This window comes from Pygocentrus nattereri, chromosome 10 (genome assembly GCF_015220715.1).
Source record: "Pygocentrus nattereri isolate fPygNat1 chromosome 10, fPygNat1.pri, whole genome shotgun sequence".
Lineage (NCBI taxonomy): Eukaryota > Metazoa > Chordata > Actinopteri > Characiformes > Serrasalmidae > Pygocentrus > Pygocentrus nattereri.
In genome coordinates this window covers 8,883,168-9,027,346 of record NC_051220.1, presented here as the reverse complement: position 1 = coordinate 9,027,346, position 144,179 = coordinate 8,883,168, and the positions used below count along the sequence as shown (strand labels likewise).

The following is a 144,179-nucleotide window of genomic DNA, read 5'->3' as shown; positions in this document are numbered from 1 at the left end:
TTTTCATATAAACTACATAGTATATACTGAAAATATTCTAAAGAATTAGTGCTCAGTACATAGCTGGGGCACATCATTTGTCTGTCTGTTCTGTCTGTTGTTGAAGAATGAGTGATGGTGTACACATACCTATAATGTTCCAAGTCCTACACTTCAGAGCGTAGACCCCAGGGACTTGGGCCCAAGAACAAGGTCAACTGGTGAAGGGTACAGCGGCTTTACTGCCCCCACCCCTTCCCCTCAGTGCAGCCGGAGAAATGGAATTGCGTCATCACATGACTGCTCTAATGAAATTCACTGCTCATATTATTCTATCCATTAGCTGAATTGGATCAACCAGTAGATACCATAGTGGCTTAATAGCCATTTGGGTTCATTTAGATTATTTTCAAACGGTTGGCAAACAAAAGGCAAAGCTATAGAAGCTTATTTTGCTGTTAAATCTGTTTTCTTTGTGGCATTATTATTGATTTTATACAACGTTACATGCCTTGTGGAATGGATCTGCCAATGAAATGATGTTCATTTGTGTCGCCTGTCCTTTGATTTGAATGTGTAAATGGGACTGACAATAAACCAGGGCTGCTTTTCAATCTAGAGAGAAAGTGAGAGAGTCACACACAGAGGGAGAGAGAGAGAGAGTGTCACACACACACACACAGAGAGAGAGAGAGAGTTCCCAAGCCCTCACAAATGACAGATTGAAGTATTCTAATCACATTATATCACTGGAAAAAATGGCGTTTTAAGTGGTCAATTAAAAGGGCCTCGATTATTATTATTTCTTTCATTCCGCTCTTTGTCGCCGAATGGGCTCTGAAGGACAAATTCTATTACGGGCCCCGAATTAGCTCATTTCCAATACATTTGAAAGAGGTGAAATTAAATTTGCTCGTTGATACCCCCCTCTCACCCCCCAACATATCATCATCTCTCTCTTCTCGGCCATCGTATCACCCCAAACAGCCTCTCTCGTCCGCTGTTTGGGTATCACTTATTTTGCAGTAGATTAATGCGAAGCGGCAAGGTGTCGGCGAGTGCTTAAATCAATGTTTATTAAAGGTTTCTTTAAGTGTTTAATGATTTAGTAATTAACATATTGATGAACTTTTACAACTTGCCCAGGGAGAGGGAGCATGATCTGGAGAGACGCTTCGAGCTGTTGAACCGGGAGTTAAGAGCAATGCTGGCGATTGAAGGTAAGTGAGAGTGGGGAGAGGATTTGGGTGGGGGGCTTGGGGAGCGGTGTGGGGAGGAGGGGGTCACACTGCTGCAAAACGTAGATTCCTCTTTGCACCTACTCTTTGCTGTATCTGCTTTCCTTCTTACCATTTAAACAACATAGGAGAATTGACGGTCTCCAGTTTCAGAGATTTAGACTTTCGGCCCCTCCTGCATGTACGTTATTTTTAATATAAGTGCTAGCATTTGTCCTGAGTGTCTGCGCTATTATTGCAGCAAGTGCAGATGTCACTTAGACATCAATAGCAAAGCCGGTGTGTGATGTGCCCCGAGGCGTCGGCGACAGCGGGTATATTTATAATCTTTTTGAGTGCATGTTATCCAAGCAGGTAAAGAAGGTAAAAAAGAAGAAGAAGAGGCAGCAGCCTGTTGTGTGGTATCAAAGTTGTCTGGTTAACTTTAATCCCTTTGACTGTGTCCCTCTTTTCACAAAATGAACCTTTTGCAATCAATGCAAATTGATTTTGCTATTCGATGGTGACCCTTGCACCCCTTGGCTAGCCATGGTAATTTCTTTCTGCACCTGATAAGCTACCTGATCCATCATAAATCAATTCTAATTAGTTTGAGGGGGCTGACGGTGGACATGCATAGCCAAGCAGAGAGTCTGTATGTTTTTTTTTTTTTTTTTTTTTTTTTAATTCCTCCATCTGACGGGCTCCACCCCCTCCCCTACCTGCCATTCTCTTTTTATGGAGGGCTTGGTGTGGCGCTTATGGGGAAACAGTTTTTGTAGCTCAGTTCCTGCTTTCTCAGAGGTGAATGTGTTTAGTTTTCAAAGTGACGGGAACTTATTATATCTTATTAACACTTTGTCCTGAGACACAATTGAATTCTTGACTTGCATCCTTTAACCAAACATGTTTAAAGCAATAGGTCATTCAGATTTACATGGTCTTCCACCTGTGACCTTACTACAGTCAATTAGGCAAGACATGTTTGGTGTCTCGATATAGTAGCATCTTAAAGCTAGGATTTTTTTCTGTACTTTTTTCCTGCTGATATTTTATCAAAGGAGTGGTTTGGTGTGAAATGGTTGATCCACCAATTTTTTTTTAAATTTCTTAATCATTCAGTCTGTGAGAGTCATTCAGAGTGGTATGGTGTGAAATGGTTCAGATGTCTTTTCAGTGGTAGTGATGGGAACCAGAGATTGCCTTGACTGCAACCCAAATATAGCCATTTTATTTACTATCCAAAACCACCATTGAACCCACACGTGTGTCTTGAGTTTTATATGGTAAAATATTGATAAATCTCGGGGGGTGGGGGGTTTCTATTTTGGGATAAATGTATTGAAAATATGTTTTAAGCCAGAACCTTCTCAAAAGTAACCATTTCATGTAATAACTTTCTGTGAAGGAGCTTTAGAAGTGGATGTCTGGTTCCTATCACCACCACTGTGAACAATTCTGACTATGTTTGTCTAGAGCAGAGCATTTCACACCAAACCACTCGGAATGTCTATGTTTACATCTTACCGGTTTAATTATGCAGAAGTTTTAAAAACCACATGAAATTCATCTTTAATGCATGTTACCATTCCTGTGTCCAGCACCAGAGTTCACAGTTCAATAGACAGTTTACAAAACATTTTACATGTTACAGATAATATGACAATATTACAGTGATGGAACATACCTGAAGTAGCAAATCCTAATGTGAGATTTTTTTTTTTTCTTGATGTTCTTTTAAAAGGGGATATATATTTATCAAGGTGGTGCCTGTGGTACCTGCCCTATCAACCCACAAACCCACACACTGGAAACTTGTTGCGTTTTTTTTTTTTTTTTTTTTTTTTTTTATCTCTCCCTCTCTCTCCCTCTCTCTCTCGCTCGCTGTCTCTCGCTCTCCCTCTCTGGCATGAGCCTCAGCACTTAACATTCAGAGACAGGCCTTTTCTTTGGCGAGGCAGCGATAGTTCTGACCTGCTGGTGAGGGAAGCATGTGCATCACTTTCTTATTTGGTGCTCCAACAGGTCCTTTCACAGGCAGCCAATGCAGACAGGTAATTTCTGATTTGCTTGGCCGGCTGATGACAGTAGTGGTAGAGACCACTGAGGTGTGTATACACACATACATACACATGCACACCCTCTCTCCAGCCTGTACTGATATGGCACTCGTAACAGCCCACAGTACTCAGCTTTACCAGTACAGCATGGAGTAGAAACGAGGGCTTATTATTTGAGGAAAACATCTAATTGTGATCTTTTTCAGAACAGTAGTGTGACTTTGATTTAAATTGTAGTTCATTTCTATTCTTGTTCTGCTGCATCCTCAACCACACTGTGCCAGATTGCCAGTTAGTTGTCGTGTACACATTTAAGGATGTGCATTCTGACTTATTGTGATGTTTGGGTATTCATAAAAGTTTATGAATGGATATCCTGTTAAGAAGGAAAAAAGAAAAACAGGTTTCAACTGTTTCAGGTGGCAACAAAATGCTACATTTAGCCTCACGCAGGAATGCATATCAAAACGAGTTGTATTAATTAAAAAATAGGGATTTTTTGTCACATATTTTGTCACAGATCGTCACATAATAATAGTGTTGCTTTGCAATGGACAATCAGAAATTGATGAGTTGGACCAATCAGATGCACGTAAAGACCCACATGATGCATACTAGCCCTCTGCAAAGGCACCCAAGCACTCAGTTAACCACCTATAAAACAGTAGCAACCACCTGGAACACCATAGCTGCCACATAACACCCAAGCAACCACCTGGAACACCATAGCAGCCAAGCATCAACCTAACAACCACAGCACTCTAGCAGCCACCTAGGAACTGCTTGAGCTGCATAATCACTCTGCAGTCAGCGGCCACGGCCTCTTCCACATCTGGAAGGCAAAGCTGTTGTCATCAGTTGATATTGTTTATAACCTGTAATCTGTTAGTTTATCACATTTTGAATGTAATGGTCTGCCATTAATATTCACCTGGACTGCTATCAGTTAAGGCCACAATAGCTACCCAGGCTAAATACTAGCTAATGCTAAAGCTTCAGTCTTAAGGACACTGTAAAGAGGTGTCTTGCCTTATCACAAATACAAAGGAGCAAAATTAAGTGGTAAAGATGTAAACAATCATTCAGAGTGGTTTGGTATGAAATGCTCTGTTATAGAGAAACTTACTGAGTCAGAATTGTTCACAGTGGTGGTGATGGGAACCAGACGTCCACCTCTAACAACTAGCTCGCAGAAAGTTATTACTGGTTAATTGCATATTAATGGTTACAAATACGCTGCTTGATGCCTGAAACATCAACGTTGCATATAAAACTCAAAAGGCACATGTAGGTTCACTGGTGGTGGATTGTGAATGAAATAGATATATACAGTGAGATCCAAAAGTCTGAGACCACCTAAAATTTTTTCATTACATTGTAAACAAAGAAAGTAGTGCAGAACCTTCAATATTTCATCACAATTTCGAAGCAAATTTGTGACCATGTTGAGGCCTTTGTACAAAAAGACTTGAGACTTTTTTTTTTTTTTAATTGAAGCTCATGTTCAATTTGAGTTTGATCTGCTGATCGAAGGCACAAACGTGTGGAGCCAGCTCTGGTGAACACGGTCATTAAACATTTTTAAATATATATATATATATATATATATATATATATATATATATATATATAACTCTGATTGTTATGCTAGTAATTTGTGATAAAAAATGTAGTAAATTGGAAAAGAATGCTAAATAAAAGTACTTTTTGTAAGTGGTCTCAGATCTTTGGACCCTGCTATACGATGTAGACATGAATCCTGGTTCTCCTATCACCAGCAAGGTTAAAAAAAAAGTTCTCCTTTAAGTCTTATGCTTCATCTTTTATTTCATTTTTCAATTTGAAGTTAAGATATAATTTTCTATTTCAAGCAATAATAAATCATTTTTTAAAAGACCTTTAGACTTTATAAGGATTATTTCTAATATAGTTTGCTTTAGTAGCGCATTTATACTGGAGCTGTAGATTGTTCTGTTTCTATCAAACTGCTTTAATTAACCTCTTCAGTTTCTCCAAAAGGAGGGATCTTTGCAAACCGGCTTTAAATACAGCTATCACTTCACCACTGCTCTGAATTCGTATTAGGCCTGTGGCATTCAGGCATTCAGGTGAGGCTGAAAGAGGGGCAGAATTTCCTTGGATTTTTTCTTCGCCTCCACAAAGAGTGATCGACTAGGTGGGGAAGATTCAGGTGGAGGTTTTAGGAAGAAAAAAAATAATACGGTGAGTGTTAATGTCTAGTAAACGATAACCTGCTCTTTGGTCCTGTGGATTTACGGGCAACTTTATGGAGTGAGGAAAAGAAGGCTGAGGATTGAATGTGGCCTTCTACAATATGCCATGGTTCTTATTTTTCTGGCTCTAAATTGATCCTTTTTGCCCTTTTTATCTGTCTGCCATGCACACACACACACACACTCTCCCTCTCTCTCTCTTCTCTCTCACATTTCTCCCCTCCCTTCTCTCCATCTCTTTCTCAGTTCAGACTTGGTGCACTCCGGGGCGTGTTATTTGAAAGTGGACGCGCCTCTCTTAAAGGGATTTATGCATAGGTCCCCTATTTTTTGTTGTTACGGTTTTATATGATAAGCTTTTTTATATGTTTAAAATCAATATGTAATCCTGTGCAGGAGCTTATCCCCCCAACAACCCCATTTGTAAATCTATTTGAGCTTTGTTACCCGCCTGGACCGGCGTATTCCTCGGATTGATTAGGTGCAGTGCTAGAATCCTGTCAAATGGCCAGCTTTGATGATGTTGCAAACTCTTTCAAGATTGCTAGTTGACTGGAACTGCAGATAAGGCCGGGTGACAATTCCTCCTTTTTTTGTGTTATTCACAAAAAAAAAAAATCTCTGTTTATTTCCATTTCGGTCTAGATTTCAGGGCTGTTTGTAAAGGTTCAGGCATTTTCTTTTTCAGGGTGAATTTTATACTCTCCAGCAGAATGGACGTTTATATATCCGCCGTGTGTATATTTATAGATTTATAGGGGCTTTTTGTATCACGCCCATTCAGTATTTAACAAAATTCTTTGCTTCACCTTTAATGCTGCTGTATACGTTCTTATTTTCTAGTGTATATATTGTACTATTATATTTCTAGCATTATTTTTTACTCTATTCACAGCACAGCCCATATGTTACAAATTGAAGTGGTTCAGTCTAAATTAAGCACCATATGAAGGAACAGTTGTTGATCTCACGCATGATTATGTAGCATGTTTTTCTTTTTTCCTCCCTTCGGTAAGGTCTCTGCGCTAGTAGATCTGGTGAAACGCAGGAAGTTTTTCCCCACACTGCAGTCTTCACTAAAGTGCTGCCAGGATCTGGTTTCAAAAGGCCCACGCTTTCCCTTCCCGAGCTGCTCTTTGTCAGCGTTTCAGCCGTGCGCTACAACAGCTTGGTGAACGCGCTAATGCCGCTTGTTGATTTGGGGCTTTTCTCGTCAGTTTCCCCTTTGTGTGGCTAGCTTTTTTCTGCCGATGTGGCTGTGTTCCTAAAGTAATGTATAGTGTGGACTTAGATATCCTGTAAGTACAAATACAAGGATGTCAATCATGATATAAACAGTGTGGATACATTTTTTTTTTACTTTTTAACTGTAAAAGCCTTTATCTGGGTCTATACTCAGGCTACTCAATTTCATAACTACAGAACATGTTAATTTCATAGTAGTTACTGAATAATTTTATCAGTTAGCCCAGATCATGCAAAATAAAATTCTTTGCGCATTTTTGAAATAAGAATTTTTGAAAAAAATTCTAAATGTATAAAGGCTTAATCCCCCACTCAATTTTAAATTTCAATTTTTGATTTTATAATGTCATGAAAAACCAACTCGCACTACATATATCTTCCTGTTCAGCCTACAGCAGTTTAGCCCCACCCATTCTTACTGAAGTTATAAGGAATGTTTCAGCCCAAACTGCATTTTTAGGATAGCCATTAGAGCTCTTTGACATACATCATGTTCAATTCTGAGGGATAAAGAGAGGTTGGAAATTTCATATTAGAATGAATTGAATAGAAGTGGACTTTAGGGGGAATATATACAAGAAAAGTGTAGACCCTAATTTTGGGCCCTAGCTGAGTAAACCTTCCATTTAAGCCCTTGTCTCGCAAAGTGGACTACAGGCCTGTTTCCAGCTTCTGCCTTAAGCTTAAGCATATTGTTGTAAACACAATAAGACCAATTACAACAACATAACCAAAAGTTTTTATTGGCCTCTTGAGTTTTCCAAGTGAGTTGGTGTTTTATTTTCTGGCTAAACTTTTTGCTGTGCATTCAGGTTCAGCCTGTACTTTTCTGGTAAATGAAGGTGCAACGCTGTGGACCATTTTCCTGTCAACTTCTCCTCTCAAGGCGCCATGTTAGGCTTTGTCTTCAGCCCCAGTTGGCCTCTCTCCAACGCCATCTTACGCTGCCACTCAAAGCCAGCCACGGCGCAAATCTTCTGTAATAAGATCACGTATTTTTCTCCGGATTCCTCCAACCTTACTCATTTCCTGTTTTCAGTAAAGAAAATAGTTTTCTTTGGGAGAAAGAGGAGAAAAAAATATATAAAAAGCTCCTGGCAGCCTCCCCCTCCACCACCTCCCACCCACCGAAAAGTTTCGTCTTGTGCGCTCGCACGCTAAAACAGGGCGAATGAAAAAGTGGAAGTCGTATCTCGGTTGTTAAATTTGGGGGAAATATTAAAGCGAGAAAAGTCTCGGAAAGAAGCGCTCTCTCGCTTAGAAAGCTGCTGAGCAGTTTTGCACTCTTGAATAAATTTTGCTTTGGAGAGGGAGGGTCATGGGGATTTGAACCAGTGCATTCTTGTGTAGCTTCTGAGGGCTCACATGGTTACCATTGGTGCGCATTGTTAGGGTTATCTGAATAAGCACCGACCATGTGAGTTTTGACGTGATTGCCCAGGGCAATGGAGAGAGAGGGAGAGGAGTAATCCAAAAAGGATTGCACCCCCCCTGCTCGTTTTCCTGCCCTCTCTTCTTTTCCCCTCCCTCTTTTTTTTCTTTTTTTTTAGGATGGGGGTGTGGTGGTAGCTTCCGTGAGTGGCTATGATGATTTGGGGGGGGGGGTGCTGGGGTTAGGAAGGTGGTTGAGGTGGAATGGGGTGGATTTTGGTGGGAAGGGGGAGTTCAGAGAGGGGGGTTTTCTCCGCTTGTTTGCTCGCCCATGTCTCTCATCGTCCTTCTTTATTGTTTACCTTCTTAATGAGGGGGGCGGGCCTCTCCAGGGTCTGATTGACAGCTGCATGCTGCCTTCTGCTGCGCCCTTCGGGGAGCGTCTTTGGCTTTTTGGCCGAGAGTGTCGGAGGGGGAAACGGAGGTGAGAGTGAATTGAGGGTCTCTCTAACTCTCTCTCTCTCTTTCTCTCACTCTCTCTCTCTCTCTGTTTGCTTGCCACTCTACCTCTCTGCAACATGCAAGAGGAAAAGTTTTTGTTGGCCTTAGCCCACTCTCCATTGTGAAGTGGGCATTGTTTTTTTTTTTTTTTTTCCCCTCCTTCTTCTAATGGTGGAGGGGTTGATGAACAACACTGAATTAAATGGGGGGGAAAAAGGAAGAAAAACCAGTGGAAATGTGATTTGAGACAATATATCTAGTGGGACAGAGCTACAACTGAATGAAAAAGCAGGACAGTGAGATTTTAATATGAGAGAAACATTTTTACTCTTTACACTTGGAAAAATAGAAGTATACACTCAAAAACAGACCATAATTTAAGATGTTCTTTCTTGTTTCTAAATTCCTAAAGTTTTTTTTTTTTTTTTTTTTTTTACCAGTCCACCTCACTTTTAATTCTTCAAAAAGACTTTTTAAAAGAGAGGAATCCTTTAAAAATATTTGAAGCATTAGCTTTTTGATGAGGCTGAAGACTGGAGGAGCGGAGTTGTTTCCTTTGGTGCTGGAAGGCCGAATAACTTGCCAAATATTGGAACTGTGTTCATTTCGCCTGTGTGCTTCACTTCAAAGGCCAAATGAGGCAGCGGAGGAGACCTTTCAGGACCCACCCCGGCTCACAGCGGGACACACACGCACCGCCCCTCTGCCGCAATTTCACACCACCACAGAAGAAATATTTATTTTTAATAAAGTACACTTATTTTAAGGATTGACATTTTACGGGGGAACGGGCCAAACGTCTGTTTTATCTCTACCGCCCCTTTTCTTTTTTTTTCTTTTTCAGGAATCAATCGTCAAATATTGATACACTGTTGTGAGTTAGCAGGTTAGTGGGTGAGGGCTGAGCAACATAAGGACTTTTTTGTCAGGGTTAGGCTTTCTCTCTTTTTTTCTTTTTCTCTTCTTCTTTTTGATTTCTCTGAAGTGTGTGAAAGCAGCACGCAGACACTACCGGCACAGTGTGTTCTTACACAGAATGAAAGAATAGGCTTGGTGAAGTTAACGTCTCGTTGGCTGTGAGCGCAGCCTAATCTCCACTGGTATCAGTAATGGCTGATCATGTTAGCCAGGCTGATATTTCAGACCAGCAGGCCGGCCTACCTGGCCAGGTCACCTTGTGTACACTCACGCATACACTTTGGCAATAGTATATGTAGATTCAACTCACAGACACAGTTGAAAAAGCATGAACACTGTGAACTCAAAGTGAGAATTTGTGGACTGTGACAGTGATAGACCAGTCACTTCCAGACCCTATACCTTTTATGGCAGTTTCAAAACACCTTGGGAACAGTCCGATCAAATCCTCGGAACTGACCCAAACAAATCAGGATCTCTCAGCACAATTCAAGATGCGAAACAGGATCATTTTGACCCAACTAGACTAAGCCACAAACAGGACTCCTAAAAGGTATGACTGGACAATTCCTACTGCGGTCCACAAATTAAGTTATGTGAAGTTTATACCATTTGTGCTTCACCTAACTTCACCTTGTAGAGTTCTGTGAATTTTGTGGGCTGCAATAGGGATTGCCCAGTCAGACCCTTTAAGAGTCCTCGTTCTGGCTTAATCCAGTTGAGTCAAAACGACCCTACTCTGTATTTTAGATTGTGCCGAGAGATCTTGATCCATTTGGGATTGTATCCGAGGAGTCGGGTGGACTAGGTGTTCTAAAGTGTTGGGAAACTGCCATAAATGGTATTTGCTGGGTGCTCTTGGTACCCCGTCCTCATGTTTACGCTTCTTATCAGATGTTCTTATGTTGGTGAATTCCACTCTGTGGCATCAACTCCATGGAGGTAGTGACTGACAGAAACTCACTGAACTGCAGCAGTGATGCTTTACAACTGCTGTATTCTCAGTCTTGACCAAAAAATGGCCACTTCCAGAGTGCAGTTCATGTTGAGCACAGTGGGCAGTTTGTCTTACAACTTCTTTGTTCTTGTATAGCCATTATGGCTGTCTTTAGGTCTGTGGAGCTTATGGAGTATGAACTGTATAGGGTCACCAGGTAAATAAATTTTAGCTTGGCAGCTTCTCTGTTCCTCTTCTGAACTTTTGTCCTGAAGTGTCTCTCACTGCTTTCAGACTGGCAGAAAACTGAGGCCCAGAAGCGACGGGAGCAGCTCCTTCTGGACGAGCTGGTCATACTGGTCAACAAGCGTGATGCACTGGTCCGAGACCTTGATGCCCAGGAAAAAGAGTAAGTCCATCGTTGACTCCTCCAGCAAGGCTTTCTTTGTTAGCTTGGTCCTCCACTTTGCCAGGTGTGACTTTTGCGATCATTCAGAAACTTTTCTCAGGAACGTTGTTAGGAAATGCAGTCAGGGTTCAGAAAAAGGGACAAACAGTATGTAGAGTTCCAACAAAAGCAGGACAGAAGCAGCATGAAGGTGAGGCATAGTATAATCGTTCCTGTTATAGGTGGCTTTTCTTTGAGTCCGTGTCTGACCTTTGACCCTGTATGTGTGTGCGTATTTGCAGGGCGGAGGAGGAGGACGAGCACCTGGAGAGGACTCTGGAACAGAACAAAGGAAAGATGGCTAAGAAAGAAGAGAAATGTGTCCTTCAGTGATCGACAATTCCGACGTGACAAAAAACTCACTAAAAATACTAAGGATGAAAAGAAGAGTGTTCACTACAGTTTCAAGCAATGTACTACTATCATACTGAGCATTGTGTAAACACTTATTACATTAATTTTAACTTTAAATGAAACTTTGGTCAGCATTTTCAGACCCAGGCTGGTGGGTAGTTTTCTGCCAGCGCCTCGGGTTTTTCCTTTATACTAAGAGATTACATTTCACCAACACTAATAGGCCATTATTTTTCATTTGGTTTTGGTTGCGCTAGTGAGCAAGGTACTTTTATGTGCTAAAAGCATAACCAAGCAGAAAGCTTTCTGAGATGAATAACTACATAATGACCAAGAGAGAAGGCACCACACCGGACATGCTGACTTTTAAATCGATGACATTTCAAGTGCACGTAGCCTTCAACCTTGGGAATATGTGGTAATTTCCCAGTGGAAATTATGACTGAAAACTTTTTAGGTACACTATGTTGTTTTATAGGGAAGTTTGTTTTTTTGTTTTTGTTTTTTTTTTTTTTTTTGCTGCATTCAAAAAAAAAAAAAAAATCATTTCAACTTGGCTCAAGTGTCAGCATATCTTCCTTTATTGCAAGCAATGTTTATTACTTAATGTATATCTTTTAATTCAGCTACATTTTAAAATTTTTAAATATATAGGATATTTCCGGAGGGGAATGTTGCATTATTATTTTTGTTCTTTTTTTTTTTTTTTTTAATTGTTGGAGAGTGGTTTACCAAACATTTCAGACATGGCTTGGTGGGGAGGCGTAGTACTTTTAAGTACTCTTTTGAAGACTGAATGGTCAGGTTGTGTATTTCATTTCACTGAGGAAGAAAAAATGGCTTTGCAAAATCTTATTTCCAGAGCAGTTTGAGATAATTTATTGTCATTTGTCCTTTGAGACGTGCAAGTAACCATCTTCCAAACCATGTACATTAACTCAAGGACCTTGTTAATATTTATTGTATACTTTACAAAAAGAGAAACATGCTTTCTTATGCATCTCTGGTTCACATCTCGTGCTGCTGTCTTATTGTGTGAACATTGTTTATTTATTTCTAAAATTACCAGTCATTAATAAAAACAGACGCTTTCATACTCTTATGCACACTCCTGGTCTTTTTTAAGAGCTAATCTTGTATGTATTTATATAAAATGTTTGGTTTTTTTCCTTCAAAAAAAGTATGCTTCCAAAATTGGCCATGTTTGTTTTTCTGTATTTATATTAGTTATTAATTCTTTCTCACTCTGAAAATGTCCAGCAGTGGTGGGTGTCCCAAACAAAGTCAGTGCAACAATAGCAACAACAAAAAAAAGTTGTGTGAAGTTTCACTTTGATGTGTACTTTGCCCAAAAATGATTGAACCCCCCCCCTCCCCCCCTAAAAAAAAGAGCCAATCCGCAGCAAAGCACATAAACTGCGCGAGCCTTTTCCCCAATTCCCATTGCGGGTCCTGCCTGTTTGGAAATGACCGTTTGCATTTGTGCTTTATGTTGGGGTTTGTGGCGAGCTCGATGCCCGACTGGCCGCTCCTTGGAGGGAGATTAGGCCAAATCAGTTTGTCCACAGCATCTGCTTTCACTCGGACTGAAGGGGCTCAGTGCTCCCCCCAGAGCCCCCCAAATTTATCACAGAAAATAAGTTTGGACAGCTCCCGTCCTCTCTGGCCTTTTCTAATACTCCCAAATTAATTTGCTCATCGGCTCCCACTGTACACCCCCCTCCTCCTCCTGCTTGCAGGACGCACTTTTTATCTATTATTCCGCACTTGCGCTGGATGACTGTAATCTCCTGAAAGGAAACCGCACTCTGCGGTCATTTGTTTGCGCCTTTAACTGGTCATTACTCGTACTCCGAAGACGCAGCTCCGTGTAATGGCCATGAAGAAGAAGAGAAGCCGTGCTGTGCTTTCCACGCTAAAATCACCACCTTCTTCCAGTTTGTGTGCCTCGAACACCCGCTATTATTTACGCAATAAGTACACTTTCCGCAATTATCATTTCTGACTGTTTGCGGTGACTGAAGACTCATTGAGTCTCTTAACCTTCTAGGACGCGTGGCACAAGTGAAGCAAACTTCTTTTCTGCGCCTGGAAGTTTTTCTGCAGAATTCTAAATATACAACAAATTGCGCAAATTTATCAAATAGAATATTCCAGGATTTTTTTTTACTTTTGCTCAGTCTGTCTCAAACGAATCAAAATGCAGCTTCGGGTGCTCAAATGATTCTGAAAATAAGACAGAAAATGATTTAAAAAGAAAAATGTGTTTTTCGTTTTAGCAGCTTTTATGTTTGCCGCTAAAAATGTGCTAAAAGCATTTTTCTTTTTTATATAAAATCTTTATATAAAAAGGCTTTAAATTCCTTACCTGAATCTCCTGCTCTTATTTTGCCCGCGGCGATTCGCAGACACGATCTGAATATGTGAAAAAATGCGCTCAATGTTTTGAAGTTTTCTTCATTTCTTTTTCAAAAAGCGCATTTTCTTAAACACGTTTAAAAAGCGCAGCGCTGCTGGAGACGCTCGGGCAGAAACGAGAACGCGCAGCGCGCACCCCTGCGCCTCCTCTTCTCCTTCTCCTCCTCCTCCTCCTCTCTTCCTCCTCCTCCTCCTCTTCTTCTCCTCCTGTGGATGGAGCCGCTTTGAAGTCCGTGGCCTCCTTCTCTCTCTCTCTCTCTCTCTCGCTCTCTCTCTCCCTCTCTCTCACCCTCTCTTTTTTCGCAGGTGTTCTCTCCATCAGCCGGACTGTGGAGCGCGCGGTGTCCGTCTGAAGCTCGGCGGCCTCTTTAGCGCGCACCACTTTTATGCATCATCGTTTTAATAAGCACCGACCACATCCGCGCGACCTGCTCCAATCCTGCCAGCTAAAAGACACAAAACTTTTTTTTTCGCCCCCCTCCACCTCCACCTCCTCCTCCCTCTCCTCCTCCTCCTCCTCCTCCTGCTCCTCTAATCCAGAGATTTACCAGCTCAGCGTTAAGAAAATGCGCCCGCAATTTGGGATTTAGACAAAAATACTCTTATTAGAAAAGAAAGAGGAGCTTCCTCCCGCAACTTGATAACTCTCCGCGTGCTCCGGCTTCATCGCAGGAGATCCTCAGCTCCATCAGGAGCTGGAGAAGAAGCACAAAAAGTGAGTCGCGGTAATAAAGTTCATTTTTTTGCGAGTTACAATTTTTAACGACCGTTGAAATAGTTTACATTTTATATACTCATATTTCCCCCTTGGAGAGTCATGAGGATGTTGTTTTTGCCTCACTCCTCTGCCTCTGCCTCTGTTTATCCTCTGTAAATGCCCTTTCTGCTGCACCAGGTACAAAAACGACTCGCTAGTTTTCATTTATTTTAAATCACGCAAAAACTTTCTTTCCTCACTTTTTTGCGCGATGACTTGTGCGTAAAGCGCTCCCCTCCCCTCTTTTCTCCTTCTCTTTCTCTTTTTGATTGGGTCACGTTGTTCAAAAATGTAATTTGGTCCCTAAGGCGGTCACTTGCTTTGAACATTTAGCTCGCTTTCAGCCCAGGCCTCCGTTAGAATGAGTTTTATTTTGTGGCCCTGAACAAAAGGGGCCGGAGTGAAGGCCCTTCTGGAGGAAAAAAAAAACGGGGAGCATCTCGGCGACCCCCTTTAGAGGAGCAGTTAAGGAAACACTGCGCCCCCTCCTCATATTCTCTTCTGTGTTTTTTTCGGGGGAAAGTGAGCTTTTTAAATTTTTGCTTTGATTTTTTTCTCTCTCGGCGCTGATTTCATTTATTCTCCGATTTTTTTTTCGCTCCCTTTTCACATTTTTTCCCTCCGCCTCGATTAAACTTTGCGCAGACTCTTCTGAAATGTAATTCTAAGTGGGGATTAGCCAGCCATTAATATTCATGAGGCGGGCTTACAATAAAAATGAAAATAGATAAAGTGGATAAATTGAACTTTTTTGATGCGTTTTTAATCCTGCGCTGAATCGATGGACGTTGGCGAATCGCGTGAGCTTTAAACTATCATGCGTTCAAAAAAAGGGCAGCTGTTGGTGTCTCAGATGCGTCTGAACGGCCTGGGAAAAAAAACTGTAAAATGATTTCAGCGCCGAAGTCGCAAAAAATGCGTTAATTTGGTTTGTTTTGTTATTTACATTTAGTTTCGCATTGCAGGCCCGCAATAACTCACTGGACTCACTGGATTAAAGGCTAAAGGCTCCAACACACGATCAGCAGGACCTTCAGTAGCCGCCTAGTTTACTCGCTGTTCTTCACAATGAGAAAGCCTTAAATATTTCTGCGCCCTGTTTAAAAACACTTTTCTGTTTCTGCACGACTTAAAAGTCGAACTGGGCCCCAAAGCAGCTGCGCGTACACACATTCTCACAGATGTACAGAATTTCACCTTTTTTTTCCTTCTTTTTCTTTTTTTAAGCGTCGCTGCTGCAGGTTTGTGTTGCTCTCCAGTCACGTGGTACAGGCAGGGGGCGGGGCTTGCAGGCTGCTCCCGCAGCCGATGGGCTCTCGCAGACGCCAGTCAGGCCGGAGGCGCGCGCCGATTGGCTGCGGGGGGCGGACCTGCAGGTGTCCTGCGCTCTTAGAGAGGCTGGGCTGAAAGGAGAAGGTGATCAATCTCCATCCGTCTACATTTAGCAATCAGTGACTGACGCGAAGGAGCGCGCGAGAAAACGCAAATGACTTCTTGATTTGCCCAAAACCATAAAAAGAAAAAATTGCGGCTTTTAATTTAAAAAAAAATAAATAAAAAAAATACGGAGGAAACAAACGACCCGCGTTCAGACGAACCCGCGAGCTCCAGCAGAGCGGCTCTCTTTTCCAGGAGAAGTTTTACAGCTTGTTTGTTTGTTTGTTTGGGAGCCTCCCTGCTTTCTCTCTATCTCCCTCTCCCTCTCTCTCTCTCTCTCTCCCTCTCTGGTTGGATATTTCGCGGTGTGGTGTCATCGCGCAGGAGAGCAGAGGAGAGCCTCGGATTAAGGTAAGCGCGCTTATTCCGTCCGGAGTGTTTCAGACTGAGCCGAGTCGCTCTCGAGAAGCTGAAGGCCAAACTGTAATCGAATGAAATTAAGCGAGAAATTTGACCGCTTTAGGTTTTAATTTCGGGGGAAGAGGACGATCACTCTGTTTTTTTTAGGGTGGGCTTGCTGCCCTGACGGACCCCTGAAGTGGAGGGTAATTGGAGAGGCGTGTTTTGTTGTTTTTTTGTTAATTTATTTGGCTGATAAGGCCGCCGCTCGGAGCTCTAATCTACATTGGAATTGGCTTCATTTGCACGAAGATGTGGCCTTTTTAAAAAAGGCTTCTCACAACTCCACGACTAGTTAGAGCAAAAAAGGGATCCCAATACTCAGAAAGCCCCCCGAGAGCAGCACCCGGCTCAGATCTGGTAGTTAACGAGCTTAAAGAATGAAATTTAGGTCATAAAATTAAGTTACGTTAAGTGAGCCGCGCACGGGCATAAGGAGTAACGAGGGAAACACAGTTTTTTCTAAATTTAAATCATTCATTTTTCTACATTTTTCTTCTGCTCAATTTAATTTATCGACTGTAAAATATTAAAATAAAAATGTAATAACTCCATTGGCGAATATTGGACTTTGATTAAAGGGAGGGAGGCCTGAGATTCTCACGTGTTCCTGTAGCAGCGGTTATACTGGAGAATAAATTCATTAGACAATTAAAACAAATGCATAAAAATCAACCTCAAAAATTAGATGGGCTGAGCTGAACCGAAGCCGCCGGACTGAACTGGACCGACAGCTTTATTAGCAAAGTAGCCCAGTAAAGAACAGCTCGCCTATTAAAGAAGTTGAGAATTAGAAAAAATACTTTAGCTTTTTATTCCTCGAGAATTACAGAATTAGGAGCAGCGAACAAAATGTGAAATTATGAAATATTCGAATTTAGATCTCGAATGAGCTGCTATATTTATTATTATTATTATTATTATTATTATTATTATTATTACTCTGCTCTAAATTGTTCTACGGCGTGTGATGACCTGAACTACCTCGGTAACTATACTGTTAAAAATGGAACCCAGTCTTTGAAACGCTTAAAGGTTTACTTGGTTTTTTTTCCTAATTTAAATGAATACTTTAATGAAAGCAAATCAAAGGAAACTGATACTTCAGATCAACAGAGTCAGCGTTTTTCTTCATCCAGATTCTCACGAATGATCTTGTTCCACTTTACCGTCTGTAATCTAGAACTGTTCTGAAATGTTTGGGACTTTTTTCAGAATTGTCCGTTTGTTGTCTCGCGCTCTCCGTGTTTCCAGGCTTTCAGAGCGGCTCTCACTCTCCCCTGTGTGTGTGTGTGTGTTCTCCTGCGTGCCGAGTGTCCTGACGAAGCTCTTCTGTTTGTTTCAGTTTCCTGAGTTCGGCTCCGTCCTCCGTCAAAGTGCAACATCGGGCTAAATCAGCGTGCTGGTCAGATCTGGGGGGACCCGGGACTGCCTCTAGCATGATGTCTTACCTCAAACAGCCCCCCTACGCCATGAACGGCCTGGGGCTGAGCGGGGCGGCCATGGACCTGCTGCATCCCTCCGTGGGCTACCCAGGTATTCACGCGCGCTCACTGCGGACCTGTACTTTAATCAGGACGCTTATAGCCAGAGACACGCGCCCGGGACGAGCCATTGAGGCCAGTCTGCTCAGTCCACGCGCGCTGTGGCCGTGTTTGTCCGGAGACTCGGAATGGAGAGATTTAATTTCATTTAATTTCATTTAATTTTCTGGTTGTAGTTGTTGCTCCGCGCAGCAGCTGACCGGGCGGAGCGACTGAGCTCGGTTCCAGTTTAGTCGGTCTGTTTGAGTTTTTCTCGGAAAGTAACTTCACAGAGGAAGAGCAACCTCCTGTATGAGTTTATTCATTTGGACGAGTTTCTCAGATGCGCTGAGTGAGGCCGCAGTCTTTCTGTCTGCTCTGTACTGACTTCGTGTTTTTGTCTGGCAGAAAATTTAATTTATATATCTAAATATATTTATGCTTGTAATATGATACATAGAAATAATGCTTGAAATTTCTCTCCACAGTAGTTGCGGTAGTGTGTGTGTGTGTGTGTGTGTGTGTGTGTGTGTGTGTGTGTGTGTGTGTGTGTGTGTGTATATACACTACACTATATAAAATGGTATGTGTGTATACACACACGATTAATTTTCACTGGTGGTGTTTTCTGATGATTTCCGCCGGTGATGATTCTCACACACTCTATACAGAATATTTGGTCTCACATTAAACACGAAACGTCCACATTTATTTCACTTAAAACTCTTAAAACTTAAACAGAGCTACGAATGAAAAATTCCTCATAGTAACTTGCTTTATATTTGTAAAGTATAACTTTGTTATTAAGCCGATTAAAAGCTTAATGTTTTGCGCTTTGTTGCGCGGGGTGTGTGACTTCTGTAAATGTCTAAGTTAACTCGGCGAGTAATCAGAAAGGACGCATTATTAGTTTTATTTATGTATTATTATTATTATTATTATTATTATTATTATTATTATTATTATTATTATTATTATATCTATGTAATACTGTACTGAAGTGTGTTCTGTGCAGCATGTCTGAATTTCACTCGGCAAATCAACAAAACGTTGTTTGACTAGAATCCACACTTACTTTATTACGCCTGTTTAAATATTCCCTGTTCGTCTTACTCTGGAATATATGGAGAAATGACTGAATGTCCTTTAACTAAAGGATTCTCTGTTTATTTTTAGCAGCCACGCCCAGGAAGCAGCGGCGGGAGAGGACGACGTTCACGCGCTCGCAGCTGGACGTTCTGGAGGCGCTGTTCGCAAAAACGCGCTACCCGGACATCTTCATGCGGGAGGAAGTGGCGCTAAAAATCAACCTGCCGGAGTCCAGAGTGCAGGTATGACTGACCAAACCACTCTCCGCTTCCCACACCGCTTACCCAGCCGCCAGCGAGCCCACGAGTCCCTGCGCGTCCTCAGTTCACACGCTAACTTTGCGCATTTTTTGATCGTGCTCCTCAGCGCCCTCTATCGTTTCTCTTGCTGCGCTGTATCGCAGTGATTAAGTGCTGGTATTGTGGTTTGCCCAGTCAGTGCTGCTTCATTGGAGATGCGTTTAATTACCTTGCTGTGTAGAATTGCTAGCTTAGATATGGAGGAAACGTCTTCACTCCTGGAGCTCCCGGGTTCCTTCAGTTATCAGACGGCCCCATTTGAGGTCTGTTTGAGGTTTCTGACCTGACCCAGTTACTGATGGGTCTGATGTTTGACAAGAAGTGAACATTAAATTCCACATACCTGAAGGCCTGTTGGTGGTAGAAGCAGACTGGCCGGTCTGGGGCTGGTGCTGGATCAAAGTGAAGGCTGCAATTGTGGTTCATGAGGTGACTTGCATTTTAGTCATTACCAGTGATTATGAATTTAGGTTTGAACACTCAAAAATAACTCTGTGTATTAATCTAATTATGCCACACATTTCTATTCAGGCAGTATACGATGACTTCCAATGGCAGTTGAATTTAATACTGAGGTAAACAAAGTATTGATATATTTCACTGCCATTTCTTTCACTTTCATTACAGTGGAATTCTCTTTGGTTCAACAAACTGTCTTCATTCACTCATGCACTTTCAATCCTTTTAGTCCAATTTATGTAAATAAAGTTACACAATTAATGTATTTAAGTACAGTAGGTTCACTTTTTAGAGTGTATATTGAGGAAGAGCATGTTCCTCTCTCCAGAACCAAGTTTTATTTGCTCTCAGGTGAGTGCGTATGTGAAATGAAACGCTCTAGATGGACCCTCCTCACGCTATTGAATTACCATCTCTGGTGAGAAACTCAATAGCCTACTATCTCCCTGCCACCTCCATGTGCTGTAATGAGATCTACAGGCCTGAACAGAGAGAGGCTCCATGCAAATGAATGCAACTAACGGCCAATAACTAGTTATTCTGTGCACTGTTGATGTACAATAGCTCTCCAGCTTGTCCTTCAGAATTGTACTTAAGGTCTCTTTAATCATTTAATGGAGGCTCTGGAGAGCTTGTGTTTCCCATGTGCTGGGAGAAGTGAAGTATGTTGGTTTCAGTTGGTTTTAACATCTGTGCATGTTATTTCTTTCCAGGTGTGGTTTAAGAACCGTCGGGCCAAGTGCAGGCAGCAGCAGCAGAGCGGAGGGAGCAGCACCAAAGCTCGGCCAGTCAAGAAGAAGTCGTCCCCCACGCGGGAGAGCACGGGCTCAGAAAGCAGTGGTCAGTTCACCCCTCCAGCTGTGTCCAGCACGGGCTCCTCGTCCTCCTCCTCCTCGTCCACCGCCAACAACAACAACAACAACACGGGCATCAGCAGCACATCTACCTCCATCAGCACCGTGTCGTCCATCTGGAGCCCAGCCATTTCGCCTGGTTCCGCCCCTCCCTCTGCCTCACTCCCGGACCCCATGCCGCCCTCCAATGCCTCCTGCATGCAGCGGTCAGTCTCCAGCTCAGCTGGCTCCTCCTACCCCATGTCCTACAACCAGACGGCAGGCTACAGCCAAGGCTACCCTACCCCGTCCAGCTCCTACTTCAGCGGGGTGGACTGCGGTTCTTATCTGACCCCCATGCACTCGCACCCCCACCACCCCCACCAGCTCAGCCCCATGACGCCATCATCCATGTCCACGCACCCCCATCACCACATCAGCCAGTCTTCGGGTCACCACCACCATCACCACCACCACCACCAGGCCTACAGTGGCGCCGGGCTGACCTTCAACTCCTCCGACTGCCTGGATTACAAGGAGCAGACGGCTTCCTCCTGGAAGATCAACTTCAACGCCACGGACTGTTTGGACTACAAAGACCAGGCGTCCTGGAGGTTCCAAGTCTTGTGATCTCCTTCTCCTACTGCTTCTTCTCCTCCTTCTCCTCCTTCTTCTTCTTCTTCTTCTTCTTCTTCTGGTGGTTTTCTTTTCTTCCTTACCCTTTTTCCACCCCACCGAACCACTCCATATCCCCCTCTCTGTTTTTAATACTGTGCTGAGTTTATTAAAAAGATTAAAAAAAAAGTTATATGGACTTAACAATATAGTTAGATGTTTTTCTAAACAAAAAAAGAGCCCCTCCCAAGATTCTCAAGAGAAAGAACCAACAGATCTGTGGACAAGAGTCAAAAAAGCCAGTTCTCCACAACGAAGGGATGAAGATGCAGAATTCTGGACGGTTTTAAAGTGTTTTTAATCCACATGCCCTCAAAAGCTTTGGATTATTATTATGGTTATCATTATTTTCCCCCTCATCACCAGACTCTGAACACTCAGCAACCAGGTTTTACCCCCCTGTACAGCCGTTTCCTTTTCTTCAGTGCTCATTTTGTTTTTAGGTTGCGAGAGATTTTAGTCAGCTTCAAGCTGAATCTTGTACATATGTATTTGGGTCAGTTACAGTGACCATATTTAGTTGGTGTTGCTGGATTTGAAAATGGTTTAATGAGACTTTGAGACGACTTAAATCCTTTTCTTTTTTCCTCCCCTCAAATATTCCAAAGATCAAAAAAAAAAAAGGAATAATCTAAAATTTGGCCACTGGACTCGATTTGATATGCTGATCAATAACAATAACTTCGATTTTGTTTCTGGGAGAAAGAAAAAAAGATTTTTATACGGAGAACACGTGGGGAAAAAAATTAAAGTCAGAAAAAAGCTGTAAATTTAGAGTAGGTAAATTTGGCTATGATTTTTTTTATTTTTTTTCCTTCATTCGAATAATCAGAAATCTCAACCAAAATTCGATGAATGACAAAATTGGGTGATGATCGGGAGTTCTGGAGGTTTCTTCACGGAGGCTGAGCGCTGATGTGAGCAGCACTTGACAGACTTTTGGGTGCTTGTTGTTGGAGGGATGGGGATGTGAAGACTTGTTTTTTTTTCCCAGAACGCCAGTGAAATGTTGAATGTATTTCAGGCGCAGGCCATTCCATTCCTGTCCGTCATAATAAAGAACCGTTAACTACCAGCTTCTTCTTTACACGTCTGTGTGGAGGGGTGGGAGGTGGGGGGGAGGGGGGTCCAACGATTACTCCCACCATCAGCGCTCATTTACAAAGACACGTTTTAAAGCTGAAAGAATGAATAACACAGGAGGTCTGGAGGGTCTTCTCTCTCAGGCCGGGGGGACAGTCGCGTTTCTCTAATGCGCTTTTTTTCTTTTCAGGGAGAAAGTCAGAATTAACGGCTCTGTTAGCTGCTGAGTCTCTCTCTCTCTCTCTCTCTCTCTCTCTCTCTCTCTCTCTCTCTCTCTCTCTCTCTCTCTCTCTCTCTCTCTCTGTCTGTCTGTCTGTCTGTCTGTCTGTCTGTCTGTCTGTCTGTCTGTCTGTCTGTCTGTCTGTCTGTCTGTCTGTCTGTCTGTCTGTCTGTCTGTCTGTCTGTGTCTCTCTCTCTCTCTCTCTGTCGGCCTGTCTGTGTCTCTGTCCCTCCCTCTCTGTCGGCCTGTCTGTCTCCCTCTTCCTCGCGCTCACACCATCCACTGAGTAATTGGGTCAGCGTTTTAATTCAGAGAGTTAAAAAATCTTAATTGCGGAGTTTTGCGGTTTTTAGTTTCATGTGTATTTTCTTTTCTATGCAAATCCATAAGTAAAGCGCTGACCCGAGTCCTGTTTTCCTCGCACGTATTTAGAGGCATTAGTTAACATCCTCCTGAACAAAACAGCCCCGAAACATTTATTAGGCTTTTGATGGAGCACTAATTGAATGCGCATGCGTAATTGCCTCCATTTCTCGTTTCTCCTAAATCCGCCCCGGAGCCAAACGGCCGTCCCTGATTGGGTAATTATGAGGGCGGTTGTCCAGGGTTAATGGGTCAAAAGCGGAGAAGGGGGCGCAGCGGCCTGGGAAAGGAGGGGGTGCAGCTCATCATAGATGGAATTAAAAACGCGCTAAACACGCAGATAAAATTGAACTAACATCAATCAATCAATCAATCAATCAAAATGATCAGCCTGTAACTCAAAGTTGCTTCTTCCAGTTTAATTTAAAATTTCAGTGAAACGCCCCGATCAGCCTAAATCCAAGCATGTAAACAAACAAACAAAACTGCTGTCACTCCTCCCGAGTTCAGGGGTTTATTCTGCCTTTAGTAAATGAGCGCGGTGATGATTAGTTTACGGGTTTGTTTCTGCTGCGCTTTAAACCCGTTCATCGTTTATTTTCTCTAACTCGGCGACTTTGTTTTAAAAAGGAGAAAAACAGGCTGATAAAAATAAAGCGGCCTGTGTTGGTAATTAGGGAAGAGACGCAGCGCGCGCCGCTGAGGGTTTAATATGGAAATGTATTAATATGTAGCAGCTGAATAAACATTTCACTCAGGAGGACATTAAACATGTTTGCGCTGCGGCTCGCGCGCGGTGTGGGACACAAACATTTCTATCATTTAAATAATTAATCGCTAATAAAGGAATTATCACAGTGAGCACCTGCACGAGGAGGGGTGTGTGTGTATATGTAGGTATATATGTATGAGTGTGTGTGTGTGTGTGTATATATATATATATATATATATATATTTAATATGCGCACAGTACAATAGAAAGAATCTTTCATGGAAATGTCATTTTTTCAGTCAAAACTAGTTCAATTGCCCGTATTTTATATATATACACGCCCACTTGTGCACGTAGGAGTCGCAGTAATCGAATAATAATCGTAGAATTACATTTTTAATATTTCTGACGTCACGCATTAAACGCAACTGTCCACTCCGCTTTTAAATGTTGTTTATTTGTTGTTATTTATTAAGGAGGTATCGGTCTCGTTCGTCCTCGCGCTGAGCGTTTTTAATCCGCGCTCTGTTGTGTAATGTGTCGCGCGCAGGCGGGTCATACAGTAAAAGATGTTAAAGGCAGCGCGCGCCGAGGGTCTCCGTGCTGGATTGGGGGGAATGAGGAGATTAAACGGGACTAAAGCGCAGTGATTTCGGACGGATTTACTCACGAGCCTAATGGGCGCTTATCGCACCCTCCTCATCCCAACAGCCGCGCAGAGCGCAGGACCAGCCCCGCTCTCCGTCTGAGGAGGACCCAGCCTTTCCTCCGAACGCGCGCGCGCGCTCACCTCTCCTCACACACTCCGAGGCTGCACGTGTAACCAGCACCTCAGCCTAAACGTAGGAACAGCGCTGAGCTCGCGTGTGCGTGTGTGTGTGTGTGCGCGCGCGCTGACTGTAATGACAGAGCTCCGTAGAGCAGCTGAACAGCCTGGGCTGCTTTTCTGTTGGGGAAACAGCACAAGATAACAAAGCACTGCTGTCGGAACGAAACAGCGCGTCTCATTTTTATTGTTTTCCAGTTTGTGCCATAATTTGAAAATGTCTGTTGCCCTTTACACTGTGTGTAAGTTTCATGATGAAGGGCTGAAAGAAACGGCCCAAAATGACTAGGAAAGACGTCTGGTTCCATTGACCTGCATTGAAATTAAAGTGTGTTTTGTCTTGTCTCCTGTAAAGTTACCATTTTGGAAAAATATGAGATTTTGATCCAACAGCAGTGAAATGTTTTAATTTCCTCTTCAATCCAGCAGCCCAGAGAGAGAGAGAGAAAGAGAGAGAATCAACCACACTGTAGTTTAAAATAATTTTAAATATCCTCCCTGTAGTTCAGATCATTATAATCTGGGTTTGATTTGAAGATTTACATTGTTTATCTTTCATGAAAGGTGAATTCTGCTGATCAAACTTTCTGCATAATTAAATCATTATGATCAGAGTGCTTGACACCGTTTTAAAGAAAGTTACCAAGATTTGTTCAGTGGCACTGATGGGAACTCGACATCTGAAGAGTTTAAAAGCTACTAGACCAGGTTAGAAACACACTGCCTGATATCACAGACAGTTTTGGCCCCCCAAAAACAGTTGCTTTTCAGCTTTGTAATGTAGGTGGTTTAGACAGTAAATAAAATGTCTATATCTGTGTTGTGGTCATGGTGACCCCTGGTTCCCATCACCACCACTGTAAAGACGTCCTATAGGAGTCTCTATAATGAACCGTTTAGCCACTCTGACTGACTTAACATCTCTGGGATGATTATGCAGAAATAAATAGTAAAAATCAGTGAACCCCTTTTTAAAGCAAAACAACAGATTTTCATAGCCAGCGATGTTTGTGTGCAGGGAGCTGTTGAGTGAAAAGCTGTGGAACAACACATTTAATTCATGAATGTATGTGCACATTAATCCCTTTTACTAGCGCAGGTTCTCCATTCTAATCTGGGTTTTGTGGTGTTCTCTCTTATTATTAGAGTTTAAACTGACTAAACACCAGGATTACTTACAACAGCAACAACTAGGGGTGGTGAACATTATCAGCATAGTGATAAATGATGATTTCTTATGTAAGTTTTGGATGACGTCAGTTCTGAACTTAATGAACAAGAGCATGATTAGTGCTGGTCAGCTGGACTTGGTGCAGTGCAGTGCGTGAAACAGTGAGATTTTAAATGTGACACTGCTGGTGTATTCAGGTCTGATTATAAACTCAATACTATATGTTTTAACTACCAGTACAGCGTCAACACGCCTGTAAGTATTTTCCAGGTGCAGAGAGGAATTTTCTCTCCCTGTTTGGTGAAGAAGAGGAAGCCTTTCTCATCTCCAGCTGTGGCCGTGCTGATGCGTCTCCTTCAGCTGCCTCCTTCTCCTGCTTAGAGCACATTATAACGTGTGAAAACTCTAAAAGAGATTACCAGCCAACACCATTTACAGGAGAATACGGTGGCGTGATGAGCGGAGGCGGTTTGCTGAGATGAGGATGAGGAAGAGGAAGATGAGGATGATGGAGAGCGCTGCACGGTGGCTCGGAAGTGCTGAGGACGGGCAAAAAAAAATCAGCACCGCACGGATTTATTTCAGCAGTATTTGTGCTTAAGTCCTGACAGCGGGAGGGGGAGTTATATTATGACCCCTAGAAAGGACGGTTTGTGGTCAGAAACGTGGCCAAGTGCATGACACACAGCAGAAAATGTAGCTACAAAAACAAATGGTCAGCTGAAAATGCAGAGCCTTATGTGGCCTGCGATTTGTCCAGTTTGCTAGTGCTTCAAAAAGCAAGGAGGAGGTTCATGGAGACGTCAGCGTTCCTGCTTGACAACGCACTGCAACCTGATGCCACACGGACATAATGGCTCTTAACGGCCCTAATTACAGCAGCCAGAACAGTTTGGTGAGTTTATTTTTCTCGGCTCAGGTGACCACGCCACACCTCTCTACCTGAGGAGATGTCACACCTCCTGGCTGGCTGAACTTTTGACCTGCTCTGCCCAAGCAGAGTGGGTTACTTCCGAGTTGGCCTGAGAAAGCCCTGTGTGGGCTGTTTGATCTGCATCTAAATATGTGAAAGCCAACTGAGGGAAAATGGCTTGATAGGGAACCTAGTAAGTGTGACGGAAAGGCATTACAAGAGCCAACAGCATTATTTATCTGGGCCATACTGACCTTACAAAACTTCCTGCACCGTCTACAAGAAGGTTGGTGAAGATGAAGAATGGGAGGAGGTTAGCGATGATGGTGTGCTGAGTTGCAAGCAGTGGATTCCAAGCAAGAACAAATCCCAAACGTACTAATGAAGAACATCTCTCTCACCCTGTTTCAGATCAGTAGCTCAGGTTTAGATGGAGATTCTACACAAATCACTCTTCAAAATGGTTCTTCATGTGTTCTTCAGTAAAGGGAATGGTTCTATTTAGACCCATGAGTTCTATATAGAATACCTTAATGGTTCTTTGCATGGTGAAATTGTTCTTCAGACTTGTAAAATATTGTATATGGTTCGATGTCAAGCTTGTAACAACAGTAGAACCCTTTTTTGGTCTGGCTATAGCACCATTTTCAAAAAGGTTCTCCATGCAAAGAAACACAAGCATGAAATGGTTCTGTATAGGACTCATAGTTCTAAATAGAACCATTCCCTTTCCTAAAGAACCATTGAAGAATCAACTTTTTTTTAACAGTCATATGTTCTACTTCAGGGCTGCCCAATGTTGACCTGAGATGGTTTGATTTGGTCTGCCAGAAGCTTGATTGAGAAAATATTATTATACTAAATTCTGTACTTTAAAGGCATTTTAGTAACAAAGTGTTGCGTGATATAAATATAATACAAACTCTAAAGAAATCTGAAGCCTACCTACCTTCTTTATTTGTCTATTGTTTTGTCTTTCTGCCCCGAATGTTGCCCCCTGGCTGTTACCTGTTGTCTCATATTTCAAACTCTCATTGTCCCATGAACAATAACTCCAGATTTGACATGTGGTTTACAACAGGTCTGAACTTACAGGGGTTTGAAAGCCACTACTGCAGGAACTAAAACGTTTAACTACGCAAACAGTGGAGATTCTAATACCGTTCAGATGCACCTCAGCATGAGAATTACACACATTATTTTTGTGTTTATTCATTCCTTAATAAAACGAGTCTAAGACGCTTGTGAGAAAGGCCCCTTATGTGCCCAAATTTATGACTGCTTGGAAACCAGACTGCATCTCATTGTAATTGGCACTGTAGACTGAGGCCCTTATGCTTCATTGCAGCAGTGTCTATTAAACCATCTGGTTTAAAGGGGCCTCTTTTCATGTTTGTAAACAAAGCACTCGTTACACCCAGTGCTCATGTTTACTGACCTCAGTTCAGTCCATCAGCTGTCGGACAGATGACAGCAAGCTTGTTAGTACATTCCTTGACATTGAAGTCTGCCTGGTATGATTTTACTGAGGAAAAAGAAGAGGCCTTAATACCAAGCCTTGGGGAACCCCCCTCGTTCCACTTGGTTCATTTCTACAAGCGATGTAATGCTGAACTCTGAATTCTTTTACCTCTTGAAGAACAGAACAGATATGAGACACATTTATTCCAGCCATAACCCTAACGAGGAGCACAATTATAACAACTTTAGTTAAAGCACCTCAAGCACTTGAACAGCACATGAATGTGAGCAGGTGAATTGATTTCTGACTGAAGAAGCTCAAACAGTGAGCTTTATCTGTAACGCTCGTAAGGCTTTTCGCAGTCTTTCTGCTGCAAACTCTCTGTGACCTCTTCCGTAAAACATCCTCGTGCATAAAATGCCGAAATGTGCACGGTTATGTATCGGAAAGCCATATTTGCATACAGACCAACGTTAATGTACTTATGTTACCAAGTAAACCACGTAATACATTCTCTGCTTTTCACTTCCAAGAATTAAACGGTAAAAAGCACCATAAACCGATTTCCTTTAAAGAAAATGCAAAAAAAAAAATGAACAAAACCAGAACGGCAGCACCGAAAAGGGGCCCTCTCACCGATCCTGCGTCCATTTCCAGCGTCACTTGTTGTGTATTTTTTCCATTTTTTTTCTTTATAAAAAAAAAAAAGAAAATCCTCTTAGAATGCAGAGTAAACTGATTACGATACAGTGGGGGATTATGGGTGGCTGGGTGCCGTCAGATTAAGTTTTGGGGGAAAAGCGGAGCAGCGACAGCTCTGACACGGGCGCAGCCGCACGGCATTATGGGCAGAAACGCCGGCGTCCTCTTTAAAGAGGAAGACGACAACGCGCTGCCTTTGCTTTATAACTCCTGCATGTAATCTCTCTCTCTCTCTCTCTCTCTCTCTCTCTCTCACACACACACACACACACACACACACACACACACACCAAACACAGCAAGAATAAAACCCCACCGTCTACTACACACGCCACATCACGCCAATCTACAATCACTGACAAGAACACCGGCCTGTACCCACTGCACACTCTCGGGGAGACTCACTCTTTTACTAGCAAAAAAAATAACTGGACTTTAAATGTCATTCCATGAGACCTACAGAGCGTCTTGGATTAAAATGCACTTTCTTAAATCAGTTCAAATCAGAGAGGTACATGCATCACAAAATAGTCCACTGATTTTTTCACTTTTTCTCCTTTTTTTCCCCATCAGCAACCTATAAAACCTCATGTAGTGCCTTTGGAGAGTAAATAAAATGTCTATGTTAGTGTCGTAGTCATGGCAACCCCTGGTTCCCACCACCACCACTGTAAAACCCTTTAGTTTCTCTATAATGAATGCACTGACTGAGATATGCAGACACAAAACCAGACATAAAACCCACTTTTAAAAATGTCCCTTACTCATCATGGCAAGGTTCCCTTTTTCAGTGGCTTAATAAATTACTGTGACAGGGTGAAAAGCAAAACTCAAGGACGCAGATAAATGACTAAATCAGATCTAAAACTGTTTCAAACGTCTGAGCATGGCAAACATTTGGTATAACACCTTTTTTATTTAGTAATAAAAACCTGAATGACTCTGTACTACACTACACAGCAAAATGCCGGCATTGAGTAAAATATTTTAAAAATCCACACACACAAAAAAAAAAATCATACTATGTTAATGATGAAATGTCACTTTTATTCTGTCAGTTAAACAGCAGATTTCAGTTTCTACAGTGTGTTGAACATTATGGACTCTTTTCAAGGGATTATCCAGGTGCAGTGGGGCTAAATGTCTGAAATCAGTTCAGAAAGAAAGGAAATACATACAAGTGCAAAGATGGTCAGTTTAGAAATAGCTATACTTAAAAACAAAAAGGACATGCTGGTCTCATTTTATGTCCTGCATCTTTTGAAAGCCTTCGGATATTTGTGAGAATTTCCTGTGGCACTCAATTAAAATATACAGTGCTGTGCAAAAGTGTTCGGCAGCCATGAAAATTGTTTAAAACTATTTATCTGGGCAGTAAGTGTGTTTTTTCTAGTAAAAACTGTATAACACTAGAACAAATACAAGCAGCAGCACTGCTGTGTCTGATCCACTCATACCAGCACAACACACACTAAAACACCACCACCACCACCACATCTGTGTTAATGCAGTGCTGAGAATGATTCACCACCCAAATAGTACCTGCTCAGAGAGGGTCCATGGGGGTCCTGACCACTGAAGAACAGAGTAAAAGGGGGCTACCAAAGTATGCAGAGAAACAGACAGACTACAGCTTTCTGTATGAGGCACAATACACAACAGCCAATCAGTACAAAGCTTATTTACATGTGTCAGTCTTAAAGGGGCAGAAACAGCTGATTTATTGTAAGGGATAAAGAGACGTTGGAAACAGTCGTGTAAATATTAACTATGACTGTTTTTGGCAAATGTTACATAAGTGGGGCTCTTTAGCGAAGGATTGATCAGATAAACTAGTTAGTTGGGGGTAACTGTAAATACCACAAAAACAGATTTGGAAATGGTTAAGCTAATAGACTGTTTATTTCTTTACTTGTATTTATCCTAATGTTAGTGTTTTTTTTAAAGAAATAAGCATTTACTCTCCAGATAAAAGGTTTTATATATAACTTTCCAATGCTTAAGACCATTGCACAGGCATTCACAAAAGCAGAGTCTGTACAAGTATGTGAAATGAACAGTAGGGAAATTATTTTGCATACGTTAGTTTATACAAAGTTACACAAATATTTCAATGTGATTTTTTGGCCACTCCAACACTGATTAACCAGTAGATGAATTCCTGAGAGATCTGTAATTATGAAGCTGATAATGTACAACAGGACTAATTAAACACATTTCATCGCTGTAAGTTACATTAACACACAAAGTTAAGAATGTTTTTTTCTTAGTCCTATAAAGTTTCCATTTTGGAGACATGAGGTTTTGTGATGTTGATTTGTAAAAGTGTTAAGTGTTATTGTGCTTAAAATTCTGTTTTATAGAGAAAAAGAGAGGCCCTAATATAAGGCCTTGGGGAACCCCCCACTTTTACGAGTAACGTATTGCAGTCTGTGCGGAATGCTTAAACATCCACATGACCATATACTTTTAACTGTTGAAGAGTAGAACAGATATAAGACACAGGCTTGATGATGCTTAAAAACACTGCAATGTTAAGTCTTCATACTAGGCCTAAATGAATAACCTTGAGTTTTCCAGTATTTTCTGACACCTGCAAGAGAACAGAGAAAATCAAGAGTTTATCTGGGGCATCTGTCTCGAAACATCCCAAGATATGAATGCAATGTAAAGTATTTTGTCTTTAAATAATAATAAAATAAACACACAGAGACCAATACTGATACTTATTTATATATAAATAAAGTGAATTTTTTTCGACATTGTTTAGGTTTAGTCCAAACATGATCTGAAAGAAAATGTTTCATCTGCTCTAAGGTGCCCGCACTGCTCAGCATAGCACATACTTGGGGCTAAAATCAACTACGTTTGCACAGTTATTTCAAATATTTTCCAGTGTATATTTGCAAAGTTTATATTCTGGCTAATAACTATTAAGTATTGAATTGGTCTAAAAACATCAATGTGCAATACATTAGGGAACAGATATTTTAGTCATTTCAATGCATTTTTAAACACTTTTTTTAACCTGAAGTCAGCCAGCCCCTAAATGCTCCGCTTCCAGAACTACGATGTCATCAGTATTCAGGTAAGAAAAAAGGCTTTTTTTTATTTGCACAACCCACAAACAAAACACACCGAATGAAAATATGCAAAAAAAAACAAACATTACCTGATCTTCACGGCTGGCATGATTGACATCTGTGGAATAGAAAAAAAGAAATATCAGTCAACACATGTTCTCACTGCCAGCTTGAAGAGTTCATTCTACACTGCGAAAAAGTGAAAGTCCTCACTCTATTTGATATGCATCGCTGTTGTAGAAAATCTCTAAAATGGTAACCTTGCAGGAAAAGGCATAAATCTACTTTACTTATAATGTAAGTCAATGGAACCAGACTTTCTTCCCATGCCATTTTGGGATGTTTCTTTTGGTCCATTCTTCATGAAATTTTCACATAATGTAAAGGGCAACAGGCATTTTCAAGATAAAAAGACGTTTACAGGACTTCCTTTAATGAACTACTCCACCGTTTTTCAGCGGGATCTGTAACACACAGTCAACCACCACAGACAATAACTCTGATGTGTTTTCTGGTATAACAGCAGTCAATGAGCAGTTATGGAATTCCATCAGTAAGTGTTTATGCAAATCTGTCAGGTGTTTGTAAATTAAGCTCAGATGTGGGAATCATTTTCCAGAAGGAGGAATCTGTGGTGATTTTGTGACAATGATGTGGATGGAGGTGCCTCAGACTGATATCCAAGGATACCAGAAAACCTCAGGGAAAAAAGCAAAAGGTGTTTTGGACCCAATTATCTCCCCACATTAAAATTTAGACATTTCCAATTCCCACATACTAGCCAGGCCTCTCTAATCACAGGACATTACCAGGCTGGGTGGGTGAAGGCTAGCACAAACTTCCTCAAAGACACGTGATGCTCCACCAATGTCACTGGACAGCTCGGCACTCTCGGAGGAAAACACAAACGGCTAATTCTGTTACAGCCAACAGACACTCATACTGGCTGGCATCATGCTGAGAGGGAGCACCATCCCATCCACCCACTTGCAGCACTCGGAACTGCTTTTTCACCATTGCAAGTTGGATAAAACATCGTGAGAACAGCTTTGTTAAGACTTTCTCCCAGTCTGTCTCGTCCAAACTGCTGTACTGAGTTTCAAATTGTATTATATACAGTCCTATGCCAACATTCGAACCCCCTCAGACAAGTTACATTTTCTTAGTGAAAATAAGTGAACACATCCTCTACAGGGTAATGTACAGGGTAACACAGTAATGTACGGCATTCCTCTGCAAATTTTAGTTCAGTGTTACTGCAGTGCTGAGAATGATCCACCATGCAAATAATACCTGCTCTGTGGGGGTGCTGTGGGGGTCCTGACCTTTAAAGAACAGTAACAAAGTATGCAGAGAAACAGATGGACTATAGTCTGTAACTGTAGAACTGCAACGTGCTCCTATATGGTCAGTGGTGCTGATAGAAGGGACAATGAGTGTAGAAACAAGGAGTTGGCTGTAATGTTATGTGTTCAAATTTTTATCCATGGATGTCAAAATTATTGTTTAAGATTGCTAAAAACACTGGACTAATACTTTAAATGCCTAATAAAGGCCCATATCCTACTTTTTACTACCAAAAACCAAATCAGAATGTCTCTCTTCATCCCTTAAAACTAAACTGGCTGTTTTTCCTTCCTGTGCCTTTAAGACTGATGTATTTAAATGACCAACATTCTGACTGGCTGCCTTGTATGAAGCCATGTTCAAAAAGAAGCCCATGCTCCTTATAACTTCAGCCTGAATGGGCAGGGCTAAACTTTTTTGGACAAAGAGGTGGATATATGCCACTGAGTTGGTTTTTGTGACATCACAAAAACACCAAATTGGAAAGATGCTGTTTGTACAGCTTTCCATAAATGGACTGCATGGACTGAGAAGCCTATGCTTTGAAACATTAGCATTGACTGAATCAAATTCTTTTATTTCAGAAATGTGGAGAAATGTTGGTTTAAAATTCTATGGGCCCTTTAAATCGTGGCTTGGCAGGCCTGAAAGCTCTAAACCAACACTAACGCACTCAGAATGACCTGGTCAATAGAGTCAGGTGTGTGTGTGCGTGGGCATCTCTGTTGACATGTGTTCATTCTAATACTGCATATATGCTTTTGTGTGTATGCACACAAACACAATGTATACAGAAACACACACAGGAAGGTGTGCGTGCGTGTGTGTGTGTGTGTGTGTGTGTGTGTGTGTGTGCGCGCTGTTCATCTCTCCGGGAGGCGGCGGAGGGGTTTTAGCCTTCGCTGTAGCTTCTTCATGCTAAATTATGATTGCCGCTGTCATTAACATTCAAGATTATGCGCGTATTAGAACGCTGATGCAAATGTCTGTAATAGCCTGCAGTCAGTGCTGTCCAATAAATATGTATTTGAACAAAAAAAAGTTTAATTATTATGTGGACTTGAAAAGAATAAAACATTCATGTTTTAGGATGACTAGTTAAGCACAATTGAACTTGAGAAAAGGCAGCCGACTCGAACAAATTTTAAAAAGGGAGGGGAAAAAAAACAGAAGAGGAGAATTCATATTCAGGAGGTTCTGCAGTTCTCAGTGCAGTAATCATCTGCTGTAATATAAGTATGCACAGTATATGAACAGTGTACTGTACTGCATCACACATCACAAGGCCACAGATGACCTCTATGCTGACCACAACATGAAACAGGAAAAATCTCATAACTAAATAATCTATATATTACTTTGATAGTATTAAATATTGACCAGTAGTTACTAAATAATAAGTATTAACTGGATAAGAAGCAAATCTTTCTCTTATAACCGCCATAAGAGCTCTAAATGGACCCGAAATTTTGGGCGGACTCAGCTAAAGTCCAGGAAATGTCCAAGCGTGACTCACAGCACCAAGCTTGAAGTCTGAACCCAAGATGAGCCTGAACCACATCACGTTGAGTCCACCAAAATAATGTTTGTAACTGACCCAAACTAGCTCAAAGTGCCCATATGCCTTATTAGGTGAATGTATTGTATACGTTGTTTATTTTTTGTGACGTGCAGCTTATTTGTCACATATAGACTGTATGGTCTGGAGAGTGATGTTAACAATGTTTACATACCACATCAAACTTTTTACTGTAAATAAAAAATAAAAATGTAGTTTTCTGTGACATGGGCCCTTTAAGATTAATACTTTTATTAAGGCGGATTCAGGGGTTAATCAGTTCTAAATGCATTCCCTACAGGTGCACATACACACCTATTTGATTCCAAGAGAAGGTGGGATGTTTTGACAGTGTCTCACTAAGGTCCTCTTCCATCTCTGTGTCCACTTTCACTCTGGAACCGACTCTACAGACACAAGGAAAAGGAAATATATAAGAAATACTGTATTTACTGTATATTTACTGTATAATACTGTAATTGTACACTTTGGTTAAATCACAGAATTGAAAGATTATTAATACGGATCATTTTTGTGAATTATTTTCAGCGTCTAAAGTGGACGCTCCTACAAATGAGAAAAAAATGCAGCACAATATGACACTCAGTAAACACTCATACTGTGGAGTAGTACATAAACAAAAACAAGACAGAACCTTATATATATATATATATATATATATATATATATATATATATATTTTTTTTTTTTTTTTTTTTTTTTTTTTTTTTTAAACTACAAAACCCACAAAGATGGTGAATAAAAACAGGTCTATATGAATCACTTTACTGACCAGATAATCCTTTATTAGTCTCACAAGGAGGGAATACACAGTGCTACAGCAGCAAAGGGAGAGCAAGGCACTCAAGAAAAGTAACAAGAAGACAATTAAACCGGGTAATTAACCTTGTTTGTTTCTTAACAAGGTTACAGTTTATTACTTACTACCATATAGACAATATATATAATACTAAAGGTCAAAAAAGATAAATACAAACTCTATCCTTTACATAAACTCTATTCATAAAAAGAAAAAATATAAACATTACAAATAAAAAGAAAAAAATATTTACACTGTAAGGATATTTTATCCATATTGTACATGGAGTATTCATTATATTACACATGGGAATGGTGTGGAATCAACAACGTACACATTACAAATAGAAAAAGCAAAAGAATCTATCACTACAGAGATATTTTGCATGTATTTCACATATCGATCCGGTTCAAAGTCGGACTTCAAAACACATTTCAGACTTTTAACTGACTTGGATTTTAGACTTTGAGTGACCTTAATCTTAACATATGCTTGTTTTTATTAAAACTAATAACTGAATATTCCATTTTGTCACTACAAAACAATCAAAATGCTACCCAAACCTGACCAAATGTTTCAATAGTGACAATTTTAGGATTAAAAACACTGGTTCATAACCAGCAAACACAGCTTTGAACAGTGAAATTATTATATTTTATTAAAACATAAACGTTTTCTTAACTGCAGAAAACATGTTTTGGTAGTGACAATTCTTAATGTTCCACACTGAGTTTTAAGCTTTGGGAGATTTAATTGACTTCAAAACAATGAGATCTAACTGCTCACCATGTGGCCATGAGGGACAGGGATGCAGTCTCATTTCCTGCTCTAAAATGCAGGGGCGTGGCTAAAATAAGACCCTGCCTACAGACTAAAACTATGTTGCAGTAGTGACACGAAAATGAGACAATTTAGATTTTTTTTTTAACAGCTAAATCATTCAACCTTATTAAAAAGAACTAAAAGAAATTCTTAAAAGATAAATAAAAAGGTATTATTTTTATATTTAAGCACAGACACCTGAAAGTACCTTATAAACGATGATGCATATATCATTGCTATCTCATTATACTTTGTATAATTAAAGCCGTGGGTTTAAACAGATTATAACAAAGCTCATAAATGTCTAAGGTCTGAATATTTGTTTATTTTAAAGGTTGTTTTTTTTTTTACTGTGGGGGTGTAGTTTGAACCAGTTTGGCAGAATATTCCATATACAAAACAGCAGAGCAGCAGCTCTCGGTTATTCTTTTTATAAATGTAAATTTATGTATATGTATGTAGTAGCTTGATGAGGTCCACATGGTCAAACTGGAGTTTGCTAAGCAGCCAAACATCTCCAATGTTTTTGGGAAAAACAGGTTTCCCTTAAAGAACTGAGAAGAATACAGACCTCTGCCTAATTTGACTGGGTTAAATATATGAACTGAGGGGAAGTGGACAGTCACTGGGCAGGACGTCTACAGAGGGAGCAGCACTAAACATGTAAGCAGTAGAGACCAAAGACAAAGTCACAGAAGTCGGGAGAATCGAAAAAGATTCATACTGTAAAACTGTTGATACAGCACCCCCCATTATCCACCACCACACAACCAACCCCCCCCCACCCCCCCACCTACCCTGACACACACACACACACACACACTCACACTCTTCTTCCCTTCTGATGAGTAAACCAGAACCGGATTCATCAAAGAGTGAGAAAACACTTTCACACTAAAGCCAGGAAAATCCCTACCACTGCAAACACACACACACACAAGCACACACACACACACACACACACACACACACACACAATCAACTAAAGAAATGCAAACAGAACTGTGTAAAAGTCAGAGACCTTCAACTGATTTAATGTACAGTCAAAACAGCATCAGGACCAGATTTTATACAGAAATTTATACAAAAGCCTCAACAACTAAATCTAATCTCAGCGAGCTGAGTGTTTAGTGTGTTCAGTGAGTCACTCTTTGCCTTAAATCCAGCATCCACTCATTTCAGTTTCTCAAAGAATCTGCAGACGCACCTACAAAGTTCAGTCTTAGAAGCTGGTTGATCATTTTCTGAAGTAATCAAACACATTCAGAGGTGTTGAGGTCTGGACTCTGGGGTGGTCAGACCATTGTTCAGCTTCTTTGTTTGATGTGTCCATCTCCTTTTCTCAGTGAGGTTCTTCTTGGCAGCTACACATCCTTATAGACCCATAGCACTGAGCTGTCTTCTCACAGTGGAAGGATGGACAGAGACACTTGTGGATGTTTTCAGGTCTGAAGCAGCTTGATTTTCTCCTCTCTCTCAAAGATGAGAGCTTTAAGTGCTTTTTATCTGATGGGGGCAGTTTTGGTGTCTAACAGCCCTTTCAGGTGGTTGTTAGGAATCTCATTTAATTCTGTAGCTCTCAGAAGACTTGGATTATCTGGAGCTAATGTCCTCAGAAATATCCCCTTGAATAACTTGTACTAAATGGCTCTTTACACAGGGACTTAAATAAATGAAGGGGGGTCTCTGACATTTATGCAGTACTGTAGAAACATATCAAATACTCTTAGTACACACATCCACAGACACACACCGATATAAACAGGTGCAGACACACCCAGAAACAGGCAAAAACACACAGGAAAGCAAGAGCAGCTTCTTTCTCTCAGCACTGAGTATGTCTGTGATGGTGTGTGTGTGTGTGTGTGTGTGTGTGTGTGTGTGTGTGTGTGTGTGTGTGTGTGTGTGTGCAGTCTGAGATGCTTAGATCACCTGAACGTAAACAGCCACCGCAGCGCGAGGAAAAGCCTGCCAGTGTGTGCGAAGCATTTCAGAGCTTATCTGTGTGTTGGTGTGGGGGGGGGGGGGGGATTGGTGATGGTGAATTTGAATCAGAGACAATATGTTTACAGTGTGCGCGCACACACACACACACACACTTTTACCATTTACAGAATATTTTCAATTACACTCTGAGAAATTTTCATGATGAAAAAACCAATAAAATTTCCAAACAAAATTTTGTTCCATTAACTTACATTCAAAGTTTGTGTGTGTGTGTGTGTTTGTGTGTGTGTGTGTGTGTGTGTGTGTGTGTTTCCTTATTTACAAAAAAAAGTACTTGTGAGCTGTCTGAAAATAGTTAAACTAACACTGACATATATAAACCACTACTTACTGTATTAATATTTGTATTTATTCTAATGTGTTTACATATACACACATATATAACCTCACAAATCCACGGCTCACTTTCTCCTCTTTCTCCATCTTTCTCCTTTTTCTTTTCTGATTAATTTTTCCTCCTCTCTCTCTCTCTCTCTCTCTCTCTCTCTCTCTCTCTCAGCAGTATTCAGTAATAAAGCTGCTCCTCAGTGTAAGTAACAATGCCGCTCCATCAGAGAGCAGATTAGACTGTTTGAATAAAATAAAATTTTATTTGGCCATCCACATGAGCCAAGTAACCCTCTTACTGGACACTTTAAAACCAGCTTAAAGCAAGAAGAGGCATCCACCGTGGGGACACTACAATCAGGGACAGGAGATTTGGAGAAAAATGAAAAGAGGGGAAAGAGAGACAGACAGAAGGACAGAGAAAGACAGAAGGGAAAAGCAAATGGAGCAAGAGTGAGAGAGAATGATAATCAGGTTCAAAGCATGAAATACACAAACACACACACACACACACACACACGTTATATATGTGTCTTCATGCAATCTGTCCTATTGGATTATATAAATGTGTAAGTACCTATAGGTACGCAAATACACACACACACACACACACACACACACACACATATATACTCAATATGTTATTTATATACATATATCTGCATATATATATATATATATATATATATATATATATATATATATATATATATATGTGAGTACCAACATGTAAAAATAATGTGTTTATATGAGACACATGAGAGTCTTTACATTGCATATGTTTACTTTATTTTGCACATGTATTTTGTACCTTGATGCTGTGCTGTTGTGGGTTTGGCTGGAAGTGGCTCCCTCTGTGCTGGGAAAAGGTGGTTTGCGGTGTGTGTTTGTGGGCCATTCTGTATAAGCGTGTGTGTCAGCAGTAGGGGGGACACACACTCCGTTACGCTCCCTCGACTTGGGGACATCTGAAACACACACACACAAGAGAGAGAGAGAGTAAAATATATATTAAAATATATAAATAGATATATAAAAATATATAGAACTCAAAGAACTCTTTGCATGATTAAATCGATAAATGGTTCTTCAGACTGGAGCATGTGTTGCATGTGGGTCTATATGGAACCTTTTTGAAAATGGTTCTATATAGCACCAAAAAGGGTAGGCACTGGCAATTTAAGGGGTTAAACCTAGTTCTAATCCTAACCCTAACCTTAACCTCAACCTTCAACCTGAACCAAACCCTCACCCTGGTCTATATCCTAACCCTAAACCCCACCACTGCTTAGAATCAACTGAGTTTCAACAGACAGTTTGTTAACAATTTCAATACCTGTAGATAATCTATAGGGGACTATAGTGAACTGTCCAAATACAGTGAGACTGATATTTCTACGTCCTTTATCCTTTAGAACCTGTTGGGTATTTTAGTGTAATTTATTTAATCTGAGTTAAACTGTCTACCTAAAATGATCACCTAGAAATTTGCAGTTTGCACCTCATACTTACATTAAAACATAGAACTTTTGCTCTATTATTAGGATTATTCTATTATTATTATTGTTTTAAATGTAACAATGTGTTTATTTATAATTTTTTTTAGTAATTCAAGTATACAGTGGCTATTTTTGCCATTGTAGTTTTGGCATGGCCAGTTGGGATCTTGGGAAAATGTTAAGGAAAAACAAAATAAAATCACAGTTGAACCTCAGAGTTTCTAATACGGCCCTTTCAGTGGTGGAGTTTGATACCCCTGTTATATGTGATGGTTCAGAGAAGAACCACTTCACTGAACTATCGCTTTAAAGTGTATTACTGTGCGGCTGATACATCATCTGTTAGCCAATGAAATGATTAGGTTTAAACGCTCTTAAAACTGATGGTTATTAAAGGGTTCTTTAATAAAGAGTCTTTATAGACCCATGAATACCCAAAGAACCCTTTACATGATCAATAGATTAATAGTTCTTCCGACTGATGAGGAATGTCTCATACAAAATGTTTTTAAAATGGTTCTATATAGCACCAAACGAGGTTCTGTTATTGTTGCAATATGAGCTTGTAACAACAGAAGAACCGTTTGGTGAATTTTCTTAGTAAAGTACCCTTACAGATTCATCATCTTTAGGACTGTAGCTTAAGCTGGTACGCACTGTACAGGAGAGAGAATTTTTCACTGACATGTTAAAAATGCTGTCGCTCTGCCTGGAGTGAGGCTGAATCATTTATACATCAAGTTTTCAACAGGTCAGACAAATACATTTACATTTGCAGCATTTGGCAGATGCTCTTATCCAGAGCGACTTACAATTTGATCATTTTAGACAGGTAGGCGAAGGCAGTGTTAGGAGTCTTGCCCAAGGACCCTTATTGGTATAGTGTAGGGTGTTTACCCAGGTGGGGATTGAACCCCAGCCTACAGCCTGGAAGGCAGAGATGTTAACCACTACACTATACCAACCAAATAAAATAGAATAGTAGCATGAATTCAGTGAATTCTGAAGTAAAAAAAAAAAATAACCACACACTATAGGTCCAGTTCACCTATTAATGTTGCTAATCCTGAACGATGACTTTAAGCCAATTATTAGCTTAATGTAAATCACACCATGCTAACTGATGGCTACTAGCATTTATTAATGAAAAATTAACCATCAAATATTATAGCGACATTTTAACTTTAAGCACCTGTAAATGCTCCCAAACACTTTGCATTTAACTCGTCTGTTCACTCCTTCTCTTTCTCTCACTCTCTCTGATGCTCTGAAGCACCTTGAGTCTGCTCCGGGGAGCAAGGAAATCATCAAGGACATAATTAAGAGGCTTATGAGTGTGTGCGCGTGGGGGAGTGTGAACACACACACACACACACACACACACACACACACACACACACACACACACACACACACACCCTGAGGTAGTGACCTCCGTGTGAGAAGTTAAACACCTCCCTCGTCTCATCAGTGCGCCTTTTTAGCACCTCCGCTAATGTTGACCCCCCCCACTCTCTCTCTCTGTCGCTCTCCATTACATTCTCTCTGAAGCTTCGAGGCCTCATCCTTCAATGAATTTACACACACCTGCACAAATGGGCACGCTCAATACAACCTGCCGCCCACCCCCTACCCCACTACACACTAACACGGGTGAAAAGTTTCAATCACAGAAGCTTCAAAAACTTTAGATGTTAAAATGTAGTTAGTGAGATTAGGAGGTTCCCTAAACCAGTTTTTTCCTGCATTTTTCCCCTGTTTATGTACCAAAATTCCTTTTTACATGACCATTTTCCAACCTCTCTTTACCAATTAGAATTAAACAGGCTGCTTTTGTTACTGTCCCTTTAAGATTGATATATGTAAATGCGCTCTGTTCTGTATTCTCTCTCATTCATAAAGCAGTCCAGGATAAAACATTCCATTCTAACACAAACGGGCGCAGCTAACGCTGAATAAGCAGATATCTGTAAATGTGTGACATCACAAAAACTATGGAAATGAGGCTGTTTTTGTAGGACTGTACGCACTGAGGAGTGAATAACATTACTAATGTTTACATATGACAGCTTTGTGAAAACCATATCTGGGTTTATCAACCTTTAGGAGTTACATCTGCAGCTCTGGCTGACAATCACAAAAGCCTGGTGTTATTTTATATAAGGTTAATTATTTCTAAATAACCAAGTCAATAATGTTTGAATGCAGTTCTAGAATTCCTACGCCTCTCTATGATGTAATATTTGATAGAAGTGACTAGACACCATTATTACATCATAATTAGAACTCTCAACAGTTACATCACGTTTTAAACTAGAGGTGGGTGATATGAAAAAAATGAATATTGAAATAATCAAACAGTTTTCACAATAAATGATATGGAACAATATATTATTCTGACATCTGATAAGTTAAACAAAGTAGCACCATGTTAAATATCAAAAACTACGAACATGAAGATTTGTATTCAAACACTGTGCTGCATTAAATCCAATTCAACAGGACAAATTATGCTTTTTAATCAGTAATGCAGTAGAAAGTGTTTTTAAGCACTGACAATGGCCCAATATGCTCAGACACATGACATACTGTGACATAATTTATCATGACAACAATAAATATTGTCATATTGCACAGTCCTGTTCTAAACACATGGGTTTCAGTATGAATAGAATACAGTTAAAGCCACCACACACCGGATGCGCCGCAGTGCAGAATGCGTCACAGTGAAAGCACCAATAAACAAGCTCATTTTACACTCTTCTCGTACAGATTTAATGGAATAAAACTTTCAACATCATCTAGTGAATTCAGGTTTAATATCAGATAACAAACTCACTGCTTTTAAGGTGAAAAAAGACTAGACTTGTAACTTTAGCTGAGGTAAGTGACGATTAGCATTTATCTGTTAAAGATTTTAGATGTAAATTTCAAGCCACGTCACCTATCATCAATGTTTGGGTTTATTTTATTGCAGTAATAGTAACACGTCACGTGCAGTGAAGTGCAAAGAAGCTGAACTGCAGTTACTGATTGGTGGCCCACACTTGTAGCTGACAAACAAGCAGAGAAAATGTGTGGAAACATTATAAACCATTCACACCATTTTTTCTAAGTAAATGAAAGAGACAGTTTATTTATTTTATTAAATTTAAGTTATTGTTTAGCATAGTGGCTGGGGAAAGGGAGGTCTGGGCTTCATTGCTTAGGATGCTGCCCCCGCGACCCGAACCCCGGAGAAGCGGAAGATAATGGATGGATGGATGTTTAGCATAAGATTCAGGTTTCAAAAGGGCTACTACACTTTTTTGACTGTGCTAATGTATTTTAATTTATGTTTACATATAACTGTATGATATAGTGCCAAAAAGCACAAAAGTCTATTACAGATTACTGAACAGCTTCATGCAGCTTGAGGCAAATGCTAACTGCATAAGTTTCTGTTTTGTTTTCTGGAATACCATCCTTGCAGCAACACCATAGAAACTACCTGTAATTACTGCATAAACCCAAAAACAATAAACAATCTGCACTTCAAACGTCTAAAGCTTTACTGAAGTGTTATTAGCTGGATTTGTCCCAACATGAAGCTCACAAATTTTCTCTTTGTAGCTCAAAACTATTGCTTAAATTCTCCCTCACCTGATTCAGAAGGTGTGACCTCCTCCATTTCCAGCTCCTGGGCCTTCTTCTTGGCCACGCTCGCCAGCACCGCCTCTCTGCTGTCCCGGGCCACGTAATGCAGGTCCTTTGAAGGAAGAGGAAAATCTGAAATGAATCTCCTCTCGCCGGACAATGGCCCAGCGTTTCTTCTCTTTTAGGTGTAGGAGGAATAAGATAAAGTGACCAGTTTGAAGTTGACAGGAGAAAGAAAAAAAAACCCTGGATGAAATGAGTATCAAAACTTTCAGAAAAAAAGGAAAAATCAGCCACGTTTGTTCTCTTTACCCCTCCACCTACGCTCTCTCGCTCGTTTCCCTCTCTCGTTCCCTCTCTCTCTCTCTGATGTAAAACTCCGTCTGGATCTTATCTTCCTCGTTTCTGAAGCAGAGGGGGAGACGTGTCACCTTTTAGAAAGAGAGAGGGACGCTCTTCATGTTGAAATGAGAGTTTAGCCGCTCTCATTACGAGCTAGGTGGGCTCCAGCACACGCACACACGCACACTCGCAAAATGCCATTTTTCATCCCTCTCATCTTACAGAATGGAATATAATATCCCTATCTGATCATCACTCCAACCCCCATTTAGCCTCCCGATGCGCCTCGAAATGTCAGACGTTTACATTCGTATCTGAAAAAGAGGTTCGTCTCTGAGACAGAGGAATGAACAACATCCAGTACGACTCTGATTGACAAGAAAAATGACTACTTCACTGAGGGAAAATGCTAGTTCCTGGTGAAAACACTTGGCCACTTTATCAGAAACAGCTCTCTTGTAGCTCCAACTTGCTGGTGTACAGCTGAAGACTGTAGGCCATCTGTAGTTGATGCACAGCCATCCTCTAGACCAGGGGTCATGATGCAAATATTAAGAAGAGCCATTCTTGGCTCTAAATATGTCCTAGTATGTGCTAATGTACTAGTAAAGGCTAAACATATATAAATGAAAAAACACAGACTTTCTTATAGCTCAGATTTAAGCTCTAGCTCAGCTATAGCCACTTTTCTCGCATCTCTGACAGGAAACATTTCCTTAAAAGTAGAACAGTATCCTGTAAAATGTCTTTAGCTTCAACTGAAGCTGAAGTCGCTTCTCATTTGCCAGCAATTTTGCCATTCCACCTTAAATGCTGCCTGAGGGGCCAGAATGTAACTCCTGCACCATTTAAGGTGGAATGGGAAAATTCAAACAAGAGGCTGGCGAATGAGAAGCAACTTCAGCTTCGCAACTTGTTAGTGTTTGACAGTTTCTTGCTGCAGATTAAACATATCAGGAAACCAGCTGGAGTGATTATAAATGCAAACAAGTCCATTCATCTCCAAATCACTGATGTCTGTCTTAAATTTTTCTCTTTGTCTTTTTGGTAGCTACTAGCTAGGCGAGATTGTTGTCTCTGTTGCTATGGTGACCAGTCTGTGCGCCATCCTATATTGTTAAAGAGTGAATTAGCAGATATACATTAACTTAAATATACATTAAAGGTATTGTGATATAAACTGAGTCTGTTCTACAGTTTCTCATTAGGTTGAATGAATAACTGGCTGTAAATGAGCTACATGAACTGGCTTCTCTTTAGGTTTAATGGGGTTTTTACTGGAGTTCTCTAAAGCTTGACCAATCTAGCAACAATAGTTACGAAAGATCGCATTTGTGGGCGGAGCCCGGTCAATTCAGCACTAAAGTAGTTTAACACAATCAAGTACACTTCTAATCCACTTCCATTGCAAATCTGTCCAGAATGATTCGTTGTCTTAACGCTTACTGTCCATAGAGAAGTGCTTCATTTCGTCATGAAGCAAATCAGATCTAAAAAGGCAAAGAGAAAGAGAGAGAAGGAGAATACAGAGGAAGGGAGAGAGAAAAAGAGCACTAGAAAACGAGTGGGGAAAAAAAAGCGTATGAGAGAATCCAGTCGACTTAGAGGGGATAACAATAATTCCGTGCATAAACCATCAGATATTACGCCGTGTATTGTGAGCAGCTCAAACAGACAGAGTGAGCGCACTAATCTTATTTATTTAACAGCTTTGCGGCCTAAAACAGGCACATCCACGGCCTTTTAGCCGCGCGCTGGACTGCTGCGAGATCTACACACGCACCCGAGTGCCAGTGATGATGATGATCGTGACGAAGGCTGATATTCACCAAGAGTTTAATACGAACATGAGCCAGCAGAGCGGCGATGAGGGGAATCACCACACACTCACTCAAAGCCCAGTAGCACACCTGTAATCCAGGTAAGTAGGTGAGTATTTGTGTAAGTCCTTTATCAGATGTATGCAGTGAATTTAACACTCTAATGCCTTTAATGAGGCAGTGCAATAGAATAACGAGCACAGAGCGCTGATCTAAACTCCATTACTCCATTTGGGAATCCCAGTCTCTAAATATTTGGACATCTGCCCTGTGAAGAGCCATCCAATGAGTTGCAAAGCATTTAACTGGACCTGAGTAGATAATATAGCTCTGTAGTCTCTGCATTTGTCAGCAGATGCGTCATCAATAAATTTAAGGGAACCAGTTGCGCTAGCATCATGATACTACCTCCACCATGCTTTACAGATGGGTGGTATGCTTTCAATCATGAGCAGCTCCTTTTCTTATGTTCACACTCTGCTCTTCCCATCATTCTGGTACAGGGTGATCTTTGTTTCATCTGTCCACACAGTGTTCCAGAACAGTATATCTTGTGGTAAACCCTTTGTATTTACTCTGGAAAAGTCTACTAAAGGGTGTTTTGATCTGGCCAACTGTTGTGAAGAGATTTTTTTTATCACCAAGCAAGGAACTCTTGTCATCCACCTGAGTTGTTTTCCATGGTCTTTTAGTGATTCTGAGCCCACCGTTGTGTTACATGTTTTTTATGAATGTACCTCAAGGTTGATTTGGCCACATCTTAAGTCTTTGCTAATGCTTTTTGGGATGCTATGCACCAAAATGGTCATAGTTCTTATGCTGTTAACCCGTTTAGGATGTACATACCTTCAAATTAAAGCTCAAAATCTGCACTTTAAACACAATCACAAAAACAACACCTCTGTCAATGTCCAATTCATGGACCTGAGTGTTTACATTGGGGCCGGTTTATTAAAAACCCTAACTTTGCTACAAAGATTGGACTTTTTATCAGAAACATCTACCTTATAGGTCCACTGTGTAGGTGTATAATTACATATTGCATCCCATCTGTTGCTGCACAGTTTAGCAGTTTCCCTCTATCGAGGGAAGACTATAGAGGACTGGCCAAATATTATTTGGGTGGTGGACCATTCTCAGCAGTGACAGTACAGTTTTTGTCCTAGACCTAGATGTTGTTTTTGTTATTAAGAGAGCATAAAAGATAACTTTGGCTAAGCTCATTTATTTAATTAGTTAAATCATAATTCCACTTTAATTCAGCATAAGTGGTTGGATACATGCAGGGCACTCTAGAGCAAAACAGTCCCCAAAGAATTTATTTTTGATCTTATTTTTTCAGATTTTAGCATAATCAACATTCCACTCAGAAGACGCGTGTCGGTTCACTGGTGCTTTTGGACAGTAAATAAAATGTCTATATGTGTGTTGTAGTCATGGTGACCCCTGGTTCCCATCACCAGCACTTTAAAGACAACTGAACCATTTCACACCAAACCATTCTGAATGACTCTGTTTACATCTAAGTCACTGAGTTATGCAAATTTTGAAATTTCTCATTAGTTTGAACCGAACTTTTACCATCGCTCTGTAAAGCTAGTCGGAACTAGCAACAGCATTTACCTAAGAACGCTTCTGTGGGCGGCGCATGGACAGGTCAATTACAATGACATGATATTGTTATTAAGTAAAATGCTCTAAAAAAAAAAAAAAAACAAGCGCAGGGTCACTGCCTACTTCCGTTCCCCCTCTGTCGCCCCTTCTGTCCAGGCCAAAGTGGCCTGACCCTCACAAAAGGCACAGAGAGAGAGAAATTCTTCCGGGCCTCTTTTTCTTCTTCTGGAAACAAAGGGACTCGAACTGTCCTCTCACCCAGTGCTGCCACAGGGGCCTCTGAAACTTTTGTTTCCGCCAACCCTCGGGCCGGAGAGGGGACCAGATCAGATAGAACAAGGACCCCCACTCGTTCTCTCTCTCTCTTTCTCCCCTGTTCTCTTTCTTTCTCCATCTCTCCTGCAGGGAGGTTAATTTAACTTCTGTGGCTAATTAGCATGTGGCACAGCTACAGGGTGAAACAGCACTGCTGGCACAAAGCCTCTCTCTCTCTCTCTCTCGTTGCTCTCTTTGTTGATTTAAAGAAAGTGGCATTCATGAAGCATTAATAATTTGCACTTTTTTCTCCCACCCCCCCATCTCTCTCTCCCCTTTCATACTCTTAACGTTTCCTCGCACGCCCTAACAATGACAGGTTCGGGATACCTTTTTGCTAGTCCTACTCTCTCTCTCTCTTTTTCAAGCTCCACAGGTTCAGCTCCACCTTTTCAATCAGAACCCTCAGTGGCAGCACTTAGCGATGAATGAATTGGGACGAGGGTGACCGCCGTGAAAGGAGGAAGGAGAGAGAGAGAGAGAGAGAGAGAGAGAGAGAGAGAGTGAGAGGCAGGGAGAGAGAGGGGGGAGAGAGAGAGAGAGAGAGAGAGAGAGAGAGAGAGAGAGAGAGAGAGAGAAAGAAAGAAAGAGGGAATGTGAACACTAATAGAGGAAGGTGTCACTCGAGTGTGGAGTGCAGGGGCCCTAAAAAGGGGGTCGCACACACAGACCCATTTAGAGCACAGACACGAAGAAAGAAAGAAGAAGAAGAAAAGACTATCGGACACGAGGGCTGTGAAAGACCCCCACTCACACCCCCTATTCAGCCCAGGAGTAACTGTTGCTCTCCTGAGCTTGGCCTTGTTGCGGGCCAAGAGAGATTTCGCACTCCAGCTGCACCAGCCCACCTTCAGTTAAACTCACACCACCACCAAGTGTCTGATATTACGATCAAATTAAATATATGAGGTGTTAGGATAAGCTTTTTCACCATAATGAGACAAAACTGACTGCAACTTTATGTATATGTAAATCAAACTATATCTATCTATCAATCAATCAATCAAATGATACGTATATCAAACTATATTTATCTATTTATATCCAACAATATGTAAATCAAACTATATCTATCTATCTATCTATCTATCTATCTATCTATCTATCTATCTATCATTCAAATGATATGGATATTAAACTATATTTATCTATGTATATCCAACAATATGTAAATCAAACTATCTAATGATACATATATCAAACTATAAATCTACTTAACTCTATGTATATCTAACAATATGTAAATCAAAGTATATTTCTATCTACCTGTCTATTAAATGATACATATTTCAAACTATATATCTATCTATGTATATCTAACAATATGCAAATCTATCTATCTATCTATCTATCTATCTATCTATCTATCTATCTATCTATACCAACGTGGATGAAGTACTTACTTTACACCTATAGGTAGCAGTAGCTTCCAAAGGCCAGTAGTTCTCATAAAGTTTCATCTATAGCTATATAGTTTGCCACACTGTAGTTTGCCACACACTCGCCATAGTGGACATATGACCAGCTCTTGCAATACTCTATTTCTTTATTGATGTGACTTCAAACAAAATGAGTGTCTTACCATGAACAAGTCTCGAGCTCTGATGTCCAGAGCCAGGAGAAATGCCTTCTCGAACCGCTGGTGTCTAAAAGAAAACAATACACTAGGATGGTCCAAGAGCTCCTCAGGTAATAGGTTACAAAAGTGAGTACACCCCTCACATTTCTGCAAATATTGTATTATATATTTTTTAATGGGACAATACTATAATTGAAACTTGGATATAACAAAGTAATCAGTGTACAGCTTGGATAGCAGTGCAGATTTACTGTCCTCTGAAAATAACTCAACGCACAGTCTAAATAGCTAGCAACACAAGTGAGTCCATCTCACAGTGAACATGTCCAAATTGTGCTCAAAGTGTCAATATTTTGCGTGACCACCATTATTATCTAGCACTGCCTGAACCCTCTTGGGCATGGAATTCACCAGAGTTGCACAGGTTGCTAATGGAATCCTCTTCCACTCCTTCATGATGACATCATGGAGCTGGTGGATGCTAGACACTTTGTACTCCTCCTCCTTCCGCTTGAGGATGCCCCACAGGTGCTCAATTGGGTTTAGGTCTGGAGACATACTTGGCCAGTCCTTTACCTTCAGCAAGGCAGTTGTCATCTTGGAGGTGTGTTTAGGGTCGTTATCGTGTTGGAAAACTGCCATGCGGCACAGTTTCTGAAGGGAGGTGATCGCTCTCTTCTTCAGAATGTCACAGTACATGTTGGAATTCATGTTTCCCTCAATGAACCTCATGCAGCTCCAGACCATGATGCTACCACCACCATGCTTGAATGTAGGCAAGAGACAGTTGTCTTGGTACTCCTAACCAGGGCCCCACCACACATGCTGGACACCATTTGAGCCAAACAAGTTTATCTTGGTCTCATCAGACCACAGGACACGCTTTCAATAATCCATATTATTGGACTGCTGGTCTTCAGTCAACTGTTTCTGGGCTTTCTTGTGTGCCAGCTTCAGAAGAGGCTTCATTCTGCTATGACGGCCATGTAGACTGAGTTGATGCATTGTGTGATGTATGGTCTGAGTACAAACAATCTGACCTCCCACTTCTGCAGCAATGCTGGCAGCACTCATGTGTCTATTTTTTTTTAAACCAACCTCTGGATATGACACTAAACATGTGGACCCAACCCTGGCGAGGCCTGTTCAGAGTGGAACCTGTCCTGGAAAACCACTGTATGAGCTTGGCCACCATGCTATAGCTCAGTTTCAGGGTGTTAGCAATATTCTTATAGCTAATAGATAAAGAGTTCTTTGCCATGAGGTGCAATGCTGAAAATCCAGTGGCCAGTATGAGTGAATTGTACCCAAAACACCAAATTTAACAGGCCTGCTCCCCATTCACACCTGGAACCTTGTAACTCTAACCAGTCACATGACACCAGGGAGGGACAATGACACAACTGGGCACAATATGGACATGTTCACTGTGAGGTGGACTCACTTGTGTTACCAGCTATTTAGACATTAATGGCTGTGTGTTGAGTTCTTTTCAGAGGACAGTAAATCTGCACTGCTATACAAGCTGCACACTGACTACTTTAAGTTATAGCCAAGTTTCATTTCTATAGTGTCGTCCCATGAAAAGATATAAAATATTTGCAGAACTGTGAGGGGTGTACTCACTTTTATGAGATACTGTACATATTATGACCACCTCCTTATCCATTGTCCATTTTATCAGCTCCACTATATAGGTGCACTTTGTAGTTCTACAATTACAGACGACTGCAGTTCATCTGTTTCTCTGATACTTTGTTAGCCCCCTTTTACCCTGTTCTTCAGTGGTCAGGACCCCTATGGACCCTCACAGAACATGGCGGTGTTAGTGTGTGTTGTGCTGGTTGATCTGAGTGGATCAGACACAACAATGCTGCTGGAGTTTTTAAACACCTCAGTGTCACTGCTGGACTGAGAATAGTCCACCAACCAAAAATATCCAGCCAACAGCGTCCTGTGGGCAGCATCCTGTGAGCACTGATGAAGGACTAGAGGATGACCAACACAGACTGTGCAGCAGCAGATGAGCTATCGTCTCTGACTTTACATCTACAAGGTGGACTAATAAGGTAGGAGTGTTTAATAGAGTGGACAGTGAGTGAGCACAGTGTTTAAAAACCCCAGCAGTATTGCTGTAGCTGATCCACTCAGACCAGCACAACACACACTAACACACCACCACCACCACCACGTCAGTGCAGTTACTGCAGTGCTGAGAATGATCCACCACCCAAACAGTACGTGTTCTGTGAGGGTCCATGGTGGTCCTGACTGCTGAAGAACAGGGTTATAGGGGGCTAACAAAGTATGTGTGTATGTGCATGTATGTGTGTGTGTGTGCGTGTTTGTGTGTGTGTGTACCTGAGCAGGTGATGGAAGAATCTGCGAGCGTAGCGGCTGATGGGGTCTCGATACTCCAGTATAACGGTGTCTGTTAAAGATCTGGACGGAGAATAAAACATCCCCAGAGCGGCTTCTAACTGAGCTACGTACACACACACACACACACACACACACACACACACACACACACACACATCCATAAATATACCTTTGCCTTACAATTCAGCCCTGAAGACATAAAACGTTTGGCTAAAATTTCAAAGAAACACTAAAAAGGGAGACTATACATCTCAGTTAGCAGCAGTACATTACATAATGTATTATGGCTGCTCCACAAATTGGTAAGAAAAGCATTTTCCCATCTTGAGCAAGCCTGTAGGCCTTCATTTGAGACATCGGTTCCCAGAAGGCACAGGCCAAATCATATCAGTACACACTGAGCACCAAATTAAGAACCTGTGTTTGATACTTTAGCATGAATACACATCACAAAATGATGATTATTTGCATCTGTAATAATGTGCTAAGTTATATAATCTGGAATTAAAGCTGATAAATCACTAAGTGCAAAAATGCTACTCCAATAAACCTCTTACCATTCTGTCACTGTACTTTAATAACAGAGCGAGAAGTGCCAGTAATCAGACACACTTTAAAAAGATGGTTCTTCAGTAAAGAAAATGGTTCTGTATAGAACCATGAACACTCAAAGAAACCTTTGCATAATTAAATGGTTCTTTGCATCATTGGAGGATTTTTCACACTGATGGAGAATGTGCTGTAAATGCTTCAATATACAACCCAATAGGCTTATTCTATTGTTACAATGTCAAACTTGTAACAATAGAAGAAGCCTTTTGGGTGCCATATAGAACCTGTATAGAACCATCGATAACACATACAAGCACATTTTCCATCAATCTAAAGAACCCTTTTATGATGCAAAGAACCCTTTAATATACATACACTTGCAGACAAAACATCCTAATTTGAATTAATTCATTTTTGTGCTATTATGAGTACAAACTAACTTACATATTTGCATTATAGCAGTTTCGCCCCACCCCTTTGCATTAAAGTTATAAGGAGTGTTTCAGTCCGGACTGCTTTTTGAATGAGGCACAATACAGGACAGCCAATCAGAACAGAGCTCATTTACATATATCAGTCAAAAGGCAACCTGTTTACTTAGGATAAAGAGATTTTAGTTGGGCAAAAATGAGTTATGACCATTTTTAATGCATAACACAGACATTATACATGGGATTATAATACAAGCAATGTAAATGTACCTTTAAAAGTACTTTTTGTTACTGTTTTCAAATGGTCAAACTTAAGTGTATCTAATAACTATGTAGTTATACATTAACAAAAATAAAACTACGTAACCACTGGTGATGCATTCACTGTTACAGAATCATAGTAGTACAGCTTATATAAATACACCTGCATCAGCTTGTAATTACAGAAGTGCATCTTGGTAGTTTAACAGCATTTTTGTCTTATGCACTTGTGTAATAGGGAGAATTGCTGTTTTTTTCGCCCCAAAAACTTTTCTAACATTTAACTAGCTGTAGTTGTATGTATAGGTGAACAGTTGGGTAGCTGGGTAGTTATTATGCAAGCACAGTGAAATTACAGGCTGGGAATCCGGATGGGGTAGTATAATAACACATTTTAATGAATTGCATAAAAGTCACCTGCTGCTGTCTAAATAACATCTCATTGCTTAATGATTTAAAGCCAGAACCTTTGTTAGGCTACCATTTCATAATACAAGGATACCGCTAAATGTCAGGAAAGTTAGCATTTCTGTGCAGATAAGAGGTTTTTTCAATCCCACTCCTGCACAATTTAATCCCACTCCCGCCTGCCCCCACAGAAAATCAGTATCATTTGTCCCGCTCCTGCTGTCTCTGTAAGCTGTTAGAATTTGCATGTTGTTCACATGATTGGCTGCGCCGCATCTTTTAGAATTCTTTATTTCCACTGCTATACTCATTTATATTGTTCACATATATATATATATATGTGTGTGTGTGTGTGTGTGTGTGTGTTTGTGATTTAGTGATCATTCTATTTTATTGAGGCTATTAATTAATTTGCTACATTTCTCTTCATGTGTGTCTTGCATGATTGTAGATGCACTACAAGTAGTCTCACAGTGTAGGAAATTCCACACGTTACAATCAGAAAAGTCATTGGTAACATAACAATACATTTAAATGTAATTACTCTACACCCTTTCAACATGTGTAATTCCATAAGACAAAAAGAGTTAAACTATCAAAATACACTTGTGTAATTACATAAGATACAACTAAAGTTGATACATTCAACAGTGAATACATCACTGGTACTTATTTTGCATTTGTTGTTAATGTGTAACTACATGGTTATTATAGACACTTAACATAAAGTGGTACTTCTTAAATTGACAATATAAATGAAAAGAGCACACATGCAACATAACGCATGTGACTACAACAGAATAAGGTACAATACTGCCCCATAACTAAAGACCTACCCTTGAGAGTGTGTGCTAATTTCGGCATGCATTTAGGACTGTGTAAATCAGTGTGTAATGGAGGTTATTACTTGTTAACTAGAATAGTCTTATAGTTCTAGTGCAGAAAAGAAACTAAAAAAGCAAACTTTAGATGGCAAACACATCTTGGTCGAAAGGCATGGCTGATGAAACACTATTTGGGGCAAAAATTCTGTTGATCAGATTTTTCTGTGAACTATTCTTTTAATCTGAAGTAATAAGTTTATTAGAACAGCGTGAATATTTTTCATTGCCTCACCTTCTGTCCGCTCGTCCAGTGGTTTCCTTAGCAGGTGATCGGTCACTGAGATAAGAGCACGATAACACTCTGCTCCCATCATGCACCAGTCCATATTGCCCAGAATGCCCAGTGCGGAGTCAACCTCCCCCCGGCGCAGACGATGCTGCAGCAGCTCACCTGGACCTAGTTGCCCACCGTTCAGCACACCTGCACAATCAAAATGCACGACTCAGGATCAAAATCAACACCAAGATCTTAACATGCGCTCCCACGCCAAGAAGGACATCCGTTTTCTTTTCATTCTGTTGCACAAAAGTGTTAACCATCCTCTAGACACTTACTAAGATACTTCACTGAGCACATGGGGTTGGTCATAGAGGGAAATAGAGGTGTGTTTGCGAAAGAATGAAGACATTTTATACCATCGATTGATATTAGCCAGTAGAAGCATATGTGCAGAAAATAGGATAAGCCCTAATACAGAACCTTGAGGTACTGCCATAGCTCCCTGTCCATTATACGATCCAATTTGACTATTCTCTTTATTTCCTAAGGCTTTAATGTAATGCAGTTTTGCCTTTAGGTCAGGTCCTTTCAGCTCAGTTGAACCTTAAAAAAAAAGGTGCTTTTGCGGTCACTGCTTCGAAGTCTTGTACCAGCCTACTTTTAATGCATTATCTGTTTTAAATTAAGTACATTTTTAAATTAAGACCTAATTCGAACCTTATAATGATTACATTTTAGGTTATATTTTTCTGCTTTGCTATTTCATCCATTCCTATTTATGCACAGCACTTTGGATAACAGTTGTTTAAATACGCTTTATAAACAACATTTACTCACTTTTTTACACTCAGCAGATAAGCACTCACCACCTGAGTGTGGATCAATGAGCTGAATCAATGGATTGATTGATGAATGCATTGCATAGATTAGTAGATGGAAAGAATTTATATCAATACGTCAGCTAATTAGACATCTCCATGAACTGGTCTTTCTTAATTACTCTGTGATTTATTTTATTCAGTTTATCCGTTTTCATTATTATTATTATTATTATTATTATTATTATATTTTACTCAAGTGCTTAACGTTGGACAGTACTGTGCAAAACGGGCACCTCCCCACCACTGCTTATAACCAGTGCACAAAATATCCCCTGGTATTCCGGTGCCTATGCTGGCAGGCTAGTAATGAACTCGCTATAGCAGCATTTTGAAAATGCAACTTTCCTCAAACTGGCTGAGATTTTCTCTCTTCTTGTGTCTTTGGTTCAAGAAGTGGGTCAAAATTCACCGTTTCCTCCAAACTTTGTTCAATGTTCTCAGATTTCCTGTGTCATACTGTAAAGTTTATCATGTGTGCAGCTATAAAGGACCAACTGGGCAACTAATTCGCTACAGTGCCACCCTTTTGGTGAAGAACACCAAAGACAGAAGTTCGCCATTTCATGGATTAACTAGGCTAAATAATAAATAAACGTTTCCATGTATTTGTATTTGAGAACCTACTGTTACCTATTGGACAACATATCGTCATAATAAGCTTATTTTCAGGGACCCAACTGTATTTGAGTTTGAGACATTCAGAACGTATAAGAGGTTAATTAGGGTTTCCCTGACCCCTCAGGACCCCTGTATTTCACACCTTGCTTGCAACCATTTCACAAGAAACTGAAAATCACCTGCAAAAACGAAAAAAAAAAGCCAATCAGGCGGACAGTCTAAACAATTATGGATGGCCAAGCTACCAGCTCATTTTCAGAAGTGGCTATTCAACTACGCTCAACAGTCTCTTTCAACTTCTAACTGAAAAGCAAGCTGAGACGAATCAGAGGAAGGGGCGCGTGCGCTTGCAGCATGCTCAGCTGTGCTGTTAAGTAAGTGGCAGAAGATCTATGGAGACAGTGCTGTTAGATTGGCATTGACATCCAGATCAATCGTCCACCTCACAGGCCTGAGAGAGAGGTGGATTTAACCACACACACACACACACAGTCAGAGTCAATAGGAGGGTAGAGACAACTCACTGATGCAGATGTCAGTGTGAACAGTGCATTACCTTAAAGACGCACAACAGGTGTTTAAATACTCTTGGCAAAGAATGTGCAGGAAAGTGACCTCTCCAGTAGAGCTGGAAAAAAACCTGGTTCTCATATACACTGCGATTCTCTCTCAAAACATTCTGCACTGAACATCATAATCTCACTTTTACATTGTCCATTTTATCAGCTTTGCTGACCACATAGGAGCACTTTGTAGTTCTACAGTTACAGACTGTAGTCCATCTGTTTCTCTGCATACTTTGTTACCCTGTTCTTCAGTGGTCAGGACCCCCACAGAGCACTTATTATTTGGGTGGTGGGTCATTCTCTGCACTGTGACACTGACGTTTTTAAATAATTCAGAGTCACTGCTGGACTAAGAATAGTCCGCCAACCAAAAACATCCAGCTAACAGCATTCTATGGCAGAAAATGACCCCTAGTAAAGAACTAGAGCAGGCCTGCCCAAAGCATGGCCTAAAGTTGGTCCATGAGGATGTGGCCTACCTGAAAGTTATTCAACCCCCCTCAATCCCAACCTCAAATTCAAGTCAACATACATGTTTTTGTAAGTAAGTGGAGGTGAGGATATTAGTATAGGATTAGGACATGTTTGAATAATTACAATTACACTGTGCATGTGCAACATAACCAAAGGTTCTAGTAACTGTACTGTACTGTATACTGTAGAGGGTAATGCCTCTGCCTTCCAAACAGCAGACTGGGGTTTGAATCCCCAGTCGCAAAAACAACACATTATACCAATAAGAAACAAGCTAACGCTATCTTTACATTATTAAACTTGTAAGTTTGGATATGTGCGCATGCCAAACATGAAGTGGCTGTATAGTTGAATGGTTAAGTCACTTACTATGGAGAGCAGGATAAGACTCCCTGCTCAGCCCTTTGAGGTTTAGCATAGTAGCTAACACTCATGGCAGATTAGTGTCTGATTCCCCATCCAGGTAAGTTCAGCAAGCTATACCAGTAACAGGCCCTGGGCAAGACTCCTAATGCTACGTTCATGTACCTATGTAATTTGATTAAACATTAAAGACTAATCCCCCGGTCCCGACCACTTAGCCATTATCCCTCTGTTTTGTGCGTTTATGTCTAGGTATATGGTGCCCTGAATCTTGTTGAGATAGAGGGACAGAGTGAAATGTTAGGGCTACATGGCCCTCCAAGCGAAGGTTTTTCAGAGGGACACTCCAGTGGAGCATAATCAGAAAAAAGAAAAACCAGCAAGATGGCTGTACAAGAAACCAAAGAAACTCCTGCTCCATTTAAGGTGGAACGGGAAACTTTGAACTAGAAGTTGGCAAATATCTGACTTCAGCTTCATGTCACTGAAGAATTATGGGTGGACAATAATAAATAATTGCCCCCCTCTTTGAAAGTATATGATTCCCTAAATGATGTGCTAAATGATTCTGACAAATGCATATATGTGGGACACGTTTTTCTTTTCTCCCGCCCTGCACTAAGTCTTTCTCTCTCCCTCATACATACACCTCCCCTCCTCTCTCTCTGTAAGTTTATGTAAGCTCCAGAGTGTGTGATCATAATAAGCGTTGATCACCTAAGGCCATACACACACGCACACACAAAAAGCCATGTTAATAATGCAATGGTGATTTAATCCGTCTGACCCCACAGTCGATCTCAGCTACACTTAACCTTGCCCACTTCTCAACAAGGGACTCAGACAGGCACACCAGCAGTAAGTTCTCTATGAATAAAACAATCTCAACAAATATCTTTTTAATTCATGATTCCTGGAGCAAACAAACAAACACACTCCTGTTTTATAAACACCAATGTCAGGCTCTGGCCTCAGACAGACCACAAGCCTGCAAATATGACCATTTTTCTGTAACATTTACATTATACTATACAGTGACTTTAATACATACTGAGTGCATGATTCCGGTATGACCAGTCAGATGCAAAGGTTTGAAACACTCCTGGCCATATTACACATTCTGTTGATTTTCTAAGTGAAAACAAGTTAGCAAGTTATCTTCTACAGTGAGCAAACTTTAACAGGGCATCACAAAAATCTTAATACATACTTTTACATAATTTTACACAGTTAACAAAAAAAAAAACTATGTAAGTTTGTAACTATGTCAAACTATGTAAAAATGTAAACTTTACAGAGGATACTTTTTGTTTCATTTTTTCCCCTAACATGTTAAAATCAAATAACTAGTTAAACGTTAAAATGTGCTAAAGTCTGCCCACACATTTGCGGATCATTTAACAAGAAAGTTGGCTGAAAAGGAATTTATTACTTTTAACTGAAATACATTAAAATACATCAAATTAAAACTGTAAATATCTTTGAGGGTCCTGAAGCTGAAGCTTTAGCACCAAGTTAGCTTAGTTAGCTATAGCAGCCTAAAGTTATTTCAGTGCTTATGTTAATAAATGCTATATTCTAGATTATTTCTTAAAATGCTGGACACTATAAAAATAAGATGAGGCAGATTTAATACGTTTTAGCCCCAACCCCCCAACCCCCATTATGTTACACAAATAAATAAAGATGGTCATATTTAAGCGTGTTCTCTATAGAGGATGTGATCACATATTTTGACATAGAAAATCAATAGAAGCATCGCTTTTCATGATTTTTTTTTTTTTTACTTTTTGTGGTATAAAATGAAAATATGATAATACAGCACTGTTTAATGCAAAAAGCTTCACTTTATAGGTGCTTTATGGTCAACAAATTACCACTGGAGTCTTATTCGGCAGCAATCCGGTGGTGCCCTTATTCTCACTCTGGGGCTGAATCTCAAATGGTTGCCTGCTCCCTACAAAGTGCACTATGCAGGAATTTAAATTCTGGATCCTGCAGCTCAACAGTGCAAAATACAGCTAAGAAATATTCATTTGGGGTTCAGTCATATCCACACTGAATAAATGATGTACTATTTGGCTGTAGAGGCTAGAACTTCTATATTTTCATAGCTAGCTCACTGTTTAGGGAGTACAGAGCAGTTTGCGATTCAGCCTGGGTTCGACACAACTTCTGACTGAAACACATTTACATTTAAAAAAAACATTTAAAGCATGTAAAACATTCAAGTGAGAGTTTTAGACTTTTATACTGCTGTTTTACAGTTCATCATATTGTAATTATATTAATCATATTAATCATATCGCAAGGACTTAAACTCAAACCTGTGATATTAATGATGGAGTTGATGATGGAGGTATAGGCTGTTGGCTCTTTTAATCTGTTAGCTACCTGACCGGCCTAGTTCTAGTAACATAAGAACTTATCTAGAACATAAGTTGCTAGCCTGAGTAGCATGAGGATTATTCCATTATAGTAATAGTAATAGCGTAGTAATATACAATTCAGTTGCTGTGAGGAGGTCATAGCTGAGCGAATATTGTGTGGGTCAGCAAGTTATCCACTTTACATCAGTAACAACTAGGGGCTCCAGATGAAACCAACATATTTGTTTGTTCAACAAATTTTATTTTTTCAAATCAGACCTCTGCTACATTTCATGTCACATCACTAAAACAGACGATTATTCATTTTTTACGTCCTGTCCTGTGGAGTACCAAGCAAAAGAGCCATGAATAAGGCGAACAGTCCATGAGTTGGACATTTTTCGGAGCAACTCCCACATTATTGTGTAATTGATTTGGAGGAGAATAGGAGAGCCCAATTAAAATTACTAGCAGGCAATTAGCAGAACACCCCACCCTCCCTCCCCTGCAAGGCCCCAAGGAGACGCTAATGTGGCTAATACAGACGCCGAGCAAGGAATTAGAGAGGCTCGGCCTGGGACACCCACTGAGTACAGCTTCTGTTACGTACACACACACACACACACACACACACACACACACACACACACACACTCAAAAATGGAGGATAAGGAGAGAAGGGGATTAAATAAGGGAATGGCAACCTTCCCTCCACCCCCTCCTCACACAGACACATACAGTCACACAGGTCTGAACTCCTAAGATTTCTTCTTTTCAGTATCTGCTCATTTCCCGGTTCCTCCATATGAAGCTGTGTGTTGTTTTTGTTGTGAATTTATCAATGTTGTCATGTTTGCATCAGCTCTCTTCTCTCTACTAGTGCTGCATGATAAATCACATTTTTGTTGTGATAGGACTTGTGCTGGCAACACTGTTAAGGGTTGTGATGACAGATCATATAACCTTACTCACACACACCCCTAAAAGATGCAATTACTATATTTTAGGAATCTGTGCTTCAACAACTCTCACAACTCTGCTGAGTGAGTGACTTAACCATTCTGCTATACAGTCAGTTCTGAAGCTTGCTACAAATGCTTCAAACAAGACTACTGTTCTCAGTCCTAGGGTTTTGTATAAAACACCTGAAGCAGTAATAACTACTATTACAGCAAACATGCATCATGATAAAGAGTTAGCATATAGAAAAATCTTTAATGTGTCCACCATATCCTTTTGTGCACTTTACTGGGACTTCAACTTTTAAGTCTTCAATCCTTCCCATTCTAAAAACATCAACTTACAGCTGTGTCCTCCCAACAGAAGCTGCTCCCAAAGGATTCATATAAGAAGCAACACAAACTCACCTTAGCTGCCTCCACATTTCTCTCTTATGTGCAATTAAAAACTCAAAATCTGAGGAGATTATAAGGCAATCCACTTACACAAGGAAGGAAAAAATAAATGAAAATAAGCAAAGAAAGTTGAAAACTGAAGTTCCAAAACTGAATAAAAGCTACAGAGCTACTTCTGTATATTTTAATGTACAATTACTGTTTATTTGAATTTAACACATGGGGGGCAAAAAATATGGCCTGTGAAAAAAATTACGGTACATTTAATATTTTTTGTTTATTTCTTTCCAATATGTTAAGTCAGCAAATAAGTAGAATTCTTGCACAAAAATGAGCAGAAAAATATTTACAATTTTTAAGCCCTGTCAGAACAAAATCTCTACATTTCTATTTTGATTGATTTTTTTTTCATAGTTAAAAAAATGCCAGCTGCTCTTTATACTGCATGAAAATTGTGATAAATGAACCCATAGAAATAATCCAAAATGACTTAGAATAAACCTCTTTTACTTCAATTTACAATACAAATTCAGAGTTTTTAAATTACCATTTTAAAGATATGACGATATATATATATATGTGTGTGTGTGTGTGTGTATATATCATCTATGTAAATGTTTATAAATGTATATATAGCCTTACATTGCACACAAAAATGTGTTTGTAGTTGTGATTTACGCAGCAAAATAGTGAATGATTCTTTTGTAATTTTGGTTTCTTTTTTCTTATTTGGTTAATCAGATTTCTGTTTACACAGAAAAAAAAGATTGTTCGAGTCTTTTGGAATTATAATTTATAGCTTCTTATACTGCCATCGCAATATTGAACTACCTAAACAAACAGCCCTAATCTCACTCCTCTCACACCTGAGACTGGTCAGCTCAGGTAGCACTAAGGTGGAATTCAGTCTGAAAAATGATGCTGATTTGAAGTCAGCGAACTCTAAACAGCGCGTTTTCTCAGAACTGACCACCTGAGGACGGCGATCTGTGATTTAAAACGCACTTATTTCACGAGTTGCTGCTAATTTAAGAACCACAAATCAAAAGCTACAAGCTGCATTTGAGTCCAATTCAAAAGCTTCTGCATGAAATCCAGCACGCGCTCAGCTGCGCCGTCCTATATGATGCAACTCTAATGACAAAATACTGCAACGCTGGGCAATTTGCTTCTCCTTTGATTAATGCTTGTAAATTAACCTGTTTTTTTTCTTCCACTCTCATTTTTTCCTCTGAGTGAAGCGTCCAACTCCCCCCACCCCCAAAACACCCCCCCCCCCCCCCCCCCCCCCCCAACCACACATACACATCCACTCTGCAAACTGCTACAACAGCAGCAGGCGCGTGCCCAGGAGAGATAACTCAGAAAGAGAGAGAGAGGGCGAGAGAGCGAGAGAGAGAGAGAGAGAGAGGGAGAGAGAGAGGGAGAGAGAGAGGGAGAGAGAGAGAGACTTCCTCAGGAACCCTGGAACTCTGCCAAGTCTTTCTTCTCCGCCGCTTGCGTTTCACTCCCTCTATCATGTCGGGAGTCCTAATGAAATAAGTCAATAAACAAACACAGCCGCTCCAAACTAGACAAGCACGACGGAACACGCCGAGCAAACAAATAAATAAATAAAAGCCAACAAGCAAACAAGCGAACAAGCTCGGAATTATCGCCGGTGGAAAGATGCTGCTTTTCTTCATCCGAACCTTGGCTCCAGATCAGGACAGAGGCGCTCTCTGCTTCTCTTTCCTCTCCTCCTTCTCCTCTTTTCCTCCCTCTTTCTTTTCTCCTCCTGCTTTCTCTTCTTCTTCCAACCTTCTTTTTTTAAATTACAACGGAGCAAAAGCAAATACAAGCAAGGGAAACAAACAATCCAACAAACAAATGGGTCAATAACCTGGTGTGCATTTTTCTGAATGTCCATTATTATCTTATTAAATTATTTTACTAAATATGTGACATATATCACACATCATTCTACAACACCCATTTATATTTTAGGTAAAACTGATTTTAGGCCATTTTATTTTGGCCCAAAGTCTAAAAAATATCTGCTGGTGCAACAAAGCATAAGCTGAATGCTAGACTATTAAGGAAGTATTTTATTTATATAAGATTCTAAATAAAGTAGTTTGCCATGATTTTAGGTTCATTAAACCTTTAAAATCATAACATGCCACAGAACCGGGCAGCTTTAAGAGTGTTCAACTTATTTAAAAACTTATGTGTATATTCCGATGCCTTCAAATGCCATGCGGCACAACCACCATCAAAGGACTTTTATTCTGCTTTTAAGACAGAGTGGACAGGGTTTGCAAAATAAAGAAAATCCCAAGGGACCTTCACAGTGCAGAGCCACGGTCAGCAGCCCTTTCACAAATATTGTTAAAAAATTTTTTTTGACATTTTAGAGTCACACTTACGTTGGTTTTAACGAGGTCAGCTGGAGTGACCACTGGAAACCCTGAAAATAAGTCATTTTTAATAATCATTTTTATTTGTTTAAAAAAAGTTGTACAAATATGAGTTAAATGTTTATAGAGGTGTCTGAGTATGTGATCTGTAGTGGTACATAACTTATAATTATAAATACTTTTTTTTTTATTATTAATTCTGATTGCGCCATATGACAATTCTGAAGTAAAACTGATGGTTTTGTTAAAAACAGTTGTGAAACTAAAATCATGCTGCATAGATTCTTGCATAGATTCTTACAAAAATACATAGCAAATCCTTTTTAATAAGAATTTTAATGTTCTTTTTAAAAGCCTTTGTCATTCACCCATACTAAAAACAATACATTAATAACAATACTAAAAGATTGCTTATAAATCAATCAGATGTAATTGTATTAAAACAAAGGAAGAAAATCCCACAAAAAACAACCAAAAAATAAACAAAGCGATACAGTCTATTGCATTTGCATATGTTTATAAAGTGTTTATTATTATTCTTTTTATTTTTAACCGGTCTGGAGATTATATATATATATATATATATATATATATATATATATATATATATATATATATATATATATATATATATACACACACGTATACATTTTTAATATAAGCTCCCTCAAGAGCTTGTTAATGCCTACATTTGAAATATAACACAGGAAGGAACTCCCCATCTCGCTGTCTCTCTCTCTCTCCATCAGTTCTCTAAACTCGTAATTAAACTTGGGGGTGTCTGCGTATGATTGGCAAAACTTTATCTGGCTCCCTGAGGGACGTTCAGCCACTGTAAATAATTTATCGATGAAAAAAGGAAAAAAAAAAAGACATCCCACGATGCATCTTTGGGCAACAGCCCCAGGGCAGGTATTGAATGACCTCAGCAGACGGACCCTTGCTTTGCCCTTCTAATGTCTGAGTGACGGACTGTAGAATTCTACTTTGGACACAAGTTCTGCACTTTTCGAATTTGGCCATGACCAGTCCACCCTAATTTAGGCAAATTTCAATAGGGATTGGTCAATACGTCGTCTGGCTGATACAGTAGAGTAGATTATTTTTTTGACATCAGTGAGGACATCTAAATCACTGATAACCACTGTCTACTGGTTTTAGAAGTGTGAGATGCTGCACTGAAAGAACATAACAGCACACTGGTTGTTTGTGTTATTGTAATTATTTGAATAGGTGCCCCTTAAGAACTGTAAAATATCAACACAGACATCAGCTATGCCACTCTCTGAGTATCAGCATTGCCAGAGGCCCTCATATGATCCACGCAGTCATTCTGACAGACGGTGATACACTACAGGAAGTGTAGGGGGTGATATGACATCTATTAATCAACTGAAAAGATTCTAGATTTACTCACCAAGCTTTAGCCTCATAGCAGCCAGTGGTCCTCCATGGAATCTGAGCAGCAACAGATTGTGCACTTCCAGCCCCTCTGCATTCTGGGACATGGGTGAATGTGCCCACTCGATGTCTTCTAACCCGCTGGACACCTTCATGTGTCGACCCAGCTGCAGACTGGCACCAGCCTGGCTCTGACCACCCTCTTCCTCGCTCACCAGCCGCACTGGGAGAGGGGAAAGGCCCAAATCGAAAAACTGAAGTTCCCCTTGACCCCCAGCCACCACCACCAGCCCTCCAGAAGGGTGCCAGGCCAGCAGCGAGGGGGGCATGGGGCAAACAGCCTGTACAGAAACCCCAGTCTCAGGGTGTACCAGCACTACAGAGCTGTCCCGCAGGCCCAGAAAGAGCCAGCGCTCACTTGGGTCACGACACCAGGACACTGGGGCAGAGGGGAGGGGCAGGTTGACGGCTGAGAGCTGCTGGAGCCGCCCACGAGCACATTCATACACACAGGCCTGAACTACAGGGGGGCGGGCATCCTTGTGCAGCTCTGCCGTGGGGTCACGGGCCTCTTCGCGGAGCTCAACAGTGAGGATGTGGTAAGGCTGGGTCAGGCTGAAGCAGCAGTCCAATAGGTCGCTGTCCGTGCGGATGGAGCTCAGAACCTGCACATGTAAACAAAGCAAGCAACGTGCATAAACAAAACAATTTGTTTTATACATTTTTTGGGGATTATGAATATTTCATTTGAATCAATTTTATCTAAATTAACCCGCTTCTAGGCCAAAGTCTTCTCCAAACTATCAGAAAACAATCTTTCGGTCATCTGGCAGTGTGAACCACTGAGAACAATCCAGACTCCATAAATTTCATCTATGCAGCAATTATGCAGAAAATTGGAAAAAATCTGAGGATTCTTTCCCTTTCAACTGAAAATTAACTTTCTAAAAAGAAAACTTTTTAAAGTAGGCAACATGTACCTAAATGTCTGACAGCCAGTGTACCCATCTGTTTTAATCTTCAATCAGCAATCAGAGGACCCGGCAGACCAGTTTTTGGTCAATCGCAATAACAAAACTACAAAACTGCATCCACAGCACTGCACGCGCTGTGTGTTAGTGCACTTCAAGCCAGCAGTAGGCTTCATTTGGCTGGGGTGCAGGATCCTGCAGGGGGCTTTTCGAACGCTTGTGAAAGTGAATATTCAGCATCCTACACTCATCCCAATCCAAACATGGGCCAGCCGGCACCAGCAAAGATATCACGGCTACAGCGCTGCACGCTCTGCAAATTTGTTTGCCGATTTAACTGTGGCACGCACGCACGCACACGCACATGCACGCGCACACACGCACACACACACACACACAAGAACTCACAAGCGCACACGTGGCTTAAAAAGTGCTTTAAAAAGTGGGGAAGTGTTCAGGGTTTGTGGTTTGTCCATAGCCAAGCATGTGGTTTATTTTGTGTACAGACAGAAAGAGGGAGAAAGTGAGGGTGGGGGTGAGATGTGTTTTGGCACAGTAATGTGGTGTGTTTGGCTGTGCCAGCAGCAGCAGCAGCAGCAGCATTAAGCAGGTTGCCTACAGTCTCTGTGTGGAAGCAGAGGATGAGGGCTCCATTTTTTCCGCTCTTTTTTAGCCCTAATCCCCCCAGGCTGCCTCCCGCTGCTCCCCAGGGGGGTGAAGGGGGGGTATTTTGGAGGGCGGATGGGCGAGGGAGGGTGGAGGGTTTCCGGAAAAGAGCCAGAGTACCGCAGAGCCGTGGCCTGCTGAGGCACACCTGCCCCAACCACAGGCCTCCGAAACAGGACTAAGCACAGCTGGGCTGAGGCGCACAACCAAATACCCCACTGACGAGGACAGCATTGCAGACCAGTGCCCTGACTAATACTACCACAGTGCTCACAACCCACTGACCAGGCTAGCACAATGCCGAAATTTTGCAGCTAATATTGCAGATGCTGCACAGACTAGTGATAGCCTAAGAGCAAAATAGATAGGCTCCAATTACACATTGGTCCAGTGTCCTTACTAATGTCACACTGCTCTCAAACCACTTGCTAGGTCAGTATGATACCCAACTGAGCTAATATTACAAACTACATTACATTAGCTAATGCTAGCATAACCCCAAAATAGCTAGGGGACACCCCTTTGCCCAGGAAAGTGTTAACCTAAGCCTTATATAGCCAGGCTCCCCATCTGCACACAGAAAAATTAGCAGGAACAACACAGAAAAATCTATTTAACCTCCACATCTAACACCCACTGACCAGGATAGCAAAATTTTACCTCAGATGACATCTAATCCCACCCCATAGTCATCTATGTTAAAGGCACAGATGCTAACACCCAAAAAAGTCAAGTTCCATGCTGGTTTAAACTGGCTTTGGTGTTGGTTGGTTTAGCTGGTCACCCAGCACGGTCATGCTGATTGAGCAGCATGCCGGTGTCCAAAGCATACCATATGCTGGTTTTGCTGGTTACTAGCCATGCTGCTCTGAGCTGTTTGATTCCAGCAGGGCAGGCTAGTGTTAGCCTAGTTCCCATATAGTTATACTAATATTACACAGTTTTACTTATGTAAGAAGCTCTGGATTGAAACATAGATGTACAAAACAAAAAGGATCAATTCAACCAACATTTCACAAGCAACACCCCACATGACCCAAAGCCCAAATGCAGCTTACAACCCACTGAAAAGGCTAAACCAATGTCCAAATATCTAAGATAGTGGTGCCCAGTTCAGTCCCAGCACCACAGCCCTGCGTAGCTTAGCACTGTCTCTGCTCATATACACACATACACACACAGTTTAATTCAGAAAAGGCTTGTTAACGGGTCCTTTTTACAATGATCTTCATGTGTACATCTGCAAAAGTGTTTAGGTAAAGTAGCTACCAGTTAAATGGAAGATAACATAAAACTAGCACATCCCCTTCATACATTTTCCAAACTTTTCATCAAACTTTTAAAACATATGCTTCCATGAGTTGAACAGTCGTTCCACATCATCCTCAAAACTTTGTCTTTCAGCCAGAACTGTTTTTGTCTAATATTAGCATTACTATTACTAGTTGAAAAGATGCTAACACTTCACTGCCCAGACATAGCTAAGCTTATATTATCTCTGTTACAAATAGCTCAACAGCCAAATATATGCTAACGCATTCACCTGACCAGTAGTAGCCCCAAAAACTAGGTATGGTTTTCAAAATGATGCTCAACCACATTACACTAGACCCAAAGTCCTTAAGTATCACCCTATTAAGTAGATCTGTCATTATCAGTTGAATAAAATTGAACACTTGGTTTAAAAATGTATTTGATTAAAATCCTTAATGAACTGGATTAGTGATTACTGTGCAATTTGAGTGATAAAAGAAAGAAGTCATTATAAAGTCATGTTCAGCAGTCTGAACATTCTCCACAAGGAATAGCTAAAATCACTTTTGTGTTTTTCATTGAAAGAGAGGAAACCCACACCAACAGGATCTCACAAATACACTTATGTTTGTAGTTACAAATTTCATGTATATGAAGTAGAATTAAATATGTCTTGTGTACATGGGTGACTCCATGATTGGGATTTATTTAGGCCTTCTAAGTTAATGATTTTTTTAACTTCATTTTTTCAGTTTAAATCTAAGAACATATGCATTCAACAGATCCAATGTGTTAACCCATCTAAGGAACAACATTTATAAGAGTTATCTTTGCTGACAATGGCTTTAAAGTAACAGCACAGAATTATGAAATATGCAAAATGTGATTAGACATGAGGACGTAAAGGAACTTCTAATTACTTTTTTTTAAATAAATAATTTACATTTAAACTAGGTAACAGGGTTGAACTTTCAAAGTGACCTTGTGAGTCATTGAAAATAAAGAAAAAAGACAAATGAGAGATTTTTTACTGTCCCATGTTCTTCAGGAAACTTAAAATGTGCAACTTGAAGAATTTTTAAATATTTCTTAAGGAAGTAAAGGACTGGAAGTAAAGGGGAACAAATTCAAAACCTATAACAGATGCCAGAAGAAAAGGGTTGTTTTACACAGTTTACACATTAAACGGGATCACATATTAAAGCAAAAATAATGATTTGCTAAGTATTTTAATGGTTATATTTAAAGCTAAATTGTAGTTGTAGTGGGCTAAGACAGGCAAAAATATTGTTTTCCAAGTGTAGTTCACTAATTATATTTTATTTTTCCCCCCAAGATCCACTTACTGGAAAACTGTCATAATTCATTCTTACATGGCCGCTTTTAATCCAATTAAACAGACAGTTTTTGTTACTGACTGATATACGTAAATGTACTCTGCTTTGATTGGTTTTCCTGTACTGCGCCTCATTCAACAAGCTCTCAGACCTGAAACACTCCTTATAACTTCAGTGTGAATGGGTGGGACAAAACTGTTTAATGGGTGGAATTATATAAATGAGTTTGCTCTCATGACATCACAAAAACAGTGAATTTAAAACAAGCTGTTTTTGCATCTTGGTTTTCATACATTCACTGGAGAGTGAAAGGTACATTTTGAAACTTTGACAAATATTTACATATTACTTTAAAATGACCTCAATTCAATTAATTCAATTACATATTAGTACAAAATGCAAGAGAAACTGGTTTCCATGATATGGGCCCTTTTAGTTATTAATCTGAAACATGCACATTTAAATCTACCTTTAACTTTACATATATATTTATAATTGTAACATTGGTGGGACCCTGTTTGTGAAACCAGACACATGATTTCTTGATTACCAAAATAATCACCAGATTATTAAAGTGATCGACAATGGAAGCTTGATGGAAGGTGATGCAATCCCCCAAACAGACTATTGTTTTGTTCAGCTAAAGTGTGAGTGATTCTAATTCTGACAAAGTAATTTAATTTGCTATAATGTCACTAAAACAAACAAACAAACAAACAAACAAGTCGACAGTAGGAGTTGCTGAGTGGAGCGGTTGGTTTGCGATTTGACGCCGGGGCCATTTTGAGAGCCTTTCCTCTGCCTTCCATAAAAAGATTTAACGTCTTCACAGGGCGAGCCTCCTTAAATCCCACAGCTGCTGCTGAAACAATGACAGATTCAATTTCACAAAGACAAACGGCATCTCAGAGAGTGAGGGGGTACGATCGAGAGGGAGTGAGAGTGCGAGCGAGCGAGCGAGAGAGAGAGGTAACCGTGGCAAATAGGTCTGTGCTAGTTATTGGTTTCGGTGACTGGTCAAAACTATTCTTCTCTTGTCTTCTCCTCTCTTCCCTGGACTTTCTTTTGCAGCTTGAAAGATAAACCCGGCCAAGTCCAGCTGAGCGGAGGCCCTTGTTCACAGCGGTGGCCCTTTTTGAGCCAATTTTCCAGTTCAGAGAGCAGAGAGAGAGAGACAGAGAGAGGGAGAGAGAGAGAGATGAGGGGAAGAGAGTGAGAGAGTATGTGCGAGGGAGAGAGATGATGATGAGGGCAGAATGGAAGGTTCTGCGGCAGGAGCTTCGGCCCAGACTGGAGCCAGAGAGTGTGAACTACACAGATACTTGTCGGTTTGCCGTGGCGTGAAATCCAGCCGCTCTCAGCCATTCCACTCGGGGTCAGCCACCCCACCGAACCCCGCTCTCTGGCTCATAATGAATATTCCTGCCATCCGGACACAAGGTTCTGGGTTAATGGTGGAAAAGGATCACTCGTTTTAGCATTTTCTCGTGACGAAACGCACCTAGGCATCTGTTTTATAACTGGATCATCTAATGTACTTTGGGGACTCTTTTTATGACTTAAAAGAACTTCTTTAGAGAAAAATCAGGTTTACAGTGGTCTACAGACCCCCAAATATAGCTGATCAGCCAAAACATGTCTTGGGGTCTGAAGTTTGCTTTCTTAGTTTTGCACTGGAGCTGCATGTAGTGGAAGCTTACAGTCATACGCAAAGGTTCGAACGCCTCCAGTATAATTATGTTGTATTGATTTTCTAATTGAAAATATTAAGATATTACATATCAATAATAACAACTGTTTTGTTTTCGCTGAATTTTAATACATAAAATGAACCATAACTTTTGCACAGGCCATAATTTATAAGATAAGATAATCCTTTATTAGCCCCAGAGCTGGCAAATTCACACCTATATATTTGCATTATTTTTACTTCCAATATGTTAAGTTTAGCAAAAAAAGGTAGTTGTGTATATAACTACCTTTAGTATAGTTTAGTATTATATAACTATAATAGCGAATATATACACACATACACACACACATTTTATATATATTACACATTTATATATATATATATATATATATATATATATATATATATATATATATATACATATATATATATATATATACATATATATATATATATATATATATATATATATATATATATATATATACATACATACATACACATATATTTATACATACATACACACACACATTATATATATATATATATATATATATATATATATATATATATATACACACACACACACACACACATATATATATACACATATATACATACATATACATACATACATACACACACACACACACACACACACACACATACATACATACATACATACATACATACATACATACATACATACATACATACATACATACATACATACATACATACATACATACACACACACACACACACACACACACACACACACACACACACACACACACACACACACACACACACACACACACACACACACACACACACACACACACTTGGGCAGTCGTGGGCTGGAGGTTAGGGATCTGGCCCTGTGACCGGAAGGTTGCCGGTTCGATCCCCAGGGCCGACAGTCCATGACTGAGGTGTCCTTGAGGAAGACACCTAACCCCCAACTGCTCCCCGGGCACCATGGATAGGGCTGCCCACCGCTCCGGGCAAGTGTGCTCACTGCCCCCTAGTGTGTGTGTTCACTAGTGTGTATGTGGTGTTTCACTTCACGGAATCCCACGGATCCCCGGTTGTGGGATCAAAAAAGTATCACTTAACTTAACACACACACACACGGAACTTGACCAGGGGTGCCCAAACTACCACACAACTGTAACAGGGCCCAATGTAGGGTAATGTAACACTGATATAGATGAACAGGTTCAAGAAGAACACGGTTTTAGTCATTTTGTTTTCCCATTGCAACATCTAGAGATTTCAACAGCAATTGGACAAAAAGTCCTCAAAATTCTGAATAAAAGTGACTTTTTTCATCCTAAGAGTTGATCAGTTATTAAATTCTGTGTATAAGTCACAGAATATTCACACCTATATCCCTTTATTTACCTTCTTGGTTAGTGTAGCACCATTTTGAAGCATGTAATGAATAACAGTGAAAGCCAGCTAGGCTGAAGTACGGCCTCCACACGACAGGGTTAGTAAAGCGGTTCTACCCTAAAGAGTGAACAATGAGACGTCCATTTAACCAGTACTTCACTTCAAATCAGTCAATTGCGTGCAGGCTTCTGTGCACAGATTACAGATTACAGATATCACGTAAATAAATTCTGATTCTACTGATATTTCCTCTTTTACTTTTTCAGGGCATAAGTGGAACTAATTTCACAAATCATGCATATTTGGATGCAAACATTCTTATGCATTTAAGGGTTGGTTCAAACAACATAGAACTGTGTTGATTTACTCGTGTTTAATTGTGAATTGACAGACTTTTTAAACAACGGTTCCAAATCCATCTCCTTCTAAAACAACTAACCCTGCCTATAGAGTTTACATTGAGTTCTAATGGCAAGCGAGTGTTCAAATGTAGTATCGCATCATGTCACAAAGCCTGAAGGGTTTACACTGAAAACATCAAGCATCCTAACTACTTCGCCAACAGGCGAATGGCTGAAATATACATCCCATATTTAAATGGCCAGTTTCAAATAAGCTGATATATATGTCATATATTTGTCCATAAGTGACTAATATAAGTTAGATTTAAGGGACATCCATATATGCTAATACAGGAAGATTCACTCAAAAGAGGCCCCAAATATTCTATAATAACTCTGGCTAGGACGAAGCAATCTGAACGAAACAACATGCAATGTGCTCTTCAGCATATGGAGCTTCGAGCAAGCCAGGATGCCCCTGCGACAGGGCGACGACTAAGGCGGCAGGCAGCAGTCACAACGTTTAACCTCTCTGATGCTTGCTGATATGTTAAGGAACATGGAGCACCACGTCAAAATGTGTCTGGCAGAAAATGGAGATCACTTCCAGCATCGCACGTACGTCAATGTATGTAGCATAATTTTTTTGGTTCAGATTGCTTCATCATAACAGGAGTTCTCTCTTTCAAGTGAATCTCCCTGTTTGCGTTATATATCGCTTTTGTCTGAACACAACCTTGTATGTCCATTTTTGTCATTTTTCAGTTTTTAGTATATAAAGTGCCTGTTGCCCTTTACATTCTGTGTAAATTTCACAACGAATGGACCAAAAGAAACAGCCCAAAATGGCTTGGAAAAAATTCTGGTTCCATTGACTTGTATTAAAAGTACAGTATGTTTTTTCCTTCTACTATAAAGTCATTTTGGAGGTGTGAGTTTTTTTTCCTGACAGCAGCGATATTTGAATTCCACATATTGCCATATACCAGATTGTCATATGGGTTTTGGGGTTGAATGACAACACGTCAAACATAGAAATGGGGCGTCTGCTCGCAGCTGGTGTACGTAATTAAAAAGTTATAAAGGGAGTGTTTTGTTTTCTTCGTTGTCACTTGCTCACATCTCTTACCATTAGGACACATTTGTGTTACACTCATGCTGCTTTCAGATAAACTGTTCTCTAGACGTGCTGGTGATCTTTCTCATTTGTACCAGTGAGTTTCACAGCTTGTATAAAAAAAATTACATATTTTTCTCAAATACTTTCATAATTATAAAGTAAAAAGCAAAATGCATGCTCTCTCCCCTACACTCTTAAAAAACATTCTCCATCAATCTGAAGAACTCATGTAAAGGGCTCTTTGAGTGTTCATGGCCTTTTTAAGAGTGTACATAACTGTTAGCATGGTGCTAATCGAATGTCTAAATCATCACACCATTTTGTCTATGCTAAGTTGTCCATTATACTGTATAATCAAGCCAGACAGACTTGATTCTAACGTTTCCGCACTGTGTTTCACAAAAATGGACTAAAGCCCAGACAGACGTTAGGCTTCAAGATGGCTGCTGGTGTTTTTAGCTATGCTAACAGACTTTTGTCCCTGTTTTTTCAGTATCATGAAACACATAAATGCATGTCATGCAAGTCTTTTAGAAAGCACTGAACAACCACATGGTTTGAGTGTGATGACTTAGGCCTGCAGTTAGCAAAGTGCTAACTGGTGCACTTTACTTTTTAGAGACATTAGTCTTGTAGCTCCAGTGCAATAGTGAAGAAGCGCCAAACGTGTCTTGGCTGATTGAAAGCAACTGTTTGGCTGAGAACACATGAAATGTGGAAAGCGTAGCAGAAACGGAGATCGAACCAACAAAGGGAGAACTGTTTTTAGAGAGATAACCACTTTTCCAGAAGAAAAACAACAACAACAACAACAACAACAATCTTACGGTTAGCGAGAAAACAGCCTTCCCCAGCGAAACGGCTCAGCTCAGAAATAAACCTGCATCCACTGCTGTTTTCCATTTAAATTATCAAATTTCAGGAACTGGGGAAATGATTAAAAATGTTAAATGTTTGCATAAATAAGTGTGCGCGTGTGTGTGTGAGTGTGTGTTTTCCTTGTGCGTCTCCTGGCAGTGCTTATCTTAGAGGGGTAGGAATTAAGACCACATAAGGAAAGAAAGCGCCCTTCTAAATGCTGGAGACTAAGTAGAAAATTGGCTTAGCATGCAGATAGCAAAGTTAACAAAAGGAACATATATATGAGCTTGAAGTGATTGAAGTGTGCGTGCGTGCGCCCGCGCGTGTGTGTGTGAGATGCGTGCGCGTTTGATTTGCCGCACGGCTCCCCGCATAAAACTGCTAGCTTGATTTCACACTCTGGATCCAAAAATGACAACAAACACTTTAATTAGAAATGATGCAGACCAGAAACGCTTTAATGTTCTTTAACGGGAGGAGGGGGGCGGGTAGGGGTGGTAGGGAAAGGGGAAAAACGAGAGAGAGGGAGGGAAGGAGGGGGAAAAAAAAAAGAAAGAAATTCAAGCTAGGTGAAGGCCGGAGATAAATACGGAGCGCATTCCAAAACGGAGCACGCTGAAATTTATTTATTCATTTTAGCTGTTTTCCTGCTGTTTGTTTTTCGTGGTTTGTGATTGGTTACGCTTCCGTCCCGCTCTTTTCTCTTCGTGGGGGGTTTGAGGGGGTTGGATGAGTTTTAAAAGCAAAGGCGCAACGCTCGCTAATTTTGAACGAGGAGTGCTAATTTGCGCTGGCCTGCTTCTGAAAGCAAAGAACTGGACCGAAGCCACGGCAGGAGATAAGAAACACAGTGGCAGAGAGATATTTGGCCACTTTATCAGAAACCCCACCTTGGTAGCACCACCTTGTTGGTGTACCGTTACAGTCTAACCTTCTTTTAGCCTAGAGATGCACTGTTCTGGGTATTTTGAGTGGATGGTCCACTCTCAACCTAATCTAACCCTAAACCAAATAATATTTGGACAGCAGTGGTCCTGCCATGCTCCTTCTTCAATGATGAATGAGGGAAAGAGGGCTCATAAACTTTGCAGCAACAGATGGACTACAGTCTGTAGCTGTACACCTACACTTTTAATGTCAATGTGCCGGTCAGCCATAATGGCCATTTAGTCAGAGTTATTAATTTTTTGGTTTCAAGAAAACTAGCAGAAAACATCAGAAAAATGAGGTCAGTCCATTGTTCAGCTTATTTGTTTGATGTGTCTTCTTTTCTCAGTGAGGTTCTTCTTGAACAGCTACACATCCTTTCAGACCCATAGCACTGAGTGGTCTTCTCACAGTGGAAGGATGGACAGAAACACCTGCGGATGTTTTCAGATCTGAAGCAGCTTGATTTTCTCCTCTCTCTCAAAGATTAAAGCTTTAGGTGCTGTTTATCTGATTTGGACAGTTTTGGTGCCTACCAGGTCTTCCAGGTGGTTGTTAGGAGCTCCATTTTCTCTGTAACGTTATCATTTTTTGAACTACAGTTTTGAAAACTCTTGTTTTTGTTTCTCACTTATTTTCCTCCCACTTTCTCCTTCGTTATCTAATCTACTCAAGAAATATGTCCTTGTACTTGATGAAAGTTTTAACTGGAAAGTAAATAATGTAAGGGTGGGAAACTGTAGGTGGAACTCAAAGTAGACTGTAAGCATAAAAATGAATGAAGGGTATTTCTGATTACCAAATGTGCAGCACAGCACCATCTTCAGTGGCTTATGTGTGCATGTTATGAGAAACGCATAGTGAGAAAGGCAAAAGTGCCTGCAGCCCTGACCACTCGAGCATCACACGAACATCATTATAACCATCTACATTATTTAAGAGGTCAAGCCCTATTCATCAATAGACCACCAAGTATACATATGTCTTGGAAACACCATTCTCTCTCTCTTTCACTCGCTCTCTGTGTCAGCAAACACTGGCATTTGCTTAGCGGGCGTAAAGGGCCACCCTGAAGGAGTGTGTGTGTAAATTAACAACAAGCTGCATGAGTACATATATATAATATCAATGATATTTGTATAATGTATGTATAATGTGCACGTGTACATATTTACCAGAAGCCCTGAGCCTTCCGTGCAGCCCAGCAGTACCAGATTGGCCCTCTCTGTCGCACTGGGGACCGGCGACCAAGGCCAGACCTCTTCGCGCCCACCAGGCCACCAGCACACGCCCACGTCCTGCGCCCGGCTCAGCGCCACGTGCCGGCCCGTCCGGCGCCCACCTCCACCCGCCAGCTCCACTGACGAGACCTGGGCACAGAGCAGGAGTGAAACAGAGCGGAACGCAACCGGCATTCATTCATAACACATAGCCTGCATAAGGCCGCAGCATAAGACATTAGCCGCCTTGGTAATGCTTCCCCAAACAGCTACTCGGTTCCAGGCTATTTTTTTCTGCTTGTTGTTGTTTTTGGCTGGAGGTTGTTGATTTAACTTAAAGGGAATTTCGTTCCATTATTAATTTCAGGAGCTTTGTTGTGCTGCGTTGTGAGGATGTTTGGGGGTGAGGGCTTGCGTGGTCTGTGGGCTAAAGTGCTAATGAGATCTCCTGGTGCTAGCGCCCGGCTAAATTCAAGCTTGCGGCCTGTAGCCTGTATTCATGAAGAGTCTCATGTTTAGAGATGCTGGGCCTGGATCGGACTTCCCATGGTCTGCACAGATATTGGTCACTTTGCACCAGGAGAGCAGGTAGTAGCTGAATGGCTGACCCAATAAAACCACTGGTTCTGAAGTCCATGAACATGTTTGTAGCGATGCTTTACATCACTGAACAAAAAGAGCTGGCATTTTAAATGGGGAAGAACAATCTAGAACACGCTCCTTGTGGAGATCTACCATCCTGCAGAGTTTTGTTCCAAACTGCATCTAAATGTGTAGAAATGCTACATCCAGCCAATCAAGGACTTCAGAAGATATTCGTTAGCTAGAGCAGACTGTGGTTAGAGTGAGGTTCTGCAGGACTCTCCAGGGTTGGTGACCACTGCTCTAGATACTTCCGTTGGGGAATGATGCATAGTAGTAGGTGCATGTTCACTCATATACATACTTAAAAAGTTATTAGTAAAGGCAATGGTTCTATTTAGATGGGTTCTAAATAGAACCATTTCATGCTTAAGTGGTTCTTTGCGTGGTGTAATTGTATACATTCTTAAAAGTTCTTTAAGAAAGAAAATGGTTCTATTTAGAAACATGAACACTAAAAGAAAATTGAAAGCTGCATTGTAAAAAGTGTTCTTCAGATTGATGGAAAATGTGCTGTAGATGGTTCTATAAAGCACCTTTTTGAAAATGGTTCTATATAGCACCAAAACCCTTTCTGGTGCTACATAGAACTTCAAATTTCAAAGAAGCATATACAACACATTCTTCATCAGTCTGAAGAACCATTTAAGCATGAAACTGTTGAAAATAGAACCCATGGTTCTATATGCTTTTACCAAAAAAATCCTTGAAGAACCATCTTTTTTTAAAGAGTGTAACAACTGTAATGGTCCTATTTAGAACCATGGGTGCCATATAGAACTATTTCATGCTAAAATAATTCTTTGCATGGTGAAATCGTTCTTCAGATTGATAGACAACGTATATGGTTCTCTATATAGAACCTTGTTGAAAATGGTTCTACTATTGTTGACAAGATAACAAGATACACAGAACCATTTTCAAAGAACCATCACTCTGAAAAAACATTTAAGCATGAAATGGTTGAACACAGAACCCACAGTTCTAAATGCTTTTACTAAAGAACCATTGCGGAACCATATTTTTAAGTGTGTAGCTATAAAAAGAAATCACGAAAATTTCAGTTATTTTAAAAGCCAATTTCAATGGGTTATTATAACAGTAATTAGCAGCACCAGCAATTGCATTTCGGTGACTATGCAACGTCAGCGAAACAACAGTGGTCACTCTTCAGTCCAGCACTGAGGTCTTCATGTTTCCCACCCCAGAGTTCATTTATCTCGGCAGCTAATAAATGAAACCAATCGTTTCACTCGAATCACAAACACTAACCCTCATAAAGCAGCTCCATAAATAGAAGCTGGTAAATAAAGAGGGGTTGGCTGAAAGGATGAGGCGTGGGCATCTGACAGCTCTTTATGCCGCGACATCGCTCTGTGTTGTGAATATCTGACCGCATTGTCCAGCTGCTGTGATCCAGCCTTCATACACACCGCCATGTCTATTCAGCCTCTCCAGCAAAAGCCATCTCCATACACACCGTCATAAAGGCCTTATCTGCTCCGTTCCCGGCACAATAGAGGCTCCCCCTCACCACCGCCGCGCCGCACACCGGCCTGCCGCTGCAGAAAAGCCTGCATTATTCCCTCATTTAGACTTATGATGATCTGCTTAACCAGGACGTTTTTATTAGCACCCGTTCGGGCCTGTAGACGGGGCACACCGTGGCACTGGATAGCTTACAGATTCATGCATGAGGGAAACAAAATAGAAAACGGAAAAATAGGTGGCAGCAGAAATAACTGAGATAAAGCATGGCCCAGAAAACCCACAAAGGGTTAAAGGAATAGTTTGGCCAGAAATCAGAAGCACACATTTTCATCCTCACTCTGAATGCAGTCCACCAACCAGGAGATGTCTGATTCTTTAGTTCTGCACAGGATCTATGAGGGTAACTAGACAATCAGTAACGCTATGTATAAAATATATATGTTTTTGGGGATGTGCCGTAATTTCAGCCAAGGAAATGTCACAAATTGCACTTTTATTTTTGGTCAAAAGATAAAAAGGTCAAGAATTCTGAACAAACCCTCCCTCCCTACTGATAAACACAATTTTAAATTGCTATAAATCACAAATAATTTGAAAAGTAATGAAAATAATAAATTGTGTTTAAAACACTGTTCCCTTCACTCTTAAACTGATAAAGCAGCAGCACATTGAAAGTTGCTACAACAGTAGATAAGTGATTTATATATTTATGTTCATATCGAGTATCAAGAGGAGATAAACCACCCAAAAAAACAAAAACATTCTGGTCATCTCACTCAAAACGCAGAATACTATCAACATCTGTTTCTGCCCCTGAAACAAATTATATATATATATATATATATATATATATATATATATATATATATATATATATATATATATACACACACACACATGCTTTAGTATTAATAGTGAGACATTTTCCCAAAATTTTAACTTAGTGTCTCATAATTCTAACATCGCATCTCATAATTATGACTTGCTATCTCATAATAATGAGATAATCTCAAAACTATCACTTAGTATCTCATCATCATGACATAGTATCTCATAAAAATGAGATCTCATAATTACATAAAATCAGCACTTAGCAGAACAAGGATGAAAGAGCTTGGAAGGATCTTCAAATGTAAAGACAAAGCCCAGACCTGCCCAGGCTGTGGATTTTCTGTAGGTCTTTATGGACAACAAAGCTGGACAATAAAAAGCAGGCCAGGAGAAATATTGCTGAATCTGAACTTTGGCGTTAAAACTTTCGAAAGAACCTTGGGTGGCAAGAAAACCAAGTTTCTTGAGCAAATCAAGTCTTAAAGCCCAGATAAGACATTATGAGAAGAAGCAGTTCATTGAAAAAGGCCATCAGGGAAGAATTACAAGATGGATGGATACAGTCAGAAGAATCATGAAGCAGCCAATCAGAATCCTGAAGACCCTAACAGAAAACTGTATACTCTGGTAAAACACTATCCATATCTAGTACGGTGTCTGTATCAAATCAGTATCGACTAGGACTGAAATATTAATCATTTTTGTATCCAAATCACAATTTAAAGTGAGTGCAAAGTACAATTTTCAAATCACAAGAGCTGCAATTTTTAAAAATTAAACCCTACATAGTCAATAAAATCTTAAGTTCTAAGTGGGGCAATTTAACATAATAACCTAGAACTTGTGAACTGCCTGTAGATTAGAATCAGAGGCAAGCAAATTCCCAGGTGTTGTGACATCACAACCACAACTTACCGGCAGTCTGGCATCAAACCTCAAGCCACAAAAAAATGGCTATCCTGGTCTTCTTGACATAAAAACAGGTCAGAACCTTCATTTAATTAGATATTTTCCACAAATCGTTCAGCCCTAGCATCAACAGATAACTGCCTTTCAAAAAAATGATCGCCACTGTGGAATGTTTAAATCTGACCAATATTTGATGGTTTGTTTATCTGTAAAATCTTTAAAGCAATAAGCCACAAGAGGCTGTGCGTTAGTGTGATGTTATCACAGGAATGGTGGTCTTAATAAGTCTGTTATTACAAGTACTTTTTGGTCACCAAATTACCATTGCAAGTCTTATTTACCACCAATCCAGCAATGCTCTCTTCTCACACTGGGGCTGAATCTCAAATGGCTCACTGCTCCCTACATAGTGCACTACATAGGAATTTAAATACTGGGTCCTGCACATCAACAGCACAAATACAGCTAAGAAATAGTCATTTGGGACTCAAACACATCTACACCCAACAATTGAGGCACTATGGTTGTAGAGGCTAGAATTTCTACACGTTCACAGCTAGCACACTATTTAGGGAGTATGGAGCTATTTGGTATCCAGCCTGGATTTGACACGACTTCTGTCTGAAATATGGGCATTTGAAGCGTGTAAGACACTCAAGTGACATTTTTAGTCTTTTATACTGCTGTTTTACAGTGAATCATACTGTAAGTACTTTAATTGAAGTCTGTGATGTTAATGATGGAGTTGTTTAGGCTGTTAGCTATATTTTAGCCTGTTAGCTGGCTGACCAGCATAGTTCTGGTTAAGTCTGCAGCCCTTCAGTTTAAACAAAAAACAGGTTCTTTCTTCATCAGTATGCTCAGTGGTCCATGCGAGCAGCATGAGAGTCAAAGATTATTCCATTAACAGCACAAGGGTTTTTTTTGTGCCGTGGCGCAGTAATACACAGTTCGGTTGTTGTGAAGCGGTCATAGGTAAGCTTATAACATGGACTTTACAATGGCTTGGAATGTGGCTCAGCCAATCAGATTTTAGGACAGCGCTATCTGTTTAATAAAAATGAATATCAACAGATATGTATATACAAAAATCAGATACTGGCTTAGATATTTCCCATAAATTAGACTAGGCCTGCAGTTAGCACCATGCTAATCGGTGAAGTACTGCATTAGCCTCGTAGCAAATTTTCAACACCAAACATGTCTTGGCCACTGGGGTACCTTTAAATTGAAATGAGCAGCTAATAGGAACAAGGTAAAGGGCTAAATCGTAGTTCGACAGCAGAAAAATTTCTAATCTCGTTCTCCCCCTCTTCCCCACTATCTCTCCTTCTCTCTCCCCCAAACTTCTCCATCTTCGCCTGCGTTTGCCGGTCAGCAATAATCAAACCCACTTTCAGGAGGATTAGGCCCCGGGCTTAGGCCAGTGAAGCGGGCAGCGGACGGGGCCTCCTGTGGGGGAGGGAGGGGGGGAGTCTGGGGGGTGGGCTAAAGGGGTGGGTTGGTTGGGGGGGTAGGGGTGGAGGTTAGGGAGGGGTCCCCTTATCAGAGCCATGCTGTTGGAGCCAGACTCACCACAGGAGAGATTGCTTTCATACCCGCGCCGTCACAAAGCCCGGCCGTAATGCGATAAATGCATTGTCCCCGGCCCCCAATCAGCCGCATCCAAATCACACTCTGGCTCGGGCCCCATTTAAAAAAACGGGGTTAATGCCTTTCCACAAAGAGACTGTTATTTGGCGGCGAATTTTTAGACACGCGCAAATTGTTTCGGCGAGTGGGTGAGAGAGGGTGACTGAGGACAAAAAAAAAAAGGAACGAAACGAAGGAAAAAAGAAAGAACGAGCACCTGTTCTCCCTCAAGAGCAGATGGACTTGACCTCTGACCTCCCCAACCCTTATTGTGTCTGTGTGTTGAAAATAAGCTGCGATGATACAAACGCGCTCTTTCTTTCACTAAACTCACCTGTTAGGTGCACGTATGCGTTATTTCAGGCTGTAGCTCATAATCTCGTATTAAAGATGTAGGCCTTGCTCAAACACTGTACACTCACTGTGCTCTAGTCACTGTTCCCCATGTTGGAAAACAGAAATAGATGTTGGAAATCTGTTTCCTTTGTAAACTTTAGGAACGCACAGACACTGCAACTTAAAAAGGAAATAAAACAGGAAAATAACATGAAACAGATTCCCCACAAAACACCGTTAGATCCAGATATACAGAACACTATACGGAACACAAGTATAGGAAATATAACCGGTCCACTAACTAGAATTCTCTACAATGAAAACCAGATATAGAACAATATTATAGGGAAAATACATGCATTCCTAATCACCATTCCCTACACTATACAGAACACAAATGGTGTCCTGATCACTTTATAAGGAACACTACTATAAGGTACATAAATGATCCCTAATCACTGTTCCCTGCATTGGAGTCCTCTGTAGAACACTAGTATAGGGAACATAAATGGTGCCCAGATCACTATTGTCTACATTGGAGTGCTACGTGGAACACAATTAGAGGGAAAAAAGATGTCCCAATCAATATTTCCAACATAGGAGCACTACATAGGATGTAATTATAAGGAACATAAATGATGCCCTAATCACTACACCCTACACTGGAGCACTATATAAAACAGTACTATAAGGAACATAAATTATCCTTTATCACTGTTCCCTACATTGGAGTACTATGTAGAACACTAGTGTAGGGAACATAAAAGGTGCCCTAATCACTATGCCCTACATTGAGGCACTATATGGAACACTACTTTAAGGAACATAAACAATCCATAAACAATTAGGGAATCACTATTGCCTACATAGAAGCACTACATAGAATGTAAATATATAAGAAAACATATAAGGAACACTATTGCAGGGAACATAAATGGTGCCCTAATCACTATTCTTCATATTGTAACACTACAAAGGATGCCATTATAGGGAACACAAATGGTACCCTAACCACTATTCCCTATATTACAGCACTATATGGGACATTATTATAGGGAAAGCTGAATTGTGCCCTAAAGACTATTCCTTATATTGGAGCACTACATAGGACATTATTACAGGGAACATAATCACAGTTCCCTACATTGGAGAACAATTGTAGAACACCACTATGAAATTGAAATATAGGACACTATTCTAGGGAACAGAAATTGTCCCCTAGTCACTATTTCTTGCACTGGATTATAAACTTATAAAACATTTTATATTAATAAATATATTTTAAGACTTGCATTCAAGCCCAACACCTATGATTTCGTTTCTAAGTCAAACCGGATTCTGTTTTTCCGCTGTTCCACAGGCCGCCTGTGCAGATTTCTGAGTGGTCACTGGCTCTAGAGAGAGTATTAGAGAGCGCTGCCGTGGCAACCACAGCCTCACCTGTCCCCAAGGTAAAGAGGGAGATGTGGCAGTGGTGGTAATTACAGCTAAAAGCTGAGTGGAAAAGCCAGGCCATCATTACAGGTCTTAATGGAAAGGAACTAGGCCTTTTCATCAAAAGTGCTCACATGCGTGTGCAGTAGTTACCTTAATCTCAGCAGGTGAGAGCTTCTCCCCACGCCGTGCTGAGAGCTCAGGTGAGCTCTGGTTCCGCCTCCCCAGGTACACCTGACACACCTGGCTCTTCACCAGTGATAGCAGCAGGAAACGATCACCAATCACAGCTGTTGATAAAAGGCCAGAGGTCAAAATCATGAGCCATTAGACGTGTATGGCCACATTAAAACATTAAAAGACTGTCTGGCCATATTTTGTCTGTCCTTTTGTTTATGTTTATACCTAACAGAGTGTCATACAGTGTCAGAAACCACATAATCTCTAAACAAGTCCATTAAAGATTACTGAACTACTACACAGGCCAATAATGATTTAGGCCTGCAGTTAGCAAAATGCTAACTGACTTCCATTGCTTAAAGTAGGGGTTAAAGGGGAATTCAACTGATTTTTCAAATTATCTGCACAATTACATAGTTAAGATGAAAACAGAGTCATCCGCACTTGTTTGGTGTGAAATGTTCCGTTCTAGAGAACCTTACAGAGTCAGAGATGTTCACAGTGGTGGTGATAGGAACCAGACATCCACCTCTAAAAGCTCCCTCACAGAAAGTTACTACAGGAAATGGTTATGAATTTCACTGCCTGATGTATGAGACATCATTGTAAGACAGTTCCAAGATAAAAACTTAAGTGATGCAAGATAATATGGAAATTATATCAGTATCGCCAGACAGATGCTTGATGGGTCTCAGATTAAATTTGACTGATATTTCAAACAGTGCACTGCATTTGTAACCCTAGAGAAATAAATGTTATATTGCTAAATCTAATTTAGGGCGATTTTGGACCAGTTTTATCAAACCATTTTATAAAAGTTTATGTATTAATATCAGGAGACATGTACATGAAAAATCAGCTATCAGCATTGGCTCACAGTTCCCATACAGGTGAATCCCTAAAGATTCTGGCCTAAAACATATTTTTAAAAGCCTTTAAATGGTGGACGCCTGGTTCCTATCACCACCACTGAATAGAACGTTTCTCCACAATGAACCAATTTAGAAAAATGTATTTAGCTTCCTTTTAAAGTGTATGTTCGACTTTTCCGCAAACATTCAAACTATAATATGTTTGGGAAAGTGAAACACTGCTGTATTTTAGCTGCAGACAGAAGCACGTCTCATTTCCATCAAATGCTAGGAAGACGAACAGGCATTGTCTCAGGTTTCGGATGCAGGAGGCAGATATTTAAAGATTAACCTGTATCTCCCTTGACTCATGAAAGGTGGAGGATGTACAGAGAGGGGAGAGAGAGAGAGAGAGAGAGAGAGAGAGAGAGAGAGAGAGAGAGAGAGAGAGAGAGAGAGAGAGAGAGAGAGAGAGAGAGAGTTCCTCAGGAACCCTCTGCTGCCTGTAGGCCATGTAGTTTCATCCTAAAGGCAGAAAATGGCTTCAACTCTTCACCAGCTTAGCATGCAGCGATTAGTAATTAAACCTCCCCTCTCTAAAATTAATCTGTTTAAAGAACCAATTAAACAGTACGGGGGGCAGGGGGAGGGGGCAAAAACAATACGCTGTAGCCTGCTTTGGTTGCAAACAGACTTCCAGGCCTAGACAGCAATTAGAGCCAGAACACACTCTGGTTCTACCATAATTGCGTAACATTGCACAGTATCGCATGAAAACAGTGGGCCTTGCATTAAAGTGAAAGTTTGGCAAAAGGAAACCGCATGCCCCATATAGGCACACAAACACTAGCTTCAAATTGTTGTTTAAGTAAGTTTGTCCAAAAACTGCATGCAGATGTACTTTTGTCCATGATTACTGATAACAGTGTGTCATGCAATGCCAGAAACCAGTAAGCAAGCCTAGATAAGATCGATATAATTTGAGAAAGGTGAGATTTTGACATGCAGTTAGCATGATGCTAATTGGTGTACATAAGCTTCCTTTCCTTGGCTACAGCCCCATAACATCAGTTTAAAATTAAAGAAGCAAACTATGGACACCAAACTATCACTTTAAGCTCCCCTATAATGGGTTAAACAGCACTTGACTGTGTAAACAGTTTAGAAGTTGTGTCAATTTGCTTGAAATTGGGCTAAAGCCAAAAGCCGATGTCTGAGGTTGTATAAAAACCTTCTGGCGTTGAAACGGAATCAAACCTCTTACTTTTGCTCACTGAGCTGGTGGGAAATGATGAAGAGAGGAAACTCCAATGCACAAGATTACTGCAAATTGTAAATGTCAAAGTTTGCTTATTTCTTGCTAATTATGCTGTGAAATTATTTAATTACGCTGCAGTGTAAGAGATTTATTCGGTTTAACTGACTTTGGCACTCGACGTCCCGAAAAAACTCACGTCTATCCATGACAGACGCTCAGACAAACGCTGGAGCTTCACCATTTTACCCTGTTAAAGCCGCAAAAACAACTAACACACGCTGCTTTTAAAAGATTACCCCAATTTAAAAGCACATAGTGGTGTATTTAGTCCCTGGTAATCACTGCCAAAACTTAAGGGGGATTTTGTGGTAATCCATTACCAAAATCAATGTCCAACTCTGCAGCTCGGGGCTAGAGGACTGGTCTCGTTCGTGTACGAGTGTATACATGTGTGTGTGGCTGGAGAGCAGCTTTTGGCCCATATGTGAAGCAGACGGCAAATCAGGATTACCCAACAGTCTCCCCTCGTAAATCAGCTTTCTAGATCCAGTTAATGCCCTCCTCCTTTTAAAACATGTTGACACTGCAGCCTAAAGAGCTTACCCAGTGCTGCTCTTAATGCATCGACAAATAATACACCAAATGAGGAATCATTTCAGGCCTCTTCAGTTATGTGGGACGCGGGAAAAAGAAGGCATCACCATGTTGAGTCACACTGCAATGCTGCGCTGTTCATCGTAACGATGTTTAAAGGGCCCATATCTTCCATTTCCCTGAGGTCCACTTATGACGTTTGTTTTAGTACATAAAACCACACAATCAGAATTCACTTTTCTGACCTCTCTTTATCCATTTGCTTTGTCCAGATAATATAAAAATTAAAGGTGGGGGAAAAAAAGGAGATACATGTTGAATTTTTGGGACAGCAATGATATGTAAATTCTGATTGGTTGTGGCATTGCACCCTAATAAAATGGACTGAGGCAGTAGAAAAGTGTCCTGTGGTCTGAACAATCAACATTTGATATTCTTTTTGGAAATCATAGACACTGTGTCCTCTGGACTAAAGACCACTCAGCTTATTATCAGCGTACAGTTCAATAGGGGTGCATTAGTGCACACGGCATGGTTGACGTGCACATCTGTGAAGGCTCCATTAATGCTGAATAATATTTACGTTTTGGCAACATATGCTGCCATCCAGATGACGTCTTTTTCAGGGAAGGCCTTGCTTATTTCAGCAAGACAATGTCAAACCACATTCTGCATGTATTACAACAGCATGGCTCTGCAGTAAAAGTGTCCAGGTGCTAAATTGGCCTCCCTGCAATCCAGACCGTCACCACTGAAAACATCTGATGCATGATGTCTCCTCAGTTCCCAAAAGCTTACAGAGTGATGTTAAAAGAAGAGGTGAGGAGACATAGTGGTAAATGCGCCCCCTGTCCCAACTTTTTGGGAAGTGTTGTTGGTATTAAAGTCAAAATCGGCATGTATTTTTTAGAAAAACTAAACATTTCTCAATTTCAACATTTGATATGTCTTTGTACTACTTCCCTGCGGTTTACATAATTTGCATATTATTGCAAGCATACCAATTTTTTTGCAAATGGGCTTGCATATGTAAATGAGTTGATTTCATGACATCACAACACATTAACATGTATCCACCTTTTTAGCCTACAGCAGCTTAAACACTCCTTATAACTTCAGTGTGGATGGGTGGAGCTAACCTGCTGTAGCCCAAATAGGTGGAAGTATGTAAATAAGTTGGTTTTCACATCACAACATATTTACATATATCCCCTTATTCAGCCTACAGCAGTTTAAAAACACTTTAGAACATCAGGGTGGATGTACGGAACTAACCTGCTACCAAAACCGATCATAATTCACTTTTCCAATCTCTCCTTATCCCTTTGCTCTTTCCAGATAATATAGAAAGATAAAAGCTACGAAAAAAAGAGATGCATATTGGAATTCTGGACAGAAATTACATGTAAGTTCTGATTGGTTGTCCTGTACTGTGCCTCATTCAAAAAGCAGCTTAAGCATGCTCCTTAGAACTTCATCATGAATGGGCGGAGCTAAACTGCTGTAGGGTGAATAGGTGGGTATATGTAAATGTGTTGATCTTCATGACATTACAACATATTTAAACATATCCACCTATTTAGCCTACAGCAGTTTAAACCCTCCTTATAACTTTAGCATGGATGGGTGAAGCTAACCTGCTGTAGGATGAACAGGTGGGTATATGTAAATGTGTTGATCTTCATGACATTACAACATATTTACATATATCGATCTATTCTACAAACAACAATGTAGCCCCACCTTTTATGCTGAAATTATAAGGAGTGATTAACCCTTGTGTGGTGTTCAGGTCTGTGGGATCCATTTTTGTTTGCCAAAATAAAAAATGATTCGATTTTTTATCATTTCAACATCAGATTCTTTGGTCTTTGCTCATTTTCTGTTAAGAACATATAAAAGAACACATTTTCAGCGTCTTCACACTGCAACCCCCCCCCCCCATGCATTTATATTAAACATGTGGTGTTGGGCTGAACCCACACAGAATAAAAGTGTGGAGGTGCTGTGTCCTTCACTCTGTTCTCCTGCATGGTCTGCTCTTAGTGTTTGGGTGTGTGTAAGGCTGGACAATATGGACAGGCTGCTGACTGGCTACAGCTGCTAAAGCAGAAACCTACATTGGACACTTGTGACATTAAACATCTGGTATTTTACATAAATTGTCATGATTGTATTGATTTTAAACACAATAATGGGTCCACCAGACCACTGAGTAACAAACACATCAACACTACACAAGGGTTAAGCCGCTGCAGGCTTCAACATATATCAAACCAGGCTGAATAAGTGGACATATGTGTTGGTCTTCATGACATCACAAAAACAGCGAATTCAAAACAGAGCAAACTATAGGTTCTGAAATTTCAACAAAATGGTTATATTTGTGTTGTAGACTCCTAGTTATATTCACCACCACTGTAAAGCAGGTAGAGTCCATGAGTTTATCTACAGTAAACTTTCACATTATAGCACTTTGAATGACTTGAATTCTCATGTTCAGTGCATTTCCTACAAAATTTTGGCTGTTTTTAGTCTAATATATCTTTGCACTGTTAATACTGGAACCTCACAGCGCACATGAGTCTATTCCACCATTCACACTACTTTATTTTGTGTGTTGCTCTGCCGATGACAGCATGTGGGAGTTTTAGGAAATGTTTTTCTTTTTTTATTAATGCCATTTACTGAATAGCTACACGTCAGTAATTCATTGGTTATAGATGCTATTATTAATGTCCTATATGGTCCTTATTAATTAGCAATTAACGGCTGGCGCTGCTCAACAATGGCGAGAGATGTTTGTCTAATTATCTGTCTGTGTGAAACTAATGGAACAAGTGACAGATGTTGAACCCTCCCCCCCAACCATCACCACCACACACAATTACTCTGGTAATTAGGGCCTCTGAGGGGCTGAATGAGGCTCTATGGGGGGCAGCAGAGGAAGGAGAGAGAGAAAGAGAAGGGGGGTATCTAGAGACCTGTAAGAGACAGCTTAGCCATAAACAATAAGTGATATGAGAAAATAATTAGCAGATTTGGGACAGTGTCCAATTCCAGCAAGCACAAATAAAACAGGAAGTAACACCACGGACCCCCGAGAGACAGCAGCGTATGTGGGTGGTGGGGGGGAGCAATGCAAGATGGAGAAAAAACAAGGTTGGTGACCTACAAGTGTGTGCCGCCCAGGTGCATGCTGGGAAAATGGGTAGTGTGTGTAATTGCTAACTGTGGCCTATGCTCTCACCACTGAGTGGGTGCATATGTGTGTGTGTGTGTGTGTGTGTGTGTGTGTGTATTGCACTCACCGTGGCCGATGGTGTCAGCAGGTAGTCGTCCCACTAGTGTTTTGTCGATGGTCACTCTCTCTAACTGAGTTCCGCCGACTGTCAGGGTCACTAACACACCTGAACTCAACAAAATCTACACACACACACACACACAAGATTTTTATGTAGCACCTCTCATACACAGCCATTCAAAGAGCTTCACATCAATACAGAAGAAATAAAAGCTTTTAACAGTAAAGCTTATGACATCCTGAGATCTAGTACCTCAGAAAGCCTCTGCAAAGACAGTTATTAAAAAATAAGATTAAATTGCATTGCAGAGATAAAAAAACAATAAAATAGAAAACAAAATAATTGATGTAGTAAAGATGATGCAGTGCTTAGATTACAGAAGTGAAGAACATCTGTAAACTGGATTTAAAGATGGCTACATTTAGCGCACATCTGACCTCATGTGGGAGGCTGTTCCAGCAGGTGGCTGTATAATGACTAAATGCTGCCTCTTTGGTTCTGATTTTGGGCCTTACTAACTGACCAGTCCCATGAGATTGGAGAGGCCTGTTGGGTTTACATACTTCAAGCAGATCAGCTATGTATTTTGGTCCAATTCCATTCAGTAATTTAGTGGTAGCCAGACAGAATTAGACGACTAATAATTTTGATTCTGCTAAGTCACTTGAAGCAGGGTTAAGAACTTTAAATCACTGTTTTTGATCCAATCTGGTTGCCAATAAACGTATGAAAAGGAGGAGGGTTAAAATGTTACTCCTGTGCAACTTCACTGGTTTCAAATAAATAGTGGGAAACTATAAGTAAAAGAAAAATGAGATCAGTCGTTCAAAACAACCGACAGAGCAGACAAGGCTGCAATTAATTAATGACACCCAAGGGACGTGTGTATAAGTACATGTGTCTTGCTGTACTAGCTTAATAAGGACAAAATAGGGGGACACTGACACACAACATGGAACATGGTGGGGACATTTTGTTGGTTCTGACTGGACTGTGGAGCATTGGAAACCCAATCACTGGTATGATAAATCATATTTTAATCATTTGGAAGTCTGACAGATGAATCTGGGTTGGGGCATGTCAGGAGAGCACTACCTATCAGAATGCACAGTGGCAACAATAAAATTTGGTTGAGGAGGGATAATGGGTCTGGGACCTCTTATTTTCTGTGAAGGGTAATCTTAATGCTACAGCATGCAATCACATTGTATGTGTGCAATCATATTCTATATGTGTATACACACACACGCACACTTTATTAGGTACACCTGTTCAGTTGCTTGTTAACACAAATACCTAATCAGCCAATCACAGGACCCCCATGCTGGTGATTGTAGGGCAGCCCATTATGAAATGGGCTAATATTAATAGAAAATTCAAATAACTTTGCAGGCTGGATAGCATTGTGCAGCGGGCCTGACTTGGCCCGCGGGCCTTCTGTTTGACACATGGGTTTCTGAGAATTCCATCTTGGCAACAGCATTTTGGAGAAGACCCTTTGCTGTTTCAGCATGAATACTCCCTGCACAAAGTGAGCACCATAAAGAAACGGTTTGCCAAGTTTGGTGTGGAAAAACTTGACTGTGGGATGGGTGTTCATATAGAAGGAAGTTATACAGAACCCTCATAAAGATGGCAAAACAGATGTTTGTGTGTGTTAGCATTTTAAAGGAGAATTCTATAGACGTTCCAAGAAGTTAAGTTATTGAGATGTAAACAAGGCCACTCAGTGGTTTGGTGTGAAATGGTTGATTGTAGAGACTCTCTAGAGATTTCTTCACAGTGATGGTGATGAGAACCAGGGGTCACCATGACAACATCACAAATATAACCATTTTACTTACTATCCAAAACCTTCTGAGTCTTCTGAATTTTATATCTAACATGTATATTGCATTAATCTGAAAATCACTTTGTTTTGGTCCTATTTTGCTGCACTGCATGTATCCCTCCACCATGAACAAACTTCTGACTCAGAAAGCTTTTCGGAAGCTCGGAACAAAGCATTTCACACCAAAAATTCTGATAGACTCTGTTTACATCTTAACCATTTAGTTATGCAGAAATTTTGAAAAAAAAATTGTTTAATTCCTCTTTAACACTTTGTCTTCACGGTCTGTGCTCATCATGACAACCTGGACCTTGTTATTCAGTCAAGCTACAGTACTTTGCTTACAGTGCATGCTGGGATACACACCTGACAGCACTGCTTCATCCTCCATTTGGTGCAAACACAGGAACTGGACTGCAAGAGGTCCTGAGCGAGAGAGAGTGAGAGAGTCCAATGTAGACAGTATAAGCCTTACTGCAAAAGCAGTTGATCGACCAAGGCACTTGCTGTCTGAAGTTGACCAATCAAAATTGTACATATGTCTCATGACTTAAAATAACATTAGCAACCACCCGGAACCCTGAATGTCACCATATTTTTGGCTTTACTTTTTTGCCTTATCACTTTAAAGGCAGACGACTCAGAGACTCAGGGAAGCTGAGGGAGAAGAGAAAGAAAAGTAAGAGAGCATAACTTGGTCCTCACACACCCTCCGCTCTGCAGGTTGCAGGGTTCAGGAGGATGTTTCCAGTTTCGGATTTTGATAGCTAGCCCAAAATGACCCAGAGCGCTAGCAAACAAAGCTGTGTCTGTGCGTGTGTGCAGGGAGGGAGAACCCGCCCAAAGTCCGGCTGATCCCCCCTCAAATATCCCCTGCGATGACAGAGAGACACCCACACCCAGGTGCTGAGAGAGAGAGAGAGAGAGAGAGAGAGAGAGAGAGAGAGAGAGAGAGAGAGAGAGAGAGAGAGAGAGAGAGAGAGAGAGAGAGAGAGAGAGAGAGAGAGAGAGAGAGAGATGCTATTTGTTAATCAATCTGCGGTTACTGAGAAGGGGAAATGTAAACAAATACCTCCAGTTCCTTCAGGGCGTCCCGCAACTTCTCAGGACGACGGTTACTCAGGAGCCACGAGTGACCCCGACCTGGGAGCAAAAGGGGAAAAAGAATTCAGAAACATGCAGGAGGAGCACAGAAAGTGTTATTGTGTTTTGTTTATGAGAGGAAGCAGATTGGAGTGACCCCGGGCCTAAAGGTCAAAAGGTTAGCACCCAAATTAGGCTGAGCTGAAAGCTCCGCAGCCCCTTCTGCCTCGTTCACTCGTGCTCTATAAGCAAATGAAGTGAATCTATAGGCAAATATTTGACATAATAACCCCCTTATTGTCAGAGAATGTTTATAAAAGCCAAATTAAAAACGCTCCAAAATAATTAAAAACTCAAAAACAGGCCTCGCTACACCTGCCTTTCCACCATCTTTCTCCAGTTCACAACTTCTTCACATATACATGCAAAAAAGAGGCAAAATATATGCACTTTGTGATCAGGCAGAGACATAAATGTCCAAACAATAAGGCTGCAGCTAGCTTTAATTTCTATAGCCAATTAATCTGTCAAATATTATTCAATTAAAGGGGAATTCCACAGTTTTTAAAAAATATGTTCAGAAATCAGTAGCTGAGATGTAAACAAAGCCATTCTGAGTTCTTCAACATGAAATGCTCTGTTATAGAGAAACTGGCCAATTCAGATTTCTTTACAGTGGTGGTGATAGGAACCAGGGGTCTCCATGTCTACAACACAATATAGCCATTTTATTTACAATTCAAAACCAACAATGAACCTGGATGTGTCTTCTGAGCTTTATATGGAATACTGATAATTGTAAAATAATTGAAAATCTGTGAAGGAGCTTTAAGAGGCATTAAGCCTTTCAGACATCTAGTTCTCATCACCACCACTGTGAATGACTTAGATTCGGTCTTCATCTCCTCTCATTTTGTCCAGTCATTCAACATTTTACCTGCAACAAGCAATTTCACAGAAGACAGTAGAAGTCATATGAACATTATAGAGCACTTTTCAAATGAAACAGTAGAAGTCATATCACCCCCTACACTTCCTGTAGTGTAGTACAGTCTGACAGAATGTCTGTGTGGAACATTATAAAGTGCTTTTGCTTTTCCTGAAATGATACGATATATTTTTTTTCATAATTATCATTAATGACTTTGTTGCAGCCTTACTATATACTCAGTATGTCAAACAGCATACTACTTCAGAGCAAAACACACAAATAATTACAGACACATGCTTGACAGGCTTGTATAACTAATAGTCTTCCAGAGGTAAAAATATCCTCCATTACAGCACAATTCAATCATTCCATCCACTTCCTGCGGCTGCCCTCAGGGCAACAACTCAAAGTTACCGTAACATATTAAAACACGGCACTCTAAAATGCCCCGTTACACTCACAAAAACCTCATCATAGACCCCCGGTCCTCATCTCCCCCCAACCACACAAAGTTAATTGAATTTTGGGCTGAGGCTGAGCTCATGCGTTCACATTAAATACTTAACATTAGCCTTAATAAATGAGGGAGGAGCATAGTGTTTGAAATTGTCCCGTTAAAGACTTCAAGATAGTGTGTGTGTGTGTGTGTGTGTGTGTGTGTGTGTGTGTGTGTGTGTGTGTGTGTGTGTGTGTGTGTGTGTGTGTGTGTGTGTGTGTGAGAGAGAACCATTATTAGAAATGAATGCTACTCTCCCCCCCACCACTTTTTTTTTTGAAGTGAAGGAGTGAATAAATACATGAATATTAATGCTGGAGAGAGAGTGCGACGGGAGCAAGAGAGGAAGGGTATGTTGAGGATGAGTGTATGAGTGTGTGTGTCCTGATAAGGGTCTTTGTGTCCCTCTGAAGGAGGTGAGGACCTGGAAAAACGGGCCGATAATTTATTCATTCATTTACTCGTTTCATTGAGACATATTGGTCAAACTAATAGAACAATTTATGCCAGCATCTTTATGACTGTTACACTTAAATAACTATACATTATAGTCAAAATATAAGACAGTACTATACAGTCATGTACAAAAGTCAAATACCACCCTTCATTTATTTAATTTCCAATTTAAGCAGCCACTAAGTACAAGTTGTTCATTTTTCACCATCAAGAAAAAAAAACAAAAAATATTTAACAGGAATTTCACAGAAACTTCAATAAATACACATGATATAAACTTTGTCAGTACTTAGTGTGTCCACCTTTTGCATTTATTAGAGCTTCTGTTCTTTTCAGCAAATTTACTTTTAGCTTTTCAAAGAAATCTGCAGGGATATTTTTCCCACATTTCCAGAGTTCGGTCTTAGAAGTTATAAGAATTTGCTTACTTTGCTCGACTTGCATTGTCTATTTCTATTTCCATTATAACTCAGAAGAAATGCATAACTTGCACTTAAAGGTCATTTTAGAGAGGATATAAAATAAATAATGTTCTCTGACTTTCCTTTTTTTAAAAGTAATTACTAGGGTTGTTAGTATGTTAGTATGTCAACGTAATAAAGTATTAATGCCACAAATTAATTTTGAACCTTCATGCCATCCGTTGTGGTGCAGGCTGAAGCCCAGGTGCAGTATGCTGTATGTTATCATTGTATGGTAGAACCAGTGATCATATCGCTCTCATTCAAATGCAGCTTTTAAAGAGATAATTTCAGCAGACTAAGCTGGAAGAAATATGGATCAGCCAATGAGCAACAAACTAACAAAAGCAGCAGCTTGGTGGAGTTCCAGTTCCCCTTGAGAGCCTCCACTGTAACAAGAATCTATGAGATGTAAGACTAAGATCAAGGGACTACAATCACAGAGGAGTTCAAACACTGACTGTATATATGATATATAATGATAGACTCATTCACTGCACGATACATATGATATATACACTCATTAACTGTATACATGATATATACAGTCAACTGTGTGTGTGTGTGTGTGTGTGTGTATGTATATATATATATATATATATATATATATATATGAATGATACACTCATCAGCTGTATATATGATAAATATGATATAATACACATTTGTTGGAACACGCAGAAAAAAATGGTGAATGAGGCCCAATGTTCCTGAATCAAACTGACCCAATGCACATTTAACCATCTGAAAGTAGTATGATTTTCTCCATAAACATTATTTTACCTTAATTAAATATAAATATATGAATATTTAGTGTAATTGGGTTATTCACCCATTATAGATCATGGTTTACTCATAGTAATTCGCTTGTTTTCATTAAAAAAACTTTCAAATGTTATTTTTTTTCTATACATTTTCAAAAACTAGACATTCCACACATTTGTTTTATCTGTTCTTATTTAGATTTTTTTCAACATTTTTGACATATTTTCTGTCATGGGGTTGATTAATACAAACAAAGCACCTCTTCTGCTGCAGGTCAAACTGACTCTTTCAATTTAACTCACTCTAAATGAGCCGGATGTCCAGCAAAAAAAAGGTTTTATGCTCTAAAAATTATTATATTTTTCCTGTATTTTTAAACTAAAAGGATTGAGTTTTCTGGTCACAAAATGAAAACACAATATACACACAGAAGAATTAAAAGAGGCAGAAAACTTACTTTCTGCAAAGTGCTGTTTCTCAGTGTAGTAATGATGATCTGCAGGAAAGACTAGTGAGAGAGAGAGAGCGCGAGAGAGAGCGAGAGAGAGTGAGAGAGAAACAGAGCAGAGAGATAAGACAATCATTATTCTGTTCAGTATCTACTATGAATCGTTCCTATGAATTGTTCAGTCGCCACTATGCATTGTTCAGTATATACTATGCATTGTTCAGTATATACTATGCATTGTTCAGTAGCCACTACAAATCATTCAGTATATACTTTGAATTGTTCCTATGAATTATTCAGAATCTACTATGGATTGTTCAGTGTTTCTATGGATTATTCCTATGATTTTTTCAGTATCTACTATAAACTGTTCCTATGTGAACTGTTCAGTAACCCTTATGAACCCTTATGTGAATTGTTTAGCATCTACTAACGTGCAAGTTCTATACTTGTTAGAGTGAGGAACTGAAGTGTGGGCTGATGCGTTGAATCAGGTATGTTAAAGCAGGTAAAACACTAAACTGTACAGGATTAGGTGTCCCCAAAACTGGTGCTTCACAGCCCCAGACCCCCAGAGCTCCAGGCTGCTCTCAGCTGGAGGTCAGGGCCTGCTGGACTGCTCCAGGATTACTGCAGCTAATCAGATAAGGGGGTCCAGACTTACATACATACATACACACACACACATACACACACACACACACACACACACACACCCACAGCCACCTGCTCCGGGATGGGGAGCTCCCCCAACCCTCTCAGTCAGCACAAGTCTGCTGCGCCCTCTGCTGGACACGGCAAGAGGATACTGGACATTTAAACACACTAACAGGAGCACAAACACACACACACACACACACACACACACATATATATCTGCACATATGTGTACACACAAATGTACTGAATTCATCCTCTGTATTTCTAAATTAAACACACATGCCTATAAGAGTATCAGCAGTCATGACTGGACTCTGAATAATATTAAAGTACATTAAATGTGTATATTTACATACTTCATAGTTCTTCAGTCTCACCATATTATCAAGCAATTTACTAACCTTACAATCTCCAAACAGCACTGATTACATACAGAGAGAGTGTTATCTACTGAAGACCACAAAACACACCGTGAAATTCAATTACTCATTAATAGTACATCAATTACATACTTTAATCTGCTGATAAACCTGTGTTTTGCTGCAAAATCTCTCAGTAAAACAAATGGCAGACAAATAGGCAGTTTCCCCACAGACAGAGTAACACACGCCTGTGCTTCACAAACTCTTGCGTCTTTTTATTACTATTATTTTCAAATTTATTCTTACTACAGACACTTTATTCTTACCCTATATACTTTACTCTTACTATGTACACTATATTCTTCTCCTATATACTTTATTCTTACTCTATACACTATATTCTTCTCCTATATACTTTATTCTTACTTTATACACTATATTCTTACCCCATGTACTTTATTTTTACTATATACACTAAATTCTTACCCTATGCACTTCATTCTTACTAGATCCACTATATTCTTCTCCTATGTACTTTATTCTTACTATATACACTAAATTCTTACCCTATGTACTTTATTCTTACTATATACACTATATTATTCTCCTATATACTTTATTCTTCCTATATACACTATATTCTTACCCCATGTACTTTATTCTTACTATATACACTACATTCTTCTCCTATATACTTTATTCTTACTATATACACTATATTATTCTCCTATATACTTTATTCTTCCTATATACACTATATTCTTACCCCATGTACTTTATTCTTACTATATACACTATATTATTCTCCTATATACTTTATTCTTCCTATATACACTATATTCTTACCCCATGTACTTTATTCTTACTATATACACTACATTCTTCTCCTATATACTTTATTCTTACTATATACACTATATTATTCTCCTATATACTTTATTCTTACTATATACAGTATATTCTTACCCCATGTACTTTATTCTTACTTTATACTTACTTTATACACTATTGTTTATACCCTATACACTTATTTCTTACACTACATTGTATCCTATACACTATAAGTGTACCCTATACACTGTGCACTGTGTACTAATTCACTAATACAGCGACAGTACAAAAGACAGGTCAAAGTTCACTTAAAATGTATTTTTTGGCATAATAAAGACATTGAAGGTAACTTGAAGTCTTGGAAAGTTTTATTAAATGGACAAGCGAGTTGGAAACCTGCGCTGTGCCATCTTTAAAAATGGCAAAAAAAACCCTATGTTTTTTATGGTGTTTACAGCTGAAGTTGAAGAGAGAGACAGAACGAGAGAAAGAGAGACAAATACAAAAAGAAATGAGACATTATCCTCAAAAGACGCCTGCTTTGTTATTGTGAACAGACACAGACAGGTTTGCATTGTTTTGGGCCTTGGATTAATTAATCCTTCTAAATAATAAACAATGGGGATAAAAAAAAAAAACATTTCTTTATTAAATTCTTTACTCTTTTTCTCCTTTCTGTCCAAGAGGCTTACGCCACTTAAAAGACGCATCAAAGGCTTCATGATGTCTGAGGTGGAAAAGGGACTTTATCGCAGACAAAGCACCACATTTTACCCCCAGCAGAACAAAACGCATGAAAGTATGAAGGTATTTGGAGGTGAGGTAAACTAATAAAGCCTCATATCCCAAATCACACATCACAGCTCAGCTCAGCTGGAGAGGGCGTGTGTTTTTCGGGATGTGAAAGACTGGATACGTGCAGTCAGGGTCTTTTTCAGAAGCATGAATACTATCGATATGAAATCCTCTCCTAAATAAATCTGATAAACAGCAGCCGCTCAATCCTTTCACATAGTCCGTCATTCAATAAAGACTGACTGTGTTAATCATCATCAACAACCTCAGCGGTGCAGGCAGCGCTGAACCTGCTCACTCAACTCAGGAGTGAACATACAGAAGTCTGACTGAGAGAGTGAGAGAATAAAAGACACAAAGTAAGAGACCGTGAAAAAGAGAGGGGCGTAAATGAAATGAATGCATGTCAGTGAGAGAATGGAAGAGTGAGAAAGTGAACAAAAGAATGAGCACCTAAAGAGCGTATGAAAAAGTGACAAAGCAAGTGAGCGAGTGGGTAGGTGGGTGAGGTAGTGATCAGGTGATTGAGTGAGTGATCAAATGAGTGAGTTAGTTATTGGGTGAGTGATTGAGTGATCGAGGGATTGAATGAGTGAGTTAGAGACTAGATAAATTAATGAGTGAGTGGATGAGTGAGTAAGTCTTCAAGTGAGTGAGTTGGTGACCGAATGAGTGAGTTATTGATCGAATGAGTGAGTTAGCGACTGATCAAATGAGTGAGTAATTGAATGAGTGAGTGTGTGATGAAACGGGTGTTTGAATGAGTGAGTTGGTGTTCAAGTGAGTGAGTTGGTGTTCAAGTGAGTGAGTTGGTGTTCAAGTGAGTGAGTTAGTGATCGAATGAGCGAGCTAGTGATCGAATGAGTGAGTGAAAGACTGAATGAGTAAGTTAGTGTTCAAGTGAGTGAGTTAGTGATCAAATGAGCGAGCTAGTGATCAAATGAGTAAGTGAAAGTTTGAATGAGTGAGTTAGTAATTGGGTGAGTGAATAATGAGTTAGAGATTAGATGACAGTGATTAAATGAGTTAGTGATTAGATGAGTGAGTAAATAGATGAGTGAGTAAGGCAATGATCAAATGATTCAGAGAGTGATCAAATCAGTGAGTGAAAGATTGAATGAGCGAGTTAGTGATTGGGTTAGTTAGTGATTAGATATGAGTGACTGAGTTAGTGATAAGATGAGTGAGTGGATGAGTGAGTAAGGTAATGATTGAGTGAGTGAGTTAATGATAGAGTGAGTGATTGAATGAGTGAGCAAGTGTTTGATTGAGTGAATGAGTTGGTGATTAAATGAGTGAGTTAATGATCAAGTGAGAGAGTGATTGAGTGAGTGGGTAAGCAAGTGAGAGAGTGAAGGAGTTAGTGATCAGGTGAGTGTGTTATTGATGAATTGATTGATGGACTGTGTGAGTGAGTGAGTGAGTGAGTGAGTGAGTGAGTGAGTGAGTGAGTGAGTGAGTGAGTGAGTGAGTGAGTGAGTGAGTGAGTGAGTGAGTGAGTGAGAGAAAGTATTCCACACCAACCTGGTTCTCCTTTCTCATAAAACTGGAATGTGCCAATATCTGTATCTGTAATGGAGAAGAGAGAGAGGGAGAGGGAGAGGGAGAGAGGGAGAGAGGGAGAGAGAGAGAGAGAGAGAGAGAGAGAGAGAGAGAGAGAGAGAGAGAGAGAGAGAGAGAGAGAGAAATGAATACTGTTCTATCCAGCAGAGAAGGATAAATCAGCAATTTTGCACTGGCAGGACAAACAATCATTAAACACCAGCACCGCAATCTGCCTGCTACCGAACACAGATAACACACATACACACGGACACAGAGAGAGAGAGAGAGAGAGAGAGAGAGAGAGAGAGAGAGACAGACAGAGACAGAGAGAGAGAGAGCACATTTCATTCTGATGACTCCTGAGATTTCTGTTCCATGTAGCTCTCAGAAAGCTGACTCTGCTGATTTAATGATTTCAACACAAACAGATTAAAAAGCTGGGGCGGTCCAATGCTTAAATTAGATAGTAATGACATTAAGCACATTGTTTTCTGTAGTTAATCTTAATCTTATTTGCTTAAACAGACTATAAAGATTTTATTCCACTTAAAAGCAGTTTGAATATACACTATATTCCTGAACTATACACTATATTATTACTGCACTCAACATTTATACCCAATACAATATATTCTTACCATATATATTTTATTCGTGCAGTATACATTTTATTCCTACGCTTTACCATATATACTATATTCTTACATTATATATTCTGCACTACATTTATACCTTATACACTATAATCCCACTTTACTGTGTGTTTCAAAGAAAAGAGAAGGGTGTGCGCATGTGTGTTAATTACCTTGTACATGCAGGCTGCTCTTGGAGGACCACAGATTCAGCTCAGCCAAGCAGAAAGCCATCAGCTAGAGAGAGAGAGAGAGAGAGAGAGAGAGAGAGAGAGAGAGAGAGAGAGAGAGAGAGAGAGAGAGAGAGAGAGAGAGAGAGAGAGAGAGATTGATAGACGGAGACAGACAGTGAAAGAGAAGCACACAAGACAGAGAGAGAGATAAAGACAGATGGAGAAAGACAGACAGAGAGAGAGAGAGAGAGAGAGAGAGAGAGAGAGAGAGAGAGAGAGAGAGAGAGAGAGAGAGAGAGAGAGAGAAACAGAGAGGGAGAAAGGGAGAGAGAGAAAGACATAGCATTAACTCACTATTAAAGGGCCCATTTAACAGAAAACAAAAGGTTCCTCAGCCACTTCAGTAAGACTTTTACATTACAGCTAAACAAAAACAACCCATTTTGAAGTCACTGTTTTTGTGGTGGGGGATCATCAGGGATCAAGCTTGTGATCTCCCGCTTGTATCCCTGTCTAATACCTGACTAATCAAAGAACGTAAGGAGCACCCAGATGCATTATTTGGTGCCCTTCAGCTACCACTGTTCGAAACCAACTGAACCAAACGGAAAAGAGAAAATGTCACAAAAACTCAAACTCTGGTGCTAGTGTTGGTAGATTGCCCTGCAAAAGTGTTGCTTTCTTTCTTTTCTCTTAACAGGATGGGCAGGACTACCATGTAGGGCGCTGGTTTGAATAAAATTGCCTCCATTTATTCAACTTTCAGTAGCCCATCAGAATGTAGCATCCAAATCCATTCTTCACTCATATTCTTGATAAAATGCATGAATCATACCCGTTAGTCATACTTTACTGCATGAAAACAAAGATCCTTTAATGTGAGATTCTGATTGGCTCTGGCAATGAACCAATCAGAATCTCCATTTCAGCTAGAGGTGCTTTCAGACCTGCCTTGGTTGGTGCGGACTGTCAAACTTTTTCTTTATTTCGGTTTTGACGGGCGACCAAATTCAGGCAGCACCAAACAACCGGACCGTGCTAATCAGTGCTTCATGCAGTTTAGGGAAAGTGGAGGTTTTTATGCGTTTGCCTGAACTAAAAACGTAATAGGGCGTCGCCACAGTACTTTGTAAAATGGTGGGGCAAATGCCTGCTCGCCACTGTGGTTCCGGTGTCCCTACTTGGATGTTGACCACCTCTGTCTATGACTCTTGTAAGTAATTCATACAATTATGAAGTAAGTTGAGAAACAAACACGAGTGTTACCTTTCAAACAAGACCATGATCATGACTGTAACCCAAGGTATGTGGGAACAGCACTCCTTTTACTTTGGGTACATTGTTTCAGACAAAATTGGGGCATCTGTTAACAGGTCAATTATGTTTAAATTCAACCAATCAGGTCGCACATGTCTGGCCCTATTAATAATGTCCATGTGACGAAAGCAGACCACGATAAAATATGTTGCCACCAGCACCGAACTGAGTCCCAACTTGTTTAGAAGTGGGCCGAGACCTGCGGACCTCGGTTCAGTTCTTTAGTTCTGACTACAGTACGGGTGGAGTGTCCACACCTGTCAAAATGGAACGAAATGCAGAAAAAACATTTGACCATTCCACCCTGAACAAGGTAGGTGTGGAAGGAGCCCTTATATAGTTCTGGTCACTTCAGCGATGCTCGGCTGAATAGAATTCAAAACTGACTTTGCCATTTTGACCCTGGCCTCGTGACGTCACAGAGGTCATCGACATGGACTGCGTGAGCATTTCTCCCGATTCCATGAAGCTCATCCGTGGTTATCAGGCCCGAAACCTCCGCCGCGACCTTTTTAATTTCATCTGACACTTTGCTTTATTCAATTTGCCCTGTATTCTCTCACCCCCAATAAGGTCCCCTACCTTTTAAATAACTTAAATGAACCAGAAAGGAAAAGGAGAAAAAAAAATGCTTGATTGCATTTAAATGTACAGCGGGATGACCGTGTAGATGGTAATTAAGAGGGAAGGGCAGGAGGAAAAAGGTGGAATAAGAAAAAGAAAAAAACGAGGGTCCACCGAACGAGGGATGATAAATTTAATCTGGGGCCTGATTAAATAAATGAAAAAAAGTAACGACGTCTCTTCGGGGGTCGACCACTGGGCAGGAGGAGAGAGAGAGAGAGATTGAGCGATGGACTCGTCTCTTCCTTCGCCGGCATACTAATGGAGGGAGAGAGAGAGAGAGAGGTAAGGAAGGTAGAAAAAGGTGTGATGGAGAGAGTCAGGTAGAGAAAGAAAGGAGCAGAGAGAGAGCGCGTAGAACAGATAAGAGTTTGATAAAGACTCGATTTCCCAAGGCTTTAATTACGTTACCTTTTAAATCTTAGCAGGAGCTGCAGCTGAAGGCCAGAATCGCTCTGTCCTTGTTCTAAAATGCCCTCAAATGTTTTATTAAACCTGCTTTTGCTCTGTTGAGCTGCAGGAGGTGAGGATTTTGGATACAGTTTTTATGAACACATGGCTTTTTACATACAAAAAGGGGTCTAGAGCCCTTGGAAGTCTCTCCCCCCCCCGATTTACCCAGTTAGATCAGGAGCGTCTGGCTCCTAGAGGGTCCACCAGTGTCCTTAAACACCCAAGCTAATATAACACAGTTATAGCTAGTTAGGTAGCCAAATATGAGGCTATAGTGAAGATAATAACACGGTTTTAGCACAGAAATTGGATAGACACAGTTACAGCTAGTTCAACAGCTAAATATCTTTACTAACTCTGCATGAAGCTATCAGTGAAGATGATCTCATTGTGTAGAGTTAGCACTGAAGTAAGATCACAGTTACAGTTCTATCACTGCTAAAGAAAACATGTATTTCATGCTGCTCCAAGCTGATTTAAGCTGGTCTGTTGCTGGTTTAGTTGGTCACCCAGCAAAGTTACTATAAGAGTGTGTCAGACACAGTGGTGTTGCTGGTTTTTTTTTTTTAGAAACAGGACCACCACCCAAAAATATCCAGCTAAGAGTGTCTCTGTGGTCAGAAACTGAGCACTGATGAAAAACCAAAGTATGCTGTTGAGTATGAAACTGATGGACTGTGCTGCTATGTGAATAATTTAAGCCAAAACCAGTTTGAGTTGTACAGAGGCATTAAAACTTAGTCTGACCAATCAGAGCTCTACTGTCATAGTTGCAGTCTAAGCAAAAGTGTGGAGCTTAATAAAAATAAATATGGGACCAGCTGAAAGGCTGGGAATGACCAGTACAACCTTACAATACAGGAGATGATTATAGCCGTTCTTATGTTTGCTTGTTTGTTCATTTTTCTAGGTGTATCTTTTCATGCCTGCTCTTTTTACAATAAAAAATATTCATTTATTTTCATTACTACTCATAGCATCTGATAATTATAACTTGATATCTCCCTGAATTCCCAGGTTGTTAAACAAACATTGGATTTGGAGTGAAGGTTCCACTACATTAAAAACGCATTAACAGATACATCTCTAACTAGGGCGAGGGGTTTCTGATAAAGTGACCACTAAGTGTACGGACCACTGGTGAGAGAAGTTGTTATAGACAATGAGGAAAGGTGGACCTCTCTTTTAACAGCTCAACTATACTCGTATGCAGGTGGTGCAGTGGAGGGAGGAGTGGGCTGCCCCCGTCTCGTTGGGACAGGCTCAGAAGCCTCTCAGCCGTGGGGTCAGAGGCTGATGGTGGGGTGACAGGAGAACCAGGTATGCCCCAGGAGAAGGATTACAGGGCTGACAGCTGTTACAACGGAAAAGCCACAGCTAGCTTCTTAAACGCTTCTGCCCTCAGCTACTGCACCCGCTTCTCCTACTTAACTCTTTCATTTCTGCCTGGCTGCTGGCTTCCGACTCGGTTTGGCAGAAAAATCTAGTGCACACAGTTTTCCCTCTTACCCCAAATGTCAGCCAAGACATGTTTGGTGCCTGAATTTGCTTGACTAGCTTTGTACTGCAGCAACCAGGCTAGTGTAGCTAACAAGCTTACAAGCCACTAAACACCCTTGTGGGGCAGTCGTGGGCTGGAGGTTAGGGATCCAGCCTCATGACTGGAAGGTCGCCGGTTCGATCCCCAGAGCCGACAGCACATGACTGAGGTGTCCTTGAGCAAGACGCCTAACCCCCAACTGCTCCCCGGGCGCTGCGGATTGGGCTGTTTGGTGGTCAGCTTTTGCTCTGTGGTTAGCTTTTCACTTTGTGGCTAGCTTTCGCTTGGTGGTTAGCTTTGACTCTGTGGTTAGTTTTTGCATAATGGTTAGTTTGCGCTCAATCATTAGCTTCCATTTGGTGGTCAGCATTCACTCTTTGGTTAGCTTTCAAGTGGTGGTTAGTTTTTACTCTATAGTTATCGCTCTGTGGTCAGCTTTCGCTTTGTGGTTAATTTTCACTTGGTGGTTAGCTTTCGCTTTATGGTTAGTTTTTACTGGGTGCATTGGTCATATATTAAACGTTGGAAAGGCAAGACATTCATTGCACATGTACACTCACTGGCCACTTTATTAGGTACACTCAATGTTCAATTGCTTGTTAAAACAAATAGCTAATCAGCCAATCACATGGCCCCAACTCAATGCATTTAGGCATGTAGAGGTGGTAAAGAGAACTGGCTGAAGTGCAAACCGAGCATCCGAATGGGGAAGAAAGGTGATTTAAGTGACTTTGAACGTGGCATGGTTGTTGGTGCCAGTTGGGCTGGTCTGAGTATTTCAGAAACTGCTGATCGACTGGGATTTTCACGCACAACCATCTCTAGGGTTTACAGAGAATGGTCCGAAAAAGAGAAAATATCCAGTGAGCGGCAGTTGTGTGGATGAAAATGCCTTGTTGATGTGAGAGGTCAGAGGAGAATGGGCAGACTGGTTCGAGATGATAGAAAGGCAACAGTAACTCAACCAACCAAAGTCTCTGAGGAACGTTTCCAACTCCTTGTTGAAAGTATGCCACAAAGAATTAAGGCAGTTCTGAAAGCAAAAGGGGGTCCAACCTATAACTAGCAAGGTGTACCTAATAAAGTGGTTGGTGAGTGTATACAGTTCAAGCACGCTAAGAAGATTACTCTATTTAGAAAGAAAACACACTTTTGTTCTTTTGGATTTTAAACTTTTTCATATAGTGCACGGTTACTCATGGATAAAATGCACTTCCATTCAAATATATGAGTTAGCTGGATGCAAATTAACTTGTAAATTGACAAATTAATAAGACCTTCGATCCACCATCAAAATAAATCCTTTAGTGAGTTGAATTTTCTTATGAAACGCTGCATGACTCAAGCTGAAATTATGTTACTATAATGGTGGTCTCATGCCAAGTCTTTATTTCTTAACTGCAGTGGTCAGTGTGGTCCATGGATGGGACATGGCCGTATATTTAACAGCACAGTGGGGGTGTGACTGTGGTGAAGGGTGAGTGACATGTCCTCCATGTTTTAAGTGTGTGAAGTTTCAGAGTAAACAAGCGCGTGTTGTGATTGCTGACACTCCAGAATGTCGTCAGGTATCTCTGAATGCTTCTCTGGTTTCTGAGGCCTAATTTTAGTCTCATACTTCAAAAGGCAGAAAGCCGCCACACTTATCTCCACTTTTCTTTGTTTTCAGCGTTTAATCTACACAGTGTTGGAGGTGTAGCTGTTTTTTTTGTGTGTGTTGTATGTCTCTCTGTATGGCTGTGGCTCAGAGCTGCTGGGATGCATTTCTTAAAGATGTCGAGCCAAAGGAGGCCTACACACACACACACACACACACACACACACACACACACACACACACACACACACACACACACAAAGTGGTGAGGAGGACGGCTCATTGTCCTTGTTTGCAAATCTCTTTCGCTGAGAAAGATCAAAGGAAGAATCTCTAAGAACCAAAACAAACCTTCTTCAGCCAAATATGAGAGAGAGAGAGAGAGAGAGAGAAACTGAGTGAAACAGTGAGAGACAACAAGAGAAAGACAGACACAAAGAGAGAAAGAGAGAGAGAAAATGGGAGCATTGGGAAAAAAGAAATAGAGAGATGGGCATAGGGAATGAGAGAGACCGGGAGAGTGAGAAATGGGAAAGAGATGAGAGATGGGTATAAGGAACAAGAGAAAGAAACAGAGAACGAGAGAAAGAGAAAGGTCTCCCTCCCTCATTTCCCCATCTCTCCCTCCCTCTCTCTTTCTCACATCTCCCCATCTCTCTCTCCCATTTCCCCATCTCTCCCTCCCTCTCTCTTTCTCCCATTTCCCCATCTCTCTCTCTCTCTGTCTCTTTTCCCATTTGTCTCCCTCCCTCATTTCCCCATCTCTCCCTCCCTCTCTCTTTCTCACATCTCTCCATCTCTCTCTCATTTCCCCATTTGTCTCCCTCCCTCTTTCTCACATTTCCCCATCTCTCCCTCCCTCTCTCTTTCTCACATTTCCCCATCTCTCTCTCTCTCTCTCATTTCCCCATTTGTCTCCTTTCCTCCCTCCCTCTCTCTCTCACATTTCCCTATCTCTCTCTCCCATTTCCCCATCTCTCCCTCCCTCTCTCTTTCTCCCATTTCCCCATCTCTCTCTCTCTCTGTCTCATTTCCCCATTTGTCTCCCTCCCTCATTTCCCCATCTCTCCCTCCCTCTCTCTTTCTCACATTTCCCCATCTCTCTCTCTCTCTCTCTCTCTCATTTCCCCATCTCTCCCTCCCTCTCTTTCTCCCATTTCCCCATCTCTCTCTCTCTCTCATTTCCCCATTTGTCTCCCTCCCTCCCTCTCTCTTTCTCCCATTTCCCCATCTCTCTCTCTCTCTCTCTCATTTCCCCATTTGTCTCCCTCCCTCCCTCTCTCTTTCTCCCATTTCCCCATCTCTCTCTCATTTCCCCATTTGTCTCCCTCCCTCCCTCTTTCTCACATTTCCCTATCTCTCTCTCTCTCTCTCTCTCTCTCTCTCTCATTTCCCCATTTGTCTCCCTCCCTCTCTCTTTCTCACATTTCCCCATCTCTCTCTCTCTCTCTCATTTCCCCATTTGTCTCCTTTCCTCCCTCCCTCTCTCTCTCACATTTCCCTATCTCTCTCTCCCATTTCCCCATCTCTCCCTCCCTCTCTCTTTCTCCCATTTCCCCATCTCTCTCTCTCTCTGTCTCATTTCCCCATTTGTCTCCCTCCCTCATTTCCCCATCTCTCCCTCCCTCTCTCTTTCTCACATTTCCCCATCTCTCTCTCTCTCTCTCTCTCATTTCCCCATCTCTCCCTCCCTCTCTTTCTCCCATTTCCCCATCTCTCTCTCTCTCTCTCATTTCCCCATTTGTCTCCCTCCCTCCCTCTCTCTTTCTCCCATTTCCCCATCTCTCTCTCTCTCTCTCATTTCCCCATTTGTCTCCCTCCCTCCCTCTCTCTTTCTCCCATTTCTCCATCTCTCTCTCATTTCCCCATTTGTCTCCCTCCCTCCCTCTTTCTCACATTTCCCTATCTCTCTCTCTCTCTCTCTCTCATTTCCCCATTTGTCTCCCTCCCTCTCTCTTTCTCACATTTCCCCATCTCTCTCTCTCATTTCCCCATCTCTCCCTCCCTCTTTTTCCCCATTTCCCCATCTCTCTCTCCCTCCCTCTCTCATTTCCCCATCTCTCTCTCTTTCTCTCATTTCCCCATCTCTCCCTCCCTCTCTCATTTCCCCATCTCTCCCTCCCTCTCTCATTTCCCCATCTCTCCCTCCCTCTCTCTTTCTCACTTCCCCATTTGCCCCCCCCCCTCTCTCTCTCTCTCACATTTCCCCATCTCTCTCTCTCCCTCCCTCTCGCATTTCCCCATCTCTCTCTCTCTCCCTCTTTCTCACATTTCCCCATCTCTCTCTCATTTCCCCATCTCTCTCTCTCCCTCCCTCTCGCATTTCCCCATCTCTCTCTCTCTCCCTCTCTCTCTTTCTCACATTTCCCCATCTCTCTCTCATTTCCCCATCTCTCTCTCTCCCTCCCTCTCGCATTTCCCCATCTCTCTCTCTCTCCCTCTCTCTCTTTCTCACATTTCCCCATCTCTCTCTCTCATTTCCCCATTTGTCTCCCTCCCTCCCTCTCTCCATCTCTTTCTTTCCCTGGTCTCTCCATCTCTTTCTTTCCCTGGTCTCTCCATCTTCTCTCTTTCTTTCCCTGGTCTCTCCATCTTCTCTTTCTTTCCCTGGTCTCTCCATCTTCTCTCTTTCTTTCCCTGGTCTCTCCATCTTCTCTCTTTCTTTCCATTGTCTCTCCATCTTCTCTCTTTCTTTCCATTGTCTCTCCATCTTCTCTCTCTCTTTCCCTTGTCTCTCCATCTTCTCTCTCTCTTTCCCTTGTCTCTCAATCTTCTTTCTTTCTTTCTTTCCCTTGTCTCTCAATCTTCTTTCTTTCCCTTGTCTCTCAATCTTCTTTCTTTCCCTTGTCTCTCAATCTTCTTTCTTTCTTGCCCTTTTCTTTCCATCTTCTCTTTCTTTCCCTTTTCTTTCCATATTCTCTCTTTCTTTCCCTTTTCTTTCCATCTCCTCTCTTTCTTTCCCTGGTCTCTCCATCTCTTCTCTTTCTTTCCCCGGTCTCTCCATCTCTCTTTCCCTGGTCTATCGCTCTTTCTTTTCCTGGTCTCTCCATCTTCTCTTTCTTTCCCTGGTCTATCCATCTTCTCTCTTTCTTTTGCTGGTCTCTCCATCTCCTCTCTTTCTTTCCCTGGTCTCTCCATCTTCTCTCTTTCTTTCCCTTGTCTCTCCATCTCCTCTCTTTCTTTCCTTGGTCTCTCCATCTCCTCTCTTTCTTTCCTTGGTCTCTCCATCTCTTTCTTCCCCTGGTCTCTCCATCTCCTCTCTTTCTTTCCCTTGTCTCCCCATCTCCTCTCTTTCTTTCCCTGGTCTCTCCATCTCTCTTTCCATGTTCTCTCCATCTCTTTCTTTCCTTTGTCTCTCCATCTCTTCTCTTTCTTTCCCTTGTCTCTCCATCTCCTCTCTTTCTTTCCCTGGTCTCTCAATCTTCTCTCTTTCTTTCCCTTGTCTCTCAATCTTCTTTCTTTCTTGCCCTTTTCTTTCCATCTTCTCTTTCTTTCCCTTTTCTTTCCATATTCTCTCTTTCTTTCCCTTTTCTTTCCATCTCCTCTCTTTCTTTCCCTGGTCTCTCCATCTCTTCTCTTTCTTTCCCCGGTCTCTCCATCTCTCTTTCCTTGGTCTATCGCTCTTTCTTTTCCTGGTCTCTCCATCTTCTCTTTCTTTCCCTGGTCTATCCATCTTCTCTCTTTCTTTTGCTGGTCTCTCCATCTCCTCTCTTTCTTTCCCTGGTCTCTCCATCTTCTCTCTTTCTTTCCCTTGTCTCTCCATCTCCTCTCTTTCTTTCCTTGGTCTCTCCATCTCCTCTCTTTCTTTCCTTGGTCTCTCCATCTCTTTCTTCCCCTGGTCTCTCCATCTCCTCTCTTTCTTTCCCTTGTCTCCCCATCTCCTCTCTTTCTTTCCCTGGTCTCTCCATCTCTCTTTCCATGTTCTCTCCATCTCTTTCTTTCCTTTGTCTCTCCATCTCTTCTCTTTCTTTCCCTTGTCTCTCCATCTCCTCTCTTTCTTTCCCTGGTCTCTCAATCTTCTCTCTTTCTTTCCCTTGTCTCTCCATCTCCTCTCTTTCTTTCCTTGGTCTCTCCATCTCTCTTTCCGTGTTCTCTCCATCTCTTTCTTCCCCTGGTCTCTCCATCTCCTCTCTTTCTTTCCCTTGTCTCTCCATCTCCTCTCTTTCTTTCCCTGGTCTCTCCATCTTCTCTTTCTTTCCCTGGTCTCTCAATCTCCTCTCTTTCTTTCCCTGGTCCCTCCATCTCCTCTCTTTCCCCGGTCTCTCCATCTCCTCTCTTTCTTTCCCTTGTCTCTCCATCTCCTTTATTTCCCATCTCTCTCTCTCATATATAGACACTCCCTGATCTGTACAGAGCAGCCGTGTCAGAAACAGATGATGTGCTGTGTTGAATGTACTCGTGCTTTTCACCACATACGGTTCTGTTTCTGTTTTTATGAAGGGATAATCCTTTACCTCAGTGTGCGTTTTACTCAGTACAAAAATATCAATGTTATTCATTTCCATTGCATTTGTCTCTCCATCTCCTCTTTCTTTCCCTGGTCTCTCCATCTCTCTTTACCCGGTCTCTCGCTCTTTCTTTTCCTGGTCTCTCCATCTTCTCTCTTTCTTTTCCTGGTCTCTCCATCTCTTCTCTTTCTTTCCCTTGTCTCTCCATCTCTTCTCTTTCTTTCCCTTGTCTCTCCATCTCCTCTCTCTCTTTCCCCGGTCTCTCCATCTCCTCTCTTTCTTTCCCTAGTCTCTCGCTCTCTTTCTTTCCCTAGTCTCTCGCTCTCTTTCTTTCCCTAGTCTCTCGCTCTCTTTCTTTCCCTAGTCTCTCGCTCTCTTTCTTTCCCTAGTCTCTCGCTCTCTTTCTTTCCCTAGTCTCTCGCTCTCTTTCTTTCCCTAGTCTCTCCATCTCTTTCTTTCCCTTGTCTCTCCATCTTTCTTCCCCTTGTCTCTCCATCTTTCTTCCCCTTGTCTCTCCATCTTTCTTCCCCTTGTCTCTCCATCTCCTTTATTTCCCATCTCTCTCTCTCTCATATATAGACACTCCCTGATCTGTACAGAGCAGCCGTGTCAGAAACAGATGATGTGCTGTGTTGAATGTACTCGTGCTTTTCACCACATACGGTTCTGTTTCTGTTTTTATGAAGGGATAATCCTTTACCTCAGTGTGCGTTTTACTCAGTACAAAAATAATGTTATTCATTTCCATTGCATTTGTAACCCTGTAGAAAAAATCATTTCTCTGTAAAACTTATCCAACTACATTTCCTATATTTTATAAATGTTTATGTATCGGCATCAACAGATATTTGATATTACTGATATACTTAAAAAAATCATCTGCACTGATATGAGAGCTGTGGGCATCAGCCTACATCTCCCATATCAGTGCATCCTTACTTTATGATTGATTTCTCAAAGCTAGAGAACTGTACTGTATTCCTATCACTGTGAGGACATTTTGCCCATGCAAAGAACACAAAATACAATACACATTGCTCCCACCACAAGCGCAGTCTGGTTAGTTTGGACTAGCTTTATAGAACATTAGCAAGCATCCCATTGTATTTGTGTGTGAATTATCAAATTTTTAGGATACATGGGGAGTGTTTTTCTTGTATGTAGTCAGTTTTTAGAATAAACTTTAATTTAATAGGCTGATTAATGATTAATAGGCTAAGCAGAAAGTTTACCTGTTTTAGCACTGCTAGCTAGCAAAGCCTTTGACGTACTTGGTTGTAACTGAGCATATTGCGGTTGGTATAGTGTATCATAGTGGTTAACATTTCTGCCTTCGACAATGTAATCTGGGGTTCAAGCACCCTACACTTTACCAATAAGAGTCCTTGGGCAAGACTCCTAACACAACCTTGGCCTTCCTGTGTAAAATTATCAAATTGTAAGTCACTCTGGATAAGAGCGTCTGCCAAATGCCATAAATGTATATCTTGAGGTAACATACTGCCGCGTACTCTCGGTATCTGTGGCGGTATGATGGGGAAAATGCTGGCAAATTCTTTAGCCATACAGTGTGAGCTACAACATTAACTTAGCTAGCTAGCTAGCAACATCAATTAATCCAGTGACTCACAAAACTATTTCAATGCTTTTGACATAAACAAATCCCCTCAGCTCTGTGTCTTAATGCTAAGGGTCTAACAATGTTGATGCAGTTACCAAAAATAAGAAAAATGAAGAGTGTAGGAAAATGTAAAACTGTATTACCAATATATCCTCTGCTCTCTTAAGGTTCCTCATTTAAATGACCGCCTTTCATGTAAAACTGGGGTGAATCGTGACTGTAAGAGCTCAGCGGTCAAAACATGATGAAAAAGACCCTCTACAATAACGTTAGCTAGCATTTGCTAATATCCCAATGGTATTCTAGTAGTTAGCGCTAAGCCAACAGCATTAACAGTATTTTTGGCTGTTTCAACTTAAATGCAAACATTTGAATCTTCTAGAAAACATTCCAGGTTTTACTTGAAGCTTGTGATATATTGGGGTATATTTTACCTTGTAGCAGTTTCACAGTGACTCTTTCAGTACTGTACTATGATATTAAGGGCTCCGTAACGTCATAAAAAAAAAAAAAGTTAATGACTTTACATTCCCTCACAAATGTTTTGCATTCCCTCGCAAAATATATGCTCGTCAGACACTGCCATACATTTGTTTTTAGCACAGCTAACATTAAAAGCTGTTTTCCCAGTTTCGCTATGCTGACTTTATTCAGCAATTGTTCCTTGCAATCTCTGTAAATGTAGCTTTCATTGTACGAGGACACTCGATCTCAGTTGGTTTGCGCTCACTAACAGCATAATCATGTCTTTATATTCGATCCAAGATGATCGTAAAATGAGCTGCTTCATGTCTTGCTTTTGCAAGGGAATGCAAACCGTTGCATTGTAATGCAAAACATTTTCAAGGGAATGCAAAATATTTGTGAGGGAATGCAATGTGATTCACTTTTTTTTTAAAACCACGGCCCGTAGGGGCTTCATATGATATAGACCTCCCATCACGGTTTTCCATTTCTGACAACCCACTAATTAGGGTGCTGTTCGTATTCAGTCAGTGATCTAGATCTTATCTAGAACTTCCAGAAGGTCTACAGTGATGGTTCTTTCTTACAAAATTGGTCAGATCTATTGGAAAGTAAACATGACTGGTTGATTCCTCTGTCACTTAGTAGTTATGCTGGTGGTAAATCTACTGCATTAGGATTTCTCTTCAGCTCCTGAAGTCCTAACCAACAGAAGAGTTTGCTTAGCTATATCAGCCTAGATTCCACAGAGAGAACAGCTCCTGATTGGCCAACTTTCTACTGAATGTCTCAAGAATGTAACCCTTTTATTTCCATCCAGAGCTAGAAATAAAACAAGAGTAGTTCTATAATAATAAATAAAAGCATGATTCTACTGAACAAAAAATAACTAAAAATGACAATTTTTTTAGTTCCCAGAAATCATTTGTCCTTCTCTGAAGACCTAGAATGCCCTGAGGGTTCTCCTCTGATCAAGCCTAAGCATCTGATAGCATACCATCTACTTCTGCTCCACTGCTTTATAATTTTGCAACATCTTTAAAATACCAAATATCAAAAATGATAGATACGTAAAATATTGAAAATCAAATAACATCTTAACCACAGAACTGAAAATTGTATTAAATCCTAATTAAGGCCTGACTATGTTTGTTCTATGTACCACATTATTTGTAAGTCGCTTTGGATAAAAGCGTCTGCTAAATGTAATGTAAAAAAATCTTTTTTCCATTTATTTTAATGCTTTATTAATTTTATTTACTATTTGAATGTGTTAATTATTTTACTTTATTTTATTGCTTTATTTTTGTTACATTTCTTGTAGTGTTTTTTTTTTTTTTATTTCATTTAATTTCATTGCTTTGTTTGTGTAATCTGCCTTGTTGCATTGCATGTGTGTGATCGGTCCGTCATACTGAGAAAAGCATGCAGGTGCAGCTATGTCAACAAAATGATGATAAATATTAGTTTCTCATGTTTCTTTGAAACAGAGGTCACCAGAAATGGGGCCCTTTTTCAGCTGAATGTCACACCAGTGCACAACCTTCCCTCTTCAGAGGCAAAATTGGGTTTTTCCCCTTAAAAGAGCGGAGTGGGGGTGCTGACTCATCCGTAAAGCTTCTGGGAAAAAAAAAGATGAAAGAATCCTCTTATGTCAGTAAACTTGTTAAGAGTGTGTGCTGCTGCTAGCGTTTTCGCCTCCTGTTTTCATTTAGCCATTTTATTTTCGTGTGGAGTAGGAGTTTTTTTTATTGGGGGGGGGGTAGAAGTGGTGGAAGAGAGGCAGAATTTTGTCTCAGTTAGTCAGCCGGGCGGTGGGGCCACGGCCGGAGATAAGAGTTGGCATGCTCAGCACGTTAGCGTGTTAGCATCCGCAGCACTAACCACCCTGTCACGCTCAGAAAAAGGAGAGATACCACACTGCTGTCAGCCGCAATACAACACTGCAGATTCCATTTACTCTCGGCTAAACATCAGCACAACTCTGCTGGATGGGTGGATGAATGGGAGGACGCATAGACAGATGGATGGATGAATGGCTTCGTGGAGGAATGCTTGGATGGATGGATGAATGGAAGGATGAGTACAAGGATGTATGGATGGATAGGTAGACAGACATCTGGATAAATAAATGGGTGCACAGACAAATTTATTTTAGTTTCAACTAAACATCAGCAGAGAGCTGCAAGTGGGTGGGTGGATGGATGGATGGATGGATGGATGGATGGATGGATGGATGGACAGATAAGTGGACAGGTGGATGGATGGATGAATGGATGAATGGACTGACAAATTCAATAGACAAATGGATGAGTGTATGCATGTACTGTGCTGTATTGCTGTGACAGTAGATTTCATTCAGTTTCAACAAAACATCTGCAGAGGGCTTCAAACAAGTGGGTGGATGGATAGATAAATGGATGGATGACTGCTCAATGCATGAATGGATTAGTAGATAGGTGTATGCAATGACAGATGAATGATGGGAGGATAGATGCATGTATGGATGGAAGGATGGATGGATGGAACAATGGATTATAGGATGGATGAATGGATGATTGGGTGGATGCATGAATAGCTGGAAAAATGGATGGATGTACAGGTGGATGGGTGGCTGGCTGGGTGGACTGGTGGGCAGACAGAAGGTAGGAGGGGTGGATGGGAAGATGAAAGGGTGGATGGACAGACAGAAGGGAGGATGGCTGGATAGATGGATGGGAGAATAGACTATTAGTTGGATTAGTGGATGGTTGGATGTATGTCTGGCCCTGATTTTGGGTCCATTTTTACATTCATTCAGTACTGTAATGTAGAACAGGGCATTATGGGAATGCCGTATCAGCAGGCCTGTACTGGGACACAAACTGTATCATGCTCTCAGTTTATCGTTACAGCATGTGTTTGCACACGTTTCGATGTGTGCGTGTATCTCTGAGTGCTCACTTGTGGACCAGATTCCATTACAGCCCTCAGCTCCTGTTCTTTCCCAGCTCCTGCCTATATCACACACACACCTTTTCTCTCTATCTCAACCTGAACCTACTGAAGTGAAAAAACAAAAAGGAAGAAAAAAAAAAAAAAAAAAAAAAAAAAAACACATCGCAGACAGAAAGGAGGAGGGGGGAAAAAACGCTTTCAGAAAATCGCTGTCTCTCTTATCTCTGTCCTTCAAGACTGCGGCTGGTGGGAGCGCTCGGGATTAACTATCAAAAGAAACACTAAACAATGGAGGACACTTTGGGAGAAGGACAAGAGGGGGCGGGGAGCAAAAAGTCAAACACACTCACGCACATACAGAAACATCACCAAACACTGTCACCGATCGGAGAGAGGGGCATGATGGGACGGTGGAGTAGAACATAATGCCCACAGGGTGACAAGACTGAAGAAGAAGAGAGCACAATGGACAGAGAGACAGAAGGAAGACAGAAATGGACTTAAGAGGAAAACGCCTCAGAAAAAAGGGATGAGCTGTTCAGTGAGAGAGAAAGTGAAGAGAGAACAGGGGATGAAGAGATGACAGCAGTGACATGATGATAGAAGAGAAGCTAACCTGTTATAAATGACGAAGGTCACAAACAGTGACAGTTATGGACAGTTATGGTTATGAATGGTTATGATTATGAATGGTGAAGGTTACACAGGGTTAAATGTTATGAACAGTTATAATTACTAATGGTTAAGGTTTCAAATAGTTCTGGTAATGAATGGTGAAGGTTAACAAAAGGTCAGGAACAAATAAAGTTATGAATGGTTACTTATATGAATGGTTGGAGTCCAAAACAGTTATGAATGGTAGGTTATGAATGGTAATGGATATAAATGGTCAAGGTTATGAACAGTAAAGAATTTAAATGGCCAGTTATGAACAGTGAAGGAATTAAATGGCTAACGTTATGAACTGTGAAGGAATTAAAAGGCTAAGGTTATGAATGATACGGTAAAGAATGGTTAAGGTCATGAATGGATAAGCCTATAAATTTTAAAGTTATGAATGGTTAAGATTATGAATGGTTAACATTGTTAGAGTTACGAATGTCAAGGTTAAGTATTTGAAAGTTATGAATGTTATGGCAATGAACAGTTTAGGTTATACATTTTAAGTTTGTGAAAGCTTAATATTATGAAAAGTTAAGGGTATACATTTTATATTCATGAATGGTTAAGGTTTCAAAGGTTAAGGTTATGAATGGTTAAGGATATACATTTTATATTCATGAATGGTTAAGGTTTGAAAGGTTAAGGTTATGAAAAGTTAAGGGTATACACATTATATTTATGAATGGTTAAGGTCTGAAAGGTTAAAGTTATGAAAGGTTAAGGTTATGAATGGTTGAGGTTATGAATGGTTAAAGGTATACACATTATATTTATGAATGGTTAAGGTCTGAAAGGTTAAAGCTATGAAAGGTTAAGGTTATGAATGGTTGAGGTTATGAAAAGTTAAGGGTATACAGATTATATTTATGGATGGTTAAGGTTTGAAAGGTTAAAGTTATGAAAGGTTAAGGTTATGAATGGTTGAGGTTATGAAAAGTTAAGGGTATACACATTATATTTATGAATGGTTAAGGTTTGAAAGGTTAAAGGTTATAAACATTCAACATTATGGTAGTTAGGGATATAATTATGAATACTAAGCTTATGAATTTAAAAGTTATGAATGATTAAGGTTGTGAATGTTTATAACCTGAACAATTCATAGCCTTAAACAGTTAATGCTTTTGGTCGTTTAAGCGCATGTGGCGTTGTAAATGGTTAGGGCTGTAAGCGGTTAGGGTTGTAAACGGTTAACGCTGCTTAGAATAAAAAATACTAAGGGAATGAATTTTAGTTATGTAATGTTTAAGGTTATGAATAGTTCAAATTGTTAACATTAAGAATTTGAAAGTTATCGTAACAAATGGTTAATGTTGTTAAGTTTACTAAATTTATGAAAGCTTAAGGTTATAAAATGTTTAAGGGTACACAATTTATATGTTTAAATGGTTTAAAAGGTTTGAAAGGTTCAATTTATGATTTAATGAATCATTAAGTTTACGTATTTTAAGGTTATTATTGCTTAAGGGTATACATTTTGTATTTATGAATGAGGGTTATAAACAGTTAACATCATCGTAGTTAGGATTGCGAATATTAAGGTTGTGAATTTTAAGTATTAAACTAGTTTCATCAGGCTCCAAATTACTTCGTAAAGAATGACAAGAACAGCTTTCTCAGCTGCCATAGTTGCATCGCTCACGTGACAAAATATAGTGTTTAACACGTTTCTGTTTACATAAATGTTTTGTTTCATTTTGTAGGGGCTGAATGCAGCCCAGGTTATGTATGACAAAAGCATGTTAGTACTAGCCCTGCTGGAACCCCAACAGACTAATATTCAAAGGCAGGACCAACTATCTAGAATAGTCATAGCTAGAGCAAAACACTGTGGTAGAATGTGATAGAAAAATTTCCTCCCTTTCCCCCTTTGGTGGCCCGTCGCCCGATTGCCCTAAAGAACAAACTGCTCCAGAGTTTGACCGGGGATGGTCACTGTACATGAAAATAGTTTTTCCCTTTTCCTATAAAGCTACCATTTCGGAAACAGAAGGTCTAGTTACGCTGTCTCTTGCTTTCTAGTTAAATATCAGACTGTACTGGCGCAATCGAGGCCTAAAGCGATGATGAGTAAAGAAAGAGACAGACAGAGGTAAAGACGGAGACAAGTGTTACACACAATACCAGGAAGAGCATGACGGGGACATGACAGAACTTCAGAAAAAACTAGAGGACAGAGCGGCGCCAGCCAAAACACACACACACACACACACACACACACACACACACACACACACACACACACACACTCAGACATACACAGCCTGTGTGAAAGACTCTCCATTCAGAGTCAGCATTGCGGAGAATAGCACATGACAGACGAGCAGAAGAAAATGAGCTACAGGTAACACTATTCAAGTGAGGAAACAGCTACAAGCAACAGTGTGTGCATGTATGAGATGTCAATCAGGGGCCAAAGCAAAGTTGTTGGCCGTTGTGTTGTGAATGATGTGACCACAGGGCAGGTCTGGCTGTCAAACGGCAGGAGAGGGGGATGAAAGGAGGAGTGTAGGGGGGGGGGGGGGGATGGGAGAGAAGTTTAGAAAAGGCTGAAAAGGAAGAATCTACTTTGTTGTCATATGGGACAAGAGAGAGAAAGAGGCCACAGAGAGTTGAAAAGTTGAAAAGTTCAGACAGGCAGGGGTAAAAAAAAAAAAAAAAACAACGAAATGGAATGAACAGAAGAAAAGATGGAGAGATGGAAAGAAGCAGGAAGAGCAGCACGTGAACACACAACGTGAGCCGCACTTCAATATTTCAATTTCAATTATTTTGTAATTCAGTCATTTTCAGTCATTAGTTCTAATCAGATTTGCACAATTCACACATGGCCACCCCAAACATCAATCACATTTGGTGTCTGACATTTACTTCTTTAGTTGTAGCTTCAAGGCTAATGTAGCTAACACACACTTTAAGCTAAAGTACATAAAAATGCAAACTGCAGGCCAAAATCATCACAAACTCGCCTCAAACCATATGGAACTGTTTAGTATCTCAAACAGACTTGATTATCTGATTTTGGACAATGTGACACACTTTTATCCATAAACATGGGTCAGCTATGCTAACACACTTTTGTCCCTATTTACATACAAAAATATGTAATACACTGCCAGAAACCACATAATCAAGTCTATCACAGATTACTTAACAACTCCACATATTTAGCAGCCCATGTTTGATGATTTTATGTAGTTTGAACTATGTTAACTGTAGCTAACAAGTAATGTTAGCCTTCATTACTTGTTAGCTACATTAGCCTCATAGCTTCAGTGCAAAACTAAGGCCCTAGGAACTAACTGCCTACACCACCCTCAAAAAAAACATGAATGATGAGCCGACCTATTTAGCAGCACTATGTAAGATATTTAAGAATTTGCTGTTAAAACTAAAAGGAGCATGATTACCAAGTCAGGAGAATAAAAGCAGGCTAAAATATGGTGAACGTGCGCTGCTGTGAGTCACCCTGAAAAGTATAAAATAAGTATCTTCACATATAAATAGCACACATGCAATAAAAAAATAAAAAAACAATACTATTTAGGTCTCAAACGCCAAATTAACATTATTCTAAGGAAGATATGATGACAGTAGTAGATAATTGCACTCAAATCCTCAGAAGATGCATCGTTCATCAAGAGTTCTCTTTCAATCAGATTCATCCACTCAGGGAAGGGGCCCAAAACATGACCCACGTTACAAAATGTTCTTCTGTGCAATTACACATTTCTACATCTTCAAATCCTGACATCATTTTACATAGTACTGGCAAGAAAATAAAATGAAATAAATTACATTTTTTTTAACTAATTAAACAATTGTTTATTTCTCGGTTACGTTAGTTAATCATTTACATGAGTTTGCATACTGGCATGTAGTACTTTTCTGGCCTGAAAGCAAACTTCAGACACTAAACACGTATTGGCTGATCTATGTTGGGTGGCTAACTGCTTAAATTAGAAGTTTTTATTTATTTATTGATTGATTGATTGATTGATTGCTGAATTAAAACATTCCTTTATATTGCTTCCTAACTGGAATGGATTAGATTTGTGCTGGAATACAGACAAGCTGCATGTGTGGCTGAGGAGAGAGAAGGAGAGAGAGCGAGAGAGAGAGAGAGAGAGAGAGAGAGAGAGAGAGAGAGAGAACCGTCCACTTCTCTTCCTCTTCAGGGTGGGTGATACAGCGTGTCAGCCAGGCGGAGTCTCTGACTCTGTGCCACGTCCCATCAGCCCAAACCAAACAACACACACACCATCACCGGCAGACATCTTATCTACTCGCCGCGGCGTGGCCGTCCCTCCTCCCTCTGCTTTCTTCTCCCTCTCCTCCTTCTTTTTATCTCTCTCCTTCCATCCGGCAATCTCTCCTTCTATCTCTTCTCCGCGCGTTCTGCCTCTCTGTGCCCCTCCTTCAGTACCCCTCGATGCCCTGCCTGCCTCAGCACAACAGCTGCATTTGCACCTAAATGTTGGCCTGCGGCCAGCAGCTCGGCCAGGCGCAGCACAGGCAAGCGGAGCGTCAGCTTTGGCCTAATTCACTTTCTGAAGTGGGGCCTGATCAATATATCGTTACATACTGATATATGTTTGTAAGGATTTTAACTTTTAATCTTAGCTATTCAAATATGCGCATTTTTAAACTACATTCAAATTTCTCATCATACTATTACCTATGGCTGATATTAAAGAGGAATTCCACTGAACTCTGTCCATATAATTAGTAAAACACAAACACAAACATTAAGGGTGGTTTAAAAATGGTTTCAAATGCTTTGGTGAAATGTACGGAGTTATTCTCAGTGGGAGCCAGACGTCTACATAGTTCCATGCCTCTAAAAGCTTCCTCACAGAAGGACATAACATGAAATGGTCACGAATACAAATATGAATGCTTAAGATATTGCTTTGTTTTGATTTTGAGAGGATTTTGGTCTAAAACATATTTTTGCTACATGCTGGCTATAGAGATACATGTAGGGTGTTGTTTTTTCAGAATTGTTACTGTTTTACCATCATTAACATCATATATAAAAACTCACATGTAGAAAAAACACATGTAGGTTCACTGGTGGTTTTGGATTATAAATAAAATGGCTATATTTGTGTTGTAGACATGGGGACCCCTGGGTTCCTATCACCACCAATGTAAACAGTCAGAGTTCCCCTTCCACAGATTTATTGGCTTCACCAATAAAGCATTAATGTCACTGATAATAACTGAATACTGATGAAGGGCTATAAAACTAATTCCATCTCCCTGCTTTCTTTCCGAGTATACAATCACCCATATGTCCGGCTGGACACTGAAGGACGACCGACTGCCGAGCCCTCCTGCTACCCACTTCAGACCAGCTGCCCATCCCCCAGCTGCCACCACCTGCCTTGGACTAGATGCCCACCCTACACTGATTTTCTCATAGACTCCTAGTTATTCCTACTACCAATATTACTGCTATTAATATTAGTAGTATAATCACTTGTAGGTAGTTTGACCAGAGGAGGATGGACCCCCTGGTGAGCCTGGTTCCTCCCAAGGTTTCTTCCTCAGTTCTGAGGGAGTTTTTCCTTGCCACTGTTGCCCCTGGCTTGCCCACCGGGGGGGTTTCTGTACATTCTTACAGTCCTGTTAAAACTTTGTCTTTTCCGAAATTCTGTAAAGCTGCTTTGTGACAACATCCGTTGTAAAAAGCGCTATACAAATAAATTTGATTTGATTTGAAAACAGCCAAGAATGTGTGTCAGTACATAGGTTACAGTCTTTGGTGGAACAATGTGGAGCTACAAGAAAGAGGTTCCTAATAAAGTGGCCAGAGTACATCAAGGCCCAATCTCATTTCTGATTTTTACTCCTATCCCTTGTTTTCAAGTGTCACCTTGCCCTTTTGAGTTACAAGTGTTAGTGGATTTAATCTTCCCCTATGAAATCTGTAGGCGACTTGGTCAGTCTGCAGTGACAGCAGAAGAGGGTAAGCTAGTAGTTACATTTAGGGCATCATATGTCTAGGGGGAGGTGGGAGAAGTGCGTACTCCAAATTCTTTGATGATTTAAAGCTGAAGTCTTCCAACTTCTTGTTAGAATTTCTCCGTCCCACCTTAAAACCAGCAGTTATATTCTGGCACTTCAGGTGTCAGTAATGCTGAACTATTTAAAGTGGAATGGGAAATTTAACTAGCTAGCTACATCAGCACTGCTAGTGATTTTTCTCTAGACACTGTTTAGAGTATCTCTGAAAAACCTCTGTTTGGAGACCCATGTAGCCCAAACACTTCGTCCTACCCCTCTATCTCAACAAGAATCGGGACACCCTACCCCTAGACATCAACAAGCAAAACAGAGGGGTAGGGCTAAGAGGTAAGGATGAGGGGCGAAATGGGATTGGGCCCATATATAAGTCTAAACAGAACCACAAGTTCTATAAAGAACCATCTTGTACTGAAATGATTCTTTGTATGTTCAAACGGCTCTTGATTGAGAAGGTGTTGTATTTGGTTCTATATAGAACCTTTTTGAAAACCTTTGAAAAGGTTCAATATAGATCCATATACAATAAATTCTCCATTAATCAAAAGAGCCATTGTGCCACGCAAAGAACAACTTAAGCATGAAATGGTTATATATAGAGCTTGTGGTTCTAAAAAGGACCTTCCCTTTTACTAACAACCTCTTGAAGAACCATCTTTTTTTAAGATTGCATGGTTCTGAAGAGCCACTCAAAAGACCAATGAATGGTTTCCTTCTGTAATGCAGCTATTTTAGCTCACCAGGTAATTATTAAGCGATTTGTGAGTGGACAGAGGGCTGCTAGAACAGGTACACAATCACAGAGGGCCTGGAAAACCTCCACACAATCTCCACACAAACCAATGTCGGCCTTAAGGTTCTAGGCGTTCTAAGCCTAAAGTGGCCAACCCCTCCCTCTCCTCCTGATCACTTATGATGCTAATGTGTGACGGATACACCCAGGACACCGAAAAAATGTGAAAACAGTCTGAAAACAAGCGGGTGTTTACCCAGAGGCTAGCATGTTAGCTAACTTGCTTTGATCCAAATTCGCACCTCCACAGAAAAAAAAAAAAAAAAAACCCACACATGCTAACACGACACTCCAGCTAGCAAAGCCGCTAACAGGGTCGCTAATAAAACGAAGCGCAAAATGATCTTGGGAAAAGCACTGATGGGGGGCTAAGCACATCTGCAAACGTCATTAAAGGGAAACGTGCAGGGGGGCAAAAGACAGAGGAGGAGAAGGAGGAGGAAAAAAAGAAAATAGAGGAGAAAGGGCTTTTAAGCAGGTATTTGCAGAGAGAGACGGAGCAGAAAGCCAAACAGAGAGAGTAGCATGGAGGGTCAGGGCATTCAGACAGGAGGAATGTGAGTTATTTAAAATAAAAATAAGAAGGCGAGAACTTGCTGCCATGCACAATTTGTGTTAGCTATTCGCTAGCCCTTCACTAGCGGTCAGTTTCTGGTCACAGAAACACTCTCAGCTGGATATTTTTCAAAGTGGAAAAGTGCACTTTGTGAAGAAAATGCCAAGTGATCGTGCAGCTTAAGTAGTTGCCAGACTGTTGTTAGGGTGCTAGATAATGCTACTAAGGTGTTTTAAGTGTTGCCTAAGGTGTGATCATTTGTTGTGGTGTCCCAGTTGGGTGCTAGTGGACGCAATGATATACAAAGTGGTTGCTAAAGTGTTGCAAGGCGGTTGAATGGTATCCCTGCTGGTTTCTAGGGTGTTGCTAGGTCACTTCTAAGGTTCCCCAAAAGTTTAATGAGTTGTTTTTAATGGACTTGCACAAAATATACCCCCCATTCTTTGGAAAAAAAAAATCGTCACTTAACGATGACTGTATGGAAGCCACATGTCTGATCAAAAAGCTGTACACAAGCACAAGATTCCCAATCAGACCAGACATTCTGGAGTCAGAACGGTGATCTCTCGCAAGAGGACAGTGGACCACTGTTGGCCCACTGATGGCAAAGGTCCACTGGAGTTTTGCTCAGCGTTTTCAGGGTAGCTCATCTGTGGTTAAGCAGAATATTAAACAAATTTTCTCTTATCATCGCTCATTTTCCACTAACAGTCCAATTTACTCACTTTTCCTTCCTTCATTTCTTTAGTTATACTTTGTAAATCAGTTTAGTAAGTCATTTTAATCTAGCACAGCATCAGCAACATTTTCTATACAATCAGTCTACATCAGTTTAGTTTATAAAATAAAAGTCTCTGTGCATTTAATTTTCTCAAACAGATTTTAAAAACTAGCTACATCTTGCATGCAGGACAATAATCTGGGTGGTCCGAGGGTGGACCAACAGTGGTAAACAGTCAGCAGCGTGCTGACCTTATGAAGCCAGCAGACCGATATATGCCTAGTATCTCAAAAATTGCCGGATGAGTTAGCGGTTATAAATGTAGCAGAAAAATAAGAAGGAGAAAAATATACCGTTGGATAAAAGTAGTGTTGCAATCACTAATTAGCAAATGTGCAAACTTAGAAAAATAAATTCCTGAAGAAAATGCAATGACTGCACAGATTTAGCTTGTTAAATTGTTGCTAAGTAGCTGCTGTGGCATCCCAGCCGGTTGCAAGGGTGTTGCAATGCAGTTCCTATGATATTGCAGGTAGTTGTTAGGGTGTCGCTAGGCAGTTGCTATGCTATCTCAGGTGGTTGCTATGATATCCTGCACGGTTAACAAGGTGTTACCAATAGACTACTGGTACTGCAATATAACCTTGGGTGCACAAGCTTTTGCACACCATTCATTCCTATAGGAAAAATATCATCATTTAATGATGACTGCACATCATTCTTGATCAGACTGAGCATTCCAGAGTTGAAAATTGTGTTGATATCGCAAAAACTTATCGCCTTAGCAGACAAAAAAGAAGGAGAATTGTATACAATTGGATGACAATAGTGTTTGAACTGCACAATCTCTAAAAACAAAGTGGCGTAAAGTGGACAGTAAATGGGAGGTAGGAGTTTCTAATGAAGTGGACAGTTAGTGCGCAATTTATACACCTTAGTGACACAGTCACACATATTAGCAGCACACACTGAGGGTGCTAGGCTTACCTATACAGCTCTATAGGATTTTTAAAGAGGAGCTGTGTTCACATCACAAAATAATTCATTCCTAAACGTCAAATATCTGTCAGTCTGTGTGTCAGTCAGTCCGTCCGGGCTGTTGGCGGCAAGACAGGTGTCATTGTGTCCGTGTCTTTGTTTTTGTTGTGGGATTTAGCTTCCTGTGGTGTTGTGCTAGGCCCTGTGCTCGGCCCTGTGACGGAGAATGTGGCGCAAAGGTCAGGACAACGTCCCGACTGCACATCAGCTCATTATGGGACACCAGAGGGGTCCTGTCAGGGAAAAGAAAAACGACATCCTATCAGACACCAAATGACATGGTGACCGTGACAGTGGATGCTGCAAGTCTGTCCCTCTGTCCCTCTCTCTCTCTCTCTCTCTCTCTCTCTCTCTCTCTCACTCCTTTTTTCAGGGTGACATTACAGTCAACCTCACTTAAACCTTTGAGACTTTGCAGACCACACAGAAAGCGGCACATCAATTCAGACAAAACTGACATTCAAAGTAAACTAGTTTTTATTACTGTCGGTTGAAAAGATTTTATTGTTATAACATTAAACACATAATAAAATGCCCATTCATATCAGGGAGCAGTCGTGGGCTGGAGGTTAGGGAACCAGGCCTGTGACCAGAAGGTTGCCGGTTCGATCCCCTTGACTGAAGTGCCCTTGAGCAAGGCACCTAACCCCCAGTTGCTCCCCAGGCGCCATGGATAGGGCTGCCCACTGCTCTGGGCAAGTGTGCTCACTGCCCCCTAGTGTGTGTGTTCACTAGCGTGCATGTATGTGGGTGTTTCACTGCACAGATGGATTAAACGCAGGCCTAATTTCACAGTGTGCAAACACAGTGACAAATGGTTGTAAATTCTTCTAAATTCGAATCAGCAAGTTTGATATTTTTTTGTTCCTCCTTTTTATAAATATACATACATACATACATACATACATTTATTTGTTTGTTTATTTATTTATTTGTGTGTTTTAAGGGATTTTTTTTTGGGGGGGGGGGGGGGGGGTACATGAGAAGTTTTTGGTAGCGATGTATTCCATGTATGAAAGCAGCTTAGGCTGCATACAAAGTTATTATTTATAGTAGTAATAAAAGAAAATATGTTGTATGTATGAAAGTATGTATTACTATTTTTCTACTTACTATTACTAATAAATTAAGTACTTTTGGATCATCTGAAAGTGCAAAGCAAAAATAAAATCAATAAATGTTACATGCAATAAATTATGAATTTAATGCACTGCTCATTTGTATAGCATGCCAATAACAAACTGCAAGCGTGATTCATAAACTGCACACAGTGCAGCTCTGTTGTATAATATCTTCTAGAAATTTGTCAATATACTATTATATCTAAACTGCATTAATGTCATTTTTGTTACTATGGTTACGCCCTGTGTTCTAATGATTCAAAGCTTGGGAAGATGGACAGAGAAGTGTGATTGCCCTCTCTTTCACCCCAAATATGAACTGACAAGCCATCAGTGAAGAGACGGATTTTCAATTTAGAATAAAGGTCAGATTTTTTAGTATGACCTTTGAACCCAGAGCTTAGGCATGATCCTGTGTATGTGGGGCGAATGTAGGCAGGACGAGTCGAAACAGCAACTCCCCAAAATACCTCTAACAGCTGAATAATTCATAGTAGTGAGTAAATAATTCATAGCAGTTACTGAATAAGTCACAGTAGTTACTAAGTAATTTACAGTAGTTACTGAATCACTTACAGCAGTTCCTGAATCATTTGTCAGTTACTGAATATGTTATAGTATTTACTGAATAAATCATGGTAGGGCCTAAATGGGACATAATAGTGGCCAAATATATTATACGTAATAAATCATTTATAGAAGTTACTTAATAATTTATAGTAGTTATGGAATCATTTATCATAGTTACTGAATAATTCATAATAGTGCCCAAATAATCTATAGTTGTTACTGAGCAATTCATCCTAGTTATTGAATAATTCATAGCAGTTGCAGGATAGTTCATGGTAGCAACTGAACAATGTAAACAAAATGCAATAACTTGCTTAATATTCATAATAAATGGTGTACAAAGTACATTAATAACTAATTTCTTGAGATAAATAAGTCTGGAGTATAAGGGCTTAAACAATGGTTAAACAACGTAGTTCCTCATTTGACCTCAGCCAGCCGTTCCCCCGACACACGTTTCCCCAACTCTTTACTTTCTCACTCTGACGTGCTCTTTAGGTCCGAGTCAAGTCCAGTCTTGTCAGATCCTATATCGGCTTTCAGACGCGGGGGCCGCAGGGCAGTGGGTGGGGGTGCAGAGACACTACAGACCAGGCTCCTGTTACGGACATTACCCTGACGTGACCATCGTGACCGGTAGACCCCCTGGATGCTAACATTGCTACCACGACTAGCATGGTCACGGATTTTAAACTGTCACACTACAATACAGTAAGGAACGATGGGAATCATAACACAGGGTTGTGAAGCCGTAAGAAATTGCACAATGTGACGCTTTGTGATGTAACATGATATGCATGCAATGAACTGTAACATCTAGTATAACTGCTTGCTTATTATGGTTTAATTAAAAATCTCATTTGTACAACCCCCTAACCCCAAATGCAGCCATGTTCATTGTACGAAGTTTGCATCTACAGTTTTTCATTGTAGCTATGAGGCTAGTGCAGCACACATGTATCGGAAGTTTATTATCCACCTTTAGCTTTATGCCAACATGACCTAAATCAAGCCAAGCCAAGTCATCTTTATTTATATGGCACATTTAAAAGACAAGTGTCAGCCAAAATTGGTTCACAATCAAATCAACCAAAAATGGTTCTTTATAGCTCTAAAAAGAGTTCTTCAGTTGTTACAAGCCTGATATCGTAACAATAGCAGAACCCCTTCAAAAGAGTTCTACATAGAACCATATACATAACACATTCTCTGTTAATCTGAAGAAACATTTCACCATGCAAAGCACCATCTAAGCATGCCAATGGTTCTGCATAGCGTGCACAGGCCTGAGATTGAGGATGTTCATGCTAACTTTCAGACACTGTAATTTGTTGCACTATGTTGCTGTAAGCACTATAGCATATGCTACCTGCTTTCTTTACTGTTGTGGGATTAACATCCAAGAGATTTTTCCAGACAGAAAAACTCATAAGAGCTCTGCTCACATCTGGCCTGCAACAGCAAAGCTAACCACGTTAACTAGCTTCTCCACACGCTAGCTTAACCAATTAGCATCGGAATCTCTGTCTGTGCCACTAAGATCTTCCCAAATGTTTGATTTTACAAAGTTCAGGTCTATCTGTCATATGGATGACATATGGAAGAGGCATTTGTCTGCATTAGATCCACTTAATGCTACCCACTTGAGCACGTAGCTAGCGGAACGTCCACAATGCAGGTCTGCTGCAAGATAGCAGGCCGAAATACATAAGGGACTACGACATAACGCCACTCAGGTACGTCTGCTTAAGGTTATGTTTGTAGGTATAATAATGAAATGAAATGGTTCATGTTTTGGTCTGACTAACATTTACGCACTTGGCCACACTTTTGGTTACTGCACTGACTGAAAATTGCTAAACATCAGTTGCAGTTCTTCTTACTGTTATCTTGCTAAAATGATTAACAACTAGCAATGTTAGCCACCTGAGTGGAACCCTGCAGTGTCAAAACAAATACTGACACTGACAGGTTGACAAGGCTTGTTGTGACGTTATTACATTATAGCAGAGATGAGGAGTCACGTGTTGACCATTTCACAACTCAACTCTAGATGAAAAACCTGGGAAATTTTAGCCTGAGAAAAACTTGATGCAGCAAGTAAGTTTTAATTTCTGGCCACACATTCTCTGGCAGTTTCAGGTTTGCTATGGTCAGATAACAAGCCTTTTTATTGGTAAGAATAATACTTTAAAATAGAATTATATATTGGTTAGAAAAAGCTCTAATCTGACAGACAGTACAAGTGCTTTGTGTGGCATTGAAAGGGTTTTATAAAATACCCCCCAAAAAAAGTTTAACTTAGCTTGTTAGTGGAAAGTACGCGACTAGAGATTCAAGACTAGACTCAGACTTGCACCAAAGACTTGAGGCTTGATGTGGACTCAGACCTCTTGAGACTTGACTAGGACTCATTTCTGAGACTTGACTCAGACTCGCACCATAAATACCTGATACTTGACTTGGACTTGCATTTTAGAGAGTAGACTTGGACCCACATCTCAGACACTCAAGTCTTGACTTGGACTTGCACTTTGGACTTGAGACTTGACACAGACTCAAACCTCAGATAATTAAGATTTGACTCGATTCAGACGTGCAGCTCAGAAACTCAGGACTTGTGACCTCAGACACCCGTGACACAACTTGGACTCACCCCAAGGACTAGAGACTTGACTCAGACTCGCACCTTAATTACTCAAGACTTGGCTTGGACTCGGACTTTGGACTTGAGACTTGACTCAGTCTCACCCCTCAGAAAATCAAGATCTGACTCAGACTTGCACCTCAAAGACTAAAGACTCAATTTGAACGTGCACTTGAGAGACTTAACACTTCTGACCGCAGACACCTGTGACTTGACTTGGACTAACCTCAAAGACTAGAGACTTGACTCAGAGCTTCAATACTTGAAACTTGACTCGGACACTTCAGAGTTGAGACTAAGATGGTAATGTCAGACTAAAGAGTTGAGCCAGACTCACATCTTAAATGCTTAAGACTTGATTTGGTCTCATACCGCAGAAACTGGACTTGGACCCACATCTCAGAGACTCAAGACTTGACTTGGACTCGCACTTAGGACTTGAGACTTGGCTCATGCTTGCAACTAACTCAAGACTTGTGACCTCAGACATTTGTGACTAACCTCAAACACTAGAGACTTGACTCAGAGAATTAAGATTGGACTCTGAACTTGAACTTTGGCCTCAAAGACTAAAGACTTGCACCATTCACATCACACTAGAAAGTTGAGTCAAACTCTCATCTTAAATGCTGAAGACTCGATCTGGTCTCACACCCCAGAGACTCCAGACTTGACTCAGACGCTTACGTGAGACTCAATTCAGACTCATGTTTCAGAGACTTGACTCGGACTCACACCTCAGAGACTCGAGACTTAACTCAGACGCCTATGTCGGTCTTGAGAATGGGCTTGGGCCTATCCCTCAGAGACTCGAGACTTGACTCGGATGCCTACATGGGACTCGAAACTGAGCTCGGATCTGCACCTCAGAGATCCCAGACTTGTGACCTCAGACTCTTGTAACTCGACTCAGTCTCACCTCAGAGACTAAAGACTTGGCTTGGACTTGCACCTTAAATACTCAAGACTTGACTCAGACTCGCGTTTTTGACTCATCCCGGACTCACAAATCAGACTCAAGATTCGATTCAGACACTTACATTGCTTTAAGAAAGGGCTTGGGCTTATATCAAAGACTCGAGATGTAACTGAAACTCGTGTAAAGTTTACATCTCTGCCTTACATCTATGAGCTAGGCAACATGTAGTGCTGAAAGCTGTTACACAAAGTCAGCCAGTGCTTTTTTCCCCACCGTATCTGGAGGTGTGGCAGCAACTCCCTGAGTGCAAGTGTTTGACTTAAAGAGAGACAAAACAGTGTGTCTGCTAATAACAATGTGTCTGGCAGTGCATTTGTATTTGGCCACTGCATTGCGTCTGTGTTTTTATTTTCCCTGACGTGGATTTGAACCAAAGCCCACATTTCCAATCTACTATCTGCATGTTAACCTGGGGCCCAGTGTCCATACCTCTACCTAACACACAGAGAGGGACAATCAGGCAAGTCCAACATCAACAAGCAACAACCAAACCCTCACTTTAAGCCTATGTGCATTTCTCTCTCTCTCTCTCTCTCTCTTTTATTGTGGTGCAGGAGGGTGTGAAAGCCAGGGCACAAGGTCCAGTTTAAGGGATTTGCATTAATGCAACAAGCTACAACAACATCAGCAACAACATCAGCAGAGACGACGGCTCTGGACAGGCCAGGCCAAACCTGCAGGCCTTGCATCGTCCTGGCTGCTCATGCCCACGGCAACCATTCCACAACGCCCAGTCACGTGACCTGCCACTGGTTGACAATGACTTTGGCTGCTGGTGTCGAGACAAACAGCAACAAAACATCAGAAGTCAGCAAACTCTGGACTTTTAAATGCTTGCCTCTGAAATAGCAGCGCCCTCTGGTGTCCATTGTGAGGAACTGCACTTGGGACAGTTGTTGGCACTCACTGATTTCAAATCAGCTTCTCTTATTCAAATCTTATGTTTCAAAGCTGGATGAATTCCATTTCCATCTTGCCACAACATGCATTCCCAAATAATGATCATGCTGGCACCTACCAAAAAGCTCTTCTCCTCTCCCAGCAACTCAAAATTCATTATTAATTATTAATTATTAAGTCCTAGCTCAAAAATAGACAGCCAAGATATGCTTGGTGTCTGAAATTTAATTTAGTTTTTCACTGAAAATAATGGCGACTACTGCTAAGGTGTAATACAAGCTTATACCCCACCAATTAGAACCATACTAACTGTACCATGCAATCATAACAGTAATTTTAGGTGATCTCTAGGAGACTTGATTGTGTCATACAGTGTCAGAGACCACATAATGTTATATCATAATGTAATAAATGTGGAAAAAAGTTTGTCTTGTAGCTCAAAAGAGTAACCATCAAGCCTTAATTTTGTCCACGTTTATAGAGAATACAGTGTCAAAAACCACTATTGGAGATTATTAGAGATGACTGAACAACACACGTTTTAAGGCAATTTAAGCATGCTAATTGCTGTACATAAGCTTCTATTACTTGTTAGCTATATTAGCCTTGTAGCCCCAGTGTAAAACCAAAGAAATAAACTTCAGACACTGAACAGGTCTTAGCTGATCAACTGCATTTGGAGGTGGGGGTGGTAAATTCGAGCTTTGGCCAAACTATTCCTTTAGCTGTCATGTTTTAAAAATAAACGCAGAGCGTGGAGAAAATTGTTCATCATCGAGTCAGTCAAATTAAAGAGGCGTGGACGTTTGAGGTGCTTTGAAGTCCCAACTTATTTTACAGGCCATTTCCCACAGCAAGCACTCCTGACACAGAGTGATTGACAGGTGGAGGGCGGGGCCGCTCAGAGAGTGAAGTGTATGCTCTTACTTTAATCTGTGAGTGCTTGTGTGTGTGTGTGTGTGTGTGTGTGTGTGTGTGTGTGTGTGTGTGTGTGTGTGTGTGTGTGAGTCATAGAGAAGGTAAAGGGTGAGAGTGCTTTCTAAAACCTGCTAAATATTCCTGAGAGCCTCATAGTTTGGATATACACACACACACACACACGGTATCTTTTAAAATAGAAATTATTTTTGTTCTTATAAATAAAGTAATAAAAAATTATATTAAACTTTTAGAGACTTACTGTTTTAAAAAATAATAACTCATTTTTATATTATATTTGATAATATGTTATTATTGCTGTCCAAAAAAAAGCATGCACATCTATATGCTTTTATTTTTATTTTTTACATCATGAGCATCTGCCTTTAAAATGATGTGAACTGAAAAGCTTCCAAATTTTTATCATTTTATTTTTTATTTATTCTAATGATCTATGGTTACTTTACAAGCTGAAAAATACATAGTCAAAATTAATAGTTATTAATGATATGCTTAAGAAATGTTTTGAACATACATGATAATATTTTAGGTGAAATTATCGGATTTGAGATTTTTAAATATGAGGCCTTCTGGATATTAATTTAACTAGAACTTCATTGTAATCATTAATTTTATAAGGACTTCATGAATATCCAGAGTACCATTCTAATAAAATGAATATCCAAGTTAAAATAAAATATTTACAATGAAGTTAAAAATTTGAATTTACAAACAGAATAATTCTAATAAAATTAATATTCATATTAACTTTATTAGAATTTTGCTATAGATCATATTTTAACTTAATTCTGGAAATTATTATATTTGAACCTTTTTTTACTTTTTACTATGTTACCTATCTTACTAGAAATTTATCCTGAATATTAATTTTATTAGAATTTAATTCTAGATATAAATTTTAGTTTTTAAACTTAATTCTAGATATTTTATTAGAATGTCATTCTGGATATTAAAGGTATTAGAACTTCATTTTGGACACTAATTTTATTAGGACTTCATGAAAATCCAGAGTGAAGTAAATAAATTTGATATCTAGAATCAAGTTACAACAAAATATCTAGAATGTAGTTTAAAATGTAACATTTACATCCAGAATTTGATTCAAATCAAATTAATCTTCATATTAACTTTATTAGAACTTTGCTACAGATGTTTTATTTTACCTCCTTTCTGTAAATGTTTTTAGTAGTTTAACTATTTTGGATATTAAAATTATTACAAATTCACATGGAATATTTATTTTTATTAGAACTGAATTCTGGATGTAAAATTTAGTTTTTAAACTTCATTCTAGATATTTTATTTTAATGTGATTGTGGATATTAATTTTATTGGAAGTACATTCTGGATGTTAACCTTATTAGAACTTCATTCTGGATATTCACTTCGTTAGAACTTCACTCAGCATATTAACCTTATTAGAACTTCATGCTGAATATCAAATTTAGTAGAACTTCATTCTTTAAATCATAACATTCTTGATATTAATTTCATTACAACTATATTCTAGTGTGGTTGTTTTGATGAATCACTGAGTTCATGTAATTCAACGAAAGCTAATTATTTTGGTTAAAATAATGCAGGTAGATTTTTAACCATCCACCAGTGTTGTTTTATGCATTGGAAGGCAAATTACAGTTGCAATATGTAGCAGTAGCGTTGATATGGTAGTGTTTTGTCTGTTTGAAACCGGTGAGGTTGCATAGGACCAGTAAATTACAAATACATTTACCTGATTTCAGACTTTACAGTGGCGATTCCAACTGTCTGCAGAGTAGTTTAATACTTCACAGCCTGCAGGACGAAGTTATGCCCGTTTACACAAATCCATAAAGCCGCATAAACAGCCTGCTCATTGTGAAGATGAGTTACTGTCAGAAATAAGCAGCGGCCCTGAGGTAATTACACACACTCAGGTTTCAAGGTGCGGCAGCTAAAAAAAGACAGACTGCCACTTACTGTCAGAGCATGTTCCTCACCTGCTTATAACACGAAACCCTGTTGTAAGTTGTGACCTTACGTGTGAAAGCAAAGACATACAGAACCGGTCAAAGCTTCCACACGTCTGAATGTTTATAATCTTAGACATACAGTGCTGTGCAAAAGTCAGAGGCCCCCATTCATTTCACTCATTCATTTCAGGCCTTAAGGGAAAAATGCATTTTTTTTTTTTTTTTTTAGAAGTTGCAAAAGTCGGATGTAAAAGTGTGAACGCCCTCTGGTCAAACAGCATATTTTGTTTCATTAATAATTTAATATGCCAGTTTCTGCAAAGTATAGTATACAATAGCTATTTATTCCAACATATTGGAAAAAAGCAAAAAGTACAAACTATTAAATGTGCCAAAACAAAGCGCAGACCACAATTTATACTTTATTTTCAACTTTCAACTATAACAAATAAACAGTAAATAAAAATAAATCATGCAGGATGTTTTCAAAAGATAAAAAGTAAATGAGTAAAAAAGTAAAAACAAGAACTAAAAAAAACAAGAGTTTCCACAACTGGAGTTCAAAACCTCATTAAAAGCTACATGGCTAAATGGGGCTGCTAACAACCACCTGGAAGACCTGGTAGACACCAAAACTGTCCTCATCAGATAAACAGTACGTAAAGCTTACATCTTTGAGAGAGGGGAGAAAATCAAGCTCCACTCTTCCTACTAAAAAATTTTTTTTTTTTTTTTTACATTTATTTAATTTGGTTTTATAACAAGTGAAACAATTTACAGGGTACCTGTGGTCACCTGGGACAAAAAATTATATATATATCATATCTAGAAACAAGAATGTAATCTAAAATCGTAGAATGACGTGTATGTAACGTGTAAGGCTTCTAGGCCTATAACACCTGTTTTCAATGATCTGGCTTCAGGTCAGACTGGTCAGCAACAGAAGCAAGGACCAGACTACCAAAAGATATGGTACAATGCAGAATAAGTCCTGGACTACAGTGCATTTGGACATCTATGTCCAAAACCTCTTTTAATGAGTGAATTCAGCTACTTATACAAATTGACACAGCTTGAATAATAATCTCTACAGAGTTGGCTCCATTAGCTGGTCACCATGCCCAATGCCAACCATGGGTTTGGAGGGTATAAAGCTCTCCAGCACTGGGCTGTGGAGCAGTAGAACCGAGTTCTCTGGGGTTGTTGGAGCTCCATCCAATATCTCTGGGATGAGCTGGAGAGATCCAGAAATGACCATCCAACATCAGAATCTGACCTCATTAATGCTCAATCAAATCCTCAAAGCAATGTTCCAACATCTACTATAAAGCCTTCCCAGAAGAGTAGAAGCTGTTACTGCAGCAAAGGGGACAAACTCACCATTAGTCCCCTTCATTTCAGAAGAAACGCTGCTGTCCACAAACTTTTGGACGTGTAGGCAAAAGAGTTGGCTCTTATTGTCTTATTGATCAGCTGAGCCGACCAATCGGATTTAAAAAAAGAAGCTTGAATTCAAATCACTAGTTCAGTGCCACAGTTCAAAAATCTCTTCAGGCTCTACAAATTCCATCACACACTGAGCTGCACTGTCCTCTAGTGTTTGGAAGTTGTAACTGCAGGTCATCTCTGCTCATTAAGTAATAATGCAGTGGGCACACTTACTGGCCACTTTATCAGAAACCCCTCTCTTGTAGCTCTATCTTCCTGGTGGACAGATAGCTCATCTGTAGCTCATCTGTTTATGCAAATTTGGTGTCCTTCAAGTCCTTCATCAATAGGTTTCTGACCACAGAGCCGCTCCTCCCTGGATATTACTGCGTACTGGGCCACTCTCATTACTTCTTACACTAAATAATGTAATTTAGTCTCATATAAAAATCACCTTCAAATTGCTACATGGCCCTGGATACACAAACAAAAGCCACCAAAGAAGCTTTGGTCATCCTGAAATATCTAAAGTAGCAGACCACATGGCAAACATCTAGAATCAAGAATCAGATCTAGAATCAATGTAGAATGAAGGGTAAGGCAGGCCTTTAGGCTATTCTGCATGCATTAAGATAAACAGAACTTAAAGCTTTCATCTTTGAGAGAAAGAACAGAATTAAGCTGCTTCAGATCTGAAAACCTCCACAGGTGTTTCTGTCCATCCACTGTGAGATGACTCAGTGTTGTGGGTCTGAAAGGATGTGAAGCTCTCAAGAAGCCCCACTGAAAAGGAGACAAAGAATCAATGTAAAATGAAGGGTATGTAATGTAGACCTTTAGGCTATTTAGCACGGTGGCACATAGAACAATGTTGACGTTATCAATATGGCTGTCATCATCACAGAGAATAGAAATCGGCCCAGCGATCTGGCCGCTGGGTAGAGGGGTCAGCAGTGGCAGCAAAGACCAGATCGCCAAAAGATACTCTGGGCAGCTATCTGATGAAGGCAGAAGGGGCTAACAGAATAACGACAAGGCAGATGAGATATACTTCTGTTCAACAGGGATCATTTTCATTTTGGTTGCAGATAGATGTAGAAGCTTCTAAAATAACTGAGAAAGCAGTAGAACATCAAGACTTAATTTCATAATACCTCATAAAATCTGTCTAAAAAAATTAGCACACAGTAAACATAACATGTTTTCTCACATAGGTCTACTCCTTTAAGCCTAAAGCAATGGTATTACTGGAAACAGCATGAAGGTAAAGTGGACTTGCCTGGGCTAGCCAGAGTGAGTAGTAATTCAGAGTCTTGTTACCTGAGACTGAAGGATTTAATGTTCTCAAACGGTATTTTTCTAGTCCTGGAGTGCAAAAGAAGGATGGCTAAGGCCCTGAGAACTTGCTTTAAACCCTGGAAATCTATCGCTCCTATTAGCAGTGTTAACACAATTTGTACATGCAATCACAGTATTGCTTAAAAAATGAGAACTTTATTTTTCATTACAAATTCCCTACAACATCCCTCCTACCTCTCATTAGCTGCCATTAAGACCCAACCACAGATAAAACCCCACTGGAAATTTGCCTAAAAAGCAAGTTTGGTGCCTGAAGTTTGCTTCTTTGGTTCTAAACTGAAGCTAGGAGGCTAAAGTAGCTAACAAACAGTGGAAGTCTGCACTGGGCAAGCTGCATGACTAAATCATCATACATTTTACCTCAAAAACCTCAAATAGATTCGCTTATGTGGTTTCTAACATGGTATGACACACTGTTAGCTATATAAATGGACAAAAAAAAACTAAACATTGTATAGCTAAAAACAGTATCAGCAGCATACGATTTGAGGCAATGTTGTGATTGTTTAGGCCTACAGTTAGCACCACGCTAACTGGAATGCAGTATAAGGTTCCTTTACTTGTTAGCTACATTAGCCTCTTAGCTCCAGTGCAAAAGTAAAGAAGCAAACTTCAGACACCAAACTTCACTGGGCCAAGTGAATCAACCTTATCTGGACCAAGGTGGCAAACTGTGGAATATACAAAGTCAAGATAAGCCTCACAGGTAAGCTCTCTGACTGCAGATTTACCACCTTCATAACTCCTGAACTTGCCCATTCTCGTTCGAAGTTTGCCTTCTTATTTGACCTCGTTCACAACTCCCCTATCAAACGGCCACCTGAGACATTGTTTGCATTGAGGTGGACCATCAGAGGCGTTTGTTTGCAGGAAACCACCGTCTCGTTTCGTAGAGCAGAGAGCCAAGAGAGGCTTATGCAGGCAATTTTCTGGAAACAGATTAAGACTATCACACATAAAAAAGATGGTTCTTCAAGGGTTCATTAGCAAAGAAACTGGTTATATACAGAACCATAAACACTCAAAGAACCCTTTATATGATTAAAGGGTTTTTTGCATAGTGAAGGGGTTCTTCAGAATGGTGGAGAATGCACTGTAAATGGTAAATGTATAAAGCACCATAAAGGGTTCTGCTACTGTCACAAGCTCATATCGTAATAACAGAACCCTTTTTCGTGCTATACAGAATCCTTTTTAAACCCATAATCTCTGAAACAGCATCAATGTTTATTAACTATATCAAAATCAGTATACAGTATGTAGCAGACATGCTCATTAGAAGAATTCTAAACCTCAATTAACAGCTCTTTACAAACACTAAGTTCCTGCTAAAGCCTGAGTAAACTGAAATCAATGTGATCAGTTAATAATCTCAGTGTTACTGAGCTCTGCTAAAGCCTGAGTAGACTGATAAATCAATGTGATCAGTTATTAATCGCAGCATTACTGAGTTCTGCTAAAGTCTGAGTAAAGTGATAAATTAATGTTATGATCATTAATCCCAGTATTACTGAGATCCATTGAGGAACAAACAAGCTAACAATATAACCAGTAGTGGACAGGTTTTGTGAGTGATAAGCTTAGCGTCATTATTGTATTGGACTTGGGAGACTGTGAGAGCAGCAGTGGACTATGCCAGACTGCCCATGCCTACTCAGCATAGTATTAATTGTTCAGCTAAGCCCATTTTTGCTGTGTGGTCTTATTTAAAAACTCTGATTACTCGATTTATTGCAATGGTTGTTAGATTACACAATAACCAATACACTAGATTTCCAAAAGTATTCACTCACCCATTCAAATCATTGAATTCAGTAGTTCCAATCACTTCTTTGGACACAGGTGTATAAAACCAAGCACTTAGGCGTGCAGACTGCAACTCAGCCATGAAGTGGTAGGCCTCGTAAAATGACAGTGCAGGGTCAGCGGATGCTGAGTTGCATAGTGCACAGAGGTCACCAACTTTCTGCAGAGTCAAGTGCTACAGACCTCCAAACTTCATATGGCCTTCAGATTAGACCAAGAACAGCGTAGAGAGTTTCATGGAATGGGTTTCCAAGGCTGAGCAGCTGCATCCAAGCCTTACATCACCAAGTGCAATGCAATGTGTTGAATGCAGTGGTGTAAAGCGCCAACACTGGACTTTAGAGCAGTGGAGACGTGTTCTCTGGAGTGACGAATCACGCGTCTCCATCCGGCAATCCGATAGATGACTATAGGTTTGGCGGTTCCAGGAGAATGGTACTTGTCTGACTGCATTGTGCCAAATGTAAAGTTTGGTGGAGGGTGGATTATGGCGCGGGGTTGTTTTTCAGGAGTTGGGCTCGGCCCCTTTCTCCCAGTGAAAGGAACTCTTAATGCTTCAGTGACCAAGACATTTTGGACAATTTCTTGCTCACAACTTTGTGGAAACGGTTTGGGGATGGCTCCTTCCTGTTCCAACATGACTTCACACCAGTGCACAAAGCAAGGTCCATAAAGACATGGATGAGCGAGTTTGGTGTGAAAGAACTTGACTGGCCTGCACAGAATCCTGACCTCAACTCGATCGAACACCTTTGGGATGAATTAGAGCGGAGACTGCGAGCCAGGCCTTCTCGTCCAACATCAGTGTCTGACCTCACAAATGCGCTTCTGGAAGAATGGTTATAAATTCCCATAAATACTCCTAAACCCTGTGGAAAGCCTTCCCAGAAGAGTTGAAGCTGTTATAGCTGCAAAGGTTGGGCCGACATCATATTAAACCCTATGGATTAAGAATGGGATGTTCTCAATTTCATATGTGTGTGAAAACGGGTGAGCGAATACTTTTGGAAATATAGTGTACTTTAATATATTAATAGAAACAGTGCAACATTTGTATTTACAATGCCCAAACTGAAAAAAAAACATCCCTACTTGGCCACTTTACTTTACGTTTATTGTCCTTTATCTCTCTCTATAAGTGCTAGGGGGTTCAGAGGTGCAACACAATCCACTACTCCTTTGTGTGTCTGTTTGTAATGAGCCTGTAATGACCTCATACAAAATGCAGCACAGGGATCAGCTATCGCTATCTCTCTCTCTCTCTCTCTCTCTCTCTCTCTCTCTCTCTCTCTCTCTCTCTATACTAGAGTTTCTATAGCACTCAACAACTACTGCAGTTCTATACCCCTACAGAGTGTTTACCCCACAGGAGAAAATTGCAGTCAACATCTCTAAAGCAGGCAAACCAACTACATAACATGTCCAAGGACAGCCATAGCATAACATACATTTTATATATTAGTATTGTATGACAGTTTTAGGCATCTAAGCAAATTTTTAAAAAATTTACCTCAGCAGTGAGTTTATCACAGTATACATTAGAATAAAGTCATATTCATAATTCAAATATAGTATAAAAACAATTAAAGTAACAAGAATTTCTTGGGTCCATATTTTTCCTTGACACCTTCACAGCCACCACAGAGACACAATTTACTGAAGCACTGATTGGTCAAACCAGGAGCTGCTTATTAACTACATATAATACTGGGCTTCCTCTAAGAGAAGTTTGAAAATTAAACAAACACACTAACATCCATAAAATCACTATATATATATATATATATATATATATATAAATAATCATAAATTTTCTATAAGTTGTTTATTCAAATATTAGCACTTTTCTTAGCAAATAAACACATACTACACAAATAAATAGATGTTGAAAATGTGTCTTGGGTGCCTAAGACTTTCTCACAGTACTGTATATTGGGTGGTAGATGCCACCAACTCCATCAGCCAGCGTGATTCAAGCCAAGGAGGCATCTGTTAGCTGATATAACAGAACTGGTGGTTAGTGTTCTCCTCCAAGCGTTAGTGGCAGGTAGAAAAGATGCGGTGGCTCACTTCACAAGCTTATACCAAGTCATGTGTTTACCTTCACCCTCCTAGCACTGGTGGTACCGTGTGGAGGACTCACTAACTAATGAAAAAAAGTTTGGTCAGTAGGGGGAGCAGCGCACTCATGGCTCCACTGAAACCCTGCCCAAAAGGTACTTTATGCTGACCTTTTTCGACTCCCTATTGAAACATCTGCCTGGATTAGGCCGTGCTTCGTGTAAACGTGTTTATTTCATGCACTGAGGCTGATTCATCATCTGCACTTAAGTCTTGTTTCCTTGACGTATGAAAGTTTCATGAATCATATGCAGAGCAGCTTGTACATCATTAAAGACGAGCAAATCTGAGCTCTTTCTGCATGACTTACACGATTCACTCAATAAGCAGAATGATATAGATGAAACAAGAAAAGTGCTATTACTTGTGATAACAACACAATGTTTCATATCAATCTGCTTAAAGATTAAAGCTTTACAAAAGCCTTGCAATGCCACAGCAGATATCTCAATGAAAGGAGCGTTTATTCTGTGTTAATATTACAATCTAAAATCATCTTTCAGCAAACACAATGACCGACATTATTAGTACTGCAAAAAACATTCAGTTTATTGGGCTTGCATGGAAGTAAATATCATAACCTTCAGCAAACACAATAACACACTGTCCACCGTCCACATAGAAACCACTGCCTTGCTGGTGTACAGCTAAAGACTGTAGGTTATCTGTTGATGCACAGTCTGTGCCCTTGCAGCGCTTTATCAGTGGTCAAGAGCCACTCTTGGCTGGATATTTTGGGTGGTGGACCACTATTAGCCTAAAAACATCTGCAGCACTGCTTGTACACTTGTACCAACAGCAGCAGAGGTCCTGTGATCAGAAACTGACCAATGATAATTGGGGGGGGGGGGGGGGGGGTGTTTACAAGGTAGGTGTTTCTAATAAAGTGGCCAGTTAGTGGAAGAAGAAGGTGGGTGTTTCTAATAAAGTGGCCAGTTAGTGAGGTTGGTATTTCTACACATTCTGCTGGTGCAGCAATATTAAAACAGGTTTGCTCTGTTTATAAACTCCTCAGAACTAGTAAAACAGTATGCCAAGTGACCAAAGATGCCAATATTTACCCTTTAAACGTTCTGATTTTTCTGCCTTCGAACGCAAAAGTTTCACCGCAGAAGAAACTACGACTGCATGTCACGCACGGACAGGATTGAGTAGAAGTTCTGTAAAACAAACTGTTTCTAACAAAATAGCAGCTAAAATGTGTCAGGAAAGAAAGCAACACTGCAAACACTGAAAACACGTGAATGAATCCAGCATATATAGCGATTGACTGACTTACCCCAGTCTGTAGGCGAGCCAGTCGAAATCTCGAAGGGTTACAGTCTGGAACAGATGACGCTCATTACGGCTCATATGAAGCCAACCAGCATGTATTTGTTGCTGTTTGTCTACTCGGAAAAGCAGACATATCACTCCAGAACCAGGATTTCTCCGCTGCCTGGCAACCCACTCCCTTTACTACAACACTGTCTCAGTCTGGCAGCCTGTAGTCTGAAACTTACGGTAAATTTTGAACCAACTATAACCGGGTCCCTCTACTGATTCCGTGGCAGGCTGTTTTTTTTTCCTTTATTTACCAGTCTCTTCTATTCGAGCCTAAATTTGGTTTCCTATTCGCCAGCTTGTTGCTTCTATTTTTCCCGTTCCACCTTAAATAGTGCATAAATAGTTACATTCTGGCGCCTGGCGCGGATCAATTTAAGGTGGAACCGAAAATTCGCAGAAGAACCTGGCGAATAAGAAGCTGACTTCATCATTCATCGCATTGTAGTAAGAAATACTGCAATACATTATAAAGGCGATAGGCGGCGCCCGAGAGACAGAGTCTTAAAATGAATGGAAATGAAATTAAGCGGTCAAAGTCGTTTGTTAAATGCGTTTGTAGCTTATAACGCA

The 144,179-nt window shown here is 40.4% G+C and overlaps 3 protein-coding genes and 1 long non-coding RNA gene across 9 annotated transcripts in view; 2 read left to right on the top strand and 2 right to left on the bottom strand.

The window, feature by feature from the left end:
- Positions 1 to 12,366, top strand: part of ehbp1 (EH domain binding protein 1) — a 245,448-nt gene extending 233,082 nt beyond the window's left edge. For 4 of the 5 annotated variants that reach the window (XM_017704980.2, XM_017704981.2, XM_017704979.2 and 1 more), the window contains 3 exons: positions 1,126 to 1,199; positions 10,757 to 10,871; positions 11,153 to 12,366. In XM_017704980.2, the coding sequence (XP_017560469.1) occupies positions 1,126 to 1,199; positions 10,757 to 10,871; positions 11,153 to 11,243 (280 nt within the window). In that variant the 3' untranslated portion in view covers positions 11,244 to 12,366. Of the gene's footprint in view, positions 1 to 1,125; positions 1,200 to 10,756; positions 10,994 to 11,152 lie in introns of those variants that run through there. The other variant, XM_037541938.1, reaches the window with a different exon arrangement.
- On the bottom strand, positions 9,007 to 14,120 carry LOC119264151. Its single transcript, XR_005130810.1, has 2 exons — positions 13,633 to 14,120; positions 9,007 to 11,186 (listed from the first exon to the last, which is right to left on the bottom strand). It is a non-coding gene; the product is annotated as an uncharacterized LOC119264151 (long non-coding RNA).
- A 1,733-nt stretch (positions 14,121 to 15,853) lies between these two features.
- On the top strand, positions 15,854 to 22,228 carry otx1 (orthodenticle homeobox 1). Of its 2 annotated transcripts, none has more exons than XM_017704977.2 (4): positions 15,854 to 16,227; positions 17,621 to 17,811; positions 18,978 to 19,129; positions 20,359 to 22,228. In XM_017704977.2, exons 2-4 carry the CDS (start codon positions 17,715 to 17,717, stop codon positions 21,106 to 21,108), a joined length of 999 nt encoding a protein of 332 aa, XP_017560466.1. In that variant the 5' UTR covers positions 15,854 to 16,227; positions 17,621 to 17,714; the 3' UTR covers positions 21,109 to 22,228. The 2 variants fall into 2 exon arrangements, with proteins under 2 accessions (XP_017560466.1, XP_017560465.1); XM_017704976.2 differs by having other exon boundaries at positions 15,855 to 16,227; positions 18,975 to 19,129.
- Positions 22,229 to 29,631: 7,403 nt separating this feature from the next.
- Positions 29,632 to 143,913, bottom strand: LOC108431669 (WD repeat containing planar cell polarity effector). The gene is made up of 18 exons (XM_017704974.2): positions 143,563 to 143,913; positions 101,659 to 101,722; positions 100,833 to 100,877; positions 96,670 to 96,720; positions 93,093 to 93,163; positions 92,387 to 92,446; positions 90,196 to 90,310; positions 84,155 to 84,291; positions 76,682 to 76,876; positions 64,955 to 65,603; positions 54,525 to 54,713; positions 51,736 to 51,859; positions 49,378 to 49,441; positions 43,711 to 43,816; positions 39,381 to 39,537; positions 34,909 to 35,000; positions 31,778 to 31,806; positions 29,632 to 31,198 (listed from the first exon to the last, which is right to left on the bottom strand). Exons 2-18 carry the CDS (start codon positions 101,717 to 101,719, stop codon positions 31,148 to 31,150), a joined length of 2,196 nt encoding a protein of 731 aa, XP_017560463.1. The 5' UTR covers positions 101,720 to 101,722; positions 143,563 to 143,913; the 3' UTR covers positions 29,632 to 31,147.
- Positions 143,914 to 144,179: the final 266 nt, after the last annotated feature.

Bases quoted from the DNA above. Each gene is read 5' to 3' on its own strand.
- LOC108431669 (XM_017704974.2), bottom strand. From the start codon at position 101,719: ATGGCTTTCTGCTTGGCTGAGCTGAATCTGTGGTCCTCCAAGAGCAGC. The intron at 100,878-101,658 runs GTAATTAACACA...TCTCCATTACAG, and splicing joins GAGCAGCCTGCATGTACAAG to ATACAGATATTGGCACATTC. The intron at 49,442-51,735 runs GTACACACACAC...GTTTTCTTTTAG, and splicing joins TTCTTCCATCACCTGCTCAG to ACACCAGCGGTTCGAGAAGG.
- otx1 (XM_017704976.2), top strand. From the start codon at position 17,715: ATGATGTCTTACCTCAAACAGCCCCCCTACGCCATGAACGGCCTGGGG. The intron at 17,812-18,974 runs GTATTCACGCGC...GTTTATTTTTAG, and splicing joins TCCCTCCGTGGGCTACCCAG to CAGCCACGCCCAGGAAGCAG. The intron at 19,130-20,358 runs GTATGACTGACC...ATTTCTTTCCAG, and splicing joins TGCCGGAGTCCAGAGTGCAG to GTGTGGTTTAAGAACCGTCG.